This window comes from Lotus japonicus, chromosome 1 (genome assembly GCF_012489685.1).
Source record: "Lotus japonicus ecotype B-129 chromosome 1, LjGifu_v1.2".
Taxonomy (NCBI): Eukaryota; Viridiplantae; Streptophyta; class Magnoliopsida; order Fabales; family Fabaceae; genus Lotus; species Lotus japonicus.
In genome coordinates, this window is record NC_080041.1 from 22,395,852 (window position 1) to 22,537,398 (window position 141,547).

A 141,547-nucleotide genomic window follows, 5' to 3' on the forward strand; every position below is an offset into this window, starting at 1 on the left:
GCGAGCAACCCGCTTCAAGGGGGTCTGGGTGGTGGAGTCCCCCCTCCCCATATGTTGCGTTACCTCCTTTTGAGGGATTTCCTTGGCATCCCCTAATTGTTGTTTTCTTGTAATTTTCTGAAGAAGCAGAAAAAAAAATTATAATATATCAAAAAACTATAAAATTCAATTTTTATACATATAAGACGAGAATATATATGTGGATGGAAAAAATTAAATTTAGTTATCATTGTTTTATAATAAAATAATTGGAATCAGACAAAACCTATATTTAATTAGACAACCCGATTTTAATCAGACCAATTTGGTTTGAATTCACTAAACTAAACTAAATTTTATTTTATTTAATTTAAATCAATGACCAAAATGAGTCAACCCAATATTTTTTAACCAAGTCAAACCCCAATTTTAATCAGACTAGTTTGGTTTGAAATCATATAAACTCTTTTACAACACCGAACTAAATTTGATTTTATTATACTCAAAACCAAAATCAATTCCGACCGTGAACACCCTATGAAAAGATATGAAGACTAGTTGGTTTAGATGATCCAAATTAATGGTTTGCATGTACCTTTTTTTTACTCTTTGGATGCATTAGTATTTAGTACATTAATTTTAGTGGTGAATTCCTGCCATAGAATCTCTCCCTCCCAATAATATAGCCTCTTCTTCCCCTGGTTGGAGGTGCCTTCTTCCAAATGGTTCAAAACATTTTCTTGTTCTTAACAATGTTAATTATCCCAAAAAACATAACAAAATTGACATGCGTGGTGCAGCTTCTTTCAACATCACATCATTCCCCTTCTTCCTAATCCTAACCATCACCACCTTCATTCTAACCCACCCTTCCACCACCGTCATCGCAGGATCCAACGACGGAATCCCCATAATCCCCGACGACAACAGACCACCGCCCACCGCCGCCGCAGGAAAGAAATCGGATGCATTGAAGCCGAGCGCCGCAGTGGTGGTCGGCGTTCTGACCACCACATTCTCCCTCTCCTTCCTCCTCCTCCTCTACATTAAACACTGCAGCGGCAGCAGCACGATCGTCGCCAGGGGAGACCGGAATTCCCAGGCTGCTACGGCGGAGACGGCGTCGTCTGAGCAGAGGAAGGACTCCGGGGTTGGCCGTGAGGTCGTGGAATCGCTGCCGAAGTTCCGGTTTGGGTCGCTGAGGGGAAGGAAAAATGGGCTTGACTGCGCGGTTTGTCTCGCTGGGTTTGAGGAACGTGAGGTTCTAAGGTTGTTGCCAAAGTGCAGGCACGCGTTTCACGTGGATTGCGTTGACATGTGGCTCCATGCACATTCCACGTGCCCGCTCTGCCGCTACAAAGTCCTCCGCGAAGACGCAGGTCTCGCGGAGGACGCGAGGGAAGAAGAAGGAGAAGAAGAAGCGTTTGGCAATAACATCATTGAAGGGGGGAGAAATAATGACGAAGGCGGCGTGTTGCCGGAGAATGAAAACCGGCGAGGCTCCGGGAGGGACTCGTCCGACGGAGAGGGGGAGGAGGAGTTTATAGAGATTGTTTTACAGTCACCGAAGAATGATGCCGAAACGCCGTCGTTTAGGGGGTCTTTGGAGGAGTTGGAGGATGCTGTTGCGTCTCCCGGGAAAAGTGTGGGGCCGTTAAGGGGCATGATGAGCGGGGAGCACAGGTTAGAGCATCAGATTATTGTCTCCCCATCTTCTTCACGCGGTGGGGGCCACGAAAAGGATAGCAGTGTTGAGTCGTTGGATGTGTTGTACTTGAAATCAGAGGAGATGATCATAGGTGATGGAAGAAGAACCGCGAGTGAGCGCAAGCAGAATGTTAGGAGGGGTGAGAGAGAAAACGGTGTTTTGAGGAGTGTATCAGAGGCGGCGGGGATGAACAACTTGGTCAAAGGGAAGAATAGAGGGAAAGGAAGGGGATGAAAGGTTTGAATCCTCTCATGTGACATGTGACATGATCCTGATCGGGAGATGAAGGAGTGGGGTATGGGCAGGGATGTTGTTGTTTGAATTATGTCAAGTTGGCAACTTGGCTTTTTCTTGGACCCCTTGACATTCCCCTTACATTTGTAGCTTAGGGTAGCATTAGTTTCATAGAAGGATTCCAAAAGGATTGTAAGATATTGTTAACAATTTTGTAAGCATATAAAAGTTCAAGTCCACCTCATTTATCAATGAAATTAATTTTTCACTTAGTTGTACATAAACTAAGCTTCAAGCATTAGTTGAACAAATTTCCAGCACTTGTGCAATGCGCATTATTGTGTATTTAAATTTTCATCGAACTCAACATGAATTTACATTGAAGTCAGCATATCAAAATTCCACTTCTTTGATCCACGTTAATCTCAACGTGACAAATTTTAACTTCTTCATTAGATCACGTTTACGTTGGCTCTATTACCAAAACAAACCTCCACATACTTTAAAGTGTTAATGTCATCATCTTGTACCAACATGAGAAAACATCAGTCCGAACATAATATCAAATCCTGTGTGACCAAATCAGATTTTTAACCATTGATGTCCTCTTCAACTACTCTTTCATGAAGGGATGTGTTAGATAGAAAACCAATATGTTGCTTTGCCAATGAACTTAACCTTATAGAATAGTTCACTAGGGATTTTTTAGAAGTAATCAATACTACAGTCACTATTTACAAGTTGGAGAATCAAAACCTAGAAATCATTTAACACTATATAAGGTAAAAGAAGCCATCTATAAATTAGATTTGGTCAGGACTCCATCATTTTCGCCTTGCATCGGCGTAAGCCGCCTCTTCTTTACAGCTGGTTCCTCACAATTATCAGGTTCCGAGTGGTCCATCATCTGAACATCATCTCGTGTGATTTCATCATCTACTACATCTGAAACTTGATGCGATTGTACTGTTGGTGTTCTGCTATCATCTATTGCATCAGAAACTTCATCCAATTGTATTGTTGGTGTCTCTAGGCAGGACGGGTGTTGATCTCCATTCTTGATGCCAGCACACACATTAGAGTGTTGAGAAATCTCCACGAGGGAATCAATTGGCAAGTTGATAGCAGCAGAAACAGTAATATCTGACAAATGCTCAACGTTTTTTATGGATGTACAATTTTTGTCACCTTGATCATCTTCATACAATGAACTTGCTTCATGTCGAATTTCGCAATTTTCAATTACCCCGATGTCATCTGAATCATCTGATGCACAACTTGTATCTAGAGATGATTCGGTGTTGTGCTCTGCTTGTAGAGAAGTTCGTGGTACATGAGAAATCTCATTTCCATGAGCCTTGGGTAAGTATGGCAACGAACATGGTAGTGGCGAAATTCCAGTGATTTGCTGAAAGTTGGGATCTGTAGTTGTATACATAAGGTGCTCACTGAAATCTACGTTTCCCTGTGAAAAGATAGGTAGCAAAGGCTCTTTAAAATGAGGTTAAACCATTACAGTAAGAACTTTTCAATTTTTTAGCATAATCATAATCAACTGAAACTAGGAGACAATGTCATGAGCAGACACAAATATAAAAATGTCTTGAAATCATTGAAGCATTGAGTAAGATGGAAAACTATGGGAACAGAAGATCCTCATGATATTAGTCTATAAGCCATGGCAAAGTGAAGGTATCAGTTTAGTACAAGCATCAACTTTAAGAATCAAAAGAAGTCTACTGAAGCCTGGGGTTTCAATATTATAGTTGATGTGGATGAGGAAACATGTTATATCCAACAAATCTTGTAGGTTGAGGGAGAAACATGAGTCAAAGGAAAAAGTTCAGAAGTGTTTAAAAAGACATCTAGAGACAAAAGAACTAGTAGTGTAGATACCTCCATTGTAAATATTGAACCATTCGGACCAAGGTCAGATGATTGCTGGTCAATAGATTGACATTGTCCAAGTAAAGTTGTTCCTGCTGTAGTTCCTGGTCCAAAAAGCTCCTTAAGAACCATGCCTGAAGTGTTGAAAGATTGAGGATTTACAGGTGAAGATGCTGACAATAGAGTGATTTCTATTCCGTGTCCAGAATGGGACGTTGACGCCTCCCCATTTAGTACATGACAATTAACGTCAGTCCTGTTGTCATTATTTTCTGAGTGGTGGTGGTCATCACTGTAATCAGAGGAAAAGCCTCCATGTGAACCATGGTTTTCCACAAGTTCAAAGATTAACCTCTGAATAAGAGTTCGCTTTAGATAAGCCTCCGCAGGTGGAAACCAGTCCGAATTGAGCTGGAAAATTTCATGTTAGGGTAGGTTAAATCCATATAAGCAAATCATTATGGAGTTACATGTAATTGAAATGTTATGAGAATATATAGACCAGTGTTGTCAAATCGCGATCGCGGAAAATCGCGGCGAGGCAAAAATCCGCTATTTCGTTTAGCGGATCGCGTCGCGGGCAAATAGCGGTTACCGCATAGCGGTTACCGCATAGCGGTTACCGCATAGCGGTTACCGCATAGCGGTTACCGCATAGCGGTTACCGCATAGCGGTTACCGCATAGCGGTTAAAATAAGTACAATATTATACAAAAAACAGTTAAAAACAACATAATTTTAACTCAGTCTCAAAACAACATAATTCAAGGCTGTCCAACAGCTCAAAACAGATAACAAAAGTACTTAAAACAACATAATGTTAATGCAAGTCTCAAAAGAGCACAATTTAAAGAGATAAGAATACGTAAGAGATAAGTTAAGAGAAAAGGAAGAAGAAACAATGGAAAACAGAGCATGAGTTTTGAACAGAGAAGAAAACTGTGAAACAATATATTATAAGTTTAGTAAAGGAAGAAGAAACAATGGAAAACAGATCATGAGTTTTGAACAAAAATAAAAGAAAAAGAGAAGAGAAGATGACTGTTAAAGGAAGAAGAAACATTGAAAAACAGAGAAGAAAACTGTGAAACAGGTAAAGGAAGAAGAAACATTGAAGAACAGAGTATAGGTTTTCAACAAAAAACAGAGGAATGAGAGGATGCGGAAAAGAGTATGATCTACTCAGCAGAAAGCAGAAACTCTAAGAAGGTTTGCTTGCAAGTTGCAACCGTGCTGTAGAGTGTAGTCTCTGAGAAGTGAGAACCAGAGAGAATTTGAAAGAGAGGAGAGGAGAGTTGAAGCGTTAATATAGAGAATAGTTATTAGGGAATTAGGGTTTTTTTTTTTTTGAAAATGGGAATTAGGGTAATTAATGGGAATTAGCGTTAATAGGAGGTGGCCCATTATATGCTGTTTTTAAAACCCTAAAAACTAGCCAGAAAAACGTTTGAATTCCATGAAATCCGTTATTTCCGTTTCTGGCATAACGCCGCTATGGCGTTCGCGGCCGCGATCGCGATTATCGCGGTGGCCGCTATGTAGCGGCATAACGATTGCGGTGAAGCAAATTCCCGCTACGCTATAGCGGGTAGCGGCCGCTACCGCCGCTATTTAACAACACTGATATAGACTGGATGAGGAACTGAAAATTGAGAGATGTAATACTTAAATTGGCATGAAGAAAAGCTTCAGATGAAGTTTAAATATTTGAAACAAGTCAAAACTGCGAAAACCACTTACAAAGTTGGAGAACTTGGTTAGTTTGAATGGATTGAAATTAAAAGGGGCTTCAGCAAGGAAGAGCTCCAGATAATGAAGTAAAAAGAGGCCGCAATCATAAGAGTTTTCTTGCTGCGGTAACTGTCAAGGACATTCAGTCATAAAACATTAGTAAAAACACCATCAAGAAGAGAAAATAGAAAGGCTTTCTTTGTAATTCGCAATTAAACATAAACCACATACAACTGAGAAAACGATGGAATAAGCATAACTATCTGCATTTCCCTTTATTCTCTTTCCCAATTAAAAGGAAAAAAAGAAGGGGGAATGTATCAAACAGTAAGATTTTTCTTTTCAAATGTAACATAAAAGATTTGCATTTCTCTTTTTCTAACTTCCCAGAATATAATATCTGTATTCTATAAGAATGATTAGGTCTCACTTCAACACTGAATGCAAAGACTCTTGTGCACATCAATAGCTAGGTAAAAGATTTTCTGAAAAAGAATCAGCCCACTTTTGCAGTAATTTCCTAAACAATGAAGAATCTAATTTCCAGAAAATAAAACTGAATTTTGTTTCATTCAAAAGAATGAAGTCATTAATGAAACAATGATTATCTCAGTGCTTTTAATAAGGAAGCCATCAGAATGTTAGCAGGTGTTGTAAATAGCATTAATTTAGGATAGAATAATTCCATTCTTTACTCTTTTCTTTTTCTGTACATATCACCATTTCCTTATTTTCCTGAATATCATTTATATAGTCTACAAATATTATTGTTTGTAAATTGTTAATTATCAGTGAATAAAATTCAGATATTTATTCAGTCTTTTCAAGTGCAACTTATACCATGACGGGGACAAAACGCATATTCAAGAATCTTGATGAAAGGTCTTCAGCACATGCATCCTTCTTCCTCTCTTTCCATTCTTCCGACAAATAACTGTCAATCCAGATGATGAGTCAATCAATAACTAAGTTAATCTTTAAAAGTGAGAATACAAACAAATCTAGAGAATAGTACAAAAATAGTTGATAAAATGAACATAGATAATATAATAGACATTAATGTGGCAATTGAGGCAAGAAAACAAACAAGAAAGACAGCTAAAAAGAAACAGGCAATGCTTATGCAAAAACTAAGCATGAAGAATAGGCGCATGAATTTTGAGCTGTTTTATATTTTAATTCATCACTCAATCAAATAATAGTAAAGATGCATGGGTGGACACACTAGAAATGATAGATGCGCAATGATCATATACGGGGAGATATTGGTGTGGCACTTAACAAAGAGAAGATGACAGAAAATCGGTTAAGGTGATTTGAACATGTGAAAAGAAGACCTTTCTAGGCACCGATGAGAAGGGTTTATAACATGGTTCTTAGTCCTAGGAAGAGGAGTAGAGGGAAAAGATGTTGGAAAATATTATTTAATATTAAAAGCAACCTCATGGTCAATAATATCCGACAAAACTTGGTTTTTGACAAAACACAACGGTGTTGTGTGATCCAGATAGCCTTACCCCACTTAGTGGGATAATGCTTTCATTGTTGTATTAAAACAAAATCTCTCAAAGATAAAGAAGATAAACCACTTCAAAGTTCAAGCTCAATTTAAATGAAAAAATTAAAGAGACATAATCATATACTGCTACAAATTGTAGGTTTCAATATAATGCTTAGCAAAAATATGGACATCCTATATTATCTAAGTAGTCCTAAATTACAAAATTCACCACTATAGATGTATGTTCAATTAACTTAGAACCATAGTCACTAGAAGACGGTTTTACAGTTCATTAATTGCTGCAACAATTTGAGTCCTATTTTTTAGATTTAAAATTGTATAATTTGTAAAAAAGTAGTATAACTATTAAAAATGTAGGTCAAACGGAGGGTAATTGGCACTTGTAATTTAGGTTTAGGCATGGATCAGGAGGGAAATTTGCATTTATAAAGATGGAGTGCCAATCTAGGCATGGATGAGAGGAGAATTGGCACTTAGAAATATGGAGAATTAACTCATGATGCAGTAGTTTAAAAATTATTCATTTGCTTGTTTGCATTTACTGGCAGGCAGTAAATCAGGTGAAGTAAGCAAAAAGGAATAGCAACCCCACACCCCAAAAATAAAGCCCTGAATCAGCTGGAACATGGGCTTAAATCCAAAGCAAACTTGCACATGTAAATATGATAACATTTAATCTCTTTTAATGAAAAAAGCACATACAAACCAGCATGCATTTTTGCTTCTTTTGGACCAACAGAAGGCAGGGGGAGGAAGAGAAGCTCAAAGATACCTTTGTACAAGGTTTTTCAAACCACTATGAAGTCCTTTGATAGAATCCATATGCAATATACAGGGTACCCTAAGTGACTTGTCTGGCTCTTTATCTGAAAATCATAATATCTGTGAGAATACAGTCATACAGATGTTTATAGTATATATTAGAAAGTGAACAAGCCAACAACTCACCATTGAAACTAACCACTTCGCCGGGATGACAAATGACTATTAAACTCCAGTGAAGACTGCCATTATAACCAAATCTTAATGCTAATCAGAACCTCAAAACAGATACAAACAATAAAGAAGACAGTTTGAATACTCTTACTTGAAGTTCACAGGTATGAAAATATAGTCCTTTTCAAATAAGTTCACTTTTCTTGTCCATTTACGAACACGTAGAAATGCTGCTTTGCCGTCAGAAGCACTAGATGGATTTTTGTCCATATCAGCAAGCTTTCGAAAGAAAAAACTATTAAAAAAATGGAATCTAGACTTTTCCTCCTCTTGTATCTTATTCTTCAGAAATCTGCAAAAAAAATCGATTTTTAAAATTTTTATACCTTCATTTTGAGCAACACTATCCTGGAACAGTAAATCCCTTTTGACACTCCCTGTAATACAAATAACCTATTTTACTTACTGTTCCCCTAGCCCATAGGTAACCTTGCACATATGATTATATATTTTCATATCTAAAATGCATTTATAAATATCATGTGAATATATATAATTCTATCAAAGAAAAAGAGAAACGATAAAGGAAGCTCTGATTCATAAATAATAATATACGCACTAAATGCAGCCAAAGAGGACAAAACAAGAAATAAGTGGAAAATTATTACAGAATATTCGTAATGAAGTGACGAATAAAAAATTTAACAAAAACGCAGGACCAAAAAGTGTAACCTCCAAAAGGAATACATAAGTATAGAACTTACTGAATGTAAAAATCAATAACTGTGTCATTGACGAATGTGTCTGGTTGTAATAGATCAACATCTCTCTTACTTAGGGAAACAGCATCTGGATCCCCTTTAGGATAGACAACTTCATCAAAAGGCTGCTGGAAACTGTTTCAGAAATAAGAATTTAGAATTGCTCACCAGGAAGTATACTGAACAGAATGGACAAAAAGATTAATAGACAGCATGTATATACCATGCAAATATGCAATGAAAAATAAATAGGAAACCAGAAAGCACAAAAGCAGTTCATATAATCAGAGAAAAAGATATTGCATCAATATATCTATGTAGTTTGAAAAATAAAAAATACACAATTTTACTTACTTTGGGAAGTAGCATCTTGGTGCCGGCGAAAGATTTTCATCACCTTCCACATCCATACTACCAAGAGAACACTTAGTTATGATATGTTAAAATAAATAAATGAAATCATACAAACTAGCATTTAGAACACGAAAGAAACCCCCAAAAAAGTCATAAGAATAATGATAAACCAGGCTTTCTCCTTGACAACTTCATGTCCTTTTCAAACCAATAAGTAAACTTAATCAGGGCAAATGAAATCAGGCATCCCAATTCTATATTTTAGAAAATAAATATCGCAAATATTCCTGTCAAGATTAATAGTGAGATCTATGAACAATCTGCCTATAATTTATGGAAAACATCAGCCTATAATTGCATATTAGCAATCTACAGCAATATTTTATAGAGCCATTGTGACTGGAAAGGAAAACACATACAAAATACAGTTGTATGACTTACTCAAGCAAAGTACTCCACATAGCTAGGTATTTCTCATTAAGAGATGTGATCTGCTTATGCCTGAAGGACCAATTGTGATCAACAATAGCAATCTTCAATTCATCAATCCCTATAAGTGTAGTGTTGGAGATATAAGCAAGAGGACAATCTACTATATGATAAGACTCTACTAGCTAATATCTTATAATGCTAGAGATTACCAAAACAAAAATCTAGCTACAGATTAGGTGAAAAATGTATAGTTATGTAAGTATGCAAGCTGTAATGTAGAAATGCATTCCAAATTATCCAACCACATAAGATACACTTACCTGAAGTGCAGCTAACATTATTTGACTGAACTGTATCACTCGATACTAAACGAAGGGTCATCAAAACCATTCCAGTCTGAATAAAATACACATCAGAACATGAACAACTGTACAAGAAAACAAATATTGCAAGAAAAAGATTTCTAGAAGAACTTTATGACTCACACTTTGAAATGATTGACTCTTAATGTCAATGAGATCCTCAACCGCCCATTCAATATTAATGGTCCCTTCCTTTTCACATGCCGTTGAATCATTGATTTGAATACAATATTGTGAAAAGGTTAACTTCAACCCCATGCAATAATTATCCCGGTATATAACATAATCAGGATGAAGAACAACTTCCATATTTGTATCATCCTGGAGATTGCAGAAAGCAAGTAGTAGTTAATATAAGATCTGAATCAGTGAAATATGCTGAAAAACCAATAGTCACATTTTATGAATGCGTTGGCTATGTAAAAAGCGCTTGTACAATCTATCTGTTTTTAAGCATTTTCCCCAGATTTGACATCGTGATCCATGTCATGATGATTCAACCAAGTTTTACCTTAAACTGTAAGAATAAGGGTGGCATATTTCACAAACCATACTATGAAGTTGTGGGAGAGGATCATTGAGCATAGGCTACGACAAGAAAACTCACGTTACAAGAAATCATTTGTTTTATGTCAGGAAGGTAAAAAAGAGAAGCAATACACATCATATGAAGATTGATCAAGAGATGTGAGATGAATAACAAGACTTAAATATGGTATCAATTTCAAAAATGCATTTGATAGGGTGTAAAAAAGGCTCTAGAAAAGAAGCTTGTATTACCTATAAAGATATGGACAAGGGGTCAGAACTAGTGTGATAACACAAGGTGGGGTCACTAAAAACTTGAATATAACAATAGGACTGCACCCAAGGTCAACTATTAGCCACTATCATTTTTACTTGGTGGATGACCTCCATGAACATATCCAACAGCCAATGCATGATACATGATTTGGCAGATAATATACTCCCAATTTGATGGCAAAGGGAAGAAATAAAAGGGAAAGAGTGTAGCAACAAGCTTTTGAAGAACATTATTTTTGCTTAAGTGGAAGTAAAATGGAGTATCTAAAATGTAAATTTTCTAGGAGGAAGACTAACTTAAAAAAGAATGTAGACCATACCAAACCACAAGTTGCATACTTAAGTATTGTCGGATCATAATGCAAAATGACAAGGTATTAGACAGAGATGTAAATCATAGGATTCAAACAGGGTAGATGAAATGCAGGTGTCCTTCTAGTTTATTTGTGATAGAAAATTGCCAAAAATTTAGGGGAAATTTTTTATCACATAGACATTGAATGTTGGGTAGTTAAGAACCAATAAAAAAGTAAACTCATTGCAAAAATAATAATGTTATGATGCACGAAAGAAAACACAAGACAAGATAAGATTAGAAATAAATACATTTCAAAAATTATTGGGGTAACATCTATTATGGAAAAGATGGTAGGATCTCGCCTTAAGTGGTTTGGGTATGTGTGGAGAAGACCTGAATAACCTTAAAAACAAGAGTAAGGGTACCCCAATAGTCAACAGTTGAGGGAGACCTAGAAAAACAAAAGGCCTATTCAGACATGATCAACCCCACCTATTAGCAAAAAAGCTTCTGTTGTTGTTTTTCCCCAGCTGTTACTAATTTCAGCTTATGAGAAAAGCCTTAAAACATTTTTTTCAATTTTTCCTTTTTTGATAAATTTAATGATCAATAAAAAAGTTAACATGTTTTTTAATTAAAACAGCACGTTTTCTTAAAAAAAAAACAAATGGATCCTTATGCTAAGAAAATGCACAACTTGAAGCTCTAATAGTTCATACTTCTGATTATATTCTTGATTCAAAAGTAGCTATAACCTGATGAAGTAGTTGGGAAGGAGGGAGGGGAGCTAAATCAAAAAAATTAGCAGACATCTATAATCAAGATAAGTAAGCTGAAATTAATTACAAGTTATCTGCCCTAAATTTAAAACAGAAAATGACATGAGCTAATAAAAGTTCCACCTAATGTTTTATTTCTTTAGCACAAAGATTCTTTTAATATAAAATAAAAAGAATTACCATGTCAGAATCAGCTACACAGTGATTCAATCCATAACCATTCAATGAAGCTGAAATTTACAAAAAAAAAAAAATCATTTCAGTTTGTAAACTGCCAAGTAAAATTTCAAAAAAAAGGGGATGTAGTTGAGAAGTATTAGAACTCAGGATTACAATAAAATAAACCATTCTCTGCAATATCAGATGCAGGACTTGAAGGATTGCTCTCATTAATGCACTCATCAGCTTCATTAGTATCAACTGATTCAGTCTGCAAAAAATTAAACATAGATATCAATCTCAAAATTAAATCCTTTCTAGGATGTAATCTTACAAATAGAAGTTACAGTACTCTGGATGGAGACTCTGAAGGGGTATGATCTATCTGACTTGTCTGAGGTGAAGATACACCACCACAGTCATCTTTTGCCTCTGGGTCAAAAGAATTGTGAAAATCTAATTTTAAATGACGCTGATTTTCATGAGTGCTGCAGTTTGATAGTTTCTCAGCTTCCAGCGCAGAATTCTTTTTGCTATCAAGCATGTCTTGTAATGTGTCTAGGCCCATTTCCAGATTAAAGTTACCCCTAACTCCATCAACATCAGTGCTAGAAATACTAGCAACATCCTTTACATAAACCTTGCCTGCCTGGGAAACTGTAAACATACTATGTAAGCCGAGCCGAACAATTATGTCAGGGAAATCATAACAAAATTGAAATGTTGATCATAAGAGAAGAAAATGAGGAGGTGGGGTAAATAACCTTATAATGCTGGTCAAAACTCCAGACCAGCAAAACCCACCAGCCCAAGTGCCAGATAATAAAAACAGAAAAATCAGAAACTAAGACTAAGTAATGGATTAGGGATTATGTTTTGACTCTTGCGTATCAGAGATAGAAGTGTTCAACCCTTCAACAAAGCAGCAAAGGACTTAGGGGAACCAAAGACATGTGTGTTTGTCTACAGTCTTCAGGGCCAACTCACTCTACTGCCTTGTAAATTCACGTTGAGGTCATTGTTAAAGTAGTTAAAGGTGTTTATTGTTTCATGTATTTTCTACTTCTATCTTAATTAAAATTGAACAGTTACAAACCATCAATGTTCATTACTTTTTATGCATTAGATTGGTAGATGGCATAAGCACATGATCCAAGTTATACATCTGAATCAAGAGTGTATTTAATTGGTTTTTCTCCATTAAACATCCAAGAGCGACGACAAAAAGTTTAAGACCCCATCTTTACTAATCAAACCAGATGTAAATTCTTTTTTTATTAAAGAAGTACTAAGGTAGAAATTCGAAATGCTCGATGAGGTTAACAAGCAAGTGGATGCTGAGCTCGACGAAGAGCTCTTACACCTGGCCAATATCAGCAGCATTTCAACAGGAGTAAAGGATGGTTGGTTTGGCCTTAGGGGAAGCCCGTGGCGAAGATAGACGACTACGATCTCAGTACCGCGACAGTTTGGAACTGGAGAACTTTGACGTTTTCACGGTTCCGAAATGGGTCCACTAGCAACACCCCTGTGGCTTCTTCCTTCACCAACTTCTACAATGGCGGCGGCGTTTAAGTGATTAAGTCCATTATATAATGAGGTAGCAAATTTTGATTGAGAAACTCGATATAATGGATTTAAACCACTTGACCTAAGTTTTCCCCATAAAGAAATCCACTCAAATCTGGCCTAATCAGAGTAGAACCAATTTCTACCTAAATCCATATCCATTATTTAACGATTCCAAACGCAATGCAAGGGGTTTCCACCCCTCAATTCCTCCAATCACCATCTCTCCCAAGCTCACCACTCACTTCAAGTTATTGAATGAACTATCAACTCTGAACACAACAGTGAAATTTTTTAATTTTTTTTAAAGATTCATTGAAGCACACAAATTTTATCAACAACCCACATACATTCCCATCTAAAAGGTAAACAAAACAATACCAATAACAATAATTCCAAATTACATCCTCTCAATCTCAAATTCAATTCACACTCGAACTCATACAATTCCATTCCAATACACACAAACACAGCATACAGAACAGCTACAAGCATCATTAGACTCAAGAAAAACATCAATTGACACCAAATCGAAAAGTTTTCATTGCGTGACAGGGAAGTTTAGCGAAATTGGTCTTACCGGGAGCGAGAAACTCGTGTGGTTGACCATGGAGGATAGGGCTATTGAAGTTCCCAGTGGCAATCTGGTCTGCATCCATGGAATCGAGCGATTCCGAATCTCTGCGCGGTGAATCGTTCATCGTTGCGGTCTTGATTCTTGAATCCCAATTCCGAACAAGGGTTTAGGCTTCCGCACTCGGGCGAGCTGACTCAGTGACTCGGGCGCCAAAGAAACAGTTGCGAATAGGTTCAGACTTCATAGGGGTCAGCACACCTTAAATAATGTAAGCTCACGAGAAATAAGTGTGCTAATGTTTTTTTCCCCCAAAAATAAAATTATTTATTAAAATTTAGTACTTATAAATTATAATATTTGATTTTTAAAATTTATAATAAAGTAGCTAATTTAGGGAATGAGACCCTACAATAAAGGAGGGTCTGATTCAGTAACGATATATACACATCTCATTTTTAAAACACTTCATTTTCATTTCTTTTTTTTTCTATCTCTCTCATCTTACCATCTATCACATCTCATACTTTCTCTCTCTTACTTTTTCTTTTCTTCATATCTCTCTCATCATTTCACATCTTCCACCTCAAAAGAGAGGTGTGTAAGTAACATTACTCGGTCTTGATTACAATCAAATATGATTTTAGAAGAACTAGCTATGACTCAGTCTAGCAAGGTGATCTGCACGTCTATTAGATTTACGGAAAATGAGATGAAAAGAGATTCTGAATAGGCTATATTTTTATCTCTTTTATGAGCTATACAGGTATGTAGAAGGGTGTGCCAAATGACATTTGACATTTAATTAAGTCATAGGTTACCTTAGAATCCATTTCCACCATAAGAGAAGGTGGTGTGAGAGTATAAGCTGGTCTCAATCCCTTCAACAATCAAAACTCCCCATATATCAGCTCTAAGAGAGTTGCAAAGGCCCAAGGTATTAGAAAACCCAAAAGAAACCTTTTTATAACAGTCATGGATAAAACCCAACAAGCTGCTCTAAAGTTGTGTCGAAAAATTGAACCATAAGTATTTAACTTAGAACATTTAGGCTCAGGTCATTTCTAATGAATCAATTTCTCAAATTTAATGACATGCATGGGCTTGTCCAGAACAATGAGACTATGAATCACTTGGGAGACTAGACTGATGATTATAACGATAATGTTATCATGCACATTAGTTCGCTTATTGAAGACCAAGTCACACTTATCTTTCCACAATTTCCAAACAGCTATACAAAAATAAGTGGGCAGCTTAAACCTCTATGACAATCCTTGACTAAAAACTTTGTTCTAGACCTCTTCCTCAACAAAGGCATTTCACACTTCATATACACACAAGCAATCGCTACCAGCGTGCATAATTGTCTCTTCCATTTCATTGCATCATAAATAGTTGGAAGCAATCAAGAACTAATGTAAAAACCTCTGCTAGGAGCGCACCGAAACTAATTCTCTATACCTTATTCCCTTAACGGACTCCATAGATTAACTTCCCATGCTAGGAGTTAATTAACTACAAGAGATATGGTCAATTATGCATATAGATTCAAGCACACAAAAGAGAAACACATATAAGAAACTGAATTAAAATCAACATATAAAAATATAATAAAGTTCAAATCATTTCCTTACATTGCAACCTTGAGAGAGAATTTAGCTACTCATAACATATGGGGAGTACATCAATAAATCCTAGTATCTTACATCTTACGAATACAAAGGAAAAATATATCTCTCATGCTTTTGCATCACTCTCCTCTACAAGCATTCTTTACACTCTACTATTTCCTTACTTTATACTACTTTCATTATCTGCTGCACATTGTCCTCTACTAAATGATATCAGCCTCTTGAGGCCTTTGGTTGCACAAGGCGGCACAACCAAGGCAGAATCAACGTCACTTAACCACGGGCAAGCTGGGGAAAGCATGGTCATGGAACTTTATTAACTGGAACGATTATGGCTTCTAGAAAGCACGACCGTGATTTTTGGTAGGCATATTAGACTCCAATAGAAGCATTCTATTTTTTGTGCCTATTTTACACTATTTTCTCATATTTCCTCTATTCACCAACATTTTGTAGTTACACCTGGAAACACATGAGTTCTGTATAAGAAAGGCAACAATCAAGCATTAAATCATAGTAAAAATAATGCAATTATCATGCTATTTTGACGTGCGTCAGCAACCTATTATGTGAGAGTTTCCATAAAAAAGATTGCACCTGATGAGGTCCTTGAACTTCCATATAGAATCAAACTTTTCATATCTATCAGATTCCTTATCATTGAGAAGCAAAGAGGAAACTGATCTTATAGAAATTTACCATTAACATTGTACTTTCAATAAGGTTTATCCCCCGATCCAAATTTGAAGGATTAATTTCAAATATCTTATCACAAATAGAGGTAGTGAGAATTTAGCGCAGTCCTAATTCCATTTCCCATTCTCTATATAATAACCTGACACTGGAAGCTCAACATACCAATCCGGGAGATCTTCGACCAATAATTCCACTAAAGTATCAACGGGAGGAATTCAAGAATCCTTCCAAAAAGAAACTATAAGTCCATTCCCCAATAATCGCTTTGTACCTTCATTCACAATATTTCAGGCTTGACAAATAGCTTTCCAAGATGATGTTTAGTAATAAGGTATTTATCAAATGGAGAAAATTAGTAATATGGTGCAAATTGAATTTTAAAAACGTACAAACTGATGATTTATATCATCTTAGATGACTCAGTTGAAATGAATGAAAGATTTGAAGGTTTTTAAAATTCAATTTGCACCATATTACTAATTTTCACCATTTGGTAAGTGCCTCATTAATAAAATGACAATTATTTTATAATTGGTCATAAACAAAGAACTTAATATGAAACTTAGGTGAATAGGATCACGATACAATCATAAAGGAGGTAAAGAATTAACAATTACAATTTTTACACCACGAAACATATCACCCTGAGAAAAGGAAGTATTTTTTCATTCACCCATAATATATTATATAAATAAAGTATATTTTTACAATATTCTTAGCTTAATCGATTACATATAATTTAAGTCTTACATTCTAACAAATATTAATTTCCTACATATATAATTTAACATGTTCACAATATATGTATGTGAAACATAGTTACACTAATATCAATGATGTGTAGGACTTTATAAATATGTCCCTTCAAAACTACAAAAACTTATATTACAAACTAAAGGAAAAACAATTAACTAGTAAACAAAAAAGACTATCATATATTAAAAAATTAAAAGGAAGAATGAAGAGAAAAATGAAAGAAAGATAGAATAGAAGGAGTTGTGGTGAAATGACGTGCTGCACTCATTTATATATATATATATGGTTAACTATCATATTGATCCCTGTGTTTGAGTCGCCGTCTGAGGTGAGTCCCTCCCCGGAAAATATATGGTTTAAAGTCCTCGTGTTTGAAAAACGTATGAAGCGGGTCCTCGCCGGAGGGCGGAGCTCCGGCGAGCGCTGATTTGGATTGGTGACGAGGATAAAAATGCTTACGTGGATTTTAAAAAATAATAAAAAATAAAAAATAAATAACACATCATAAAATTAAATTAAAATAAAAATTAATTCTCCAAAAAAAAATTAATTTAATTAACAAAAATAAAACTAATAATTAACAAATCTAACTCAAAAATTAATTAACAAAATCAATTTCCCCCAAATCATCTTCATCTTCATCAAAACTAAACCCATGTTCATCTCCATCTGAATCAAATAAACAATCTTCATCTGCTTCATCTCTCTAAAAAAACCATAATCTTCCATCCCCTCTCTGAAATCCTTCCCTCTACCTTGCTTGCTTGGTTCCAGAGAAACCAAAACTGTGTTCTTTCTCAGTAAAATAGGAAACAAAAGCTTCAACCAAAACCGTGTTCTTCTTCATCCTCAGTATGGGCATTAAAAACCCCCAAATCTGTTCTTGATGCTTGATCTGGAAGCACCACTGTCAACCTCACGGCCTCACCCCAAACCTCCTCCACCTGCAACCAGAGATCTGTGAGCCCCAACCCCACCCCCCACGCCCACCTGCAAACCACATCTGCGAGGAAGAGGAATCAGGCATGAAGTGCAAAGTCGATGAAGGATGTGACATGAGAGGTGTCGTTTTCGAGCGAAAGGAGAGGATGAGGAGAGAGAGGAAGAGGATTGTAACAAGGCGAGTTCGATGGAGCCTCACGCATGAAATGGCGACGGTGGTGGTCAAGCTCCGCCACTGGGAGAGGCGGCGCAGAGGTGGCTGAAGAGAAGAGATCCAGCGACAATGGAGATGCGATTTAGGAGGTTACAAGGAGGAGTACTGAGGATGGAAATGGAGATGCGATTTAGGAGATCCAGTGGTGGTTTGGAGATGCGATCCAGCGGTGGGTTGAATGGGTCTGGCTTTGGAGATGCGGCGATGGAGATGCGATTTATGTGATCCAGTGGTGGTTTGAATGGGTCTGACTAAGGAGATTAAGGAGGAAGATGAGGAAGAAGTTGAAGTTTCTTGGTTTCTAGGTTGGAATTGTGTTTGATTTAGGGTTTGCTTTGTCCTTTATTTTGCTAATCTGGTATTTTGATTGGAAGCAACCCAAGTTTGTGCTTCTGGTTGCAGGAAACTGACTTATGAATAAGGATGATGATTTTTTATTTTTTTCCCTGTTAATAGGATTAAATTTTAAACCCTTAATTTTTTAATTTTGGTAATCTAGATTTTAATTTTATTTAATTTTATTTAATTTTTATAATCCACGTAAGCATTTTTATCCTCGTCACCAATCCAAATCAGCGCTCGCCGGAGCTCCGCCCTCCGGCGAGGACCCGCTTCATACGTTTTTCAAACACGAGGACTTTAAACCATATATTTTCCGGGGAGGGACTCACCTCAGACGGCGACACAAACACAGGGACCAATCTGATAGTTAACCTATATATATATATATATATATATATATATATATATATATATTATCGATAATCGAAATTGTCGAACGGTTACACATACGGACGATTTAAACCATTGGTAAAATGGATGGTTCCATGGGTGAAGCGGTTGACAGAATTACTGAACTTGTTTCTTTCAAATTAGAGGCAGGTTGTTCGAGGGTATGGCTGGTGATAACACTGACGATTATGTTCTTTGGTAGATTTCATCTACCGACGATTTTGTCGTTGGTAACCTTTCCCACCAAGTATTCCCGACATCTAAATTTTCCCGCGGAGTCTTCCTTACACTTACTAGCGGTCATAGTCACCGGGAAAAAGGTTTACTTTTTCGCAAAAAAAGGTCTTATCATCGGTAATTAGGGAAATTATCAGTAGATTTTGGCCATCAGTAAAAAAACCATCAGCATTTACTAGTTTTCTTATAATAATATATCTAGCTTATCATCGCTTAATTGGTTGCTTGATCTACCTCGCAAGTACCGTATCTTATCTTTGTTTTTCAATGAGTGTTTTGAGTCAGTTCCTTTTTCAGCTCCAATGGAGTCATACTATCTAGCTTGTTACCGTAGAATATAATTAATTTTTATACCAAATTAATGGGTAATACTAGTATATCCAACAACTCAATTAGTTGTTCAAAAGTGTTCCCTTTAAGTTTAGGCAACAGTTTCAATAGCTTTGCCTACTATTTTTAACTATTGCAAAAGGTAAAAATACGTTGTAGTATACAAGGATGGATGCACGTTATGTGCTATGGGGGCATATGACCCCACCTGATTTATGAAAAATTCATTATAAAAAAATTTAAAGTATAAAGAGTGTATGTTTTTGTTGCCCCATCAGGTAAAAATTGCCCCCACAAATCATAGTCTCGCATTGTTTAAAGGCTAAAGCTGAAATTTTTGTAGTGGGTAATTCTAATATCAATCAGATATTTAGATTCATTCATACCATTCTATCACTCTCTCATTTCTTTTGTCCAATTCATAGTTAGCTGGTTCTCCTATTTTTCCTAGAACCGCGTTATGGATCATGCGTACCAGTGCACGATACGTTTGCGAACTGGTTCTCTCCAATTCGCGCATTGGTTCTTCATGTACAGGTTCCAATTTTTTTTCCTTTTTTAAAGATTTTTGAATGCCAGACTGCATATTTGAAAAAGTCAAGTAGCTTAATGGTTGCACAAATCTCGTGCAATCTCTTAATTGATTCATTTTCAATTTTTTTATTAAACAACAATTATTAAATCAAAGGAATAACCAACTAATACTCCTTATATTGTGTCATGACTTATGATTTTCCTTTATAAAAAAATTTCTTTTATTCATTTATTGTATACTACTTGAAAATTGGATTGGATACATTGGAAAATGTTGTCCTTATCAACAATTGTGCAAATTAAAGTCATTAACCATTGTAACCTAGGTTTTTTTGTGCAATTCTCCCTTTAAATATTATGATGCTTATTCTTTTATCCTTTGTGATTCTTCTTTGTTATTTTTCCATGTACCGTCGTCTTTTCTTTTTCTTGATAGCATGGTATTTGGAAAAAGAAACTTGCAACAACCTATCTTCTAATGGTTCTGCTACTCAGAGTCATGAAGCAAGTGACAATGAAGAAGTTCAAGTATCGCGACAGGCTAGAACTTCTTCTGGGGTGTCTTCCATGAAGAGTGAGCACAAATAAGCAACAAAGCCTCTAGCTAAAGAGGCCATTTACACTGATGTTGCTCCTGAAAAAAATCCTGGAGTGTCAAAAACGTGGTCATGCAAGCACTGCAAAAACTCATACACTAGTATATATACAATGATCCGTTATCATTTCTTTGGCGCTCCAGCAGGGACAATAAGCAACATTCAACGTTGTCAAGCATTATTGAAAAATGTAGATGAATTTCGAAAACTTAAAAGAAGAGTTGAATGCGGAAAAGTCTGGTGGCTTGTCTTTATCTTTGAAGATTTCTACAATTAGCAATAAAGAATATGAATTATCCAAGCCTATTGAAGCTTCTTTCCACCTTATGGAAAATGCATATGTTGATATGAAGGTGATGAGAGATCTTTCTGCTAATGAGATTCTGTTTAATGTCTTAAGAAATCCACAATTTTTTCAAATGTTAGAAGTCATTAATAAGGGGCCTAAATGTTACAAACCGCCTTCTTTTGAAAAGGCAAAAACTGTTTTGTTGGATGAATGCAAGAGAAGTGTTGAGAATGATTTAGCTCCTATCAAAGACACTTGGTATCATCAAGGAGTCTCTATTATTTCAGATGGGTGGAGCAACGTGAAGCAAATGTCATTGATTAATGTTCTTGCTATGAATATTAGAGCAACTATGTTTATGTATGCAGAGGACTTTTGTGGAGTTGAAAAAAATGAGGGTGCTATTTCTCAATATCTAGTCAAAGCCATAGAAGAAATGTGGTCATCTAATGTTCTACAAATGGTGACTGATAACGCCGCAAATTGCAAGGCTGCTAGGAAAAAAATACAAAAGGTACACAAATACATTTTCTGGTCTCCTTGTGTTGTTCACACTTTGAATTTAATATTCAAAGATTTTGCTGAAACTTTTGATTGGCTGAGAAACACTTAAAATCAGGGAAAGAACATATTAAAGTACATAATTAATCATAGTCAAACCTTATCAATTTTTCAGAGCAAATTCAGATCTTGAATTTCTAAAAGTTGCAAAGACTAGATTTGCATCACACTATATTTTACTGAGGAGGCTTTATGAATGTAGAGATGCTCTTTCTACTACTGTTGCTTTGAATTTTTGGAGAGAATATGTAAAAAATGGAGATGAGAATACTAGAAAAATGAGTGTTTTAGTTGCTGAAACAATTCACAATTACAACTTTTGGGAGGAAGTTGAAAATGTGATCAACATAACAAAACCAATTTATCTGTTGATTAAGTTTGCTGATGGTAAAGGTTCAAAATTGAGAGAGTTTTATGAAAATATGGATATCATGCTTGGAGAAATAAAGGAGATAATGATGATAAAAAAATATGCAGATTCCTATTTCAAAATAAAAAGCCTAATTACTGAAAGGTGGACAAAATGAATTACATTATTCACTGCATTGGTTTTGCATTAACCCCTAAATTTTATGAGATTCGATACCTTGAGACAGCAGCCCCAAGAGGTATAGCTAGGAAGGCTCCAAACAACGATAAAGAAGTGATCATTACAGTAATGCAAGCTTTTGAAAAAATATCTGAAAATGCAGAGAAGCAGAAGCTTTTACGAGACTTACAATGTTTCACATGAAAAAAGGCATATATGCAATGGAAGCTGCCCAAGTAGATGTTGTGACCATGGATGCTATTGATTGGTGGTCTACTTATGGTTCTGAAACTTCTGAACTAGCAGAGGTTGCAAAAAAAGTGTTATCTCAACCAATAAGTTGCTCTTTAGCTCAAAGAAATTGGAGTACTTATGTCTACATTCATAATGTCAAGAGGAATAGGTTGAACTATGAAATTGATGAAAAATTGGTTTTTATTCACTAAATATTCACTTGTAGTCCCAATTTTCTGATACTTACAAGCATGGACCTTTCAAAAAATGGGATATGAATCTAAATGACACTTCTTTGGAGGAATCCTCTACAAGGCTAGAAGAAAGGAGATGTGAAGTTGGGTCCGGCACCGTTGATGAATTGCATGCACAGTGGACTAAAAGAGGAAAAAGAAAAAGAAATTAATGTTCCTTTCTAGTAAGAAGACATTAACATTTGTTGTCAGTGGGGCGTTACTCAATTTTGTTACCGGGGAATGAATGTGTGACTGTTACTCATGTTCCTCAATTTTGTTTTATGTTATTATTCAATTGTTTTATGTTGTTACTCAATTTTTTATAAGGGAATAAAAGTTGTTACTCATGTTCCTCAATTGATATTAATCATTTGAATTTTTAAATTTTTTATCATCAATTTTTATATGAGCATACCAATTAATAATTAAAATGTACCACATACCAAAATGTCGAACCGACTATGTATACCCCTCTCGTATCACATATTTCTTTAATCTCGAACCACGTTTCAGTAATCGTACCGCGTACCGAAGCGTCAACGGCGCCATTTTATTGAAAGGTTTTTACTACACATACTCTTGAATTCCTTTCAAGATTCAATTATAATACAACAAAGGGTTATGTCGTATCTACAGGGAATTGGAAATACATGTTTTTCTTTAGCTAAATTATGTAAGCAATGAGGGTTTCAAAATGTTTAATTGTTTCGGTAACCAAAAGAACTTGTAAGTAAAACAAAACGATATAAAACAAGATTGAAATCAAGAGGAGACATTTGTTGGAATTCGAATTCACCGATTGACTTTACGCACTCTAAGACTTCATACATAAACCTTGTCCTATGATTAAATCCATCACATCGTATCTTATCTCACTACACGATCTTCCTATGCAAAGATTATCATCATACTATATTAAACCCTCAATCTCTTGATTGATTAATAAGCAAGAAGCATTAAGCATGGATGTAGTTTGACTAATGATCTAATTCTATCTCTAGATCTTAGATGCATTAGAGGACATTTACCTAGATCAAATTCAAATAGCTAGTTCTCACTATACTATCAAATCCAAAATCATGTCTTAGATGATTAAGCTAAAACATGCATAAAACACAAGGTAAATCATTGAATCCATCATATCGAAACACTGATATATATATGTAAAGGTCAAAGTGAGTGAATCAAGTCCAAAAGGCTACAACCAATCCCAACAAAAAGAACCTAGCTGCCCATTTTCATGGATGCTCAAAAGTTTACAAAGAAAAACCATGAAGAAGACGATGATCGGTGGCGTCCTTGGCGTGTCTCCAGCTCAACGGACGATCAACCAACCTCAAAGTTCCTTCCTTTTATCCTTGGGTCGAGCTCTAGTTGTTCTCTTCTGTTTTTCGCTTTCTAGTTTTGATTTTCTAACTCTGATCCTCTTCCTTTCAGCTAAAATCGACCTATGAAGAGAGTTAATCTACATCTTTTTCAAATAAATCCACAAGATAAGTGCCTAAAACACAATAGCAACATGGTAAAATTGACAATAATGCAAACCAGGTAACTATGGTCCAATGGTTATAACTCATAAGATAACCCCAAATCCCCAAATCTTTTCCTCACTTTCTTTCATTCACCGAAGAAACATTGAGAGAGAGAGAGAGAAGGAAAACTCAACAGTTCTCCTTTTTTCTTCCACAAATCAAACAACAAAGGACTCTGCTTTCTCACTTCTTAGCAGCAATTGTCAGCCCACCTTTTCAATAGAAGATGGAGATTCACAGACCAAACAACTATCTTTGTCCTTTTATTAATTTCGTCTTTGGGGCTGGAACTTGAATTGGTTTTGGGGCCTGGAACTAGAATGGTTTTTGACCGTTCTTTCTGTTTGTTTCTCAGTGTGTGTGTGTGTGTGTTTTATTTTTCAATATAAGTGGTTTTGACTTGTGATTGAGTTTTGAGAGCTAAAATTTACATTCACATAATCACATGTATGATGCATCATGTGCTGCCATCACGCCATGTATTTACAGTTTGCCATGCATCTGAATATATGATTGACACTTAGCAATTAGCGATAAATTACTAGGATTGGTTTGCTATAGTATGAACAAAATGAAATGTGAACATTAGTGATGCTATAATTTATCAGTTCCGTATTTCCAGTTTGCCACACATATGCATCATTTTGTTCACATTAGTGATAAATTGACATTATCTTAGTTTGGGTTTGCTACAATATTTTTTGTTTCCAATATTTTACTTGATAAAGATAGTAAGTGTTTAAACACAATTGAGTTTTAAAGCTAAGGATTTTTCTTTCTTTTAACTTTATGTAGCAATGAAATTTTTGTTCAAAAGGAGAATACCTAAGCAACCATCTTCTCAATCTCAAGCAATCAATGAGACATTAGGTCCAATCATGAAAAAAATATTTATTTATTCGACTCAAGAAAGCTTCCTAATGATCCTGGGTTAAGGCCAAGAATGTCATCATATCACCCTAATGATAAAGATGAAGTTAGGAAATATTATCTACAAAAGGGCCCTTGTCAACCAAAAGAGATTAGTTTTCCACAAAGAAAATTTGAAAATACTTTGCGTAGGTTCAATCCTGATTGGTATCTAAAATATGACAATTGGTTAGAATATAGTCAAAAGGAAGATGCTACACTTTTCTTACGTTGAAGTTAGATGAGATCATATACTGAAGAACATAAAGGAGGAAGTGATTCATTTATAACAAAAGGTTTTACAAATTGGAAAAAGAGTGAGGGGTTTGATGTTCATGTTGAAGATTCAAGTAGTCCTCATAATCAAGTTTGGAGAAATTGTCAAGCTCTAATGAAACAATCACAACATATTGAAGTTGCTTTGTGTAAACAATCTCTCCAAATCAAAGAAGACTACCGAACTCATTTGATTGCTATTGTTGATTGCATTCGGTTTTTACTGCGCCAAGGATTAACTTTTCTTGGTAATGATAAGTCAATGCTTTCAAGCAACAAGGGAAATTTTCTTGAGCTTCTAGATTTTCTTTCCAACCATAATGACAATATTCATCAAGTTTTGAAGAATGCTCGTGGAAATCTCAAGTTAATATCTCTTGCAGTTCAAAAAGATATCGTTAGGGCCGCTGCTAGTAAGACCACTAAAGTTGTACTTGATAATTTGGGAGATAAGTTATTTTCTATTTTAATTGATGAATCTCGTGATGTCTCAATTAAGAAAAAATGGCTGTGGCTTTGCGTTATGTGAACAAGAACGGACAAGTTATAAAGTGTCTTCTTGACTTTGTCCATGTTTCAAATACTAATGCTTCATCACTAAAATCAGCTTTGAAGTTATTATTTGCAAAACATGGGTTGAGTTTGTCAAGATTACGTGGACAAGGTTACGATCAAGCAAGTAATATGCAAAGGTAAATTTAATGGTCTCAAAAGATTGATATTAAAAGAGAATAGTTGTGCATTCTATATTCATTGCTTTTCTCATCAACTTCAATTAGCTCTTGTTATAGTAGCAAAAAAAAAATGTTACAATTGCATTGTTTTTTTAGTACAATTGCTACTTTATGCAATGTTGTTGGGGCTTCATGTAAACATAGAAATATTCTTCGTGATAGTCAACATAAGAAGGTGAAAAAAGCATTGTACAACAGAGAGATCTCTAGTGGTTGTCAAGGTTGTCAAACTCGCGAGTTAACTCGTAGAACCGTACGAGTCTACGTTTCTAGGTCCAAAAAATGAGTTAACTCGCTGGTAAACACTTAATTTCATGGAATCGGGCAGACTCGGAGTAAACTCGGTAAACTTGTACAAAATCGCGAGTCTGAACCGAGATTACGAGTTTTGAAAAAAATTCAATTTTTCCCTAAATTCCCAAATTAAAGGGGTAATTTGGGAATTTCGCATGAAACTTTTGTAAAAAATACACAGATTAGGTTCTCTTCATTCTTGCTCCTTTTCACGATAGAAGTTTAAACCCTAGAGAGAACCTGCGCAGCTGCTGTCTCAACCCACCGTCGTGCTGCTGCTTTTGCCACCTGTCGTCGCGCCGCCGGCCACCGCTGCAGTTGCCTCACCCTCCGTCGCTGCTGCAGGTTTTGCGATTCTCTGTCAGTTCTAGTTGGTGAATCTCTAATTAGAAACTATTACATTTTCTTCTTCAATTTCGATAGGATGTGAATACCACGCACTCTATATCTTCAATTTCGTACGTTAGGATGTGAAACTATTACATTTTCTCTAATTAGAAACTAAACTATTACGTTTTCTCCAGATATTCATCTTCTGATATACTAGTATATTCATATATGATATACTATTATACTTGTCCAATTGTTCAAATTTATATTCTGATATAATATTTTGAATATTTTGATATACGCCAAGAGTCCAAGTTGGTTCTGAATTCAAATTCATCATGTTGTTGCTAAAATATTTTTAAAATTATGCTTTCAGTTTCACTTCAGAATCCAAAATGTCCGGGGCTGGTGGTTAAGATGCTTCAAGCAACACTGTTGTTGGCCTGCTAACACTAGAGAAGAAAGAATGCCCCTGGAAAAAGGACTGATCCTGGGTGGAAACATAGGATTGATATTTTAGGCAATGGAAAAAAGGTTAAATGTACCTATTGCGCAAAAGAATTTTCAGGGACTTACAGGTTCAAGCATCATCTTGTTGGTACAAGCATTGATTCAGAACCATGTACTACTGTGCCTGAAAATGTAAGGGACTCTATAAGGAAAATTGTTGTGGAGGTTCAAATTGCATCAACGAAAAAGAGAAATTTGATTGATATTGAGGAAGACTATTAACAAGTGGAGGTTGTTGAAACTCAAATTCAGAGAAAGGGCAAAAACATTTTCAACATGCCATCAAAGTCAAAAGCAAGAGTGGTGGAAGTGGAGCGGTGCAACAAACATTGAATAATTAGGTGAAAAAGGACTTGAAGTCGGTGGTTGATGATGACATTGCTGAATTTTTCTACACCAGTGCTATTCCTTTTAATTGCATTAAAAATCCTGCTTTTGCAAAGATGTTGGAGTCTGTTGCAAAATATGGAGTTGGCTTCAAGCCACCCTCTTATCATGACCTTAAAGAAAAACTTTTGAAGCGAGCAGTAAGTCGAACTGATGCAATGCTTGAATCATTTAAGGAGGAGTGGAGAAGGACAGGTTGCACAATCATACTTGACTTTATCTTGCAAACATCAGTGCAGAACTTGTTTAGGTCAGATGACTAGAAGTCAAGTAAGTTTTCTACTATGGCAAAGGGGAAAAGGGTGCAAAGTATAGCTTTGGACCATCGGTTTTGGAAGAACATAATCACATGTCTCAAGGCTGCTGGTCCTGTGATAGGAGTTCTTCGTAGGGTGGATTCTGATGAAAGCCCTGCAATGAGTTTCATATATAATGCGATGGACGGCGCTAAGGAAAAGATAAAAAAGAACTTCAAGAATATTAAGAAGAGGTAAATAAATGTTTTTAAATATCTTCTAGATTTCTTCTCTTCAAATATCTTCTAATTAATTTGTATTTGACGTCTTGTAGTTATGAGCCTGTATGGAACATCATAGATCAGAGGTGGTATAAACAACTTCATAGGCCCTTGCACGCAACTGCATATTACCTCAATCCTCAATTACATTGGGAGCCTAATTTCAAAAAAGATGATCTTGATGTCAAACAAGGGCTATACAATTGTATAGGAAGCATGGTGAGCTCTCACAGTGAGAGGAATAAGATTCATGCTCAAGTTAAGGACTTTCATTATATGAAAGACATGTTTGGACTAGGTGCTGCACAAGATGCTAAGAAGACTACACCTCCAGCAGAATGGTGGGACTTTTATGGAGATCAATGCCCCCTGAACTAAAGAAGCTTGCTATTCAGATTCTAAGCTTGACTTGTAGCTCTTCCGGATGTGAGCACAATTGGAGCTCATTTGAAATGGTAAGCTTTACTTTAAGGTCTTATAATTTTAAACTTGACTTTGTTTATAGGTTTTAATTTTATATACTTATGTTTTATTCTAGGTTCATACAAAAAAAAGGAATAGATTGCACCAACAGAAGATGAATGACTTAGTTTATGTCATGCACAACTTGAAGTTGAAGCGTAAAGGAACAAAGAGGAAAGTGTTTATCCCTCTTGAGGATATTGAATCTGATAATGAATGGATAACAAATGTTGGAGATGTAGAAGGAGAAAGAAACAATGTTAATGTCTATGAAGATGATGATGTACAACATGTTGATGATGATTTGGTTGCAAGCTCAAGTAATCCACCTACCCTTGATGATGATTACATTCAAGAAACATTTTCATCTGAGGAAGAGGAGAACATGGATGATGATGAAGGAGAGTCTGAAGATGATGACATGGAAGATGTTTGATCATTTGAAGTTTAAAGATTATGAATTATGCACTATTGATTTTTATTTTTAGCTCTCTTTAAGACTTTGTTATGAATTACGTACTCTTGGAGGTACTTTGGTTGTTTACATGCTTTGTTGAACTTTGATGCACTCTTGGTTGTTTATGTGTTATGTTGAACTTTGCTTTATTATGAAGTTGAATGTTGAATTTATTTAGTTAATTTCTCCTTCATGGTTGTAGTATGTATTTTTATACACTATGACAGGTTTTTTTTGGTAGACTTTTACAAGTCTACGAGTTAACTCGACGAAATGAGTTTACCTCCCCAAAATGAGTCTACGTAAACTCTCGAGTCTGACAACCTTGGTGGTCGTGGTTTGAATCAAGAAATTATGATCAATAAATCATGAGATACTAGATGGGACTCTCATTATGGTACATTAATAAGTATAATTTCTTTGTTCTTTTCAATAATTGATGTGCTTGAAATTGTTGAGGAAGATGTCATAAGTTTAGACCAAAAAGGTGAAGCATGTGCTTTGTTGAATTTGATACAATCTTTTGAATTTGTTTTTATCTTGCGCATGCTAATGAATTATCTCAAGCATTACAAAGAAGTGATCAAGTTATTGTAAATGCTATGAAGTTAGTTATTGTGTCAAATTAAAGATTGCAAGTTATGAGGGACGATGATTGATGAAAGACCCAGGATTTTAGAATTAAATAAATAATTAATTTCCAACTCACGCATAGGATTTTGTGTCAACGTGAGAGGAACTTGACTTTCATTTGATGGTTGGAGTAATATTATGAAGAAGAAAGTTCAGGAAATGACTAAGAATAGTATTATAGTCGATATAGTTTATAGCACAAGTAGTATTCAATTATACCTAGGACGAGAGCGTCAGTAAACGACTAATTCGCACTAAAAGACACGATGGAAACTAATTCCAAAAATCTTCAGAGAAATGTTAGAACTTCTCTAAATCCTTCCATGACAAGCGTTTCGATACGAAACCCTGAGATGTACGAACGTCCGATTCTAATTCTCGGAGGTTTGCCGAAACTAAAACCCTGATAGCTCAAGAAACCTAGAATAGACGGTTGATGAAGACTTTTTCTATTCGGAGCTTCAAACGAAGATTCCACACGCGTACACCCATTTCTTTCAATGTTTCCAATCTTTCTTCAGAAAGAAGTTTTCTCATCCGACATTCACTGCAAAAAGTAGTTTTTCGGGTAAAATAGATTTACACCGACTTTGGATTGTTTACCTTAATTCCAAGAAACCTCTTTTGAGTTTTGGAATTCTGTCGCCAGAACCTATCTTAGGATTCACGGAGGAATGTGCAGGAAAAATCAGAATCGCGAAATTTTCATTTTTCCGCGTTTTCCGTTTTCTATAAATAGCTTGAAAAATGAAAAAAAAAAAACAAAAAACATCACAAACACACACACACACGGCCGTGGGTTTCAAGAGGAGGAGGAGGAGAAAAGCTTTTCGCCGATTCTTGTCTGATCGTCGCACAGTTCGTTGCTACGCGTAGGCCTCAAGGTACTGATGCTAATCCTTACTTCTGATCGTCAATTCTGTCGCTTTTCTCTATGTCTTTCTGTGCTCAAAATTTTGAGCTTTTTGTAAAACTGTCCAAATAACTCGATCTCTCTATCTAAACTTATTCCCTGTGTGCCCAAGAGCATGTTTAGCGGATTACATTTCGCCGATTCTCGCCGAATTGCCGTCGAGTTTCAATTCTGCTCATAATACCCATTTTTGGCTAAAGTTCCGTCCTTTGGGCTTAAAACTCTCGACTGAGCTTAGTGTCATTAGGATTAGTCGCATAAACGTCGTTGGTGTCGACCCCATCTAATTTGTTTTTCGAAATTCTGATTTTGAGTTTCTGAGCTAAAAATATTGACCAAAATTCCCCTGCAATAGTTTTCGATTTGATAATTTTTCTGAGAGTTTCCCTGGCCTAGATATCGCCTAAGAATACCTAGGAATTGATTTAGATCGAAGAAAAAGTTCGAAAACCCTATTTTTGAGAGTGGCCGAAACCTATTTGTTAGGGTACCGTGTCCAAAAATAATTTTTGGGTCTCTATGACCTGAGCTATAGCGTAGCTCTTTCGATTGTCGAAATTTTGGCTCTGGTTTCGTGTCATTCCGAGTTTTGTAGCTCGAGTTATGTTCGTTTTAGCGAACGAAGTCTCCGTTGTCCATTCGTGCCCAAATGTGAACTCTGAAGCTTTAAAAGCTTTCTTTACGATTTCGATTAGTATTATTAGATCGTGTTGCCCCTAGTGAGGCTTGTGTTGATGATTGTATTTCCTTGTTCTAGGTTCACAACTTCCATGCCCAACTTCTACTCCTGAAGGTAAGGGTAACTCAGTTTTAGCGCGTCTTTGATTCTTGCATGTATTTATCGCACTGTCTGCGTTTGAGATGAAGATGTTTATATTGATTGACATTGGATTGTGATGATCATGCTTGCAATGTTGTATGCTTGCTTATATTGATTGTTTCTGAGGCTTGTGCCAAATGTTTTCTGAAGGCTTCGGTCGAGTAAACTTATTGAGACGTGTGTCTCCGTTTTCTGACGGACTTCGGCCGTTTACTGGTTTCTGTCATTGAGTTGAGTTGACGTATGCTTGTTGATATTAAGAGTAACATAGGGTTACTCTGTCTTGATTATTGGATTTGTAATTGTTGATATATATTTGTGCATATGCGTTGTCGGATTGTACTGTGTGGCCTTCGTGGCATTATTAAGTGGCGATGAGGAGGTGTGATCCTATCATTGTCCCGTCTTGTGAGACGCTAAGTGGCGATCAGGAGGTGTGGTCTTATGATTGTCCCGTCTTGTGAGACGCTAAGTGGCGATCAGGAGGTGTGGTCCTATGATTGTCCCGTCTTGTGAGACGCTAAGTGGCGATCAGGAGGTGTGGTCCTATCATTGTCCCGTCTTGTGAGACGTTATAAGTGGCGATGAGGAGGTGTGGTCCTATCATTGTCCCGTCTTGTGAGACGTTATAAGTGGCGATGAGGAGGTGTGGTCCTATCATTGTCCCGTCTTGTGAGACGCTAAGTGGCGATCAGGAGGTGTGGTCCTATGATTGTCCCGTCTTGTGAGACGTTATACGTGGCGATGAGGAGGTGTGGTCCTATCATCGTCCCGTCTTTTGAGACGTTATTGATTGACTCATATTGTTGGTTTTATTGTCATCTGATATGTTAAGTGGTTGATAGCTGAGTTAATCTATATTGTTGAGGTTGTTGATATCTAGTTTGATTTATATTGTTGAGGATTATTGATATCTGATTTGATGTTATATTGTTGAGGATTATTTATATCTGCTTTGTTGTTATATTGTTGAGGATTATTGATATCTGATTTTTCGTTATATTGTTGAGGATTATTGATATCTGATTTGTCGTTACATTGTTGAGGATTGTTGATGCCTGAATAAATGTTATGATGTTAAGTTGTTGATATATGAGTTGAGTTATGATGCTAGTTCATTTACCATGCTAGGTCATTAAATTTGAATAGCATGATTTTCTCTTTTATACCTGGTAATTGCATGGAGTTAACCCTTTCTATTTGCTATTTGTTGTTTGGGCGCTTAACGCTATTAGGCGATGGAGATCCTTCCGCCGAGGCTTAGCTGCTCGAGTTGGAGATCGAGTCGTAAGCGGTGGAGTAGTGGTGTGAGAAGCAGCTTTGCTTCTCTTCTTGTGGATTATGTTGAGTCTCCCTTTCTTTAAGGGAACTCTGTTATTAAAGCCTTGCTTCCGCCACTGTTAAAGTGCGCATGTTTATTCTGAACCTTACTATGGTGTTGTAAGCTATTATTACTATATATCGGGAAACAGGTTATTTAAATAAAGTTATCATGTGTTTCCAACACTATGATATTCATTCTCATTTTAAAAAAATTACCCTTGGATTTTAGGGATTGCAGAATAGTCCTTAGACTTTGTTAGGTTACTAATGTGATTCCTCAGTTGAGAAATTTGGGGCGTTACAATTGACATTCTTTACTTGATGGAGTTTCATTATTTTTTGAAAAACACAATGTTGTAATTCCTATTACGAATGATACATTTCAAACACAAGGAAGATCAAGGCGCAACTTGGAGAAAGTTTCTAATTTGCATCATTTTCAAGTTGAATTATTTTACCAAGTGATTGATGGGCAGGTTCAAGAGTTGAATAATCGTTTTACTGAAGTGAATACTGAGTTGCTTCTTTGTGTAGCATGCTTAAGTCCAAGAGACTCATTTGCTTCATTTGATAAGGAAAATTTGATTTGTTTGGCTTATTTTTATCCTTCAAATTTTTCCCAATGGAACTTTTGGCACTAGATAATCAACTTGAAAATTACTTAATGGATATATGCTATGATTGTGCACTTTTAGGATTGGGCGGAATTAGTGGTCTTACTACAAAGCTTGTGGAGACTATGAAGCATATTGTGTATCCAATGGTATATTTGCTCAAAGAGTTGATACTACCTGTAGCAACCGCAACAGTTGAAAGAGTCTTATTTGCTATGAATACCATCAAGAACCGGATGCGAAATCGTGTGGGAGATGAATGATTAAATGATTGTTTAGTTACTTATATAGAGAAAGATGTATTTGATAGTGTTGAGAATGAAAAAATTGTGCAGAGTTTTCATATTATGAAAACTCGTAGGGAACAATTATGATGTGCTTTCAAACTTCTAATAATATATGTTTTATTTTTTCCGTTACAATTTTATATGTAGATATTTCCCTCACAACATCAAATTTCTAGATCCGTTATTGGTAGTATACATTATGAGCAAGATTAAAAGATGCTAGGCCAGAGCATATTTTTCTTATTTTTCTCTGCTGCTACTTAAAATCTTGAGTTCAAATCTTTTAGTGATTCTGATTGGGCTTAATGCTCAGATTCAAGAAGGTCTATAATTGGTCTCTCTACCTTTTATGGTTCCTCTTTTGATTTCCTAGACATCCAAGAAACAACACACAATTTCCAAATCATTATCATTATACGAAGTAGAATATAGGGCTTTTGCTACAACTTCTCATGTGAAATTTGATGTGGCTTGTCTATTTGCTTCATGATCTTAATCAACATCTTCAGAAGCCAATTTTTATATATTGTGACAACAATTATTTGCTACTCAAATTGCACAAAATTCTACATTTCATGAACACGTTAAATATGTTGAGATCGATATATTGATGTCTCGTTTGTGATAAAATTCAAGGAGGAATTATTCATCTGCCTCAACTTGTTAATCTCCATATATTAAGGCTATTCATTCTACTGCCTTTACCAATATTGTATTAGTATATAAGCTTACCATGATAGACATACATGCTTAACTTGGTAGGACTATTAAATTATTGGCTTAGAGGTCCCTCTAAAATAGGGGTGCTTTGGTTAAGGCCCCTACAAATTTTTTTGGGTGGAATAAGCCTCTAATGTGAAAATAATATATGGTGATAAGCCCTTGCCGTGATGTTCCGTTTAATTTCTGATTATTTTGTAAACGGCGTTTTGTGAAAATTATTCAATTAAAGAGGGTGCCACGTAAGTAAATGAGAGATCAAAAATTAAAAATAAAATGAAAATCCAAAGTAAAAAACACAAGTACATTTGGGGATTTTACTTGAGTTTTTTACTTGGGTTTTTATTTTTTCAATCCTAATTTACTTACGTGGCACCCTCTTTAATTGAATAATTTTCACAAAATATAATCCACGTCAGCGTCGTTTGCAGAATCATGAGAAATTAAACGGAACCTCACGGCAGGGGTTTATCACTATATATTATTTTCACATTAGGGGCTTATTCCACCCAAAAAAAAATTATAGGGGCCTTAACCAAAAGCCCTATTTTAGAGGGACCTCCAACATATTTAAGCCTAAATTATTGGATGAAGTGAGTGAGTGATCAGTGAGTTAGTTACAAGTTACATTGCATGTATAGATGAAGTGAGTTAGTTACATAGTTATTGGATTTGCTAGTCAGTTACTTGTTGAGTTGGTTACAACAGCAAAACACGACCATAGAGAAGACTTCAGTTACTTGTTATGTTCGTTGGTACTTGGTAGATTTGCATCCGCGTGATGTCAGGAAAATTTTCACAGTCACACCCATTCAATACTCGGTATGTTTTTATATAGGTCCATGGAATTACACATACACAAAGTATATGCATTAATGACAATTCTTATACAGTTGATTTTGAAATCCGAATCAATTATGAGAAGAAACTATTTTGAATAGTTTCTGAATTATAAAATTAATTATGATAAAAGAGAAGTTAATCCTCCCATCCTTTCATTTCAATTAGGAAAGGGCAACCTGAAAATTTCGGTCAGTGAGTAAGTAGCTCTCTTATATGAATATATATACTGAATCATGATACTCTCAATTGTAAAATGACTTGATCTTGTCAAATTTCACCATCTCACCATCAAAAGTGAGATGGTAAAACTTGACATGATTAAATTATTTTTAAAACTGAGATGATTGCTTACCCTAACTTAAGAGATGTGACTGAGGAATCATCATCTAGAGAAGGGCCACTGTTGCAGCTGCACACGTTATTCATAGAGTCTGATGAAGCAACTTCCTGCATGGTAATATTCGAGTCCAATAGGAAATGACTTTTTCCCTTGCAAAGCATAGCCATCTGAAACCCCCAGTTAGCTACTTTATTTAAAAGAAGCCAAGATCATAGAAAATAAACATTTTGAAATTCTTATTGATCATACGCACCTTTTGCTTTAAAAGCTTGTTCTCCTCTTCTAACTGGATTCCCTTTATTGGCAGTTTGGCACATGGTTAAGGAATTAATGCAAAGTTAACAAAGTAATTAAAATCCTTAGAGTTATGATTGTCACTAAAAACCAACAATGCTATACACTACTAGAAAAAAGACTTTTCACATCAGGGTTTTCACATCGGTTAATCAATTACCTGATGTAAAAGATGACGCGGTGGCAATATTGAAATTATAGTGAACTTTTATGATAGTTTTCACATCAGTTAGGAATATGTATGATGTGAAAAGTAATTAGGAAACACTTTTTACAACGGTTGTTAGAATAAGCGATGTGAAAGCTAAATGCGGTGGCATTTTTAAAATTTTAATGAAGTACTTTTCACCTCGATTATAATATAACCGTTGGAAAAAGTCTCTCTTTTCTTTATTTTTCACATCAGTTATATTATATAACCGATGTGAAAAGTACTTCATCCATTCACGAAGAAACCTTAAGTCCCTCTTTTCTTCGAGAACTTCCTCCACCGTTTCCTGACCTAAGTCACAACCATCACCTCCTCTCTAACGCCGGAGCTTCCTCCACCTTTTCCCGACCTCCTTCCGCCACGTCAATCACCTCGACCTCTCATTCCTCTCCTCTACTCTCACAATCCTCTTCACTTCGTGATTTTGATCTCTCTGGCAATGGTAAGCGCTTTTCATCGTCTCAGATTCCCAATTCCAATTACACCCATCGTTACTCCTCCTTCTTGAAACTTCTTCAGATCAAAGGGTTGTTTTCGCGGAATATTCCAATTCCTTGTTTGGTTTCGAGTTTTCATGAACTTTGATAAAGTGAAATCAACATTCAGCCCCACCGCCTCGCCCTCCGACTCCGCCGCGCATTCCTTGTTTGGTTTCGACTGCTGTGCGTTTGGCTTCAGGTACAATGGTGTTTTTGCTTCTTTTTTAATCGACGTATATTTGCTTCTTCTCAATTCGATTATGTTACTGTGATTCAGTTTCCGTTCCTGGATTCAATTCTTGAGAGATGTGAATCGAAACCCTAATCTTAAACCTCTTCGACTCTTCCGTTGGTGGTGGCACCGTTGGTTTTGTGTTCCTGCTTCGAATCGATTTGTGTTCCAGACTGCTCTTGTTCAGTTTCCGTTCCTGCTTTGAATCGAATTATGCAGGAATTGAATTTTGTAGTCTTTTGAGCATTCATTCTTTCATCTTTCTACTCTGCATGATACTCTAAGCCATAATACAACTTTAAGGTCTCACCATTTTGCAGATGCTGATTCACTTGATTTTGAATTGATTGATTCATAGGCATGTGGTTATACACTTGAATAGTTGGATTGAGTAAATATTTTCAATGTACCCATGAATGAAAGAGAGGTGTGTGATCAGAGTTCAAGGGTAGTTGGTTTCTGGGAAGTCTTTTCCATGATAATTTATTATGTGAATAGACTCTTAGTGGGTTAGTTTCTATACTCAGGCTCTAACTAATTCTATTTCTGTTAAAGAGCTCAACTTGTACAGGGATTTATATACCCTCATTCTACTGATTATACAGGGATTTATATATCCTCATTCAAACAACTTATAGATAGGTCATAAGATACATACATAAGTACTCATTGATGCTCTGTTGTGGTTCAATTGATAAGACTTTGGGATCATAAGTTACATGTTGATCTATTTTACTTAACTTTAAGCTTAAGGGCATCTGAGGTGGGCTTAATCTTCTGTTTAATTTAACATCTTACTGAGAATTAGTAGTTTTTCGTCACATGGTTATGGTGGTAGAAGAGTAACATTCAGATGTAAAGATAAAATTTAGTTTGTTAAAAATTCATTTCATTGTGGAAATAACTGCTTCTCATTGTCTTTTGTGTTTTGTAGTTCAGATTTCCTCAAGCTAAGAAGATTAAGCAAAGTTCACCAATATATTAAAAGCTGCCTTCTGGAGACTAAATATGATGTGATGCTCCTCCTGGTCTCTTCGGAACTGCTGGAAATGCTGTCATTAACTTTGGAGGTGAATAGACCAATTTAACTTTCTCTTAGAAACACTTCAGCTTCAGTTGTTAACTGTGTTGTTGAAAGAAAAGTAAATTTATCATTTAAGGACTATTTTCGTGTGTTTAGCACTGATTTTACTACATGTGATTTTTGGGATTTAAGTGGCTTTGGATAGTGATTATATCTTACCTTCCGACTTGAGAGAGCAACCTTCATTATAATACCAGTAATAATTTTTGCATTTCACCAGAAAAATTATAAGAACACAACTAAACTATAATAGTAAATTCGCAAAGAAAAGCACTACCAAACCTTATACTCCTCTTAGCCTTTTATGCTCCTGTTTTCCATTCATAGGATCAATAAAGTACTGATTTTGTTTTCTTTATAATCTATATCTTTATATTAGTTTTTTTATTCATCTGCACATATATATATATATATATATATATATATATATATATATATATATATATATATATTGATTTTCCTTAAGATATGATTTCTCTACATCTTTATATTGGTTTTCTGATTTATATTTTGTTTTCTTTATAATCTATATCTTTATATTAGTGTGTGTACTCTTGTTTGCATATTCTTCTAAACAATCTCATCTTTTCTATAGTCTCCATTAGAATGCTATTCTCCTTTTAGATTTGGATATGTTCTGATTGCTGAGGATGTAAATTTGTATGTCTAATATGGTTGTGAAACTTCCATGTTTTTGAATTCTTTGAGGTGCGGATGTAGATATATTTAGCTATTGGGGCTACTGTTTCTCTAATTTCCACCATAGCTTAGAGATCAGAGAAGTTATTTGGCTTAGTAGCTGAGCACCAACCTCTTAGGTTTTTTTTCCTGTGTTGTTCTTAAGATCTTGGCAAAGCCAAGAATATGCCGAAATCATTTTGTTCTTTGACGCACTTAGGGGATAGTTATGACCATTCTTCTCCATATTCATGACATTTGGCAGTAGTAGCTTTTGAGTTTTAGTGAAAATGTATTCCTTTATAAGTGAGATACTAGCATATGATATATGAGTACCTAAAGCCATAATAAATCTCAAGTTTCTAGGAAAGAAAGCTTCATCTATATTACTCCATACAAGTGTAAAAATCTAACTGTTTTTGAGATATTATTTGAATTTAGTCATTGACTTGATTGACTTGATATATCTAATATCTTATATAGTGCTACTTAGTGCAGGTTTCTTTGTTAGTGACAAGAAAATTTTACATGTTAGTATTGATTTGTGGCTTTATTGTTCTATTGTTAGTGTCAGTTTCCTAACTGATTGGTACTTATGCCCCCTGTACAAGAAACTGATTGGTACTTGCTATTTTATATAACATGTAAAGCACACAATGTTGCTATGGTTTTTGCCACAAACATGACACAGGTTTGTTTAAGCCTTGCTGACTAGTGTTGGGTCATTTTCTTATCTGATAGCGGTGGGCAGTAGATTATGCAATTAGAGTGTGTTGTGTAATTGCTAGGTTCTATCTTTGTTTCTTTGTTGGGTTATTGTGTCACTATGTTAGTTTTCCAGATATTAGTTGGCTCTTGTGCTAACCTTTTCTTCTCATTTTCATGAACCTTGCCTCTTCATTCAAGCATCTTCTTAAAGTGATTCTTAGAAGTGATTATGATGCTTTCTACATAAGAATTAATTAGATTTCTGATTCAGGAGTGATTTAATTTCACTTATTGTGGGTGGCATGACAGGATTTCTGGTGAGAACAAGCATTATGGGATACCAACCAATCCTCTGTTGTCGTCTTGCATTCCTGGAGGTTCTTCAAGTGGTTCAGCTCTAGCGGTAGCTGCTGGCCTAGTTGACTTTGCTATTGGTGAGTTTACTTGGTTACCACTTTCATGTTCCATCATTCATTTCAAAAAATGCTAATCTGTCCATTTATTTATTGCCTTTCCATGTTTTTGTTATTTATCAGACGTCTCAGATTTACACCTTCCTCTTCACGAATTCGGCGAACTCTTCCAGCCACTCTAGCTCCGGCAAACTATTCCAGCCATTGCAAAACTCTTCCATCTTGCTAATCTGTCCATTTATTTATTGCCTTTCCATAGTTGTTGTTTAACTACATTTAAAGAACTAGAATTGCTGAATTGTTCTAGTTCTTTTAGGCTATTATGTTTTCTTTTTTGCTGGGACCTTGGATTTTAACTCACTTGAGAGAGTGTGTTCTCAAGATCTCTTTTTATTTTAATAAATTTTCATTAAAAAAATATGTATATTCAGGTCAAATTCGTGTGAAAAAAAAAAAAAGAAAAAAACTGGTTGAGCATTCACATCGGTTTTCAGTCTAAACCGATGTGAAAAGTATACTTTTCACATCGGTTTTTTGTCTAACCGATGTGAAAAGTGTACATTTCATATCGGTTGGATGACAGAACCGATGTGAAAAGTGTACATTTCACATCGGTTGGATGACAGAACCGATGTGAAAAGTGTACATTTCACATCAGTTGGCTGACTTAACCGATGTGAAAAGTGTACATTTCACATCAGTTGGTTGACTTAACCGATGTGAAAGGTATACTTTTCACATCGGTTATAAACCCGATGTGAAAAGGTTAGGAGATACCACATCAACATTGTTTACATCGGATAAAAACCGATGTTAAAACTCAAAAATACCCGATGTGAAAACTAGTTTTTCTAGTAGTGATAGTTATGATTGTCACTAAGAACCAACAATGCAAAGTAGTGTTTTGGGATATATATTCATATAATTTTACCGTGTAGGCATGTACATATACAATATTAGAGTGTGAGCTACATCAAACTCCATCACAAAAGAGACTAGGCTTTGGAGGTAAGGATTGTTATGTTATAAGGATTTTAGTACTAATCATGTTTCTAATTAATGTGAAATTTAACGTCTCTCTCACATCCAGGACTGGACATCGGAGGTATAGAGATCACTTACTTCAAGTCACATCAGTATATGATGTATATCCGCGTAAGGGATATCTACACGATGGTCAGATCAATTCTTTTAATTTCAAATTTCAATGTGTGACCCATCAATGGATCCATAATTGGCTTTCATACCATATAGGCATAGGGTAAAACCCCAACTCTAACCCAAAGTTAAACTTAGATGGAGGATTGTCATCTCATTAATTTATATATATATCAACACTATCAACAAACCTTTTTCTGAACTGCAGTAATCTCATCCATTATCCGCTTTTCCTGAATCAAGCAAATTAAAAGTTGCATTGCTTTATATAATGTAAATCAAGATGTACCAGGGATTTAATTAGCCAAATTAATTAATCAAATGATATCGTGTATACCTTTAACTCAATCACGCGCTTCAGTCCTGATTGTAGTGTTTTCTCTAGTTCCAGCAAATCATCAAATTCTAACCCTTCAAAATCCTCACCTGTCATCCTCCTGGTAAAAAATACATAAATACTGGACTTGACACACAAAACTAAATATTAAAGCATTTTAAATTTATGTTATTCATATATCTGAACTCTTCTTCACTTAAAGAAAATTGGGAAACCTTAGCTGCTCGGTTCTATTAGCAACTTCCTTATGCAACTCAGCTAAATTGCTATTATCCTCTCCCTGAAATGAATACAGAACTGTTTATTAAGAACATGTTTGGAAGCTCTATAGATTTTCACATTTCAGGATAAATGCTTTTTGAAAGAAGCTACTGAAGAATAGTTTTTGTGAAATGAGTATAATTTATGCACTTAATAATATATATAGAATATAGTAGAGATCACAATGAAATATAATTTCAAACAATGTAAATTAACATTAAAATTTTACCATTCAATCAACTTCAGTATCTATGTTAAAACTAGTCCACAAGCCTAACTGAAAGGCAAAATCATAATTAAGTGATGGCCTAAATACGTTTTCAGTCCCTGATTTTTAAAGAGGAATCTGTCTAGGTCCTTGTAAATTGATCCCTATAAAAAAAATTACAATAGATTTAACTATCAATTTAGACCGGTCAACTGTCTAAGTGACAAGCCTAGACAATTGAAGGGTGACAACTGACAAGGTGAACTTTTCACATAAATTTTAGTACATGTAAAATACATTTAATTACATTTAATCGTTCCTCTTCTTCATTCTTCTTCTCCCTCTTCCTCCATATTATCCTTATTAGAGTAGTATATATTGAGTACAAGACCATGATCAACATTATTAGTTTTTTGTTTTATTTGTTTCGTTCTTCATATTGTCACTGTGATATGGGTAAATCCAAAGGGAAAGAGTTTTTGATTTTCTGGGTAAATTGTTATGGGGTTATTAGAATAGAGTTTGATGGAGAGGAAAAGTTTAAGAGGGAGAAGGGAAAGTGAGTGTGGTGGTGGGTGGGAGGGGAAGATGAATAAGACAATGCGGTGTGTTGATTTTCTATATTGTTAGGTTTGAGTTATGGTGTAAGAGGAAGAGGAAAGATTAAATGTGATCGATTAAAAAAAATATAGTGCCTAAAACTAATGCCAAAAATTCATGGTTGATCACTCTTCGACTTAATAGGCTCACTAGTCGCTAGATAGATTGTTGACTAGTTAAAATTGATAAATCAAATTAAAAATTATAAGAATCAATTATTAAGGATTTTTTAAAGGACATAATTACTCTAACATCTAGGGACTAAAAACATGTTTAAGTACTGATTAATGAATTTATGAAAATAAATGTACAATTAGAAACTTGTTTCCAGTACTACTACCAACCTACCTGCGGTTCTAGAAATCTGTCCATGCCGCGGATACCTTGAATGTGCTGATTATGCCTTGTAATTATGCTTTTCATACTTTGCCAAGCCCAAACAATAGTATAAGAATGAGGAGTTAAAAATATAAAATTTCATGCAACTGAACTAGTACATCTATCTGCAAAATAAAAAAATAGGTAAATTCTGTGGTACCCTGAAACTCTTTTGGGTACGGTACCCTGACTAGATGAAATTGTGAAATTGAAGGACAGAGAAAGAGAAAAGATTAGACCTTTTAACTTTTGTTGGAATCTTAGACGTCATGCCGTTGTTGTAGCTCTTTTAAGTCAGAAACTAGTGGTGGAAGTGAAATTGTATACGAAGAAAGAACAAGAGAGTTATCGACCACAATATGGGTGAGATATGGAAATTGGTGTCTGGCGAACGACAAGATAATGAAATAATCTATTAAAATGCTCATGAATGATTATGCTAGAGGCTTTTAGAAGTTAAAAAAATTGGAGATAAAGAGGTTTTACATCATTTAAGGTACCGTACCCTCATTTAAATTAAGGTACCACAGCAAGCACCAAATAAAATAAGACCAACTGTGTTTCTCACAGGTCATCATAATTACAATTTACAACTTGCATCCCCAAAAGCTTCATTACTACTAATTAATTTCCATAAAATTAGGAAGTATAAAGTATCACATGATTAAAGTTATTTCTCACACACACATTTAGCTGATTATAAGTTAGCAGAAAACTGAAAAACTAACCGGTGAAAGTTCAAAACTAAAAATAGTTGATTAAAAAAATGTTTGAGGTCTCTCTCTCGGTCTTTGGAGTAGTACTGAAATGAAACTGGAAGCAGAAATATTCACAGACATAAAAAGAAAGAAATCAAACACAAACTTGACAGGGAACACACAATTAAAGCAAAGCTTCTCAAAAAGAGTGATGATGAGACTCACAATGTTCTAAACATGCTCTTACATGTTGGATAAAGAAATGTTCTAAAAAAAGCTTCTACAATTGGTTTTAAAACATGAAGCTATTGATTAACAGTAACAAGATATATACCTGGAGCTGGCATATTCATAGAGCTTCTCTGTGGCTGAGAATACAATAATACCAACCTCAGCATCACACAGAACTGAAAGCTCTTGAGCTTTCTTGAAGATCCCTCGCCTCCTCTTAGAAAACGTCACTTGCCTTGCCGTTATGTTGTCAATTTTCTTTATCTTTATCTTCTTCCTCGCCATATCTTAACTAGAAAAACTAGATCCAACATATTCAGTTAATTTTATTTTCAATTTTTTTTGCCCCAAGAGCTTGCTAGCTTTTTTATTTTCTCATAATAATATATGCAGAAAACTATGCACTATAACTAAGAAAATGCATGGCAAATATACATCAAATACTGGGTTTCTCTTAGTTTAGTGGCAAAACCCTAGTGATGAAAACCCAGTTTTAGATCTGGCCAATAGGAAAACCATCAAGAGAAAATCTAAACAAGAAAACCAAAAAGCAGCTCATTAGCGGCCAAAAAAGCTTTTGTATGGATTGGTTTTGAAAATTTGATTTTGTTAATTGGATGCAGATTCTGCACTTAAAAAAAAGGGTTGTTACCAAAAATAGAAAGAAAACATTATACAGCATTCAGAGGACGTTTTAGGAGTTTGGACACAAAAGGGAAGGGGAATGAAAGTAGAGAGGAAGCTAGAGAACCTGATCAGGAATAGGATGCAGGCTGGATAGATCAAGAAAGGAAAGAGGGTACCCTCCCAAATATAGCTAAAGGAACAAACCTTCCTTCTTTGTTATTCATAATTATAATAAATAATATATACATATATATATATATATATCCTCTTCACATTTTGCTGGCTAAAAATTAATGGTCACAAGTAAATTACCCAACAGTCAAAAAGATAAACCTCCTTTTTTTTCTTTTTTTTTTCTTTTTTTCTTTCTTCCACAAATTATTCCAAGTTGGCAAGTTGTATTATCGTGACATTATTATAACTCTTTTCTTTGTTGTTTTTTTACAATGGAAAAAGATAAATTACACTCTAATAGTTGATGTCTTAACCTTTCTCTCTTGGCTTAATCCTCATATTAGTCACTGTCTTTGTGTCGTCGTCTGAGGTAGGTTTCTGATCAGAAAAATTTGTGGAAAAGGTCCTCATGAATGAAAAACATGTGGAGCAAGTCCTCGCCGGTGCTCCGCGCCGGAGCCCGGAGCACCGGCGAGTGATGAAATGGCATGATGACTGGATAAATGATGATAACATAGCTTTTAAAAAGTAATTAAAAAATAATAATTTACAGATCATATAATTAACATAATTAAACATATTCAATACGGAACCTCATCCTACCAAACTTCATCTTCTCCACCAAACTTCATCTTCTCCTCCATCTTCAAACCTCATCCTCTGCCTCAAACTTCCTGGCCACCCAGAAGTGTAAACAGCTATCCCAAAAGTAAACAACCCAACGTGAAGTGAAGACCCAAAAATTCCTCATCAAAATCAAACACTCCAATTAATCAAGATAACAAAAGGAAAAATAATCGCTGTGCAACCCAAAGTGTATTATCTCAGTTCTAGTTCTAGGTATGTGTTCTCATTAAAAATGTTCTTTCACTACCAGAGGTCCCACCCCTGAGCCACCATCACCACAGAATCTAAACCTTGGAAAGTCTCACCCTTGAGCTGCCTCCACCACCAGAAATCCCCAAATCAAACCCAAAAAATTAAATCGCAGAAATCAAATCCACACATATTTCGTCCCTTTCTTCATCCATCTGGGCTTTCCCGATCTCGTCCCTTTCTATCTCCAGGATCTCTCTTTCTCTCACTGGCAACGGTTTATGGAGAACAGGTTATCCTCAGATCCTATTTCCTCTAAGCTTGTCGTGGGAGGACCCTCCGTTCAACGGATCCGGCATCTCGCCCCTCCTACGCCACCAACCACGATTGGTACAATGAAGCTCATGAACTTTGGTTCAATGAAGGCTCAGATTTGGTTAATGAAAGCTGGAACTTTTGGAAGATGAAGCTCAACTTTGGTTCAATGAAGCTCAGATTTAGTTATTGAAGCTCAGGGTTGAGATTCTAGCTTGTGAGATGAGGAATTCTGCTGCTTCTTTGTAACGCGGGTTTGGTTGGTCCGTTTGGATTTGAAGAAAAAGATTGGGAAGGAAAAGAAGAGGAAGAACAAATGAACCCTAATTTCTGAGTTGATGCAATTTGGAATTGGGGTAATTTGGGGGGAATTAGGAATATGTTTAATTATGTTAATTATACAATCTATAATTTTTGTTTTTAAATTTTTTTAATGCCATGTCATCATCATTTATCCAGTCATCATGTCTTTTCATTACTCGCCGAAGCTCCGGACTCCGGCGAGGACTTGCTCCACACGTTTTCCACTCATGAGGACCTTTTCCACAAATTTTTCCGGTCAGGGACCTACCTCAGACAACGACACAAAGACCAGGACTAATTTGAGGATTAAACCTTCTCTCTTTTAACTCAAATGTCTTCCAGCTCTTACCACTTAAGCTCTTTCGGAGAATTCTGAAAAATGTGTTAAGCAAAACAAAACTTCATCAAATAGAATTCATTAAAAGGTGTCTCTCGCGTGTATTTATAAATTAGGGTGTACCGAAGAAATCATGTCAAAATATGAATTAAATTAACTTGTGAAAATTATATCCTACTAACATATTTATTTTTTCTTTTTATTGGGAAATATCCCAAAAATAAGAGGTGAAAATGAAATAAGTCAAAATTAAAAAAATGAATGTCAATTTTTTTAAAATAGTATATTTAATTTATGGCTATTAAGTGCCTTATATTTTTTTTTAGATATTAACATTTTAAAATTAGCTAGAGATATCACATAAATAATATTTATAAATGGTAGAACAACTTTCAACTCTTGAATTAGTTTTTTGGTTGAATTGCGTTGGGCTACCTTGCATATGCTTAGTCCTACAAATCTCAAGCTTCATATGTTCAGTCCTGAGCATGACAAAGTGTGCTAGAAGTATCATATTGACTTGAAATATAACATAGATAGTCTTTATAAAGAATAATGCTATCCTTCAATTCTTGAACTGACTTTTTTGAGTTAAACCTCCTAAAGAACAAAACTTTTGCCAAACCACATTGTACTTATATTTAATAATTAAATTTCTTTGTAGCTTCTTAAAAAAAACTAATTAGAAATTTGGAATTGTAGCAATTCAAAAGTTTAAGTTTTCACATAATTAATCTAAAACAAATTACTAAACTTCAATTCTTGAAACACTCACATAAAAAAATTGAAAGTATCATATTAAAAGGAAAAAAAAAAGTAAAGACTCAAAAAATGTTAAAAGGCTGTCCAATTTTTTGTTACATTGAAAATCTAAGCCTCATGGAATATGGGCCTTGCTTTTATGCCCAACATGCTCACTACATCCACAACAAGACCACATAATAGGTTTAGTTTCACCTGTTTGTAACCGATAACGAGGTATCTTTGTTCATCGTTCGTTTCTCACTCTGGTCGCGTTGTGGTAAGAGGAGAAGACACTAGAGACAGTGCTCGATCGATAGCCATGGCGCACCATCAGGTTCAAGGGAAGATGCGGTGGGGTGAATTGGAGGAAGAAGACGGCGAGGATCTCGATTTCCTCTTGCCGCCGAAGCAGGTGATTGGTCCTGACGAGAACGGCATCAAGAAGGTCATCGAGTACAAGTTCGACGACGATGGCAACAAGGTCAAGATCACCACCACCACTCGCACCCGCAAGCTTGCTAACGCGCGTCTCAGCAAACGCGCCGTCGAGCGCCGCTCCTGGCCCAAATTTGGGGATGCTGTTCATGAAGATGTTGGTGCTCGTCTCACCATGGTGTCCACTGAAGAGATCCTCCTTGAACGCCCCAAGCCTCTTGGTATTGAAACCCCTTCCCTTCCCCTTTTTTCTCTAATTGGGATTTCTAGGGTTTGTTCTAGAATTGATTTTTTCAAAACCCTAATTAATTGGGTTTTTTGCTTGTTTGTTTTTGTTCCACGTGTCTGTGAAATTTCAAAAATTGGGTCTTTTTTATTAGGGAATTCTGTTAGTTTTGTTTTCATGTTTTGGGTAGAAGTGATGATGAAGGAAGAAGCTATCAAGTGTGTGTGTTTAGAAGCTAGTAGGATTTCATGTTAGGAAGAGAAGTGCATCTGAAAGAAGCTACTAGCAATGGTTTTTGAGAATGGAGAAGTGATTCTGAAAATTTTCAATCAGAAACCGAACATGTTGTAAATGTGTGTTTGTAAGTGATTCTGTTTCAAAGCTCCCATCAAGCTTCTGGCCTAAGGTGCTTTGAATTGTCTGGCCACTATTGTTCCAAACACGAAATTAGTTTTGTGAGGAGGAAGTGATTTTGAGAGTATTGAAAGTAAATTCAAACATGCTGTTGAGAGGTTTTGAGTGAGCATGAAGGTGAAGGTGTCAAGGTGTCAAACTTGACCTCTGTGTCTGTTGTTTGGGTTATTGTAGGGATTAGTCTATCATGGGTATGTAATGTCATAACTTTGCTGCAACTGTTAATGAGAAACGGTTGTTAATGTGTTTGGATTTACTTCTTTTAACCCTAGAAGTGATTCAGTTTTAAGGCTTTCCTCGAGCTTCTGGTCTAATGTGGTTTGAATTGTGTGTCCGCTATTGTGCCAAACACCAAAATGGCTTAGGTGAGGAAGAATTTATTTTGAGTGTGTTAAAAGTGGATTCGAACATGCTTTTAAGAGGTTTTGAGTGAGCAATTGAGCATGAATGTGAAGCTGTTGAACTTGACCTCTGTCTCTGTAGTTTAGGTTATTGTATGGATTAGTCTATCATGGGTGTGCAATGTAATAACTTTGTTGCAACTGTTAACAGGTGCTAAAACAGAGGAGCCAAAGGCTTCTGGAGATCCATTCCAGAAAGGTGCTGTTCTTATGGTGTGCAGGACTTGTGGGAAGAAGGGTGACCATTGGACTTCCAGGTGTCCCTACAAGGACCTTGCACAGCCCTCTGAGGGATTTGTCGATAAGCCTCCTTCGGCGGGTGATGCTGGAGCTGGTGCTGCCAAGGGACCGGGAGCATCAACTTATGTGCCTCCTGGCATGAGAGCTGGTGCGGAGAGGACGGCTGGATCTGACATGCGGCGTAGGAACGATGAGAACTCTGTCCGGGTCACCAACCTCTCAGAGGACACTAGGGAGCCCGATTTGCTCGAGCTCTTCCGTCCATTTGGTGCTGTAAGCAGGGTCTATGTTGCGATTGATCAGAAAACTGGTGTCAGTCGAGGTTTTGGCTTTGTAAACTTTGTCAGCAGGGAAGATGCACAGAGAGCCATCAACAAACTCAATGGATATGGCTATGACAATCTCATCCTCAGAGTTGAATGGGCCACACCTAGGGCAACCTAAAATACTGTGTGTTGTTTTAGTCCCCCTTTTTTGTTAGAATGCTGTTTACAAAGGTCTATTTATTTTTATAATCGGAGTCCCAGACTATATGTTTCCTTTGAGATATTTAGCATCTGAAAGCAAACGTTCACTCATCTGTTGTTGGTTAATTAATATTATGAACATTGTTTTTTGTGGTCCACAAAGTGTCATTTTATTTTTACCCATGCTGTTACTCTATAAGAAGTATCATATTGGAACGGAAAATGATTCTGATGTTTCTTGGTCTAGGGTTTATGATTTATCAATTTTAATCTTCTCTAGCATGATTTCTCTAACTAGGGTAAATGATCACTTTCGTCCCTAAAGTTACCGGCGTCGGGCAAGTTAGTCCCTATTTTATATAAATGTTGTTCGTAGTCCCTGAAGTTGTAAAACACCGATCACGTTAGTCCTTGCCTCTGCTTCCGTTAGTGATCGTTAACGGAGACGATGATTTGGCACGTTAAGTGTCCTAATGGACTTGCCACGTGGATTTAAATATTGGGGAAAATTTTAAAACTTCAATTTAGTCCTAGGCCAAAATCCCCAAATCAGAAAAGTATCAATCTCTCCATCATCTTCATCCTCCTCATCATCTTACCCAGAAAAAATAATTGAACAAGATAAAAACTCTCCTTCTTCAGATCATCACCCATGCTCTCTTCACGAACCTTGTAGATCCGACGGTGGCAAATAGACATGGGTCTAAAGATGGAAGCTAGAGTGGCGTGGGAGTGATGGGTTTGCAAATTGAAGAGCTCTTGAACAGGTTTGTGAAGAAGGTCATGGGTTCCTTTCCTTCCTTCCCTCTTTTTGCTTCATGGGTTCCTCAAGTGGATGAAGATGAAGATCTGAGTAAGGTCATGGCTTGAATAATGATTTTGTCTTTATATCTCTGTTATTTGTATCTCTGTTAAATCTTGAGTCTTGATGTTGGATTTTGTGGTGAGAAGGAGATGGAAACACCACTGTTTAAATTGAGGACATGGAATTTGTGTAGTGTGAGATGTGGGGCAAAGCTTCATGCTTCATCATATACAGGTGATGGGCAGTGGAAATCATGAGAAATTGTGAAATTTATTCATTGGATTTTCAATTTGTTCCTTTGATGGAGGGGAGAGATGAATGAGTTGATGATGAAGATTTTTTTTTTTTTTAATGACCTAGTCCATGAATGAGATGATGAAGAAGAAGGAGATTTTTTATCTTGTTCAATTATTTTTTCTAGGTAAGATGATGAGGAGGATGAAGATGATGGAGAGATTGATACTGATTATGATCAAAGGCACCCCATGAAAAATTACTTTGGTCCTTGCCAACCAAATAGACCACACAATTGCCATCCAATTCCCCTGCCTTCTGATTTTTTATTAATGTCAACGTAAATTGCAGCAACTGGTCCCGTGGTGAGGCCGCCACATCCGAGAGAACTCCAAGCCAAGCAAAACAAGCATACCAGATTGGGTTTGAGACAGCACACCTAAAGAACAAATGCATACCTTGTACACCATTTATGCATTTTCATTACAAAAAAAATAACAAGGTTTCATTATTGTAGTCTCACCTTCTTTTAAATCATATTTTGACCCTAAACATATATTTTTGTTAGTGTTGTAAAAATCTTGAGTAAACATTTCTTGTGAGACTACAAATAGAATGAACTATGAGGCACTGGATTTAAGTATAGAATATATAGTAATTTAATGAATTGTGGAGATATTTTGTCTACAACCTCTTGATTTTCAAATTTTGTAATTACAGGTTATTCCCTATTTTTTATTAGACTATCTGATTTTCGTAAAAATGCCAATTTGTACTGAGCATTATTTTGTTTGCAAGTCAGTAAGGTTATGCATTGTTGGTTGCTGAGAGCTATTTGTTGATATGAGTCTTTGATGATCAGAGAAGTAAGTACAATAGGGTTCACCAAGGAACCACGTTCAACGGAACATCTTTCACCCAAACTGAATCAGGATAGGTGGTAGCTTTCCGGGCTAGGAAATCTACTACCGAACCGCCAGAACGTCTGAAAAAAGTAAGACAAGCAAAGTCAAAAGCAGAAACAAGAGAACAACAATCTCTAATAACATAAGCCAAATACATGCAACCCTCCACCCGTTCTTTCAACCTCTGGTAGAGTTGCAGAAAGTTTGTCATGAAACACACACTCCGAAAGCCCGAATCTACCGCCAAAGCCATAGCCCACCTCAAACAAGCTGCCTTCGCTGGAAGGGGGAGAATAGGTACCGGGGAGGAAGAAGTCGATGCCATAACCTCCCCTTCACTATTCCGAGCAACCATCCCCAAACCTGCAACATTTCCTGAACTGAACGTTGCATCAAAATTCATCTTTATCACACCAATATTTGATCTTGTCCACGAAGATGGTTGCACTCGTGGAACATGAGAAGCTGACCCCATCATCGCCGGATAAGCTCTCAAGGCCACCGCCCGTTGCACCACCCTATCAACCATGTGCCTCTGCTGCTGAAAACTAGCCGTGTTGGATGCTTCCCATATGACATAGACCTTTGTTTGAGCCATGGCTATGATCTCTAAGTCTCCTTCCTTAAGTATCGCCACCCAAAACTTCAAGAAAGACGAGAAAACAACAACACGAAGGGAAAGATAAGAGGCGTACTAGGTTGCTAACGCAGTTAGACAGCGAAGGAAAATGTGCTTCACCATCTCTCCCTCAAGCTCGCACAAATAGAAACTTGGATCAACGTCAACGTGTCTCTGAATGAGGTGGTCCTTCACTAGCAAGAACTGCATTGATGTAGATGAAGAAGCCTCCTCTTGGGTATCAATGTTGCGTATGCAGGAATATCCAACTCTGAAGGTATAATTTCCATTCATTGTACCTAGCCAACAAAGAGCATCTTGGCCCCATGAACACCCAAATGAATGACAAGGATTTCCGCTGCTGTCCCTGGGCAGAAAACCGCCTCAATCAGTTCTCGATCCCAACACTTGTGTTGGTGGTTCATCAAGTGCTCCACCTTCGTGATAGCCAACTCTTCGACTAGATCATGCCTATAAATGAGTGGAGATCCATTCGGAAGCCACTTATCAGTTCATATCTGAACCTTCGATCCATCTCTAACCCTCCGAACCACCCTCCCCCCTCTCAAAAATCCAACTCGTATTTAAGATACTAGACCAAGCATAGCTCGGTCGATAGCCCTTCTTTGCACCCCAAATGCTACCCTTTGGAAAGTACACTACTTTTAAAAACTCATGCGAGCAACGTCTTTGGTTGGGTATAAATCCTCCATCAATTCTTACCTACCAAAGGCAAGTTAAGCGACTTGAAGTCCTGGAAACCAGGTTCACTGTAAGGCCCAAGTTTTAACGCTTTGGATAAGTGAATAAAATAAAAGAGTTATTTGATTAAGATAAATTTGGGAAGGAAAAAGGTTCAGGAAAAGTCCAAGAATTTATCGAAAAACCGATAAGAGTTATAGCACGACTAACATACGCTTAATCCTAGGTCAAAGGTATTAGTGAATAGTTAATTTACGCTTTAGGACACGATGGAAACTAATTCCAAAAATCCTCAGAGAAATGTTAGAACTTCTCTTTTCCGTCCTTAAACAATCATTTCGATGCGAAATCCTGGAAAGTACGAACATCAAATTCCAATTCTCGGAAGTTTGCCGAAACGGAATCCCTGATAGTTCGAGAAAACCTAAGATCGACAGACGATGAAGACTTTTTCTATTCGGAGCTGCAAAAGAAGATTCCACCCGCGTTCTCCTATTTCTCTCATCATTCCTAATCTTTCTTCAGAAGGAAGTTTTCTCATCCGACGATCACTGCAAAAAGTAGTTTTTCGGGATAAACCGACTTACACCGACTTATGCCGATTTTGGATCTTTTGGTTTAATTCCAAGAATCCTGTTTTGAGTTCTGGAATTCTGTCGCCAGAACCTATCTTAGAATTCGCAGAGGAACGCGCAGGAAAAATCGGAATCGCAAAAAAATCATTTTTCCGTTTTTCCCAAAACCTATAAATAGCTCAAAAATTAGATTTTTTGCCAAAAACTACCCATTTCCCTCCCCAAACCCGCGAGCACCTAGAGAGAGAGAGAGATCCGGATCTTCGTCGTTTCTTGCCCGTTTGCTTCACCGATCGTCACTAATCGAAGACCTCGAGGTAGGTAAACTATACTCTCCTTCGAATCGTCGTTTCTGTCCACTTCTCCTACGTCTTTCTGAGTTCAAAATTTTGAGGTTTTTGAAAAACTGTTCAAATACGCTGATTTCAGTGTCTAAACTTCTTCCCTGCATGCTCCTGAGCGTGTTCTGCGGATTAGATTTTGTCAAATGTCGACGAAATGCCGCCGGGATCAATTTCTACCTTAAATACCCATTTTTCGGCAAAGTCGCAACCTTTACGCTCTAATCTATCGACTTGGCTTAGTGCTAGTAGGATTTGTCGTCATAAACGTCGTTGTGGACGTCCCCATCCAATTTGTTTTTCAAAAATCCAATTTTGAAATTCTGAGCCAAAAATAATGACCAAACTACCCCTATATCAGTTTTCGATCCGAAAATTTTTCCGAGCCTAGAAACGTCTTAGTTACGGCTTATGTTAACCTAGGAACCAAGTTTGATCGAAGAAAAATCGACCCTCCCAATTAAAGGAAGTGGCCGAGAGCTATATCAAGGGGGGGGGGAGAATCCGATTTTTCGAAAACTTGTCTTAACGCGTTAGATTGTCGTATCACGGAGGTAGTAGTGTACCGTGTAACCCTAGGACTCTTTGATTGCTGAGTTTCTGACTCTTGGTGTTGATTTCTGTGATTTTTGCTTAAGGTTCGTTTGAGGAGATTTCCAGAGATCAAGGAGAAGAGCTTGAAGAACATTTTGAGGAAGAAGCTGGAAGACCCACCGGTGAGGGCTACTCTCTGAATTACTAGATAATGCTTTAGGTGTCGACAAGTTCGACTTGATTTATGTGTTATGCACTTAATTGCTAAATGTCTGAATTGTTCTCTGAGGCTTCGGCCGACCTTGTTGAGTAATTGATGCCATGATATTGTGTGCTAAATGATTCACATGCTATGTGCTACATGGTTAACTTAGGATGTGTTGGAATATGCTGTTTATGCTTTTGACTGAGCTGTTTTATTTATGCTATTCCACTTGTACCTGAGATTCTGAGGAGTGAGGATTACGGGCAGGTCATGCCAAATTTTTATGAGATTTTGAGAGAGTTTTAAAGGACGAACGGAGTTCGGACCTTGTTATGTTTTAATGGATCGAGACCTTCTCAGGGAATTATTTGAGATTATGGGATCTCTGAAAACTCTTAGGAAGTATTATAAGATTAAAATGAAAACTATTTTATCATGGAAAACCCATAAGACATTAATCAATTTCTAAATCCTTTGAACAATAATAATACCCTTAGATAAGAGCTTAGAGCCTGAATATTAGTTTGGGAAATATGAGAAGTGTCGTCGAGTCCACGTTATGAGGAAATATACAAGTCTTTGAGTATGTTGAAACTCTTTCGCTCGATGAGCAGTTTAATTTTTGGCTATCTAAAGTTTAGCCGGAGACTATAAGTTTCCAAGTACTTCGGTACCTTTTCGCTCGATGAGCAGTTTATTGATTGGCTATCTAAAGTTTAGCCGGGAACCATGAGTTCCAAAGTATCTTCTTCTTCTTTTGATTAATTCATTTTGTCGCAGAATCGACGTTTGCCTTAGGGTAGGTTTTTTAGAGACTTTAAGTTATTTAGAACATGTGGCGACGTGTCGGGTGAGGTCGGAGACGTTGTTTGGCTAATCACTTGCATTCATGCACTCATTTTGAGGTTAATACACGGCGTGATACCGGACCTCGGTGGATTCCAAAATGGTCATAAGACCCGGATTTCCATATTTAGGACACTACGGTGGTCCTCAGTAGCAGACGGAATGGCAGACCTACGGGTTCACTGCTGATCTGACTACTTTTGTGTGGTGTAAGAGACACGCGAGCAGGAAGGTACCCACCGTGGCTGGTGTTAGGGCCGCCTCGTTGATGTCCATCCTTCTTCCGGAATGCATTTTGTTACCCAGCATTGCATTTCATGCAACATACATGCTGACTTAGTTGCTGAGTGTGATTGGTAACTGTTTATCCTATTTTTGAGGCATGCTACTTGTTTTTATGGTTCTTTATATTCATTGTGATACATGCAACCCTAGGAAGCTATCCCAAAACTTATAAGCCTGAGAGGCAAGTATTTATTATCCTATAATTATATCTGGTTTTATTAATTATATAATTCTTTGGAGTTGACCCTCGCGTCTGCTGTGTGTGTTTGGGCGGACTACGCCATTTGTCAGATGAGTATGGGGGATTGGTTTACCATGGTCAGCCCCTCGGGGGGGACCAGGTACGAGATGCTTGATCAAGACGACCCAGGTGCATGGGTGGTCGATCCCGAGGGCCACCGTGCGACCTACACCGGTCGGGTCATGGAGGACCGTGTCGACCGATTCGGACGCTTGACGGAGGGGGTGATGAGGAGGCACATAGTGAGCTTCAACCTGCCTCCAGGTGTACACTATGGACCCGGCTTGGGAGGACCTCCACCGCCACCATCCCCTTCGGATGATGAGGACCCCTCTGAGGAGGTACCAGTAGGTGGGGCTTCGACGAAGTCTAGTCCGTCTACTGCTGCTGCTGTCGTCGCGGATCTCGTTCCGGGCCCCGAGCCCGAGAGGCCAGTGCAGGAGCGCATTAGGGTGGACAGAGAGGGCAGTGTTGAGTATGTCGACTTAGTCGTCCTGGATGCAGATTCGGATGACGACCGCGCTAGCATGTAGGATCGAGTGCTAGTGTGGGCTCCTCGGGTAGGGATTAGTGTAGGAGTAGTGTCGATGCTCTGACCGTCATGCTTCAGTTTTGGGGACAGGGTAGTTTCCTACCGGTAGCTTTTTGTGTGGTTTCCTATGGAGATCACAGAGAGTTGGTTGGAGTTAGGGGGTCTTTTCTTAGGCCGCTGGGCCAACTTGTTCTCAGATTTTGAGGTTTAGTGTTGCGGACACAGTATTTTTACCTTGGACTGTACATATTGCCTTCGGGCGTTACTCTCTTTCTGTCACCCGTCACTGGAGGTTACTCGTGACGTGGTTGTATTTAGCGAGGCATGTATATATAGTTGTATAGTAGCTTCTTTATCTTTTGTTGGGGAGTTTATTGCTTTCTGTCTTTAGTTATATTGTCGAAAAAAAATAATTCACGTTTTTTCCGCTTAAGTATTTCTTTTGGTTACTAAAGTGACGCCACCGAAATCGGGGTGTTACATTGTGGTATCAGAGCTTAGTCGAGTCTTTTGGGAGTCTTGGGGAATAGGTCTTCTGTGCTAGGTTGTGTGACTCTGCAAAGAGTAAAAAAATTGATTGTCTGCCAAGCGATTTTTTCGCTTAGAATTGCTTGAAGTTATTGCTTAATCATATTGTATAGTTATATTAGATGCTATCTTATGATGAGCACTAACTGTTTGTTAATTTAGCAGAACATGGTGAACGCTAACCAACTAGCTGAGATGATGGCCACTATGGCCCAAGCTGTGACTGCACAGGCAAACGATAATGCTATGAGACGTGCTGCTGAGGAGGCACGTGATCAGCACCAACGCCAGAGGGAAGTGACAATGGACCAGAACAGAGGCCTGAATGATTTCAGGAGACAGGATCCACCTAAGTTTTCGGGGGGTACTGACCCGGACAAAGCGGATCTCTGGATCCAGGAGATTGAAAAGATCTTCGGTGTATTACAGACTGCTGAGGGGGCCAAGGTGGGAATGGCAACCTTTCTACTGTTGGGTGATGCTGAGTACTGGTGGAGAGGCGCCAGAGGAATGATGGAAGCAAACAACTTGGAAGTGAATTGGGTTTCGTTTCGTGCTGCTTTTCTGGAGAAGTATTTTCCAGATAGTGCTCGGGACGAGCGTGAGTCGCAATTCCTGACACTTCGTCAGGGTAGCATGTCCATCCCGGAATATGCTGCCAAGCTGGAATCGTTGGCCAAGCACTTTCGATTCTTCCGCAATGGGGTCGATGAACCCTACATGTGCAAGCGCTTTGTGAATGGGCTGAGGCCTGATATTGAAGACTCGGTGAAACCGTTGGGAATCACTCGTTTTCAGACTTTGGTTGAGAAAGCCACTGAGGTGGAGATAATGAAGAACAGGAGACTGAACCGTGTTGGAACAGGGGGGCCGATGAGGTCGGGCTCTCAAAATTTTCAAGGCAGAGGGAGATTTCAGAGCAGGAGGCCGTATCAACGTCCTGCAGGTAGAGGAATTGCTTCAGGATCTTATAGGCCCATGGTGGGTACTGCTGGAGGTTCTGGAGGTCAGACTGTGAACAGGGAGATGACCTGTTACAGATGTGGGCAGCCTGGGCACTATGCCAATGCTTGTACTGACATGAGGCCCAAATGCTTTAACTGTAACAAGTTGGGGCATACTGCTGCTCAATGCAGAGCACCCAAGACAGAACCAGCTGTTAACACTGCTCGTGGGAAGCGTCCTGCTGCCAAGGCAAGAGTCTACACCATGGATGGTGAAGAAGCTGAAGGGGTTGATGGTCTGATCAGGGGAGACTGCTGTAACACCCCAATTTCTCAACTGAGGAGTCACATTAGTAACCTAACAAAGTCTAAGGACCAATCTGCAATCCCTAAAAACCAAGGGAATTTTTTTTCTGTAAAACAACTAAACACTTCGGCTAAAAGGTTGGAACATACCATAACTTTATTTAGATAACTTGTTTCCCGATATACAGTAATAATAGTTTACAATACCATAAGTAAGGTTCAGAATAAACATGCGCACTTTAACAGTGGCGGAAGCAAGACTTTAATAACAGAGTTCTCATAAAGTAAAAGAGACTCCAACATAATCCACAAGAAGAGAAGCAAAGCTGCTTCTCATACCTCTACTCCACCACTTACAACTCGAGTAGCTATGCCTCGGCGGAAGGATCTCCATCGCCTAATAGCGTTAAGCGCCCAAACAACAAGTAGCAAATAGAAAGGGTTAACTCCATGCAATTACCATGTATAAAAGAGAAAAATCATGCTGTTCGAATTTAATTACCTGGCATGGTAAATAACTAGCAACATAACTCAACTCATATATCAACAACTTAAACATAAATCGGACTCAGATAATAATAACCTCAACAATGTAACATCAAATCAGATATCAATAAACCAATACGAAAATCCAACAACATAGGGTCAGGTGTTAGTTCCCTATAATGCAACTATATGCTGCTAACAAAATGGATCGATCAATATCGTCTCTCAAGACGGGACAATGATAGGACACACCTCCTCATCGCCACTTATAACGTCATACATGACGGGACAATCATAGGACACACCTCCTAATCGCCACTTAACGTCACACAAGACGGGACAATCATAGGACACACCTCCTGATCGCCACTTAGCATCTCGCAAGATGGGACAATGATAGGACACACCTCCTCATCGCCACTTAACGTCACACAAGACGGGACAATCATAGGACACACCTCCTGATCGCCACTTAGCATCTCGCAAGATGGGACAATGATAGGACACACCTCCTCATCGCCACTTGACTCAAGCCCTATATGCCAAGTCAGACAATAACAAAGCCCACCCAAGGACCAATCCAAAGTAACCACATGTTTCATCCACTAGGAAGCAGTAACGACAGAAACCAGTAAACGGCCGAAGCCTCTCAGAAAACATTTTCCAAATTCAGCATAATAATCATAATCATCTGCCAATCAATATAAACATCTTCATCTCAAACACAGGCAGTGCGATAAAAGCATGCAAGACTCAAAGACGCTCTAAAACCGAGTTACCCTTACCTTCGTGAGTAGAAGTTGGGCATGGAAATTGCGAACCTAGAACAAAGAAAACACAATCATCAACACAAGCTTCACTAGGAGCAACACGATCTACTAATACTAATCGAAATCGTAAAGAAAGCCTCTAAAGCTTCAGAGTTCCTATTTAGGCACAAATTGACAACGGAGACTTCGTTCGCTAAAACGAGCATAACTCGAGCTACAGAACTCAGAATGACACGAAACCGGCGCCAAAATTTCGACAATTGAAAGAGCTACGCAATGGCTCAAGTCATAGAGACCCAAAAATTATTTTTGGACACGGTACCCAAGCAATTAGGTTTCGGCCACTATGGAAAATAGGGTTTTCGAACTTTTTCTTCGATCTAAATCAATTCACAAGGTAGTTTTAGGGTAAAACTAAGGCAAAGAAATTGTCGGAACAATTTTCGGACAATCGGGTCGAAATACGACTATCCAGGGGCATTTTGGTCCAAAATAAAGGCTCAAAACTTCAAAGTTATCAGTTCGGAAAACAAATTTGACAGCAACGATCCTCATGATATCCGTGACAACAAATCCTAAAGGCACGAAGTCAGATTAAGTCTTTTCGACAATAAAGTTTCGAAATGTGAGACAAAAAGAGTTTTGAGTCAATTTTTCAGATCCTGGACAACTGAATCGCAATCAGAGTTTACTGACAGAGGTTTTAGACTCAGGGGAACATAAGGAACATAACCCAAGCGAGAAATCAGAGAAATCGGACAATTTTAGAAAAAGCTCAAAACTTAGAGCACAGAAACGACTTCAGAAACTCAGCAGAAACAGAAATCAGAGGCAGGATTCATGATAGTTACCTCGATACCTAGAAGTAGGGACGAACTGCACGAAGATTGGTCAAGTTTTCGCGGAAATCTCCTCCCCCCTTGCTCCCCACGAAATCAGCCACAAATGGAAAGAAAAATGAGAGGATTTTGCTTTTTCGCGCTATTTATAGGCGGGTGAAATCGCGGGAAAATGAAAATTTCGCGATTCCGATTTTTGCAGCACGATCACCGAGAAATTCTAAGAGAGATTCTGGCGTCAGAATTCCAGAACTCAAAACAAATATCTAGGATTTGGGAAAAACGATATCGAAAAACTCAAAAGCGGTGTCGGTTAATCTGCCCCGAAAAACTACTTTTTGCTGTGATGCTCAAACGACAAAACTTCCAACTGAGGAAAGATTGGAAACGTCGAAACAAGTCTGGCAACATGGACGGAATCTTCGTTAGAAGTCCCGAATAGAAAAAGTCTTCATCCATTGCTCGAAAATAGGGTTTCGAAGCAAAGAAATTAGCGTCGGCGGACATCCGAAAAGTGAAACCTATCGTGCGTACAGTCCAGAGTTCCGAAATGAAACGCCGGTCGAAGGAAAAATAAAGAAAATCTTTAAATTTTCCAAGGATTCGAAATCTCACTTAAAACGTTGCTCTAAAGCGAAATTAGCCTATTCTGGACACGCTTGCCATAAGGCGGGTGTGCAGACGACTCGCTCTAATTCCTAAAATGACTGCGCAACATTCCTCAAGCAATTCCTGAACTTTCTTCTTCATTAATCTTTCTCAAATATCAAACTCCTGTCACGCTTACACTGATTCTACGCGTGAGTCGGAAATTAGCTTGTTCTGAAAATCCAGGTCTTACAATACTACCCCCCAAAAAGAAAGTTTCGTCCTCGAAACTTAAGGCTCAGTGAAGAGTTCCGGATACTGTTCCTTCATCCTCTCTTCTAGTTCCCAAGTAGCATCGCCCGTGACTTGGTTCCAAATCACTTTTACCAGAGGAACCTGCTTGTTTCTCAACTGCTTGATCCTACGTTCCTCAATCCTCATTGGTGCCACTTCAAAAGACAAGTTGTCTCTAAGCTGAATATCATCTTCCTTGATGATGTGAGAGGGATCAGGAATATACTTCCTCAATTGTGATACGTGTAGCACATCATGAATCTTGGAAAGAAAAGGTGGCAACGCAATCCGATAAGCTACTTTACCGACTCGCTCGATAATCTGATACGGTCCAATGAACTTCGGTGTCAGCTTCCTCGACTTTATCGCTCTTCCCACTCCGGTAGTTGGTGTCACGCGAAGAAACACATGGTCTCCCGCCTCAAACTCTAACTCTCTCCGTCGTGTGTCAGCATAACTCTTCTGTCGACTCTGTGACGTCCTCATCTTCTCTTGTATTTGCTTCACTTTCTCAGTAGTTTGTTGTACTAATTCAGGTCCAACGAGAAGATGTTCGCCATCTTGAAACCAACATAAAGGAGTTCTACATCTCCTCCCATACAAAGCCTCATAAGGTGCCATTCCAATACTAGCATGAAAACTGTTGTTATAAGTAAACTCGATCAACGGCAACAGCTCATCCCAGCTTTCTTGACTATCCAGAACACAGGCTCGCAGCAAGTCTTCCAATGACTGTATTGTCCTCTCTGTCTGTCCATCCGTCTGAGGGTGATAGGCAGAGCTCAACCTCAACTTCGTCCCAAGCGCCTCGTGCAACGCCTTCCAGAACTGCGAAGTAAACTTCGGATCTCTGTCAGAAACAATACTCGATGGTACTCCATGAAGTCGTACAATCTCAGCGACATACACTTTTGCAAGTGCCTCCACATTGAACGTGGTCTTCACCGGTATGAAATGTGCTGACTTCGTCAAACGGTCCACAATGACCCAAATGGAATCAAATCTCTTCCTCGTAGCTGGCAAAGCTACCACAAAATCCATAGAGATACTGTCCCACTTCCACTCCGGCACATCAAGTGACTGCAACATACCCGCAGGCTTTTGATGTTCTATCTTCGCCTTCTGACATGTCAGACATGCCGCCACAAACTCTGCTACATTCTTCTTCATTCCTGGCCACCAAAAATTCAACTTTAGATCTTGATACATCTTTGTCGATCCCGGATGAATACTCAATCTGCTCTTGTGACCTTCGTCAAGAATCATCCTTCTCAACTCCATGTCCAATGGTACGCAGACACGTCCTTTGCAACGCAGAATGTTGTCGGTTCCTACCTCAAAATCCGGCGCTTTTCCCAAAATGATCAAATTCCGTTTCTCGATCAGCTCCTCATCTAACAGTTGTTTCACCTTGATCTCGTTCAGAAAATCACTAGTGATCGTCACCATCCCAAAGCTCAATTTTCCAGGTGTCACTTGCATACCCAAACTGAGGTCGCGAAAAGTCTCGATAAGTTCCAATTCCTTAATCATCAACGATGAAACATGAATTGTCTGGCGACTCAGTGCGTCTGCTACAACATTTGCTTTTCCTGGGTGGTACAACAAAGTGAAATCATAGTCCTTGATGAATTCCACCCAACGCCTTTGTCTCATATTCAGATCCTTCTGATCGAACAGGTACTTCAAGCTCTTATGATCACTAAAAACAGTGAAGGTGCTCCCATAAAGATAGTGCCTCCAAATCTTGAGCGCAAATACCACAGCCGCTAACTCCAAATCGTGCGTAGGATAGTTCCGTTCATGTATCTTCAATTGCCTTGAAGAATAAGCCACAGCCTTTCGGTGTTGCATCAACACACAACCCAAACCTTGGTACGAAGCATCGCAGTAAACCTCGTAGGGTTCCTTCTCTTGTGGTAATGTCAGAACTGGCGCGGTCGTCAAACGCTTCTTCATATCTTGGAAACTCTGTTCACAATCCTCTGTCCAAGCAAAAGGTTGGTTCTTCCGGGTGAGTTTCGTCAATGGTCCTGCAATCTTAGCAAAACCTTCGATGAATCGTCGGTAATATCCAGCTAAACCGATGAAACTCCTTATATCTGTCACAGTCTTAGGACGCTCCCATGCAAGTATCGCTTCCACTTTACTGGGATCCACAGCAATACCCTCCTTTGAGATGACATGTCCTAAAAACTTTACTTCTTCGAGCCAAAATTCACACTTTGTCGCGTTAGCATACAATACCTTATCCCGAAGAACTTGTAATACTTGACGTAGATGTTCCTCGTGTTCTTCACGATTCCTCGAGTAGATCAAGATGTCGTCGATGAACACCACAACGAAGCGATCCAAGAATGGATGAAAGATCCTATTCATGTAGTCCATGAATACAGCTGGTGCATTCGTAACTCCAAACGGCATCACCAAGTACTCATAGTGCCCATAGCGTGTCCTAAACGCCGTCTTTTGAATATCCTCATCCTTGACTCTAATCTGGTGATATCCCGATCTCAGGTCAATCTTCGAGAAAATAGCAGCACCCTTCAACTGATCCATCAAATCGTCAATCCTTGGCAACGGATAACGGTTCTTTATCGTGACTTTGTTCAACTGTCGATAATCCACACAAAGTCGCGATCTTCCGTCTTTCTTCTTCACAAGCAGCACTGGCGCTCCCCACGGAGAAACGCTAGGTCGGATAAACCCCTTCTTGGTTAAATCTTCGAGTTGACTCTTCAGCTCAGTCAGTTCTGCCGGTGCCATACGATACGGTGCGATTGATATAGGTCCAGTGCCTGGGACTACATCAATTGTGAACTCCATATCTCTGACCGGAGGTATTCCAGGTACGTCTTCGGGGAACACATCCTCGAAATCTTGCACAACAGCAATTCCTTGTACTCCATTCTCCTTAGCTTCCACCACGGTTGTAGACATGAGAGAACTCAAAGCTCCTTTCCTCAAAGAAAGCTTTGAAAAGTACGAGTTCAGGAACTCAGCGAGTCCAGCATCGGGAAAGATAACTACCTTATTGGCGCAATCAAGAAGAACATGATGGTGGGACAACCAATACATGCCTATGATCACATCCAATCCCTAAAGGGGTAAGCAGGTCAAGTTAGCTACAACGTTCTCTACCTAATACATGTTGTTCGATAATAACTAACTATGTATATACTTATATCAGATGTATAATTAACAATAACTAGCATAAGGTTATTCACTTACGAATAACCTTCAAAAATAATCTATATAAACAGTAATCAAGCACACTCTTCCTCCGATTGACACCCCATCAATCGGTCTCAGAGTTCAAACATCTTAAGCAGGCACTCTACCCAAAAGCTCTGGTTTTCTAGACCAAAGCTCTGATACCACAATTGTAACACCCCAATTTCTCAACTGAGGAGTCACATTAGTAACCTAACAAAGTCTAAGGACCAATCTGCAATCCCTAAAAACCAAGGGAATTTTTTTTCTGTAAAACAACTAAACACTTCGGCTAAAAGGTTGGAACATACCATAACTTTATTTAGATAACTTGTTTCCCGATATACAGTAATAATAGTTTACAATACCATAAGTAAGGTTCAGAATAAACATGCGCACTTTAACAGTGGCGGAAGCAAGACTTTAATAACAGAGTTCTCATAAAGTAAAAGAGACTCCAACATAATCCACAAGAAGAGAAGCAAAGCTGCTTCTCATACCTCTACTCCACCACTTACAACTCGAGTAGCTATGCCTCGGCGGAAGGATCTCCATCGCCTAATAGCGTTAAGCGCCCAAACAACAAGTAGCAAATAGAAAGGGTTAACTCCATGCAATTACCATGTATAAAAGAGAAAAATCATGCTGTTCGAATTTAATTACCTGGCATGGTAAATAACTAGCAACATAACTCAACTCATATATCAACAACTTAAACATAAATCGGACTCAGATAATAATAACCTCAACAATGTAACATCAAATCAGATATCAATAAACCAATACGAAAATCCAACAACATAGGGTCAGGTGTTAGTTCCCTATAATGCAACTATATGCTGCTAACAAAATGGATCGATCAATATCGTCTCTCAAGACGGGACAATGATAGGACACACCTCCTCATCGCCACTTATAACGTCATACATGACGGGACAATCATAGGACACACCTCCTAATCGCCACTTAACGTCACACAAGACGGGACAATCATAGGACACACCTCCTGATCGCCACTTAGCATCTCGCAAGATGGGACAATGATAGGACACACCTCCTCATCGCCACTTAACGTCACACAAGACGGGACAATCATAGGACACACCTCCTGATCGCCACTTAGCATCTCGCAAGATGGGACAATGATAGGACACACCTCCTCATCGCCACTTGACTCAAGCCCTATATGCCAAGTCAGACAATAACAAAGCCCACCCAAGGACCAATCCAAAGTAACCACATGTTTCATCCACTAGGAAGCAGTAACGACAGAAACCAGTAAACGGCCGAAGCCTCTCAGAAAACATTTTCCAAATTCAGCATAATAATCATAATCATCTGCCAATCAATATAAACATCTTCATCTCAAACACAGGCAGTGCGATAAAAGCATGCAAGACTCAAAGACGCTCTAAAACCGAGTTACCCTTACCTTCGTGAGTAGAAGTTGGGCATGGAAATTGCGAACCTAGAACAAAGAAAACACAATCATCAACACAAGCTTCACTAGGAGCAACACGATCTACTAATACTAATCGAAATCGTAAAGAAAGCCTCTAAAGCTTCAGAGTTCCTATTTAGGCACAAATTGACAACGGAGACTTCGTTCGCTAAAACGAGCATAACTCGAGCTACAGAACTCAGAATGACACGAAACCGGCGCCAAAATTTCGACAATTGAAAGAGCTACGCAATGGCTCAAGTCATAGAGACCCAAAAATTATTTTTGGACACGGTACCCAAGCAATTAGGTTTCGGCCACTATGGAAAATAGGGTTTTCGAACTTTTTCTTCGATCTAAATCAATTCACAAGGTAGTTTTAGGGTAAAACTAAGGCAAAGAAATTGTCGGAACAATTTTCGGACAATCGGGTCGAAATACGACTATCCAGGGGCATTTTGGTCCAAAATAAAGGCTCAAAACTTCAAAGTTATCAGTTCGGAAAACAAATTTGACAGCAACGATCCTCATGATATCCGTGACAACAAATCCTAAAGGCACGAAGTCAGATTAAGTCTTTTCGACAATAAAGTTTCGAAATGTGAGACAAAAAGAGTTTTGAGTCAATTTTTCAGATCCTGGACAACTGAATCGCAATCAGAGTTTACTGACAGAGGTTTTAGACTCAGGGGAACATAAGGAACATAACCCAAGCGAGAAATCAGAGAAATCGGACAATTTTAGAAAAAGCTCAAAACTTAGAGCACAGAAACGACTTCAGAAACTCAGCAGAAACAGAAATCAGAGGCAGGATTCATGATAGTTACCTCGATACCTAGAAGTAGGGACGAACTGCACGAAGATTGGTCAAGTTTTCGCGGAAATCTCCTCCCCCCTTGCTCCCCACGAAATCAGCCACAAATGGAAAGAAAAATGAGAGGATTTTGCTTTTTCGCGCTATTTATAGGCGGGTGAAATCGCGGGAAAATGAAAATTTCGCGATTCCGATTTTTGCAGCACGATCACCGAGAAATTCTAAGAGAGATTCTGGCGTCAGAATTCCAGAACTCAAAACAAATATCTAGGATTTGGGAAAAACGATATCGAAAAACTCAAAAGCGGTGTCGGTTAATCTGCCCCGAAAAACTACTTTTTGCTGTGATGCTCAAACGACAAAACTTCCAACTGAGGAAAGATTGGAAACGTCGAAACAAGTCTGGCAACATGGACGGAATCTTCGTTAGAAGTCCCGAATAGAAAAAGTCTTCATCCATTGCTCGAAAATAGGGTTTCGAAGCAAAGAAATTAGCGTCGGCGGACATCCGAAAAGTGAAACCTATCGTGCGTACAGTCCAGAGTTCCGAAATGAAACGCCGGTCGAAGGAAAAATAAAGAAAATCTTTAAATTTTCCAAGGATTCGAAATCTCACTTAAAACGTTGCTCTAAAGCGAAATTAGCCTATTCTGGACACGCTTGCCATAAGGCGGGTGTGCAGACGACTCGCTCTAATTCCTAAAATGACTGCGCAACATTCCTCAAGCAATTCCTGAACTTTCTTCTTCATTAATCTTTCTCAAATATCAAACTCCTGTCACGCTTACACTGATTCTACGCGTGAGTCGGAAATTAGCTTGTTCTGAAAATCCAGGTCTTACAACTGCGAGATTGACGGTAATCTCCTAACTGTACTTTTCGATTCCGGAGCAACGCACTCTTTTATCTCTAGGGAATGTGCTGCTAGATTAAAACTTCCCGTTACTACTTTGAGTTTCGATCTTATAGTTACCACACCTGCCAAAACTCTGCTTGCCAATACTGCATGCATGTATTGCCCAGTAACCTATAGGGATAAAGTTTACCATGCTAACCTAGTGTGCCTAACTCTCAAGAACCTAGATGTTATCCTAGGGATGGACTGGCTGTCCCACTATCATTGTCTTCTGGACTGCAGCCGAAAGAGACTGGTATTTCCTGACTCGGATCTTTCCGAGTATCTATCCGCCAATCATATTAGCGTCTCTCTGAATGAAGGATCTCAAGAGTATTCAGTTTTGTTAAGCTTGGAGAGTAAAGGGAATTCGGAAGTGAGTAATATTCCAGTTGTGAGGGACTTCGCGGATGTTTTTCCTGGCGATGTACCTGGTTTGCCGCCCGTACGCGACATTGAATTTGCTATTGACATCGTACTGGGAACAGGACCGATTTCGATTGCACCATATCGGATGGCACCTGCGGAATTGGTGGAGTTGAAGTCTCAACTTGAGGATCTTCTGTCGAAGGGATTCATCCGACCAAGCGTTTCACCTTGGGGAGCACCCGTCTTATTGGTGAAAAAGAAGGATGGGAAATCTAGACTTTGTGTCGACTATCGACAACTGAACAAAGTGACCGTCAAGAATAGGTATCCGCTACCTAGAATTGATGATTTGATGGATCAACTACGAGGAGCTGCGATATTCTCAAAGATAGACCTGAAGTCGGGTTACCATCAGATCAGAGTAAAGACTGAGGATATCCAGAAGACGGCATTCCGGACTCGTTATGGACACTATGAGTATCTAGTGATGCCATTTGGGGTGACAAACGCACCTGCTATCTTCATGGATTACATGAACAGGACATTCCATCCGTTCTTGGATCGATTCGTCGTGGTGTTTATCGACGACATTCTGATCTACTCAAAGAACGCTGAAGATCATGAAGGGCACTTGCGTCAGGTTTTACAAGTGTTGAGAGAGACAAAGCTGTACGCCAACCCATCTAAGTGTGAATTTTGGCTCGAAGAGGTAAAATTCTTGGGCCATGTGATCTCTAAAGAAGGTATAGCTGTGGATCCAGCAAAGGTAGAGACGGTGTTGTCATGGGAACGGCCAAAGACCGTGACTGAGATCAGGAGTTTTGTCGGTTTGGCGGGATACTATCGTCGCTTCATTGAGAATTTCGCCAAGATCGTTGGACCCTTGACCCAACTTACGAGAAAGGATCAACCTTTTGCATGGACCGAAGCGTGCGAAACTAGCTTTCAGACAATGAAGGAACGTTTGACGACGTCACCTGTACTCGTCTTACCGCAACCAGAGGAACCGTATGAAGTGTACTGTGATGCTTCGCATCAAGGTTTGGGATGTGTGCTGATGCAGCATCGGAAGGTGGTGGCTTATGCTTCACGACAACTGAAGACTCATGAGAAGAACTATCTGACTCATGACTTAGAACTTGCTGCCGTTGTGTTTTCGTTGAAGATCTGGAGACATCACTTATATGGATGCAATTTCACCATATTTAGTGATCACAAGAGCTTGAAGTACTTGTTCGACCAGAAGGAGTTGAACATGAGACAACGACGTTGGATGGAGTTTCTCAAGGATTACGATTTTACCTTACATTACCATCCTGGAAAAGCTAATGTTGTTGCTGATGCATTAAGCAGGAAGATGCATATCTCGTCAATGATGGTGAAGGAGCTGCAACTGCTGGAACAATTCCGAGATTTGAGTTTGGACGTAAGAGTATCCGAGGGAGAACTGAGGTTCGGGATGATCAGGATTACCAATGGATTGATGGAAGAAATCCGAGACCAACAGTTACAAGATGAATTTTTACTCGGAAAAAGGAATTTGGTAATTCAGGGTAAGGACCCGGAATTCAAGGTAGGAAGTGACAATATCCTACGGTGTAAGGGTAGAGTTTGCGTACCTAACAACCCTGACTTAAGGAGGTTGATAATGGACGAAGGTCACAAAAGTAAGTTGAGCATTCACCCTGGAATGAAAAAGATGCATCAGGACTTGAAGGTGAATTTTTGGTGGCCAGGAATGAAAAGACAAGTGGCAGAATATGTAGCTGCATGTTTAACCTGTCAAAAGGCGAAGGTGGAACATCAGAAATCTTCGGGTATGCTACAAAGTTTGGATGTACCTCAATGGAAATGGGATAGCATATCGATGGATTTTGTCGTGGCATTGCCAAGGACTCAAAAAGGATATGATTCGATTTGGGTAATCGTGGATCGACTGACTAAGTCGGCTCATTTCATACCTGTGAGGACCACGTACAACGTGGATAAGCTATCAGAGATTTATATAGCTGAGATTGTGCGACTTCATGGAGTGCCAACAAGTATCGTTTCCGATAGAGACCCGAAGTTTACTTCACATTTGTGGGGAGCTCTTCATGAGGCTTTGGGAACGAGGCTGAGATTAAGTTCTGCTTATCATCCACAGACCGATGGGCAAACTGAGAGAACTATCCAATCATTGGAGGATTTGCTACGAGCTTGCGTGTTAGACAACAAGGGCAGTTGGGATACCCTATTGCCACTGATTGAATTCACATATAACAACAGTTTTCATACGACCATAGGTATGGCACCGTATGAGGCATTGTATGGCCGCAATTGTAGAACACCTTTATGTTGGTATCAAGATGGAGAGAATTTGTTAGTAGGACCGGAACTTCTGCAACAGACGACTGAGAAGATTAAACAGATCAGAGAAAAGATGAAGGCTTCTCAGAGTAGACAGAAGAGCTATGCAGATCAAAGGCGCAGAACCCTGGAATTTGAAGAGGGAGATCATGTGTTTCTGCGAGTTACCCAGACTACAGGAGTTGGTCGAGCAATCAAGTCAAGAAAGCTTACGCCAAAGTTCATTGGACCTTATCAGATTACTCGTCGTGTAGGACCGGTAGCTTATCAGATCGCACTACCGCCTTTTCTATCAAACATTCACGATGTATTCCATGTGTCACAACTGAGGAAGTATATTGCTGATCCGACGCACGTCATCGAGCTGGATGACATTGAGTTGAAGGATAACTTGTCTTTCGAGACACCGCCAATCAGCATTGGTGACACAAGGATAAAGCAATTGAGGGGAAAAGAGATCGAGTTAGTGAAGGTTATTTGGAACAAGGACACCGGCGATGCGACGTGGGAGCTGAAGGAAAAGATCAAGGAACAGTACCCAGAACTTTTTACTGACCCTTAAGTTTCGAGGTCGAAACTTTCTTTTTGGAGGGTAGTAATGTAAGGCCCAAGTTTTAACGCTTTGGATAAGTGAATAACATAAAAGAGTTATTTGATTAAGATAAATTTGGGAAGGAAAAAGGTTCAGGAAAAGTCCAAGAATTTATCGAAAAACCGATAAGAGTTATAGCACGACTAACATACGCTTAATCCTAGGTCAAAGGTATTAGTGAATAGTTAATTTACGCTTTAGGACACGATGGAAACTAATTCCAAAAATCCTCAGAGAAATGTTAGAACTTCTCTTTTCCGTCCTTAAACAATCATTTCGATGCGAAATCCTGGAAAGTACGAACATCAAATTCCAATTCTCGGAAGTTTGCCGAAACGGAGTCCCTGATAGTTCGAGAAAACCTAAGATCGACAGACGATGAAGACTTTTTCTATTCGGAGCTGCAAAAGAAGATTCCACCCGCGTTCTCCTATTTCTCTCATCATTCCTAATCTTTCTTCAGAAGGAAGTTTTCTCATCCGACGATCACTGCAAAAAGTAGTTTTTCGGGATAAACCGACTTACATCGACTTATGCCGATTTTGGATCTTTTGGTTTAATTCCAAGAATCCTGTTTTGAGTTCTGGAATTCTGTCACCAGAACCTATCTTAGAATTCGCAGAGGAACGCGCAGGAAAAATCGGAATCGCAAAAAAATCATTTTTCCGTTTTTCCCAAAACCTATAAATAGCTCAAAAATTAGATTTTTTTGCAAAAAACTACCCATTTCCCTCCCCAAACCCGCGAGCACCTAGAGAGAGAGAGAGAGATCCGGATCTTCGTCGTTTCTTGCCCGTTTGCTTCACCGATCGTCACTAATCGAAGACCTCGAGGTAGGTAAACTATACTCTCCTTCGAATCGTCGTTTCTGTCCACTTCTCCTACGTCTTTCTGAGTTCAAAATTTTGAGGTTTTTGAAAAACTGTTCAAATACGCTGATTTCAGTGTCTAAACTTCTTCCCTGCATGCTCCTGAGCGTGTTCTGCGGATTAGATTTTGTCAAATGTCGACGAAATGCCGCCGGGATCAATTTCTACCTTAAATACCCATTTTTCGGCAAAGTCGCAACCTTTATGCTCTAATCTATCGACTTGGCTTAGTGCTAGTAGGATTTGTCGTCATAAACGTCGTTGTGGACGTCCCCATCCAATTTGTTTTTCAAAAATCCAATTTTGAAATTCTGAGCTAAAAATAATGACCAAACTACCCCTATATCAGTTTTCGATCCGAAAATTTTTCCGAGCCTAGAACCGTCTTAGTTACGCCTTATGTTAACCTAGGAACCAAGTTTGATCGAAGAAAAATCGACCCTCCCAATTAAAGGAAGTGGCCGAGAGCTATATCAAGGGGGGGGGGGGGAGAATCCGATTTTTCGAAAACTTGTCTTAACGCGTTAGATTGTCGTATCACGGAGGTAGTAGTGTACCGTGTAACCCTAGGACTCTTTGATTGCTGAGTTTCTGACTCTTGGTGTTGATTTCTGTGATTTTTGCTTAAGGTTCGTTTGAGGAGATTTCCAGAGATCAAGGAGAAGAGCTTGAAGAACATTTTGAGGAAGAAGCTGGAAGACCCACCGGTGAGGGCTACTCTCTGAATTACTAGATAATGCTTTAGGTGTCGACAAGTTCGACTTGATTTATGTGTTATGCACTTAATTGCTAAATGTCTGAATTGTTCTCTGAGGCTTCGGCCGACCTTGTTGAGTAATTGATGCCATGATATTGTGTGCTAAATGATTCACATGCTATGTGCTACATGGTTAACTTAGGATGTGTTGGAATATGCTGTTTATGCTTTTGACTGAGCTGTTTTATTTATGCTATTCCACTTGTACCTGAGATTCTGAGGAGTGAGGATTACGGGCAGGTCATGCCAAATTTTTATGAGATTTTGAGAGAGTTTTAAAGGACGAACGGAGTTCGGACCTTGTTATGTTTTAATGGATCGAGACCTTCTCAGGGAATTATTTGAGATTATGGGATCTCTGAAAACTCTTAGGAAGTATTATAAGATTAAAATGAAAACTATTTTATCATGGAAAACTCATAAGACATTAATCAATTTCTAAATCCTTTGAACAATAATAATACCCTTAGATAAGAGCTTAGAGCCTGAATATTAGTTTGGGAAATATGAGAAGTGTCGTCGAGTCCACGTTATGAGGAAATATACAAGTCTTCGAGTATGTTGAAACTCTTTCGCTCGATGAGCAGTTTAATGTTTGGCTATCTAAAGTTTAGCCGGAGACTATAAGTTTCCAAGTACTTCGGTACCTTTTCGCTCGATGAGCAGTTTATTGATTGGCTATCTAAAGTTTAGCCGGGAACCATGAGTTCCAAAGTATCTTCTTCTTCTTTTGATTAATTCATTTTGTCGCAGAATCGACGTTTGCCTTAGGGTAGGTTTTTTAGAGACTTTAAGTTATTTAGAACACGTGGCGACGTGTCGGGTGAGGTCGGAGACGTTGTTTGGCTAATCACTTGCATTCATGCACTCATTTTGAGGTTAATACACGGCGTGATACCGGACCTCGGTGGATTCCAAAATGGTCATAAGACCCGGATTTCCATATTTAGGACACTACGGTGGTCCTCAGTAGCAGACGGAATGGCAGACCTACGGGTTCACTGCTGATCTGACTACTTTTGTGTGGTGTAAGAGACACGCGAGCAGGAAGGTACCCACCGTGGCTGGTGTTAGGGCCGCCTCGTTGATGTCCATCCTTCTTCCGGAATGCATTTTGTTACCCTGCATTGCATTTCATGCAACATACATGCTGACTTAGTTGCTGAGTGTGATTGGTAACTGTTTATCCTATTTTTGAGGCATGCTACTTGTTTTTATGGTTCTTTATATTCATTGTGATACATGCAACCCTAGGAAGCTATCCCAAAACTTATAAGCCTGAGAGGCAAGTATTTATTATCCTATAATTATATCTGGTTTTATTAATTATATAATTCTTTGGAGTTGACCCTCGCGTCTGCTGTGTGTGTTTGGGCGGACTACGCCATTTGTCAGATGAGTATGGGGGATTGGTTTACCATGGTCAGCCCCTCGGGGGGGACCAGGTACGAGATGCTTGATCAAGACGACCCAGGTGCATGGGTGGTCGATCCCGAGGGCCACCGTGCGACCTACACCGGTCGGGTCATGGAGGACCGTGTCGACCGATTCGGACGCTTGACGGAGGGGGTGATGAGGAGGCACATAGTGAGCTTCAACCTGCCTCCAGGTGTACACTGTGGACCCGGCTTGGGAGGACCTCCACCGCCACCATCCCCTTCGGATGATGAGGACCCCTCTGAGGAGGTACCAGTAGGTGGGGCTTCGACGGAGTCTAGTCCGTCTACTGCTGCTGCTGTCGTCGCGGATCTCGTTCCGGGCCCCGAGCCCGAGAGGCCAGTGCAGGAGCGCATTAGGGTGGACAGAGAGGGCAGTGTTGAGTATGTCGACTTAGTCGTCCTGGATGCAGATTCGGATGACGACCGCGCTAGCATGTAGGATCGAGTGCTAGTGTGGGCTCCTCGGGTAGGGATTAGTGTAGGAGTAGTGTCGATGCTCTGACCGTCATGCTTCAGTTTTGGGGACAGGGTAGTTTCCTACCGGTAGCTTTTTGTGTGGTTTCCTATGGAGATCACAGAGAGCTGGTTGGAGTTAGGGGGTCTTTTCTTAGGCCGCTGGGCCAACTTGTTCTCAGATTTTGAGGTTTAGTGTTGCGGACACAGTATTTTTACCTTGGACTGTACATATTGCCTTCGGGCGTTACTCTCTTTCTGTCACCCGTCACTGGAGGTTACTCGTGACGTGGTTGTATTTAGCGAGGCATGTATATATAGTTGTATAGTAGCTTCTTTATCTTTTGTTGGGGAGTTTATTGCTTTCTGTCTTTAGTTATATTGTCGAAAAAAAATAATTCACGTTTTTTCCGCTTAAGTATTTCTTTTGATTACTAAAGTGACGCCACCGAAATCGGGGTGTTACATTCACCCTCTACCTTATAAACTATAATGTCCACAATTCTAAAAAAGGGGAGGAAAACATGAAATAATTTGGGTATCCGTCACAAGTTCAAATGAACACTTGCAAACACTTAAATAACTTGACATGAAAGTTCACTTACATTTAATTGAGATGAAACTGTGATGAAAGACATGAGAAAAAAATAAGAGTACGATCATTCTTATAATCTAACCACATAGTTATGTTGACTTTAGAACGTTTTCAGAAACACATTCCATTTAATAGAAGTTAAGGAAAATCAATTTTCATCATAATCCAACAACTTTGATGCATTAATATTTTTACCTAGAAAAGCCGTAAAATTCAGGTAAATAGCATCCTAACTTCAATCTAGCATGCACTCATATGACTTTTTTGGGTTCAAAAATGTGTTCTCCCTCTTATGATAGTCTAGCTTATTTCCCACTAAACCAACACTTACTAATTTTTTTTCTAATTTTTTTTATTACTATCCTAACATTCATTATATCTTGTATATTTTCTATTTTAATTCTTTTTAATTGAAGATGAAAATAAAATGTTTATTATTACAACTAGTCAACTACGATACATTCACATCATACCTTTTCTTTCATTCAATTTCCACATACTCTTCTTTCAAAAAATAATTTCCATCGACTTTCCCCTTTTTTTTTTTTTACATCATATATCACATCTATCATCGATTCACTCGATAAGGATGAAATCCATTTAAACAAAAAAAAACATTTTCCTTTATTGTAGTAATTGCATTTATTTATATCTACACAGAAAAATAAAGTTTTACCCCTCACCATTCCGTAGCTTGGAAGAGAGCTTCAAGCTGCAACCCATTTCACTGCCTCTGACTCTCTCACTCAATCCCTCACTCACTCACTCACCACCACCGTCGCCGCCGCCACAACCACCAATTTCCCGAAAATGCAGCACGCAACGAGAGCTGAAGCAGAGAGGCTACTGGGAATCGCAGACAAGCTTCTGCAGAACCGCGATCTGATGGGCTCACGCGAATTCGCCATCCTCGCTCAGGAAACCGAGCCTCTCCTCGAAGGCTCCGATCAGATCCTCGCCATCGTCGACGTCCTCCTCGCCTCCGAGAAGCGCATCAACAACACCAACCACCCTGACTGGTACGCCATCCTCGGCATCGATCGCCGCTCCGACGACCTCGATCTTATCAAGAAGCAGTACCGCCGTCTCGCCCTCCTCCTCCACCCTGATAAGAGCCGCTTCGCCTTCGCCGACCATGCCTTCAAGCTCGTCGCCGATGCTTGGGCTCTCCTCTCCGATCCCCTCAAGAAGGGTCACTACGATAAGGACCTCTCTATGTTCTCCCGCGTTGACCTCTCCGTCCCCGGCTGGGTCAACCAGCAGGAGAAGTTGCCGGTCCGAAGGACCGGCCCTGGGTCCGGCTCCGGCACCCACCGGAACAGCGCCGCCGCCAGGGATGAGATCTCTGCGGAGGAGAACACTCGCCGGAGGAACAACAGCAACAGTAACAGCAACAACGCGAAGACGTTTTGGACGGCGTGCCCGTACTGTTACCGGTTGTATGAGTACCCTAAGGTTTACGAGGGTTGCTGCTTGAGGTGCATGAATTGTGAGAGATCCTTTCACGGTGTCGCTGTGCCGTCGCTGCCGCCGCTGGTGCCGGGGGAGGAAGCTTATTATTGCTGTTGGGGGTTTTTTCCGATGGGGTTTGTCATTGGAAGCTTCAATGCAACGGAGAAAGAGGCTGCAGCTGGACCTGAGCCTGCATCGGCACCAGCTCCGGCGCCAGCTCCTGTGCCGGTGTCGGCTCAGCCTCCTTCTTCGCTTCCGAATTGGATGCCTGCGCCAACGCCAAATCCGGCTCCTCCGGTGGTGAATGGTGGGAGTAGTGTGACACCGACGAGGGTTACTAGGGCTGCTGCTGCTGCAGCTTCTACACCTGCAGGTGTTCCAAATGGGGTTGCTGGAACTGGGCCGAAGAAGCGGGGGAGGCCGCGGAAGTATGTGTGAGGGGTACATTTCGGGTTTTTTCTGAAGTAATTGCTGAAGCTGAAAGTGATTTTGATGGTTGAATATGGAAGTGTTGTTGGCCTAACTTCCTCTCAGTTTGAAGCTGCTTCTGGGGGATAGTTTGTAGGTAGTAATCTTATGTTGTTTAGCTTACTTGTTTTGTAGATATGGTTAACTTAAAATTGTGTCATATTTTTGTGATTGATATTGTTAATTATCTGGTATCTGCCATAGGGTTGATGAATTCATCTAGTTATTGCCTAGGAGAACAATGTGGCCAGTTTGCTGTAGTTGAAATTAGATTCACAAATCCTTTGACAGATAATTTTCTTGTTTTATGTGGTTTTGTTAATGCCGGAGACCTCAGTATTTTGCAAGCCACATTAGACTGATTAATTCAAGTTGAGTAAGGTGGATTCACTTTAAGAGGCAAAGCTCTCTTACATTTGCACCTTTTGGTGCTGTTGATATCTTCTTGCCCCCCACAATCTCTGGAAGGTTGTAGTCCTAGTTCGATGCTTGAGTCATCATTGAGAGTAAGGAAAATACGCAGAAGATAGGTTAGGGAGAGAATTAGCACACTTAAATAATGAGAGGGAGTTTGGTATTTGTAGGCTTGAGTGGTTGGCCAAGAATAATGGCGGTCCTGAGTTTAGTGGCTACTAGCCAGTTACAAGGTCTTCTCCATGTTGGAACATAGAGCTTTAATGCATACAGTTAGAGGTTACTGATGTATTACCTTGTCTGTGGAGACTTTCCATGGCTTCTTATGCATTGGTTTGGTGGGCCTGATATTAGGCTAAGTTGCATAACTTATTCATTGTGATTTCTATTCCTCGAGAAACTTCTATTAGAGGATGCTTCAACCTGAGGTTTAGGTACTCAGAAGCTTGTTTTGAGGATTTAGAGGCTGTCATCGAGTTTGTGTGTCTCACTGATGATGAGCTGGTTAGGGACCAAGGGTAGTTAAAGTTTATCTAAATCCCAAGGCAGTGAAGGTACTCTTTTAGTCTTATAAAAAGCCATTGGTTTACTCTATTTGCTATATAACTTTTTACAAACTGATATACCTCAAGTATTCTGCGGATTAATCAAAATCCAACCCAACGTAGGTCTCGATTCAGGGAGTGTTCAATAGCTGATGGTGGCATCATCTAGCATACCATGTATTCTTCTTTGTTGCCCTAGGCCGAGCGCATTTGTTGATGTATGGAGGGTCAAATTTTACACTAGGTTTTAAATTTGTCATATGTCATAGAATCACCTCTGTCAATACTCAGGTTTAGTGGTGATGCAATGATCCTATTTCAAGCATTTCTAAGACGGCATCACAAATTCAATTTTCAAGCAATATTTCCTATTTCAAGCATTTTTTACAAATGCAAAGTGGTTGCAGAAAATCATTCATTGGCATAAGGCTTGAGAACTGTCAAGGGTAATTCTGTAAGTTTACAAATTGCTGAAAAGAAGGGTTTAGTTGGGCAGCTATGATTTATACATGTTCTCATTCATTTCCACCTCTATTTTCTATCTCTCACTACTTATTCAATTATATCACCTATCATATCTCATACTTTCTCTTTTTTCTTCCTATATCTCTCTTTTCTCAACTCCTTTTCCATTTTAATTGAAGTGTGAACAAAATTATGTTCTTTAGTTTTTTTTATGGCAAAATTTTGTTCTTTAGTTGATACTTGTTGTGCATGATATGGATTATTTGTTTTTTTTTTTGTCAGATTATTTGTTTTAGGTTTTTATGCTTCCTAGTTTTTCTTTTTGTAGTACTCTAGCATTATGGGTTGCTTTTATCACCCATTCCCATACCTATTCTCATAGTTATCTCCAAGAATTATGTGTTCAGTACGCTTTTTGGGCTTCCCTCGAGGTTGTGAAAGGAGCTCGTGCTCCTCACCTGAGGATTAGTCACTTGGTTTAGTAGTTCATTTCATGATAAAGAAAATCAATAGCTAACTAGAGAAATTCCCTTCGAGAGTAATCCATGCGGGGCTATTACAGTTGGTCCATGAAACAGAACAACGACACTATCGCTCCCACCTAATGATGTTGCCCATGGAGCCATGCTTACCCTTTTTTTTTATCAATGGATCTTAGATTGATAATTCAAAGATGCCCAGTGACACTTACAAGAGAGACACTTACATTAGTGAGACTAATCTCAATGATTGAAATTACAATGCATTACATATAAAACCATTAAAATCAAAGCATTTACAGTCAATCTGACACAAGTAATCAACAAACTAACACTTGTAGAGATCAGAAATTTCAAAGATCACTAATGAGTCAAACTGATTTTCTGAGCAGTGTTCATATTCCATTTTAATCAACAACTCCACTTCTCGCAACTCAACTGACTCTGCCGGGGCTGCATCGCTCTGAACGACCTTCACGGGAGCCTAGATCTTGGCTCCAATAACATTGTGGGGAGTCAATCTAAAGACATTGGGATCTTGAAAAAAGAACAACTACAGATCTACATATCTGAAGCAGATCCGCGCCAAACACAACCAGAACAAAGAGGGAGACGAGGATGGTGAGGGTGGATGCAAGGATGATCACGAAGGAGATGTCGGTAGTGACAAGGCAGCCATGATGGAGGAAGGGGCGGAGGAACATGGTGGTTAGAGGAAGGGGATGAAACCCAAACACAAAAACCCACTTATTTGGGTATTAAATCCACCTATTGTGAAAGAAAATCCACCTATTCTAGAAGAAAACTCACCTGCTGTGGGAGAAACCTATCCAACAGGAAATGAAAACTCCCTAGAGGAGGATAAGAGGCTCTCCAAAGGGAGAAGACGACACTGTATTGGAGAAACCCTAACAAAGGTTGTGGTGGGTGGGTTTACTACCTCAGACAAGTGCTTACCCTTTAAACCAGTTGTAGAAGAAGTTCGCAGGAGCCCTTGGCCTCGTTTAGTGAACAAGATCTGAGAACTCTTATAGGAGCTAGAGTTCCAAGAAAGACAGATTGATATTGGAAGATGAGTTTCTCGTACTAGACTTCACGTTAGAGTCATCGACTCGCAAGAGCTTTTGCACTTCATTTATACCTTCACTTTCTATCTTTCTCAAGCTGATCACTCAACCATTATGAGGAAGCATTCTCCATCAACGTACTTGCGGCTAAAGCCCTCAATTTTGATGTGCAGTGCTTGAATGGTAAAGGTCAAGGCTCGAGTAAGATTGGGGAGGATGAAGCCGTGGTGGGTGAGGTGTTGGCTGGAACGGAAGCCTCTTTGGAGGCCCTGGTCTCTACTTTGGCTAAGGTTAACGTGGTGCAGGACAGTCAGAAGACTGCTGATGAGAGGCCTCACTTGGCGATTACTACAGCGATTGAAACTGAGATAACTGTGGAGTGCTCAAGTGCTGATGCTTCAGTTAAAGACCCGCTTATGTTGAAGGATTCTGAATCTGATCCGGTGGAGAAGGTTGCTTGCACTTCTGAGATCCTCTCTTTGGCGACCCTAGCACCTGAAGTTCCTTCTGCTGCTGATCCTCTTAACAGGGAAAATGTCAGTTCTGGTGCTCCTGACAAGCCAGTGGTGCTGAGGGATGCAATAAAGGAGCAAGAGACTGCTAAGGTTCGAGGTGGTAAATGGAAGAAATTGGCTAGGGAGGCACATTCTGGTACCACATCTGATTCATCCTATGAGTTTTCCAAAAGAAAGCTCTGGGTCTTAGATGATCCAATGGTTCTAGATAGCAGTGAAGAATTTTCCCCTCTGAAAAGAGTTTGTGAAAACCCAACGGTGGAGGCTGGTGCTCAGCCCCACCGACAGCCATGAAAATACTTTCGTGGAACTGCCGTGGATTGGCTCTCAAATAAATTTAAACCTCAAATTGTCTTCTTAATGGAGACTAGAAGCTTTGATACAGAATTTGAAAAAATTAAAAAAGAATCTGGTTTGGATTGTTGCCTGGCTATGAACTGTTCTGGTAGTAGGAGGGCAGGAGGAGTTGCTATGCTTTGGAGGAGTAACCTGGAGGTAAATTTGCTGTCATGCTCTGCGAATCATATCAGTGTGATTGTTACAGATGAGTGGGATAAAAAATGGTGTTTGTCAGGTGTGTATGGGTTCCCAGAAGAAGAGAGGAAGGTGCAGACTCTTGATTTGCTTGGCTCCCTGAAGTCCCAGTTCCAGGGCATGTGGATCTGTTTGGGAGATTTTAACTTAATTTGCGATTCTTCTGAGAAGTGTGGGGGCAGAGTTGCTAATTTGGCTCAGATGAATCAGTTTAAGGTTACTTTGGAGGATTGCGGGCTGGTGGATTTGGGGTTCTCTGGTTTCCCCTTTACTTGGAACAATGGGCGAGAAGGAAATCAGAACGTCAGGGAGAGATTGGATAGATGCTTGGCTAATTCAGATTTTATTTCTGTCTTTCCTTGTGTTAATGTTGAGCACCTAGGACACGATCATGCGGTCCTGGCAGTGTCCCTAAGAAATGTTATAGAACTGCAGGATCAGGGAGGTAGGAAAGAAAGGCCGTTCAGATTTGAGGAAAATTGGGTAAAGTCAGAGGAATGTGAGCGGTTGATCCATGGGGCATGGTTTAGGCCAGGAGCCAGCTGCATTGAAAGAGTTCAAGTCATTAAGGAGGTGTTGGTGCCCTTCCGTAAAGAGCAGGGCAATCTTCAGAGGCAGATTGAGCGGAAGGAAAAAGAACAGATCAGACTTGAAAAGGGTCCAGCTTCTAAGGATAACATTAGCAAGAAAAGACTAGTACAGAAGGAACTTGATGATTTACTGCTAAGTCAAGAGGTTTATTGGAAACAACGCTCAAGAGCTGTATGGTTGAAGGAAGGTGACAAAAACACCAAATTTTTTCATAAGAAAGCCTCCCAGCGACAAAAGCATAACAACATCAAGAAGATTAAAAATGAGGAGGGTGATTGGGTCTTTGGTGATGCTGCAGTGGAACAAATTGTACAAGGTCACTTCCAACAAGTGTTTTCTACTGGTGATCCACAGAATATACAGGACACGTGCAGGAGGGTGAGGAAAAAACTGACTCAGAAAATGTACACACATATGGAGCATCCCTTCTCAAGCGAAGAAGTCAAGGCTGCCATTGATCAAATGCATCCCATTAAGTCACCAGGCCCATATGGGTTACCTGCCCTATTTTATCAGCATTATTGGAGTCTGGTTGGGGGAGCAGTTACTGCTCATGTGTTGGAAGTTCTAAATAATGGTAGAGATGTGGCAGACATGAATGAAACTTTTATTTGCCTTATTCCAAAGGTTTCTAAACCGCAATCACCAAAGGATTTGAGGCCAATAAGCCTATGTAACGTCTTAATGAAGATAGTTACCAAATGCATTGCGAATAGGCTAAAAGGCATTCTTCCCGAGCTGGTTGGAGAAACACAAAGCGCTTTCATACCTGGGAGACTAATTACGGATAATGCCCTCATAGGAATGGAGGTCTTTCATTACATGAAGAAGAAAAAGTATGGAAAGAAAGGATGGATGGCGCTCAAACTTGACATGTCCAAAGCTTACGATCGAATTGAATGGGAATTCTTAAGGGCAGTGTTAAAAGCTATGAACTTTCCCCCCCACTTTGTTTCCCTGGTTCTTAGATGTGTTTCTTCAGTGAGGTATGCCATTTTGTTGAATGGGGAACCTCGGGATTGGTTCTGTCCGCAAAGAGGGCTTCGCCAAGGGGACCCGGTTTCCCCTTACCTTTTCATACTGTGTGCAGAAGTGTTTGCGGTCTGATTGATGAGCAAGTGTCCATGCATAATCTTCACGGTGTTAAGATAGCTAGAGGGGCTCCGCAGATTTCACACCTTTTTTTTCGCGGATGATAGCTTACTCTTCATGCGGGCAAATATGGTGGAAGCTGATCATGCTCTTGCAACCATTAAGAGATATGAGGAAGCGTCGGGGCAAAGGGTCAATTTTGACAAAACTGAGTTGTCTTTTAGCCAAAATGTGCCAGAACAGTTGTGTACTCAAATCCGGAATAGGATGGAGGTAAAGGTTGTAGACTCTCATGACAAGTATCTTGGATTGCCAACAGTTATTGGTAGGTCTAAGAAGGCTGTTTTCCTCAAGGTGCAAGAGAGAATGGTGAAGAAGCTAAAAGGATGGAAAGAAAAGTTCCTCTCAAGAGCTGGAAAAGAGGTTTTGCTCAAATCGGTTGCGCAAGCAATTCCTATTTATCTTATGAGTTGCTTCAGACTTCCAGAGAATGTTTGTTCTTCAATGGCTTCCCTCATGGCTAATTTCTGGTGGGGACAAAAGAATTCAGAAAAAAAGATCCATTGGATGAGTTGGGCAAATTTGTGCAAACCAAAGGCAAGTGGAGGGCTGGGCTTCCGAGATTTTAAGAGCTTCAATGAGGCTTTGCTAGCTAAGCAAGTTTGGAGACTGATTCAGAATGAGGAATCCATACTGTTTAAGTGCCTCAAGGCAAGGTATTTTCCAAGAACTTTCTTGCTATCTGCTCCTGTGGGTTTTAGACCCAGTTATGCTTGGCGGAGCATATGCTCAGCTAGGAACTTAATCAAGGAGGAGTCAGTTTGGAAGGTTGGTAATGGGAATTTGATCTCTATATGGGACAATGCTTGGCTCCCAGGTTCCAGTTCATGAAGAGTACTTAGTCCAATTACAGAACTCCCTTCAATAGCCAAAGTAAATTCCCTTATTGATATTGAGCAGAGGAGGTGGAAGAGCGTATTGGTGGACCAGATTTTCAATAGAGCTGAAGCTGCCCGAATTAAGACCATTCCGCTTGCCTGGGCTGATAGAAAAGATCTTTTGTGCTGGAAACATACTATCAATGGCGTTTTTTCAGTTAAGTCAGCTTACTCCATAATCCTCCAACATAACATTTCTAATCATGCTTCATCTTCTTCTTTGAGAGCTGACTGCAGGTTTGTCTGGAAATTAAAAGTCCCTAAAAAAGTCCAGCATTTTATTTACCGCTTGGTGAACAAATCCCTGCCTTGCCAACAAAGCTTAAAAAGAAGAGGTGTTCTTTTAGCCCCTCTCTGTCCCCTGTGTAATGAATGTTTGGATGAGTCCCTTTCTCATATTTTTCTTCAGTGCCATTGGGTTAGACAGGTTTGGTTTGCCTCTTCTCTGTCTATCCGTTCTGGCGATATTCAGCTTGAGATTGATAAGTGGATTCAGCAGTTAGCTTGTTCAGTTGGTGGTGAGATTATGGACCAGATTGCAATGGTTCTTTGGAGTATTTGGAAAGCAAGAAATGAGAGTTTCTTTAAGAAAATTAAGCCTGATGTGTGTAAGTCTCTGGATTTGGCAATTAATTTGAGGACAGAATGGCTATGTCATCAACCACAATTTGAGAAAATGGGATCATCTAGTGCTGTGTGGACTCCCCCACCTTCGGGTTCTATGAAGCTAAACTTTGATGCTGGTTGGGCGGGTCCTCGTGGCCAAGGATTTGGGTTGGTTGTCCGAGATGATAAAGGAGCTTTTCAAGTTGCAGCCTCCCACTATGAAGATCACAGATCGGACCCTCTGGTTGCTGAAGCTTTGAGCTTCAGATGGGCCCTAAAGTTAGCTGCAGAATGGAATTTGGACAACTTAGTCATTGTGTCCGATTGTCAACAGCTTGTTACAGCTTTTCACCAATGTTATAGCTTCCCCTCTTTGTAGCAGATTTTGCTGGACTGTCAGCAGCTATTTTCTAGCTTTAATTGTTGTTCTTTTCTTTTTGAATGTAGAAAAACAAATGTAGTAGCTCATGCTCTTGCAGCTGAGAGTCACTTGTATCCTGATTGTGCTTGGTGGGGAGATCCTCCTGTTACACCTAGCTGCAGATTTGCCTGATCTTTGAATGAAATGGTTTGTTGCTTTCAAAAAAACACTGTGTTCATGCCATGGATGTTTGGGATTTTCGGTATTTGTTTTGATATATGTAAGTTCATGGTTTTCTAGTGATTGTTTCGGCAAGGTAGCGCATCACTGACGAGATGTACTCGTTGAACCAACTACTCGCCGGTAAAAAAGAGATATGATTATGTTGTAGGGATAATGAAATAATAGAAGATTATAAAGTGCATTTAGACATTTCCATATTAATTGATGCTAGAAAAGGATACAATTAAATGGTGTTTTCCCCCTAACCGCCCACTAAAGTTGAGCGCGAATGCCACCACCAACGAGCGGGGATCTCTAATGTTGTCACGGTGGCCATTGAGATTGAATGAGTGGGGATGTTGAGTTCAGGCGAAGATGAATGAGCGTGTGAGGAACTCTAATGTTGTCATGTTGACCATCAGAGCAGAAGGCGTGCAGGTGTTGGGTTCAGCAGAGATGAAAGGTGCATTAGGGAAAAAATGGAGGGGTTGCAGATGACATTTAATTTCATCCTTAAGAATGGTAAAAAATGAGATGGTTAGAGAAGGTAAAATGAAGCATGGTAACATATCTTAAAACATTAGATTAAAATCTGATCTTGTAAATTTTACTAATAGAAATTACAATGAAATTACAACGTTACATTCCGCGCGTCAAAATTAATATATTATAAATGGATAAATTCATATAATTCTATTTTATAGAACCAATTAAGTTCAAGAACGCCCCTGATTTCCATTGCACAAAGGTCAAAGGGTAGGTTTTGGCCGGCAAAAGGAAAAAACATTTTGAATTCATATAACTCTCGACTTGCCAAATGCACCTGCTAATTTGGCTTGTTTTTGCTGAAGTCTCTATCAAATTTAAAACTAAGGGAATATTGTTTTTGCCTAAGCCAAATGTTAGTTAATGTGCCGCCTAATCCTCTTTCTCTCAATTTCTTATTCTTCTTTTTCCCTTTCTTTGTGAAGGATAAATTGACCATATACGGCAAAGATGTGTGTGACCTGGTCAACCTTATAGGAAATACTTGAAATTGTCACATCATTAACCAAATCCACATTGCTTAAATGAAGAGCTTATATATACATGATGCTGCCATTGCCACTTGAAAACTCACTCATATGCCAATTTAATTCATTTTGATCAACCAGTCCAAGTAAGGAAAGAATGGCTTCATTTTCAGTAGAAGAATTCATAGGAAATGGAGTTTTGAAGGCGTTGCTCCCAAAGTTGTTGGAGGAAGGTTGGGATGATGTGCCAACCCTGAAGGTTATGGACTCAGAGGATATGAATTCAATAAACATGACACAACAGCAGAAGGTTGGTTAATGGTTATGCTTATCAACAGTTTTCATCAAACTCTAAAGATACCTATATCAAAGTAGCTGTTACTAATCTTTCAATTATATATAACTACCCATGTGTGTTTGGTTCCAAGTTTGAGAGACTTAGAATTAATTCGCATTGACCAGAACCACTTTTAGGTAGTTATATAGATGTTTGGCAATCAACTTAGTTTATGTTTGGAAATTCATTGAGAAACCATGGTGAAACCAAAATCATGGTGAAAAGAAATTGCTTCCCTTACCTTTTGTAAAAGTAGAATTGGTTATAACTCTTGTAGACACAATACCAAACATGTTAGAGAATTAATTTTAGTCCCAAAACCAATTTTGTGGAGAAGATAGACTGATAGAGAGTTCAATGGATATTATCAATTGTAAGGTTTCATAACTGAATTTCAGAATATTATCCTATAAAAAAGCACTTTTCCCATAAATGTATAGCCACATAAATCACTTCATTTTCAACTCACTTTTACCGTAATCAATTTTTACCAAAATCAGTTCTATCAAAAAATTGCAAGTTTCATAGTTCTATAGACAATATTAGAAATTGGGAGGCCTATACTCAACCACAAAAGCTAGCTCAAGAGTTGAGGTTTGCACTATCCTTATAAAGGCTATCTATGCTCTATCTCTAGCCAATGTGGGACTTCTAACACACCCCCTCACGTCCAGGACTGAACAACCTGGAACGTGGGATCAACAACAACGGGTGGCCCAATAATGGGAGGTCTCCACAACAAACAACAACTGGATCTAGGATAGGCTCTGATACCATATTAGAAATTGGGAGGCCTATACTCAACCACAAAAGCTAGCTCAAGAGTTGAGGTTTGCACTACCCTTATAAAGGCTATCTATGCTCTATCTATAACCAATGTGGGACTTCTACCAGACAACAATACTAGCCCATTTGTAGCATCTATAAGTCATATCCTGATTTGAAGTCCTTGTTTTTGGTTTCTATAGGATGCACTTGGAATTAGGTCATACCTACATGATCATGGATTGATGCAATATGCAGATAAGCTAGAGGCCTCTGGTAGAACTCTGCCAGAGCTTCTACGTTTAAACAGCATGGATCTTTCTTCTCAATTCGCCATGAAAAGAGGCCATGTAGTCCGTTTCATAGACAGAACAAAATGTGATGACAATGATTCCTTTAAACTACGCGCAATCATGGCTAGGAAAAGGTCCAGCATAGTGATCAGACACAATAATAGCATCCCAAAGAGTGTTGCAACTTCTGATAAATCGCTTGAACAATCACTTGCTGATCTAAAGATTAAAGATGGACATGTTTTTAAAGGGATTGTGGCAGCTGAGCCGGCAGAAGCTAGAGCATGTGGGTGTGTGCAACCTCCTCCAGTGAGTGACCAAATTGCTCCCTATGCTGCTATTGAAAATATATCAGTTCAGAAACTGACACCAGAGTATAAGATTGGGATTGATCCATTGGTGAAAATGAAGACACCTCCAATGAAAGCTTCAGAACTTTGGCGAGATAAACCAGCTGTTTTCCTCTGTCTCCGGAGACCAGGGTAAATTCTTATCTTATACAGTTATACTCCATCATTACATTACATGAATGCCATTGTGACACATTTCCTTTTGTGAGTTCAGAAACGTTTATCAATTGTTATGTGCTTAAGATGACAGTAAAGAAACAATACATTTAGGTGTGTTTGTATTTTGTCAAACTCACATTTCAAGTCGGTTTGAATGTGCTTCTGAATAGTTTAGTCTCTTATTTCATTAGAGTGAATTTTCTTTTGAACAATTTCAACAGAAATACAAATACATAAGTATGTTTGGATACCGGTTAACTTAATATTACAAGTTTTACACATACACATATATTTTCTTTCTAGTCCTTTTCAATTTTAATTTAATCTAATGTGTATGGAATATGATTGGATGCTAATGCTATTGTAAAATTTATTTACACTCCTGGTCTATAGTTATAAAACTCTATTAGCACCTGTAACTAAGTGGATCTACTATCATTACATGATAGCAAAACCAGTCTTCATTAGTCCTCCTTGAACATGAAAACAGGTGCATCATGTGCAGAGCAGAGGCATACAAGCTTTATTCCAGGAAACCCATATTTGATGCACTTGGGGTTCAACTCTTTGCAGTTCTCCATGAGCACATAGAGTCAGAGGTATCAACATACTTCAACTTCAACTATTTGTCATTCAAATTCAATAAACTAATCTTCACTTGTATTGGAGCAGGTTAAAGATTTCTGGCCTAGATACTGGGGTGGTGCTATACTTTTCGACCGGGGCAGGAACTTCTTCCAAGCTCTTGGAGGGGGGAAATTGCTCAAGGAAAAGTTTTTCTCAGGGTTTCTGCTAAACCCTCGAGCAATCGCCAATTACAAGCGTGCAAAAGCTTCAGGGTTTCAGCAAAACTTCAAAGGGGAAGGTGAAGTGAAGGGTGGACTCTTCATCCTTGGGAGTGGAAGGAGTGGCATTGCTTACCAGTTTATAGAGAGGAATTTTGGTGATTGGGCACCTCTTGCTGAAGTCATTGAGATCTGTACCCAATTGCAGGTAATTAATGATTCTTGTTTTCTCCTGATGCATATGATCATTAGTAATGATGCTTCAACATACAAACAGTGCAGACATTCAAAAGACAATCAACATGCACCTCATTTTTCTCTTTCTTCTTACATGTATCATATTCATTACTTCTCCAGCTTCTTTTCGCTTCTCACCTTAGTGTCTTTTCTGCATTATGCGGACGTCCATGAATCATTTTCCTATGATCATTGCTCTCCTTTGTTAGATACAATAGATTCTCAAACCAAATTCATTTTTGGGGAGAAGTTTCTGTATGCAGCTTCTGGCTCCCAGAATTAATTCTCATGAAAGTGAAACAGGTCTAAACATGCCTATAAGTGTATATTTGAAAATCTTTCTAAATTGATTCTAAATCTAAACCAATTATGAAGAGAAGCTGCTGAATAACTTTTGGGTGTTAGAATCCTTCTATAATTGATACTTAAGTTTTTAACAAATGATCTGAACTTCATGCAGAAACAACAGCAAGGTCAAAGACAATTGGAGCAGCCTTGAAAGGAAACACTGATTGCATGTACTGCACATGTATTCACTGAAATTCAGTTCCTTGAAATGATTCTATCTAAACAATGAAGAATTTTGCTTGTGCTATAGAAGTCAGAAGTTGCTTATGCAGCTTAAATGGATCAACACTACTTTTAATTCCAATATAAATCGCTCCAGACTCCAGTGATGTAATATTTCCTAGTATTTTACCTTCAGCAATCTTATATTTTGTAAGGAATGAAGTATATATCTACTGATAATGGTGCACTGCCCTAGTTTGTATTCAAGATTAGCTTACACAGAAATGTTCAAACTTAAATTAAAACTTCTAAATATGTAAATTTGGAATTTGCTTTCTCAAAGGAGCAAGAAGAGATTAGGGTATGTTTGGTTTCAATTCTAGCACAAGCACATGTGCATCCACCTTTTCATAAAGTAATTATTTGTTGCTTCAATTTGATTGGATGCCTAGTATACATGGATACTATATATAATTAGTTCAGGTTGATATTATGAGGGGGACAACCCCTGTCCAAAAATTAAAAAAAACATATATGAAAGCTCAATTAAGTCTTTAAAGGGTATTGACAAAAAAAAGTCTTTAAAGAAAGTCTAAAATTAAAAACTGGTTAGACTTCTACTTCTACATCTATTGAAAGTGTTTGGACAAAGAAGAGAAAGAAAGACTCAATTAAGGAACTGAAGGCCCAATTAAAGTATTTCTCAGGTGCTGATGGGCTACTCAAACAGGCTGGGGCAGTGAAAGGGAGAGATATTTATGGGAACATCTTCATGGCTTTTCTATCAGTGTTAGTTTTTTTATAGGTGAATATTATTTGTTAGTAATGTTCGTAAATTATTCTTTTCTCAAAGTTTGAACCCTGGATCCTTCACCCTTCATCACACCTAACGATGGATCCAAGTTAAAGACCATGAGGGTAAGTGCCCTCACTTGGTTTTTTAAAAAATCATTACCAAATATATTGAGTAGTAAAAGTATGTGGTTTTTAATGGTTTCTTTAGAAAAAAAATGCTCTCACTTGAGTAGTAAAAGTATGTAGTTTTTTATGACCCCTTTAGTAAAAAATGTCTTCACTTGTATCTCATTTGGTAAAAAATACACTTACTTCAAATAGTATATATTAAAATTCTTTTTACAAATTTATATGTATATATTGCCCTCCCAACCTTAAATTTATGGATCTGTCACTGATCACACTCAACCTTTATGTCTCCTAAATCTTACCACTTGAGCTAATCCTCGATGACCTATCAGTCTTAGTGTTATGTGGTTGTTAACAGGGTCTTTCAATGATAATTGTACATGCTCGGAGCAAAGGAAAACACTTCTTTTAATGCAAATTTAGTAGGACAGAGAGAAAACACCTCTAAACTAGTGGATAGAGCGATGGTGACATGTTGGAGAGATAAGGAAATTACTTCATGTTGGAGAGGTAAGGAAATTACTTTTTTTATAAATTACTTTTTTTTTATTGTAAGATAGGTGTCCTCCTTTGGAGGCAATTCTGTTCGAGCCGGGAACATTCATATCATGGTGGAGCTAACTCTCCTAGCGGGGGGTTTTTCCATCCACAAGACTCGAACCCAAGACCTTGCTTAAGAGGAGTCAAACATGTATCACTTGAACCAACCACCCGTTGGTTATATAAATCAGTTTTAAGCCATAAGAAATATATTATAAATAATACATACTAATTATTATATTTAATAACAAATAAAATCATAGTTCATATTGGTCAATTTTTAACATGTTCCACCTTAAAATTAAGCACGACATTAAACCCAAACATCATGTTATAAGTGAACAATTTTGCATATTTGTTTTGACGTCAGAGCTAGCGCAAACATAATTTCACGTATCTCAATGTGCTAACGGATGAATTAAAACTTATCACGTTGTATTTGACATAAATTGAAGAAACATAATTTTGACATGTTAACTTCAACGTGAATCTACGTTGAATTCGTCAAAAATACAAACACGCACTCACACATGGTAGAGTTAGGAGAGACTAAAGTGAGTATAAAGTGAGAGTTTGAGATAAATCCTGACTTTTCCTCTAAATTAAAGGTGAAATTAGATACCAGGCTTATTTAAAATGTGTTTGGTTTAAAACAGACTCTACAAAAATATTTCATAATTTTGTGTCTGGAAAATTTATTTAATTGAAAATAGTCATCATAAAATGTTTTAATTGTTTTTATTTAGTTACCAACCCACGTGACAATCTTAGTTAACATTATGTGTTCATATGTGATTTTTTTCATCAGTTTTACTCATTTGAAATTCTCTTACATCAAATGTAGTGATGCTTCATTTTCCCTCTTCTTCCTCTTACCTATCACCCATTCTACCACCATTTTCCGGCGAACCCTCTCCCCAACCTCTGCCGCCTCTCCTCATTCATCTTTCCCCAACGTGAAGGAAGAAGATAAGTAACTCTATATTTTAATAGGTGAAGTGTGATAGAAAGAATAATGTTTAGTTTTTTTTATAAGCTTTAGTTGACAAACTAATTTCATCTCCGCCTTATGAGATAAGGTAGAAATGAGAGAGAAATGAGTTATATGATTTATGTAGGAAATACAAAGAGATATAGAATGAAAAATGTATAAAAATGAGATGGAATAGAAAGTGAGGTGTGTATGTAATTATGCATTATTACATAATAGAAATGTGTATTAATTATTCTCTAAAAAATGGTACTTAAAATGTATATATCAGCTGGCATAAGGGGGTACATAAGGGAGAGATACTCAGTGCATCATGGAGATGTCAAAATCATGGTTTTTACCCAAAAAATATTATGTTTATATATGAATCCAAACAACCTCCATTAGTCCATTAGCTGGAAAATTACAAAAGAAATCAATAGATAAACAAATCAGGTAATTAATTATACAGTATTGATTAATGCTTCATATTCTTAGCATGCAGTTGTGGTGAGCTAAGCATTTCCTTCCTCTGCCTCCTGCCTGCGGGTTGAATGATACCATCTGAAGTCTCACATCTGCTCTTGCTGCCACACCACTGACAATGGGATGTTGATATTTCCTTCTCCCCTTGACGGGTCCACCCGACATAATCACATGCACATTTTCCAGATTTGTTTATTGGTTTGTTTATACATAAGTAACCAATAAGCTTGTATATACACTCGAAGGAATGTGGATGGTAAACCCAACAGGATGGGGGAAGAGAGAATTATGTGTAACCCAAATAATGGAGTGAAGCACTGGTTATTTATTGACGCTTTCATTTTTTATTTATCTCTCTTCTCTTTCAATTATATCACTCGATCATCACATTTTTTACTCATTACGCTTTGACATGTACTGAAAGTTAGCGGAAAAAATATATGGATTGTAAGTAAATGAATTTTCAATATCATAGTCTACTTTTTTGTATTAATACTCACGAAAATAGATTTTAGGTGCCTTTTTAAGGTTTATCCAAATACCTATAGATCCCCTCCATAAGAAGTGTACCTCCCGAGTTTGGAGTCCCCAAACCCGAACAAAGGGCTAGACTCCAAGTTCATTAAGCTAACACTTCGGACTTGGAGGTTTTTGTACCTCCCGATCGAGTTTAGAACCCCTAAGTCGGACTAAAGAAGGGCTAGAATTCAAGTTCATTCAATTAAATGCTTAAGACTTGGAGGCAAGAGTCGTGTATCTTCTGAGTTTGAAGCCCCCAAACCCGAACTAAAGGAGGGCTTCACTTGTGCTCACCACCCTCACCAAAGAACCACGGCCGAGTGAGGCATGCAAAAGATTACAGATCATGGATTGTCACCCCAATTAGTAAAGTTAGTTGTGACCCCAAATTGAACCAATTTTGTGTGATCCCAAATTAGTTAATTAATTAAAACACCTTTAATATCTCACGGATCCTATGATAAACGCCAAAACCTCTAGTAATCCAAGAGAAAAAGCAAGCTTTTAAAGGTAACTTGCCTCAGCAGGAGATGAGTCATCTTCACTCATATACAAATTTTGGGACCCAAAATTGAGCGCTTCCCCACACTTAGCCAAATTCTCATAATTTGGAGAGAACAATAAGCTAAAAGTCTCAATTTTTTTCACTGAGTATGAACCTTAATTAAGAATGTGTAAGTAGCTTTGTTCAAAATCATTTCTCTTTTCATAAAAATTACTCAAACGGATTCTTTTAAAATCAATTCTCTTTTTTAACGTGAAAAATTTGAGGTTCAAAACTAAGACTATGTTTGGAAACTCTGATAAATAATCACATTTAGAGAGAATTAAGCATATGAATAAATCTAATATGGAAATTTTGTGAAGAAAGAAGTGATCCTAGAAAGTTTAAGTGTGTGTTTGGATCAGCATTGGTTTATTTAATTTTGGATAAAAGTTATTTTTATAAAATTGATTATGGTATATGTGAGTTGAAGTGGGTTGAAAATTTTAACGATTTTTTTTTTTGGGTATATATATGGAAAATGTTACTTTTGTAGTGAAATATTGTGAATCAAGTTGTAAAATCTCACGGTTAATTATGCTGGATACATATGCTACTACCTCTAATTTCTTACAAAATTGATTTAATTTTGAATCTAAAACTAACTCTCCAAAATGAGTTTTAAATATTTATATTATCATTCAAAATTGATTCTACTCTAATTAATTATGAGGTTCTCAACCAGCAATTAAATACTCACTAAAAGTGGAACCAAACAAACTATATAAAACATACCGACATAGCTAGGTCTCATAAGATAATTAACATGTACTTGAAGTGAAATGACAAATCCGAGGGATAAAAACAAAACAAAACAAAACATTAGCAGCCCCAAATGTTTACCATGAGTCAGACTGTCAGAGTGCGCGGGAGGACCTCTCGCGTCCAAAATTTTGGGCAGGTTTTTCTATTTTCTCGCTGGTTGATATTCGGCGCTGATTAGCATCCCCTAATGCTAAGTTGGGCTCTGTTTTTTTTGGGTTAGTGGTTGTTTCGTCGCTTTTCGGTCCCCGGCAGATGCCCCTTCTTGTTGGTCTTTTATTGCTTGATCCGGGATGGAGTCCTTGTTGGTGTAGCCTAGGGTTTGTCCTGCAATTTGTGCAGTGAAGGTAGTTCTTAGGTGCTGTAATTTTATAGTTTTATTTTTGGATGCACCTAAAATATTGGTTTCCAAGGCTTTTGCCCTATGAACCATCGGGTAGCAGTTTAGCTTGTCCTAAATTGCTATTTTTAAGGCTTTCCTAGGGTGTATTGGGTGGTTTTTCTCACTTTATTGAGTACTATTTGTACTATCAACCGCATTTTAATAAAGATTTCTACTTTCTAAAAAAAAACATGCCTGCAAATGCTAAAGGCACAACACATATCAATGATGTTTGGCTTTTATTGGTATTTTGTTCTTACCCGGCCCCTCAAGCAATTAAGAATAAGCCAAAAGTATCAAGCAAATACTAATAAAATCAAAATTACAAGCGATATTTTCTTGGCCATAGCCAGATCTCAGGGCATGCTGATGTGTGTAAGGTATGAACAGTGATATATATTGTGAAACGATGTTGGTTTTGGTCTTTGTGAGAACCTATATGGGTTTGGGAGATGGAAGTTAATAAATCGTTGATACAAAAGGGTTGTTGTGTGAAAGCGATACCAGTAAAGATGAAGTGTGTGTTCGGATTTAAGTTTGTAAAACAAAGTATGGGTGAATATGGATTTATAAAACATAGTTTGGGTTAAATTAAAGTGAATTGATTGTAATGTGATTTATGTTTGAATACTTTTATTTCGAAACATGTTTTGATATCCCCAACTACTCAAAGCCGAAGTAAAAGTAAGGGTTTTGTTAAGTTAAGTGAAATGAGTTTTGTGCCAAAATTGAGTTAGGCTAAAAGTGAGTTTAAGTTACCCAAACATTACGACACAGTGTTAGTGCAAGCCAAAAGCACATTGAGTTGGTCAAATAAAAAATAAACACAGCCGAATTTGTTGCATTCTCATTTATTTATTTTTCATTTCATTTTCGCCTACATTTTTCACATCATTTATTGTATTAATAATCATTCCTAAAAATAAAGAGTACATACATTCAATACATACCTCATTTTCTTTCCTAAGATATGTTACAAAACTTTTCTCTAGTTAGCAACAATGTGTAGCACATCTGATTATTAAATAGCTAAATTAAGTTCTTTAATCATCTAATCTAAAGTTTGATTATTGGACAATGCCTATAAAAAAAATTGTGAGAAATCTACTTACTTTTAGTGTAATCTCTATGTTTCATGACTATAAGTCTCATACTTGTCAACCATGAGACTGTGAGAATATCTGGAAAATAAAAAGTTAATAATAACTCTTTACACTTCTATTCTTTTCTCATTCTAGATATCTAGATATTTGTCATTTTTACCCTATGTGAATGTTTGAGTGGATTTTTATTACAAGCTCATAAAAAAAACGCACTATTTTGTGTGTGTGGTGTAATACAGTACTCTATACACTACAGTTACAGTGTACACAGAGCAAGCGAGCAACTGATCCAAGAAGCAAAAGAGGTTGTCGGCTCAGAACATCACTACCTGTTTGTTTTGATTCCCTCAACAAAGCTGTCGGCGCCGGCCACAGGAGTAGTAACAGTTCTTTCCCCACTTTGAAAATGATTGCATCCCCATCTTTCCTTTTTGCACCAAGCACCACTCTTTTTCATGAACAAGAAATTACAACTTTTTTATAGGTTTGGTCTAACTCTGTAGAATAGTATAATAAGATTAAGAAAAATAATTAGAAGGATGCCACCACATATGATTAATGGTATTATTACACACATAAAATCACCTATCACTAAAACAACAGTAAAATTCAACATGTAGAAAAAGCTAAGACTTTTGGTTTTACTAAAGAGCATCATTATCCCATCAATTCATCGAAGCTTCTAATTTAAATTTGGGAGAGAAACTTGAGAGAGAGATGGAGAGTGGAGACCGGAGAGGGAACCATCATTGTTTGGTGAGCGTGAAGATGAAGAGAGGCGAGTTGTGAAAGTGAGGCTCATCGCTTTTTTACGGTCTCTCCAAATTGATAAGAAATGAAGTTGGACGTAAGTTACTTTTTTTTCCACTTTTAACTATTTACTGGAGGTTTAATGCCCGTTTGTACGTCTACGTCTGTTTAAACCGCTAGAAAATTATTATAATTGAATAAAATTATTTTTAATATAAAAAATAACATGCCCTCTTCTTTTTTTCTTTTTCTTCTATCTCTATTATATCAAACCACCTAGAAATCTAGGTCATTTCTCATTTCTTTCCTTCTACTTATCTTCTCTCATTCCCCTTTTCTCACCGAGTTGTGATATACTCACACCTCTCTTTCTCTTACATATCATTTTCACTCTTTTTTTTTCCTTTCTCTCTTTGTATTTTCTGCCACATCACCTATCATATCACTTATTTATCTCTTTTTTCTTCATAATTTGGTGAGGTGGAGGTGGAATTGGTGTGTTAAAAGATTATTATTCTTTCTCACCTAAACCAAACATACCATAGTTCTTGTTCGTTATTCTCTGCAAATCAAATCAAATAAAAACAAATGTTTGGATCCTCTCATGTGTAAAAAAAACTTGAGAGTGTCAAATTTCATCATCTCACCATTAATTTTATTTTTCATTTATTATCTATACAAAAGTTAATGGTGAGATGGTAAAACTTGACACTCTTAAGTTTTTTTACACTTGAGAGGATCCCGGCTCAATGTATATACATTTTCTTCTTTTTTAAAAAAAAATGGTGGTGTATGTGTAAATAATTCTCTGTCCATGTCTCTCTTTGTAGACACAAAGAGTACAGAAACTGATTTATTCCCTGGTTTTCTCAGAGGTCCCCCTCGTTTACCCTTCCTACAGTTCTACTTCCACCCCGGGCCACCCTCACTCTTCACACCCTCTCCCTATCCTATTTCTTTTCTTCTCAGTAGTGAAAAACAAAATAAGAAACAGTTCCATTCTTCCCTGCCTCCCTACAAGCCTGTTCAATTTTCTTCCTACTAGTAAATCGTATACATATATATATATATATATATATATATATATACACCTAGTTAATTACATTACATTTGCATTCTTCTTACCTTAGGAAGAAGAAGAACAAACATGCTTCCCTTAAGGGGATTCTACGGGTTCGAGAGCTGGCTAGATCACAAGCCTGCAAGACAAGGAAACATTCAACAGAGCTCATTGATCAACTCAGCAGCTGAATTGGACGGTGGGAGATCAAGAAAATCAACGGAAGCATGCCAGAGTCACAGGGATGCTGAGAGGAGACGCAGGCACCGAATCAACACCCACCTCTCCACTCTCCGTTCTCTCCTCCCTAACACCACCAAGGTCAAACAATTAAACCATAAAATATGTTAATTTCTCGAGGACAAAGTGGTAAATTCATAGCTTTTTTTTTTTGTTTTTTTCTGGTGCAGTCAGATAAGGCATCGTTACTGGCGGAAGTGGTTGAGCACGTGAAACGGTTGAGGAAGCAAGCAGATGACGCGGCGGCGGTAACGGCGGCGGCGGTGACGTCCTCCTCTTCCTCCTCTGAATCAGTTATTTCTGCGGCGGAGGGTGAGCCGTGGCCGTTTCCGGGGGAGTCCGATGAGGCGACTGTGAAGTGCTGCGACGGGGAGGACGGAGAAGTGCTGAGGCGGGTGACGGCAACGGTGTGCTGCGAGGACCGGCCCGGGCTGAACCGGGACCTGACGCAGGCAATCCGGTCGGTTCGGGCTAAGGCGGTTCGGGCGGAGATGATGACGGTTGGGGGGAGGAGCAAGAGTGTTGTGGTGATACAGTGGCCGCCGGAGGGGGAGGGAGAGGAGGTTGGAGCGTTGGAGCGGGCTTTGAAGGCTGTGATTGAGAATCGGGCTTTCGTGGGCTCTGAGATGGGCCGGGTTGTGTTGGGCCAGAAACGGGCTCGGGATAGTTATGAGGAGTTCTGCTAGGGCAGGCAATTAGGTTTTTTTTTTTTTTCTTTTCATTTCTTTCTTTTTCTTTGGGTGGTATAAAATGTAGAAGTTTAGTTAGGATTTAGGATCAGAAAAACATGGCAAAATGGAGGTTACCATCTTTTATATGTAGGTCAGGACATGAATTTTTTTTTAGTCTATACTAGCATGCTAATTATGTTCACTGTGTATGGCTATTGATATTTCTTCTACTAACTCAGAATTATCTAGGAAATTGGTGTATGATTTATTGTATGAATCAATTTAAGGTGAAATTAGATATTTAGGCTATGTTTGGCATGTCATTTCAGCTAGCTTATAGCTTATTTGACTAGCTTAAAGCTTATTTGACTAGCTTAAAAGCTCTATAAAAATGTTTGGTGAAGGAGCTTATTTCAGTAGCTTAAAGCTTAAAGCTTAAAGCTTATAGCTTATTAAATATATTCTCATTTTTATCCTTACTATTTTATCAAAATTTCACCTTTAGCCTTATATGTTTTCTACTAAACCTATTTACCTACTCATTTTCCGATGTACCAAAAAATAAACTTATTTATTTATCAGTTATCACACTTGTCTCATATGTACATCATTCCCGCACAGAAATAATTACTACTTCAGAATAAAATAAATAATTTTATATTACAAATTACAAATTATTTATTTTATTCTATTTAATTTAATAAAAATATAGAAAAGTAAATAAGTAAAAATTAATATTATATTTTTAAGATGATAAATAATTTGAGTGAAATTAAAAAATTTATAATAATTTTAATATTAATATCATATATGTATTAATGTGAAAATAAAGTAATGTTAAATATAAAAAAAATTATACAAGTATGTCCTTTTATGTCATTTTACAATTTCAGCTTGTTCAGCAACTAGTTTTACCAAACACTTTTGTTCAAATTACGTAGCTTTTCAGCTATTAGCTATCAGCTTTCAGCTAGCTTATCAGCTTTCAGCTTTCAGCTAGCTTTTCAGCTATCAGCTAGCTTTTCAGCTTTCAGCTAGCTTATCAGCTAAACGTGCCAAACATAGCCTTAGGCATATTTAAAAATGCTAGTAATAAATTCTATAGAATATAATTTTTATGATTACATTTGAAAGTTGATAAGATATCTAATAGTGTAGGTCGAAGTAATAAAAAATAGTTGTTTTTTAGTAGGGAGAGCTTTGTCGTTCATAGTAGTCCTACCTGGTTCAAAATTGCATTTGATATAAAAAAGTGGTTGTTTAAACTCCTAGGTCAATAGTTCGATTCTTAGGAGCAACAATTTTTGGGAGATCATTGACCTTCACCCCACATAGGTTAGAATTGCGAGAGCAATTTAATACACAAAAAAATAGTTGTTTGAACTCCTAGGTCAATAGTTCGATTCTTAGGAGCAACAATTTTTGGGAGATCATTGACCTTCACCACACATAGGTTAGAATTGTGAGAGCAATTTAATACACACAAAAAAATAGTTGTTTGAACTCTTAGGTTGAGAGTCGGAATTGTGAAAATAATTTAATAAAAAAACTGATAAGATAAATTTTTAAAGGGTTGAAGTTTACTAAAACATTTATAATTAGTTGCTCGTGACATTTATAGATATAAATAAAAGAAATTTTTTACTAAAGTCTTGCTCATAGACATTCAAACACTACAAAAATAAGCTCTATTAGCGTCGAGAACAAACACGCGAATGACGTAAAAGTTGATGCAACAGTTAGGGCCCGTTTGGATTGGCGTTTAAGGGGCGAAACGCGCGTTGCGTTGAGTGAAACGCGATTCACCAGCTTTGCCACACTGTTTGGATGGGCGTTTTTCTAATTGCATGAACGTGAATTTGGGCCAAAACAACGTTTTTTTGGAATCGATAAATAGGAGTTGTGGCGTTGGGCGTTTGGCGTTCAACATTGACTTTTTTTTGCTTTCACCACCCAGATCCCACGCATCCCGTCACCTGCCCGTCGTGCCCCTCCCCCACCGTCGTTGTCAGTTGTCCATGCCCTGTTCAACGTTTATTTGGTGTTGATTTTGTGTTGTAGTCGTGGCTAAGGTCAAATGGTGTGAAGTTATTGCATTTATGTCAGTCACTCATGGAAGACACTAAGTAGCGTGATAAAATGTAGGTGAGCGCGAATCCGATGTTGACACTGATGGTTAAAAGTTAGCTTCGACTATGGAGGCCCATGGTTAGCATCGATTTGGCAAATGTAAATACTAAATTTTAATTTTGATCATGAGTTTATGTTTGTTTCATGGGGCATATAACTTGGTGGATATCGTACAATTGTTCGGTAGTGCCTCTCGTATTGTATTGCTATGCAATTTCGGATAAATCAAGACATTCATGGTCTAGCATGAACAAGGAGTGTCCTGATCCATCCCAAAATGCATAACAACACGATGCCACCAATATTTCATGATACACATCAACTCAATGGCTCACAAAACTAAGAAAATATCTAACTCATCACCTAACAATTAGTGGTTGCTAAGTATTGGGGGCCGGTAGTCATAGACTTAAGGGTGATTAAACCTTTTGTGTCTTTTTTCTTATTCATTAATTTTTTTTAATAAGTGTAACCAGTGGGAAAAAAAATACAATTCAACTTTCTTCTTGTATTCTTATATTTTATTTCAATTGTTAGGCTTGGGATTAGATAGATGAGCGAGGCTAATGAAGGCAAAGGAGTGCGTTATTAGCGCTCCTTTTTTTTAAGCTCTTCCCTATATGAATGTGGGATCCCTATCTTATACATTGACCCAATATCACTATCGAAGATATATACTAATAAGTGGTGATTCAAATTTCAACTAGTGTTTGGTGGATCTTAGTTGCTGACATAACCTTTTCTAATGAGGATTGGCACAAGCAAACGTAGTCGATAGCTTTGCCAACTGTGAAAGTGACCAAAAACAACAATAATATATAGTAGATAGATAAACCTTGTCTATTTTATCAAGAGAAGTCCCACAAAATGGGATAACTATATACTATATAGTACGTGTAACAGTTGGATAAAGTTTGTACAGTTACGTGTCTTCCATGTCCTCTTCCTTATCCTTGTCCTCTTGCAATGAATGGACACGAGAATCTGGTCATCCCACGACATGAACAATCAATGAAGTGGAATGAACTATAATTAAATACAAAGACACACATTAATTTTATAATGATAATAATGATATAAAATTTATAAGATAAATGGTTTGCATTGTGATGCAATGGTAGTTTGCAGTTTGTAATAAGCAGTTGTAAGAAAAAAGGGAAGAGATGGTGTGGCTAATTCGTAAGCAGCAACTTTCAATTCTTCACTTTAATTAATTCCTTCCTTTTTATTTTGGTTAATAATTTAATTGAATCATTTGTGATCATTGCAGGGTCTAGAATGAGTTCAATTCTACGATCAAATGCACCTTTAGTGGGTTCATCCTCTACAATTTTTACTTCCACGAGAACTCCCTGGTCAAAATTTGTGAGCTTTTGCACTCTTGTTAAGCTTCTAATCATGTGGTTTTCTGCTTTCCCTTTTCGTATGCTGTTAAAAGATGTTGATAATCAAACATTGGTTTCTTCATTTTTTTTTTTAGCTTTGATTGTTGATGTTTGTTTCAGTGTTTGGTTCTGATGTTGTTTTCTTTGCTTTCCTCTCGCGTTCTTGGTTTTTTAGATAAAAACGGACAGTTGCCATGAAGCAGCAGCAGTATCATTGCCTTCATTGGAGTAAGTTAGAGTTTGTGATACTAGCTAACAAGTTTATACAATTATACTTGAATTATGTTGAAACTCTTGGGTTTCACTTTGTGGGCTTCTAACTTCTTGCAAAAAGGCTAGTTCAGTTGTTATTTTCCTGCTGTTTTTACTCAGCTGCAATGAATTTTATGGTTAGAAAAGTTATCTTCTGCTTGTTTGGTTTGAAATTGTGCTTCTTTTTGGGCTCTTCACTTGGAATACTGAATTCTTTGCTTGAAAGAAAATGTGACAAATATAATATCAACCATTTATGTGTTCCTTTTAGCATAGTTGGCTCATGACATGGTATCGTGGATTCTATGACCAAGTACTGTGTAGCAGTAGCTTGATCCTTGTTGCCCAATTATTTTCAGAAAAAGTTTAATTTAAGCACAGTATAGGTAAATCTGTGCATTGTCCATGCAAGAGTCAATTGGATATCTGACTAAGCATACACTAAGGCCGATGGACTTTTACATGAAGGGACGTGTTAGAAATATATTAAAACTGGTCACCGACATCTTAAGCTTTTTTAGGTAGTTGGTTACATTAACAACCCTATAAATTCTGAGCAAATGAAATAATTAAAATAACCCTATAGATTGAATACTTTATTTGAAGTAAAGAACTCTTTTTGATCTTCACTAGAAAAGCTTCGCACATTTGTGTGCTAGATCATGCATAGCAATTATTTTCATGGTAATTCAGATTGCTGGCATACTATAAGCAACTTCCACAGAATAGCTTATTCTTTTAAATCCATAAAATGGTGAACTTATTTACATGGAATACTATAACAATGAGTCTATATTTTCTTACAATACTGACAGTCGAAGTATTGTTGTCTGCACTTCTCTTTAAGCAGTATATGTCAAATTATAAATTTAGCTGAATGATATGAGTGAAAAGTGAAAGTTGATTACAATTATATCATTTTTCATAGGGAGAACCAACCAGAGGTTCCAACTAATTGTCTCAGGCTTGATCGAGAAAACAAAGGTCTTGACATAGGGAATATGACTGAAATTGATGGCCACCAGAATTTATTTAGCTTGATGAAACAGAGGTTTCTAAGTTTCAAGAACCAAAAATATATGTAAGAGCTGTGTTGCACATTTTTCGCAGTTTCAGCTTGCAAAAATCAGTTACTTGTTTTTAGTCTAGTATCTTAATAAGCTATTTTTCTTTTAGACAGAAAAGAGTTGGAGCGTTTTCAAGCTCTTGCTAAAGTTCAATATCCAAAGGTGATAACAAATTGATTTATGTTGTCCAGTCAATTATTTGTTACAGAACTGTTCCCTCTTTTTCATTATATTTTAGCTTAATTTCTTTCGTTCCTGTATTCTTTACTGCTCCATGTTGGTCTTGACTCTTAACTGATAAGTCCAAGTACAGTTTTTCGTAATTGCTTGTGCAGACTCTAGGGTATGCCCCTCTAACATATTAGGATTCCAACCTGGAGAAGTATTCATGATTCGTAACATCGCCAATCTTGTACCTGTCATGAAGGTATTTGCATGATTCCTTCAAATTATTTTTCCCTCTATAAACAGGACATTCAAACTATTTTTAATTGTTATTTCTCTCTCATAATTGTTCTCTTCTGTTGGAGAATAGAATGGACCAACAGAGTGTAATGCTGCTCTTGAGTTTGCAGTAACTACTCTTGAGGTAGGTACTTATTTATAAAGCTGTTATCATACTTAGATTGATAGTGTGTTAGGATCAGCTTCTCTTTCCTCGGAATCAATTCTGTCACACAGAAGATACTCACATAAGTTTCTCTCTAGAATTGGTTATGATTATAGAATCAATTGTGGCAGAACTTCCAAACATGGGCTGTGCAGAACTAAATTCAAAAAGACATTGGTTTCTTAGTAAGTTCCCAAGTAAAAGCATTAGCCAAAAATTTCAGAAAATGCAAATGAATGTCTAGCAAGAGAATTTTATTGAGGATATGATATTGCATATCCCTTTGTTGTAAGAGAAATGGATGGGAAAAACCAGGAAAATAGAGAAGTGTCAAGTAACCACTTATCCCAAAAGCTTTATCTGACATGGTATCAGAGCCTCTATGACCGAAAGGTCTAGAGTTCGATCCTTGCTTCCCTCACTTTCTAATTAAAAAGTGGAATTTAATTAAGCACATGGTAGGTGGGTCTGTGCATTTATCCACGCTTCAAGCCTAAAGGGCTCTTGCGTGAGGGGGCGTGTTAGAATATAATATAAAACCATTAAAGTGACCCTTACCCAACAGCTTAAGCTTTTGGGATTAAGTGGTTACTTAACAAGAAGTTGCTACTTGCTAGTTGCTAGAGACTATTGCAATTATTATCTGTTTTCTCTGCACTTGTTTGTAAGCCAACTACATCAATCATATTTAAAATGGTTTTTGAATTTTTCAGGTTGAGAACATATTAGTCATTGGTCATAGTAGCTGTGCTGGAATTGAAAATCTGATGAGGATGCAAGAAGATGTAGAATCAAGGTATTTAACTACTACAGCTAAAATATTTTATGTCACAATTAAAATGCCTCTAGTTCTCATTTTTCATCCTTCAGAAACTTCATATTCAAGTGGCTTGCCAATGGAAAGGTTGCCAAATTGAAGACAAATGCTGCCACAGCTCATCTTACCTTTGATCAGCAGTGCAGATTCTGTGAGAAGGTATTCGTCATATTTCATTATTCCTTACCAAATTATGTGAAGTTGCCACTTGGAACTCTTACATGTTACAAACACCAGTGTGCATGTTTGGTTTTCTGTTGGAGATTCTCAAAAGTATAGTTTTGGCTTATGTTTTTGGACGATATCAATGCAAATCCAAACATCCTACCTAGCGTTTTTGGATACATTTCTCTCATCAGAATCAATTTTGGAACCCAGATGTTACTCATAGAAGCTTGGCTTCAGAATCAATTATTTAAGGGTTTCCAAATGTGCACTAAGAACTTAACCAATCAAATGTTACTAAACTAGTTCTGTGCCACTTACAAGTTAATGGTAGTAAATCTTATCAATTTGGAATGCTGTTAAGTGTTGTTCATTTGATTTGTTGCAGGAATCTATTAACCAATCATTATTGAACTTGCTAAGTTATCCTTGGATACAAGATAGAGTGAGTAAAAAGCTGCTTTCTCTTCATGGAGGGTATTATGATTTCTCCAATTGCTCGTTTGAAAAATGGACCCTTGATTTTGAAGAATGCAATGTTAGAGAAGAAGGGCCAGAATATGCTGTCAAAGAACAAGAATTCTGGTGCTGACCCATAGGCCTGAAACCTTCCATTAATTGGGCTAAGGTTAATTGAGGGTGTATAAGTGTATAACACAATAAACTCGCCCTGTAAATGAATTAAAGGAATGATTTATGATTCTCATGATTGTGATATATAATTTGGAAACATGGCTTATTTAAAATGTTTTTTTTAAATGACTTATTTAAAATGTTGTTGTGCATTAAATTGGATAAAATGTATTGAAATAACTTGAGCTTTTGGAATATCCTCTCAAAGTATAAGCAACTTCTCGGATATGAGTTTTGTGGATGAAAAAAACATGCAAGGAGAGCTAGTCTCATCACGATACGAATATTCGTAGTTTGAGTATGACTGTCTTTTATAGATAAAGTAGTATGAGAAGAATAATGATAGGCCCTTACGTCAGGAGTGTGCTGCTATTGATGACCCAAGGCCCAAAGTGTGGCATGTTTATGAAAGAAGGAACAAACAAGGAAGCTTCCAGATTAAGAAGTGAGCTAGTAGAGAGAGACTAAGGGGCTAGGAGGTTTGTTACAGAGAATCAACGTGTGTGTGTGTGCATAGGAGTGCTTAAAAGGGAATTTCCGTTAGGCATAGAGGGCATGAGAGAATATTGCTTTGTCAGAGAGAATAGAGAATTATGCTTTCTCTATAGGAGCCTAGCTCTGGAGTAGTAGTGACTGTTGTATTTCCCCATTTCCATTAATCAATTGACTCATTCCATTTCACCTTTCTGTCATTTTCCTTTACTGTTTCATTGGTTTGTATGAAATTGGTCCGACCTATCGGATCCAAATTCGAGAGGTACTAGTGTTTTAGGGAAGAAGGTCACGAAACAGAGACGCATGCCACCAAAGAAAATGGAGGCGAAAGTTGCATCCCTGGAAAACGAGGTTGCAAATCTGTGCTCCACCTTGACCACGGTGCAAGAGCGAGCGGAGAGTCACCAAGCACATCTGCTGGAGCTGCTGGCTTCAAACCTTTCCAAGCAAACACCAGAGAAAGGCGACGCCGGAAGCATCCTTCAGGATGTGTCAGCCACAAAATCTGGGAAAGAAGATGGAGGAACCTCATCAGTTTATGGTTGGACCAAGCTGGATGGTGGTTTGCTCGATGAGTTTCGAAAATCCGCCAAGAAGGTGGAGCTCCCTCTTTTCAACGGCGAGGACCCTGCTGGGTGGATTGCCCGAGCAGAGGTTTACTTTCACATTATGGGTACCAGTCCTGAGGTTAAGGTGAATTTGACCCATTTGTGCATGGAAGGATCAACGATCCACTACTTCAACTCACTGCTGCAGTTAGATCCAAGGCTAACCTGGGAGAAGCTCACAAACGAGCTGCTGGAAAGATACGGCTCTACGAGTAAAGGGGATGTGTTCGAGCAACTATCAGATCTCCAGTAGAGAGGCACGGTTGATGAGTACGTTCTGGAATTTGAACGCCTTTTGTCTCAAACTCCCAATCTCCCTGATGAGCAACTCTTCAGCTACTTCATCCATGGCCTCCAGGAGGACATACGGGCACGGGTACGGAGCATGCGCACCTTGGTGTCTCTTCCACGCTCTCGGTTGATACCGTTGGCAAGAGAAGTGGAGACGGAGCTCCATGGTCCAGGCCACTCGTTATCGGGCTCGAAAGGAAGTGGGCCTCGCTCGGGTTACGGGTCCGGTTCTTTTACCTGACCAACCCATTTGTCTTCGTCTGGATCGGGCCCATCGAGTAAGAAACCCAACCAGGGCTGGGTCATGGTGAAAAAGAAAGATGAAAAGGGAGAAAGACGGGACGAAAACATCAACCACCCTCGCACCCCACCACGCGATCGGGGAATCCGTCACTTACCTTATCAAGAGCTTTTGGACCATAGACTAAAGGGACTTTGTTTCAAGTGTGGGGGAAAATGTCACCCCTCCATCAATGTCCTGACAAGCAGCTCAAAATCATGTTGATTGATGGTTTAGAAGAAACGGAAGAGGAATCCGAGCATGAGACGCAAAGACGATAACGCCTGAAGTAGATGGACAATGCAGTATCATGCGGCTTGGAGCTGAACCAATCTAAACCCAAACAATGAAGTTGTGAGGGTCAATTTTTGGTGTTCCTATGGTAATTTTGATTGATAGTGGTGCTACTCACAACTTTGTCTCAAGGCATGTGGTAGAGACAATGAGTTGGCCCGTTCAGTCGACACCAGTGTTGCGCATTTGACTGGGGGATGGATACAAGGCCATAGCCCACGGAGAATGCGGAAAATTGGAGACTGGGATCGAAAATTACCACACTTCTGTGGATGCTTTGCTATTATATCTTGATGGCATCGACTTGGTGCTCGGAATCGCATGGTTGGCCACCTTAGGGGGAGATGAAGGTGCATTGGGGCAAGCAGACCATGAAATTCCAGCAGGAAGGCAAGTGGATTTGTCTTAAGGGACAAGATTGCACTCAGGAGAAGGGAGAAGCGCTACAGAGTTTCTTGGACAATTGCCATTGGGAAAATGGGGAGTGTTATCACGCTTCCACTGAAACCACACCAAACCCAGAAATTCTGCATAAAGAAAAGTCTCATTTAACTAGTGTGCAAACACAACAACTGGATAGCTTACTTTCTGAGTTTGAAGATGTCTTTGCTGCTCCAGTGGGATTACCACCAAAGAGGCAGAAAGAGCATCAGATCACCTTGGCAGCAGGATATGAGCCAGTTAATGTGAGGCCTTATCGATATTCTCATCACCACAAAGATGAGATGGAGAAGCAAGTTTCTGAAATGCTTCAATCAGGCATTATTCGACACAACCAAAGTGCTTTTTCAAGCCCTGTGATCTTAGTGAAGAAAAAAGATGGCTCATGGAGGATGTGCGTTGATTACCGTGAGCTCAACAAAGCTACCGTTCCTGACAAGTACCCAATTCCCGTGATAGAAAAATTATTGGATGAGCTACATGGTGCACGGTTCTTCTCCAAACTCAACTTGAAGTCCGGTTATGACCAAGTTTTAGTGAAGGAAGAGGATGTACACAAAACGTCCTTCCGGACTCACGAAGGCCATTATGAGTACCTCGTCATACCTTTCGGGCTCATGAATGCCCCCTCCACCTTTCAAGCGCTGATGAACGAGGTATTTCGTAGTATGCTCCGTCGAAGCGTCTTAGTCTTCTTCGATGATATTCTGGTACACAGTACTGATTGGCAATCACACCTCACTCACCTAACTAAAGTATTGGAAACCTTGAGGGCTCAACAATTGGTAGCCAATCGCAAGAAGTGCTCTTTTGCCCAAAAATCTATGGAGTATTTAGGCCATGTGGTGTCTTTTGAAGGAGTGGCCATGGATCTCGGGAAGGTTCAGAGCATCACTAACTGGCCTACGCCAAAGAATGTAAAAGGAGTTAGAGGGTTCCTGGGAATCACGGGGTATTACTGAAAATTTGTCAGGGATTATGGCAAAATCGCTCGACCTCTCACAGAACTGACCAAAAAGGATGTGTTCAAATGGAATTCTGAGGCCCATGCAGCTTTTGAGACCTTAAAGACAAGAATGACCACGGCCCCTGTTTTGGTGTTGCCAGATTTTGCCCAGCCTTTTACCATTGAATTTGATGCATCAGGCCGAGGGATTGGAGCTATTCTTCTTCAGAATCGCAAACCTGTTACTTATTACAGTAAGGCTCTAAGTGAGCAAAATCTGATGAAATCCGCCTATGAGAAGGAGTTGATGGCCATCGTTTTGGCGGTTTAGCATCGGCGTCCCTATCTTCTTGGGAGGCATTTCACAGTTTGCACTGACAAAAGGAGCCTCCGACAGTTGCTACACCAACGAATCACGACGGTGGATCAACATAACTGGGCTACGAAGTTGCTTGGATATCGTTTCGATATCGTATACAAACCTGGCATCACAAAGAGAGGAGCATATGCCCTTTCCATAATTTATGACGAAGGGGAATACCAAGCTTTAACCTCTTTTCCTACTTGGGCAGAGGGCACTACTTTGATTCAGGAGGTCCATCAAGATGATAAACTAGTCAAGATCATCACTGACTTGAGAGCGGAACTAACCACCAGATCGGGTTTTGCATATACTCAGGGATTGCTCTACTACCAGGGTCGATTGGTAATTTCCTCTGCATCTCAGTTGATCCCCAAATTGCTTCTGGAATTTCATGCAACACCCCAAGCGGGACACTCTGGTTTCTATCGCACTTACCGGAGGATCGCTGCAAACTTGTATTGGATTGAGATGAAGAACTCCATCCAAGAATTCGTGCGTGGTTGTGATGTTTGCCAGCGCCAAAAGTATTTGGCTACGTCCCCTGGAGGTTTGCTCCAACCTCTTCCCATTCCTATGAGACGATCTGTCCATGGATTTCATCAATGGGTTGTCCAAGGTCAAGGGAGTGGATACCGTGTTTGTGATTGTGGATAGGCTATCTAAGTATGCGCACTTTGTCCCTCTTAAACATCCTTACACCGCGCGAATGGTAGCTGAGGTATTTGCAAAAGAAATAGTGAGACTTCATGGCATCCTGCGTTCGATTAACAGCGATCGCGATCCGGTTTTTGTCAATAATTTCTGGAAGGAATTGTTTAAACTCCAGGGCACACAGCTAGCCATGAGCACTGCATATCACCCAGAATCGGATGGGCAAACAAAGGTTATTAATCATTGCTTAGAGACATATCTGAGATGTTTCATCGCGGATCAACCTCGTACATGGACTCAATGGTTATCGTGGGCTGAATATTGGTATAACACGATCTATCATGCGTCTACTAGGATTACTCCGTTTGCAGCAGTGTACGACAGAGAGCCCCCAACCATGATCAGATTCACAATTGGTGAAACTAATGTGGAAGCCGTGGCCCAGGATTTGAAGGATCGAGATGAAGCTCTCCGTCAGTTAAAAGATCATTTAACTCGTGCTCAGGGAAGGATGAAATCCCAGGCAGACAAGAAAAGGCAGAACAAGAGCATTGTCATAGGTGAATGGGTCTTTGTAAAGCTGCGCCCCCACCGTCAACAGTCAGTGGCTCAAAGAACCAATCCCAAGCTTGCTGCCCGGTATTTTGGCCCTTTTGAGGTCCTTGAACGAATTGGAGCAGTAACTTACAAGCTACGTCTGCCTCTAACATCCCGTATCCACCCGGTTTTTCATGTTTCCTTACTGAAGAATGCAGTGGGAGATTACCATGTGGAGCAGGACCTACCTACTGGAATTGATGGGGAGTTTGTGGCTGTGGTGGAACCAGAGAAGGTTTTGGCTGTACGCACTGTTTTACAGCAAGCTGAAGCAGTGAACCAGTATTTGATCCAGTGGAAGGGAAAGTTTGCAGAAGAAGCCACTTGGGAAGATGAACACAGTCTTATTAACCGATTTCCCGCTTTCAACCTTGAGGACAAGGTTGTGTCTCAAGGTGATGGGAATGATAGGCCCTTACGTCAGGAGTGGGCTGCTATTGATGACCCAAGGCCCAAAGTGTGGCGTGTTTATGAAAGAAGGAACAAACAAGGAAGCTTCCAGATTGAGAAGTGAGCTGGCAGAGAGAGACTAAGGGGCTAGGAAGTTTGTTACAGAGAATCAACGTGTGTGTGTGTGTGTGAATATGAGTGCTTAAAAGGGAATTTCCGTTAGGCATGGAGGGTATGAGAGAATATTGCTTTGTCAGAGAGAATAGAGAATTATACTTTCTCTATAGGAGCCTAGCTCTGGAGTAGTAGTGATTGTTGTATTTCCCTATTTCCATTAATTAATTGACTCATTCCATTTCCTCTTTCTGTCATTTTCCTTTACTGTTTCATTGGTTTGTATCAAATAAGTGCATTACATTGAGGTGTTACTGTACAGTACTTATAGCCTATAGGGATGAGATACAAGGAAATTCTAATATAACAACCTATGAGAGAACTTCTCCTATAATAATGACATGCAGATTTTCAAATATGAAATTCAAATAACAAACAACCTACAAAATAGATTTTTAAATGCAAAGTTCTTGACGATTGGATGAAATGTGCAGAACCTGAAGCTCCTTATTTGAAACAATATCACAAACAAAGTGATAATCAATGACAAGGTGTTTCATTTGGGAATGGAATACTGGATTGGCACAGAGAGTGGATAACAGGTGGAGGAAGCATGGGGAAGTGAAGATCTTTGAGAATGTGTAGAAAGCATTGAGCCTTAGTTGCAGTTGAAGATATTGTGATGTTCTTCGCTTATGTGGATGACTTGGCAACATTGCGTTGATACCATTTGTGAAGAGGGGAGTGTTTTGATCAAGCATTTGTGAAGCCATAACTCGGAAGAAAGGCTTTTAGAGTACGTATGATACCAAATACCAAACTTATGGGGCTTGTTTGAGGCCATATAATAAGGCTTTGTTCGGCTTGCAAACATAGTTTGGATATTGAGGATGAACAAACCCATACAGTTGGACCGTGTAGAAGTCTTTGAAGATAGTACCATGTAAATAAGCATTGTTTACATCTGTATGAGCTAGTAACCAGGCCTTGGAGAGTGCAATATAGAGAATATGTTTTAGTGTTTGTGCTTGATAAGTGGATTGAAAGTGTCAGAATAATCCACATTTGGATGTTGGTGAAGCCAGAGGTGCTTTATGACGAGCAATGGACCCTAATGCGTGTTTCCTTTGAGTCTAAAATCTCATTTACAACCAATGACATTGCATTGATCCTTTGGAGGAACAGGAGACTAAGTTTCATTTGCAAGTGATCCTTTGGAGGAACAGGAGACTAAGTTTCATTTGCAAGTGATAGAATAGAATATTCTTGTATTTATTCTTATGTAACTATGCTTATAATTAGGGTTTAGCTTTTATTATTAGTCAACAGTGTATTTGTATAAATAGGGTGTTTACCCATCAATATTATTCAGAGCTTTTGGGTTGAGTTAGGTCTACCTAATTCTAATATGATATCAGAGCCAATGATTGTTTGACCATGGGCCTGAGCCCCTATCCTAGATCCATTTGTTGTGGAGACCTCCCATATTTGGGCCACCCGTTTCATTCCACGCTCCAGATGTTCTACACTGGGCGTGAGGGGGTGTGTTAGAGTCTCACATTGGCTAGAGATGTGGCCAAACAATTGCTTATATATGATTGTGCAAACCTTAACTCTTGAGCTAGCTTTTGGGTTGAGTTAGGCCTCCTTCATGGTATCAGAGCCTCTATGACCGAGAGGTCTAGAGTTCGATCCTTACTCCCCTCACTTTCTAATTAAAAAGTGGAATTTAATTAAGCACATGGTAGGCGGGCCTGTGCATTTATCCACGCTTCAAGCCCAAAGGGCTCTTGCGTGAGGGGTGTGTAAGAATATAATATAAAACCATTAAAGCTAAACCCTAATTATAGGCATAATTACATAAGAATAAATACAAGAATATTATATTCTATCAATTTGAGAGATTCCACCTAAAACGACTTTATTGACTTTTTTTTAAAAGTTAATGTGCTCATATATTGAGCAAAAGAAACCGGCGTGGATGCCAATACACAAGTCTCAAGAAAAAGAAGAGCTACATTAGGAGCTACCTCAAGCCAAATAATATCTCAATAGAAAATGAAAATCTAGTAAAAAAAATTAGGAATGTAGTTGCTAGTTCTATGAGCAAAAGAAAAATTAAAACATCAAAAAGGGAAATCAAAACAAACGCCGTGGCAAAATGGTAGCTACCACCATGACGGAGTTTCCACGCTGGAAAGAGGGTAAAACAATCTATCTCAAAGCAAACTTTGTGGTAATCAAGATTAGAAGCCAAAGCCATAAGGACTATTGGAAACACACAACCAAAGCATGTCAAACTCGTTCGAGAAACAAATGCATCAAAATTGAGCTTGAAAACACCTATAACTACCTATAGTACGCTTGAGCGTCCGCCTAGGGAATATGAACAGGTGTATGTGACGCCACAGAGAGGGGTGCATGGAAACAATACGCTACAACACGGATTCCAGCATGGTCTGGCCTAGACAGAATAACAATTTGTTCCTTGCCTGCCAAATAGGATACAACAAAGTAATAAAATAACCTATGCTATGAGGGCTAGACCGTGCAATAACAACGTGTAAAACACGAGGAGAGGTAAACCATAAATGTTTAATCATAGAACAAAACATTAAAACATGCCGAGCAGTTTCTGGCTTTGAAGCACACTAGGGGCAAGAGGGGTCTTGCTCATTATCACGACAATGAAGAGAAACACGCATCGAAAGAAACACAAGACAATCCCTCCATGCTATCTCTTTAAGGAGTGATGGAGAAGAGGAATTCGACATCGTAACCACAACGTTATGATGATAAATAAAATTATACCCCGACCGCGACGTATAGACCACATTATGTGTGGCCGATAAAACAAGTCATGATTGTTCTACCACGTAAGAGGAGTGCACAAAATTTCTCGGCTTATGGGAGGTCAAAACAAATAATCAATAAGATCACAATTCCATGATATATCTTATCGACTCTAAATTATTATAAAATTTTATATATTTGATATATAAAGTAATGACTTTCCACTAGTAAGCGATCACTGAGTTATATGAATAATAAAATGCTATACTTTAGATAAAGTTTGGAAGAGTTTATTTGAACATATTCTATAAGAATAAACACTTATAAACCTTATGAAAACAACTTATCAAGACCCCTAAAATTTACTTTAAACTTATTTTCATAAGCAATTAAGTCTTTAGGTCCCGTTTGGGAAAACAACTTAATTAAGCGCTTATGGTCATAAGCTATTTTAAAAAAATTGTTAAAATAAATTGAAAAGGAATAAGCTATAAATAAGTAGAAGCTCTTTCACAAGCTATCCTGAGTAACTTATCAAAATAAGCTCAAAACAGTTTATGATAGATCATAAGCTATTTGTATAAGCTCTCTCAAAGACTTGCACAAACGCTTATGTTATCAGATAAGCTTAAATAAGTTCTACCAAACATTTGCACAAGCGCTTATATTTATCTACTACGTTAAAGCTTATTTCAATCAACTTATAATTAGCTTAGCTTATGAATAATTGTTTCCCATAAGCTCTTAATTACACCAAACACATCCTTGTCCCATCCCCGTTAAAAATATACACCACCACACACACGTTAACTTCAACGAAGACCGTCGTTCACTGCGTAGAAAACAGCAGCTTCTGCAACCAAGGTGCGTGAACGGAGCCATGATCTCGCAGTTCTTCGTCCTCTCTCAGCGTGGCGATAACATCGTCTTCCGAGACTGTAAACTCTCTCTCAACCACACTCTTGCATTTCGATTTGTTTCTCTTTTCATTTTTCTGGATCTGATTCTGTTTTCTTGATCCAATGTTTCGATGAATCCATTTCCAACTCGAGTTTTCTCGTTCAGTTTGCTGATCCGTACCGAGATTATCGCTAATTCAATACTCTATAATCCCAATTCACGCTTCCAGATCATACTTCAACTCGATCGCTTGCTGATTACTGTGAAACATGCTTGTTGTTTTGTTAATTTCTCTCCGATTTTGTGCATTTCCTTGTAATTTCACATTTCTTAGGTCAAGCAAATTGTAGCTTAGAATGTCAAGTTTTGCTGCTGAATTGAATGCTAACATTTCACTGCTTCTGTAATGTGATAGTGTATTGGAGTGGAGTGAACAAGATTATCAGTAGAAATCAATGATAATATGCGATAGGCGATTTAACTGTCTAACTTGTCTTGATTGCAGACCGTGGTGAGGTTCCGAAGGGAAGTGCAGAGATATTTTTCCGCAAAGTGAAGTTTTGGGAAGATGGGGGACTGGAGGAGGCACCACCTGTCTTTGTAGGTATTATCTTTCTGAATCAGGCAGAGTGCATTTTCATGTGCTTTAGGCTTGAAATCAGTATGTAAGCATTCTGTAATAATTCAATTGAAAAAGTTGAAATTAAAGAATGCCCATTCATGCTAATAATTGCTACCCCGTCGCCTTCAATTTATTTAAAATATGCAGAAATTGAAGATTCATTTGGTGTTATTGATATATATTTGTTGCAATTGCTTATGGTTTTGATAGTAATGTTTCAAATATTAAGTTCTCTCAAAATTAAGTGGTTATATTTTGTGATATCTATTGTCTGTTCTGGTTATATTACTTGCGACTCTTCTGGTAGCATTCGCTGATTTATTTTGTGTTATGTTTTTTTCGTTTGCTGACAGAATGTAGATGGTGTAAATTACTTTCATGTGAAAGTTGTTGGCTTATTGTTTGTTGCAACTACAAGGGTTAACATATCACCGTCCTTTGTTTTTGAGCTTTTACAAAGAATTGCTCGTGTTGTTAAAGATTACCTTGGGATTCTCAATGAAGACTCAATACGAAAAAACTTTGTGCTTGTGTATGAGTTACTTGATGAAGTTATGGTGAGCTTCCTCCTATTTGGTTCTTGTCTAATTTAAAGCCTAATTTCAGTCCTATATTTTCTTAACCGAAATGATTCTTCATTGAATTAAATTATAACTATCTCTGCCCTCGCCTTTTTTTTCACAATCTAATCTTTATACAAGGCTCATTTTCTTCACTGTTGAGTCTTACTACTCCATTTGAAGTAATTATGTTGACAGTTAGCATCCAATAGATCTGACAGATATTTTCACAATATTTTTCTGGAAGTGCACAATAGAAAGTACAAAGAACTCTAAATTTCTGTTGGATATTATATTTGGTTTTCTTTCTTCAAAAAAAAAAGGGAAAAAAATAATGCCTATTTGCAATTTTTTTAATGTTTTGTTCCTGCTTTGACCTGAGATTTTTAGTCAGATAGTTATGTTACCTAAAATTGCTCTCATGGCTTTATTCAGGATTTTGGTTATGTGCAAACAACATCTACTGAATTGTTGAAGTCCTATGTTTTCAATGAGCCAATTGTGATTGACGCCGCACGCCTGTCACCTCTTGGACCTGCTGCAATGTTTTCAGTATGATGTTTAATATCTTCTATATCTAGTAGTTACTTGATTTTGTAATCATCACTTGCATTATGATATTATTTATTTTTAATTTTGGCTGCGTGCAGCAAGGGACAAAAAGAATGCCAGGAATAGCTGTTACAAAATCTGTTGTTGCAACAGAGCCCGGGGGTAGAAGGAGGGAGGAAATCTTCGTAGATATAATTGAGAAAATCAGCCTCACTTTTAGCTCTAGTGTGAGTGCATACATATATATGACTCTGATTTTCATAATGTTGGTTTGTCACTGCTTTACCTGTCCTGCATTATGAGTGCTTGCTTATGGTTTCCAGGATATGAACTGACAAAACTAAATAATGATGTGTTAAGGGACTCAATATCAGAGAACAGATCTCACTCTTGACTCTTGAGTACTTGAAACTTGTTTGATCTTAGTAAAGAACCATCAAGTTTAAACTTTAAATAAAATTCTATTTACAGACTGTTTGCTTCTTAATGGTGTGTTTGGTTGTGGAAAAGAATGTGAAGTGAGAAGATGAGAAGAGAGAATATGGTGAGAAAAAGAGTAGATTTTAAGGTTATTTGGTATAAGAGAAATAAGAGAGTAGTGGCTAATCTCTCCTCTCGTTTGGTTGAATTGAGAGTGAAAATTGAGAATGCTACTTTTTAGTAAAATGACATTTTACCTGAAATATTAAATGATTATAAATGAATAGTATATTGATGGAGGGATAAAATAGGAAAGTGGGAAAAAACCACAATCCTTTCGTCTCTCTTCATTTTGGAGTGACCACGAAAAGTAGTGGTCCTCAGTCCCTACCTCTATCTCTCTCCCTCCTACATACCCAAATAAGGGTGAAACCCTCTCTCTTCTAACTCTCTCTGGAACTCTTCGCAAACAGACGATGCATAAATGCAAAATAAAGGCTTGAGTCTAATGAAACATTGTGAGTCAGTGTTGGATTAATTTTCTTTTATGCAATGTAGAAGACTAGTAGTGCTTTATGGTACCAAATGTTACATTGATAAGTGTTGCAGTAAATGAGTGTACATAAAAGAAAATATAAGATCACGAGTGGTTGTATGGAAGCAGCACCTTTTGAGGAAAAGTTGATAGAACAATTGCCTAAGATGGTTTGCCATGTGAAGGGAAAATCAATAGAAGGCCTTGTATGAAAAGTTGATTAGATCGAGGATACTGCAATGAATAGAAGTGGCAGAAGGCCAAAGAAACTAAGAGAAGCCACTAAAAGGACCTAGATCTAATTACTTCTCCAAGAACTTGTTCTTTACCAATTGGCATTGTTTTACACTTGTAGCTGACCCTACATAGTATAGGAACGTTTGTTGTTGATTTGTGCTGCTAGTGTCATATGGCTTGGTCATTGTTAGTTGAACTGTCAAGTTGTTCATTTGTGATATGTTTTGTTTATCATTATTCATTCTTAGTATTCTTAATGGACCAGGGATATATACTGACTTCCGAGATTGATGGCACCATACAAATGAAGAGCTATCTTACTGGAAATCCTGAAATTCGATTAGCTCTTAATGAAGACCTTTCCATTGGAACAAGCCAGGGAACCAGTTATGGTATATTTTTTCCCCATTTTTAGTGGTTTTTCATTTCTAGTTCTCTGTTCTTGTTCAAAATTGGTAGATTGTTGCTTAGGATTGCATTCTTCTTTTCCTAGAAAGATAAATTATGTGGACAAATATGACTTATTTGTGTGCTGATTTTTAGTTTTGGGCAATGAAAACCATATGTTGATCTTATGGATTTTGATTGACAACTAATATTTCATTGGATCTGATGATCATCGATTTTGCATTTTCATCGGTGCTTTCACAATGAACCCACCATCACTAGCTTTGGGGCATTGTGTTAATTTCTTCTACTTTTCTTTGTTATTGTTTGTGTGTGTGGGATAGACTTATTGTTTCCTGTTGTCTATCAAAAAAATCATTTTAACATGTTTCTTGAGCAGGTTATAGGAGTTCATCTGGCTCAGGACCGGTGCTATTAGATGACTGTAATTTTCATGAATCTGTTCGCCTTGACAGCTTCGATACGGACAGAACCCTATCCCTGGTGAGTACAGAAATAGTCTTAAAAATCATTAATTTTTTCAGAATATAATAATTACTTTATTCCCTTGCTTCCTTTTGATTATTAGTTTTTATTGTTGTATTGTACTGTCAACATTAGGTACCACCAGATGGTGAATTTCCAGTCATGAACTACCGTATTACCCAGGAATTTAGGCCTCCTTTTCGTATTAATGCTTTAATCGAAGAAGCAGGGTCCCTTAAGGTGATACCTACTTATCAATTTTTTTTTTCATAGAAATATCTTTTGGCTTATAATCCTTTAACATGGTGCCGTTATGCTTTCTTGTGTTTTCTTGAACAACAGTAATAGTAACTGAGGAATATTATTGTCATAATTCTATATTTCCTGTTTATTCTTTTGCACCATGGTAACATTGGCCTAATCTTTTAGATGGATTAGAATGTATCAAATTGGAATATTATGTGTCAGCATACAGATATGCTGTATCAAAATCTTTCCTCTCCCTTATGGAGTGATCCCTATTCCCATAGCCCTCTTCTTACGTTAGAGATCTTTATTGTTTATTCTAACTAAAAAAGACAAAGTTTTCCAATGTTAAATCTTTTCTGTACCACTATTAAGCCATTTTTCAAATCTCAAATGTCAAAGTCATTGGCTTTTCTCCGTGCACTCGGTAACACTTTTGAATTTGCTATTACAGGCAGAAGTAATTCTTAAAGTAAATGCACAGTTTGCCTCAAGTATAACAGCAAACACTGTCAAAGTGCAGATGCCACTCCCAAAATGTACCACCAGGTATCATCTTATAATTCTCCAAACCATTGAATAAGTGAAAACAAAGGATGTTTGACAGTGATTTTCGATTAATTAGAAACTTTTACAGAACTTGTTATGCATTGCATGCAAGTATGCAACTGTTGAAATCTATGAAATGTTGGGTCATGGTTTTATGTCCTACTAAAGTATACATAATCTGTTTTACATAGGATTAGAGCTGGTTTATAACTGGAATGGATTTTAGTCTGTACCACAATGCACTTAAGCTTGGGCTAAAATTCAATTCTATTTGAAAGTCATGAAGGCTTTGAGACTGTTGAGATCCCACATTGACTGGACATATCACATAAGTAGAACATATAAAGGCTTGGGTAATTCTCACCTCATGAGATAACTTTTAGGGTAGAGTTAGGCCCAGCCCAAATTCAAGATGGTACAAAAGCCTATCCATCCGATAGTAGGCCACCCACTGCTGTCCTAAAATCTTCTTAGCCTCGCAGCTTTCCCATTGTAATAAAAAAAATCAATTCTTTAATCTCTATGATCTACTTGTCAAGTCGTGGGTGTGAGGGGTGTTTTGAGGTTGAACCAAGTGGTTTGAAGTTTGATCCTTGTTTCCTCATTGTTTGAATAAAAAGTTGAGTTTCAACACAAGGTGAGTGGGGTCTTGCATGAAGGGACATGTTAAAAATATAATTTTAGACCATTTATGTGTTTTTACCCAACAACTTAAGTTTTTGGGATAGTTGGTTCATGACAATCATAATTTATTAAGATTCATGTGCAATTTGGAGCTTGTAATTTGAAAATTATATAAAAAAAAATCTAATTTATTCAGCCCTTTTTAAGTGTTAGCATATCATGGGTCTTGCACATTTTGTCCTGTGGATAAATTGCAATCCAGGAACCTAGGAAATTCACATTTCCTTGCATATAAAAACATGTGCACAAGGTAGTAATTAAAGTTGCGGACTAAGTTGTTATATTGAATTGTCTCAGAGTTAGTTTTGAACTAGAACCTGGAGCTGTTGGACAAACAACTGACTTTAAGGAGGCAAATAAGAGGCTAGAATGGAGTTTAAAGAAGGTAATGTTTCTTGTATTTCTAAAACGTTTTTATTCTGGTCATCAATTTTTTTTTCTGGAGTAAATGATAGCTGATAAGTGGAACCGAACAGATTACTGGAGGCTCGGAGCATACTTTACGTGCAAAGCTAACCTTTTCTCAGGAAATACACGGTATTTATCCTTTTAGTTAGTGCATGCTCAAAATGGATAGTCTGTTTTTTATTTGATTGAATGTTTAACAGCATATCATATTTACGCAAATTTATTTCTTAACAGGTAATATAACGAAAGAATCTGGACCTGTTAGCATGACATTTACTATACCAATGTATAATACGTCACAACTTCAGGTAAACCCAGCATGTCAAATTGCTGTTTTCCTTTTCTAGTTTTTATTTTAACAAAAACCGTTCGTTGTTCGTTCCCAGATCTCTTAACTGTTTGTTTTCTACAAGCCTCATAATATGTCTGTATTGTATCTCTTGTTCTCTATTTGGTCATGTGGTTTATATTTGCTGTGTGTGAACAGTCTTGTCACAAACCTGGTCATGCAAGTGGTCCTTTAAGTTATCCTAGATCATGGAATAGAGTTCCTCTTTATGATAATTAAATACTCAACATGAATGCATGCCATTTCATTTGTATTGACTGCTATTTGCACCACAGATTAGGATCCTCTCGTGTGGATACTTAACATGAAACTATTGTGTTAAAATTTGGTGTCTATCTCTCTCTCTCTCTTTATACATATTAAATAGGCGAGTCTCTCTAAAATTTATGAAGAGAGATAGGCACAAAGTTTCACCATTTGACTGTGACATGAGAGGATCCTAGTCTCTGTACCACCCCTACTACTTTTAACTTTTGAGAAACCTCCTCCTCTCCCGTTTTATCTCTCAATCAGGCTGGAGAAACAGACCCATTAGATGTTTAGGGTCAATTATTTTAGGAACTCTGCTCATATCAAACGTTTTGTATTTCCTATATTAACTGAAATATCAATTTTATAGATGCCTAAAGCCGTTTGCTAGACTCAGCTACATGAAAAAACGTTGCCATCTAGATTTTGAGCATTGCATATTGGAAGTTCATTTGAATATTGTTGGTCCCTTAAAAAATGATTAATTTGAACGCATGAGCCATATCGGTGCCAAGTTCTTACTTCTTTCCTACATACAGGTAAAATATTTGCAGATATCAAAGAAATCTGGAACGCACGAGCCATACCGGTGGGTTAGATATGTAACACAGGCAAATTCCTATGTTGCTCGTATATGATGCAGTTAAGCAAACCCTACTGTTTACCCCCCCCCCGGCGCTCTTTGTTATTGCTTTTGTTGTATTTACTTTATTCTTTATTTGTATATTACATTCAAGTTCAGTATAGACGACGTTAGTTGTTTGCTTTCCTCTCCATTACACACATACACCAAGCTGGATTTATAGCCTGGATGAATTCACTATTTTTTCTTTCCCATTTCCCATAAATGGATTCGGATTACTCCGTCCTGTTATAGAGCTTTTATGAGAACATTTTCAAATGTCTATGCAGAAATCATGAGCAAAACTGGTTGTCAATTGTAGCAGAAGATCTATCATGTACACAGAAGAGTGGGTGAGGATTACAAGATCGGTATATAAGCTGGTGAATTTAGCGAAGTAGCAACCGACTAATATATAAATCTATAATTCTATATATCTTATCGAACTGTGCCTTTTGTCGAATCTTCAAATATCAATTGCAGCAGATGACGATTGATTTCTAGAAAGCTAGTAGTGTTAATCGCATCAGCAAATAATTGCTTCCGATGCCTCACTATACTTTCAGCCTTATCAAACGTTGGATTGTAAACCTCTTATCCATTATCAGTTCTACAACTACATCTTCCTAGAAAAGTCAATAAACGTCACAATGTACTTGCATCCACCATGAGATTCAACAACGAAGGTCTCCACAAATGTGAACGTAGAAATCTGCTTTCAAGAATTGAACTTCATGAATGACAATTGATCCATGGTTGTTATAAGATGCTTTCGCTTAAATAACCCATGTATTGGTTGTGCTTGATATGCTAACAATCAATGCATCACTGCCTTCTCTTTCACCAGAGATGTGTTGAACACTGTTGCATTAACATTACCATTTGTTTCCTTATTCTCTCTACCTCCATTCCATTGTGGACAATCCCTGTTAACGTGACCTTTTTCTTTACAATGGAAGCTTTTAGGTCCTCTTTACTTTGATTTGGAAGGATCTTTGTCCTTCCCGGTTCCCACCACCTCTATCCTGCTCTGGCTCCCACTCATGCTAACCATTAAACCTTATTCTGATTACCCACCACAAGAGAATGTTAGATTAGCAACGAATATTTACAGACAGCCAAAAGGTCGTGGGTATTTCTCGGCAATACCGATGAGTTTTCCACAGGTATTTTACATGTTTGGGAAGTCAGGCACTAGTCTCATATTCACTATCTTAGAGTAGTATCGGCGCCCCAAACCATTGGTAACTCATGATTTTTTGCACGAAAATTACTAACGTCGTTAACACATCCGACTAATCTCATTTCTTCACTTATATTCTTTTGTTAAGAGTTTCTTTTTTCATTTTTGGTTAGTTTTATTCTTAATTTTTGTTTGTTTTCTTTTTAGTTAAATGTGTGGTTCATGCAATGTATGTATAATTTTCTGCACGCCATTGAGAAATTTTCAATAATATAATTATGAATACCAAGTATTTGTTAGTATGTATGAAATGTATAATTATAAAGTAGGTTTATAAATGTATGATATTTTTGCTTGAATGAGAGACTTGGTCGCCCAGAGGCGGCATAATATGAGGACAAGTCCGCCGGGAATAAAGGTCTGGATTTAGAACAACGGATTTTACCCCTTTTAGGGAGTTGGGCCTAGCGTTGAGCAGGCCCAACAAGCCCATTAGTTGAAACTTAAGGCTCATGTAACCTCTATAAAAGGGGGTCTAGTGTACATTGTTAGGGGACTTTTAGCATTTATTGCGAGAGACTAGACAATCAACACTCGCCAACTTCGTGGGCGTTTGGGGACTATTCTCTCTTTGAGTGTTCTTGACCGGAACAAGACTCATTTGCTCGAGACGAAATGTTGCCTTTCGTGGAAAAATTTCTACCTTTTAATATATTAGAGCATCTTCACCCATGATTTTTCACTAGTTTCAACACTTCATTTTATATCATTATTTATAATTTCCCATGTCATATTAGCTACACCATTACCTTTACTAATTTCTTATCTCACCGCAAGAAGTCTAAAAAGTTTTCCTAATGAAGTCCACGACCAACATCACACTTTTGTATTTTATTATTTAACTTTAGTTAAAATAATTATATTTCCAACTTGATTTTTAAATAATAAATTAAAAAGGACATACTGGAATGTAGGAAATTCAAATTCATAATAGTTAAGAAATATTAGAAAAAAACCAATATTATAAAATTAAAATACAATCTAATTGTTATTATTCTTGCATTAGAAACATTCCCAAATATGCTCAACTAAGTGTGTTTGAAGCATGGGCGGACCCATGTTCAGGCAAGGTGTGGCTAAAGCCACACCAGTTTTTCTTTCTTTCTTTTTTTTTAAAAAAATATTTATATACTTCGATTTTATATGCTCTCACAACTGTGTGCTGCTTTCATTATATTCTCTTCTTGAATGTATTTGATATTGTGTGTCTGTTGTTCATATCTATCATGAAATTAATGTTCACTCAAATTATTGTGTTCATCATGTCATCCAATACAATACATATATAAAGAAGAATATACTCAAACAATATAAATTATAATAAACGACAAAACCTTCACTCAGCACTTTGCAAGATACTCAAAAAATTCATTAGAAGAAATTTTGTTGTAACCTGTATGTGCTGCTGTGGATTTCTCATGCACCTCCTATTTTTCGGCCTCTACTATTAGTGTAGTATAGATTGTTGTCTTCCTATTGTATTTTCCCTGTTTATTGTCCTTGTTTCTTTATTGTACTGTTGTTTTCACTTTTTTTCTTTTGTTCTATTTCGTTGTAAGCTTAGTCTTTCTTGAACCGTAAACTATTATATTTCCATGAGAAACTTTATCTCATGGTTTTATCTATAATATTTCTCTTTTTCAAAAAAAAAAATCAATATATTTTAGTCTATAATTTCTTTTATATTTAGCCTCACTGATATATAAGGTCTAGATCCGCCCCTGGTTTGAAGATGATGATGTATTTTCCTTTAATGAATGTATGTTCTCCTTGGTGGGTATGTCGCAAAACTGAGATTTAAAATGTGTAAGAAGGTGAAAAAATTGAAACTCTTAAAAAAATGGGTTAAATATGTTTTGGTTCTTGTCTAAATGTCTAATGCATTTTTATTTTTTTTTTGAAAATTAAAAGATTATATTATTATCCACATAAAAGATCTTGAGGAAAGAACCACCAAGGCCGGAAGATGAGCATGGAAAACCAACAGAAACAAGGTAAAGCACACACCGCTTAAGAGAAAAACCCCAAAAAATAATGAACAACCCCCGCAGGGAACCCAAAACAATCCCTACAGGCTATCAGCAGAGCTATACATAACAAAATCCAAAGCCAAAAACAAGAAACACCAAAGAGGCACAAAACCAGCCTAAGAGAACATATCGTGACATGAAATGTTCCTCAAGAACCTTTTCAAGACCTTGTATAGCATCCATGTCGCTCCCTTCATACACCAAACCCACAACCTTGCCGAGAAACCACACCTTTTTTGCTCACGTGAAGAAATGCCCCTTGCTAACAGTGCCCAGATCCGACAATGACGTAGATGCCAAAGAAGTGACTAAGGCAGAGCCCTCAACCATTAACAAAGGATCCTCTAACTCAGTCGGTCCTGTCTAACACATCATAATCTAAAATAGCTCCTTTTTATTGGAATTATTCCTCATGATGTCATAAAACATTTTAAAAATATTTTCGTTCATAAAATTTACCGTTTTAAAGCTTTTTAAATGTTACCGTTGATAATAGCGATTGATCAATTCAACTTTTAATTTGAAACTCAATAATATTATGATTTGATAAAGCATGTGAGAAAATAGTTGATAAGTATTTTCCTATTTTCTCACACGCTTTATGAGAAAAGATGAATCGGTCAAGCTGACGACCTCCTCAACTTTTCTTCAATATAATAGTAATATAATAATAAAAATATAATGGTAATATTTATTTTGTCTTTTTTTTCAACTTTTTTATAGAAACGATGTAGATATTCTTCCTTGTCGTCGTCACCGTATAGATTTCATTTACTCCAATTGATTGAGGCACTCATGTTAAATTGTCTTCGGCAAGAGATACGTCCCTGAGAGATGCTCTTATGTCATTTGTAATACTATTGTGATTCATTCATCAAACTCCATATTACTAATATGTGTTTTCAATAATTTCAAATAAAAAATGTGTTTTTAAAAGAACCACAAATCAAAATTTTCTTTTTAATGAATAAGGTATTTATTAAATTGTAAAAATCACTTAATAGTTTTTAAATTGAAAATTTAAAGACCTTTGAATTTAATATTTGTATCAACTTCTAGGAGTGTTTGGGTTATATGATATTGTACGGTAACAACTACCTCTCACATCTTATCGTCATGCCGTTTTAAATGAGAGTTAAGATTGTTTTTTTTAAATTAATTATAGAATTATTTTTCAAATATGCACCATAACTTGTACCAAAAAACCAATGATTACATTGCAATTTCTAATTGCTATCTATTAAAGTCTAAATGTTCATACACTGTTATTTTCTCATACTAGAAATCTGAACAAGTTGAATTAAGTGATAAAATTCGCCTTATCACAATCCACTTTTCCTATCATCAACTTGCTTAAACTTAGATATCAAGTAGTATTATCCTTAAACCAAATGATTAAGATTTGAATTCACTAAATAACAAATCAAAAGCCAAGTGGGAGAAAGCAAGCATAGCAAGGAGGTGAAAGCTTTCACTCATGTCAAACCAAGTGACCCCCAAAGATTTTGAATTTATTGAAAGATCAAAGATGGTGTGTGTTTTCAATTTCAATTCAATCCCCCATATCCCAAAACTAGTCCTTATCAATTCATCCACTCTTTCCGGGGCCAACCAAGACAACAAAACAAACCTATCTCTCCATTCTGTCAATGTGGGTCCCATTACTCCCCAACCAGCGGCGCCATTAGTTTTTACTTGGTTTCTAAGCTCACCCACCACCACACCACACCACACCACACCACACCACCTCACTCTTTCTCTCTCCATAAAAACTCCAAACAAACAAACAACCTTTATTTATTCAACAAAATCCACACCCCTCTCAACTCTTCTCTCATTCTCTTATTCTATTCTTTCTTTCTTACTCTTCTCCAACCAAGAACTCTCTAAAATCTAGTGCCAATCATACATAAACCTTGTATTGAGGGTTACTTACTTAACCTTCAACCCTTCATCTTGATTCCAAAGAAAACAATATTCAACATTCAACAACATGTTCTCCAACTCCAAGCTTCAACAGCAACACCTTTTCCAACCTAATAACTCAAGGGAATGCCAACAAACATCAGAAGATGATGAGAGCAAGAGTAGTGGTGGCCCCACCCCATCGGGCGCGGCGCAAAACCCCGCATCCGGTGATGGGGCCACCATTGAGATTGTCAGGCGGCCCAGGGGCCGCCCACCCGGGTCAAAAAACAGGCCCAAACCGCCTCTGATTATAACGCGGGAGCCCGAGCCCGCCCTGAGTCCCCACATTCTTGAAATCCCTGCTGGAAGCGACGTCGTTGAAGCCATATCCCGGTTCACCCGACGCAAGAACACCGGTTTAATCGTTCTGACCGGTTCTGGCACCGTCGCGAACGTCACGCTCCGCCAGCCCGGGGCAATTCCCTCCGCCGCTGTCACGTTCCACGGCCGGTTCGACATCTTGTCTGTTTCCGCCACGTTCCTCCCTCACCCGCCGGGAACCTCGCCGCCGCTTCCCAACGGCTTCTCCATCTCGCTCGCCGGACCCCAGGGGCAGATCATCGGAGGTCACGTCGCGGGTCGGTTGGTGGCTGCCGGAACGGTGTTCGTCATCGCTACATCTTTCAACAACGCGTCGTATGAGAGGCTGCAGACGGAGGAAGACGACGCAGCGCGTAACAACTCCGGCGCCGGTGAAGAGATGTCGCCGCCGATGTCCGGTGTGGATTCGGGTATGTACAGCTGTCACCTTCCTTCTGAAGTGATTTGGGCTCCGACGGCAAGGCCACCACCTCCACCACCAGCTTTCTGATAGTGAAATCAATCATGCACCCTTGGGGTCTATTGTGCAATTTAATCAAAGTATGGGTGCCTCTATTTAATTTTCACTTTCTTGATTAGTTTAGTTTTAAACTTTTAATTGATTAATGGTGCTGTAGAACTAGAAACACTGGTTTAGATTCTCAACTTGTGTTTAATTACTATGTTCTTAGTTTTTTTTTTTGGTGAATTTACTCTGTTAGTTGCTAATTGCCATACAGTTTTTAATTTCTTCTCTAATTTTTCTGTTAAAATATTTTTTTCCAAATTAGTAACATTTTTTTTCTATATTAAAAGTCAAACCGCGCAATCTTGCTCTATCTATTGTTTATTATTTGAAACTAATATAATAATGAAAAGTGTGAAAATGGAATGTGTTGTTTTCATTATTAAAATGCAGGATGGATGATGTTAATTTAGTATTAGAATATTAGTGGCAAGATATGAGTAGTGATTTTAAAAATAGGTTAACACATTAAAATATGGTACCTGAAAACGTCCAGAATGTACCTTTATTTATAATTTTATAATATATAGTTCAGATGTTGTACTCTATCTTGTTTTTTTCTCTAGAACTAGATTGTTATGGTTTGGAATAGAGTTACCAATTTTGAGAAAGGGTTAACTTGTGTGAGAAGGGTAATGAGATCATTGAAGATTCTTGTACCACACTTGACTTGACCCCTGAAGAGGGGGAAAGAGATAATAGAGAGAAAAAAAATGATGTATATGTGTTGTTTTTATTGTTATGGTGCATGAGGTTTTGCATTGAAAATTGGGACTAGTACTCGGAATATCTGAGCACCTTGCATGCAGTGTAGCAGGGTGGTAGCAGCTAGGTGCAGGGTGTATTATTGGGTGAAGATAACGCTGACTATCAAGTTGCTTGGTGTGGAAAAAGTGTGGGGTAGTGGAACACATGGCTAGGGTTGTGTTTGCCAGTTTTCATCACAAGCAACATCACCAGTCACCCGTCACCAGTCTTCTCCTCCTGTACTGTATACCCCACTAATTCACCCTCCACTTTAATTTTTCCATTTCCTCACCTTATGTTTGATCTCTTCTGTACTTTGTTTTGTCTCTTTCTACTTCCCATTTCAATGCTTGTCAACAAGTAATTAAAGGCAATTAAGTTGTAAGATATCCGTATCTGCAAAATTCGATTTAAATTTATCCATTGTGTTTTGCATGTTGGAAATTCGATTTGGGGAATGTTTGGTTTCAATTCTGGATGAAGTAGATGTGGATTCATATTTTTAAAAATAACTATGTATTACTTTCATTTGATGTGAATCTCTACTAAAGGTGAATCCACCTAGTTTGGATACGGGATGGTCTTTTTTTTGGGTCACGTGGATGGTTTTAATTTGCTCATAAAGGTACACACACCAGCCTATTGGCCCAACACACGACCCATATACCATACGACATTGACCCATTCGTCTAAGGGAATTTTTGAAAACACCACCCTCAGTCCCTCACCCTAAATCAAACCACTTTTTGCAAAAACTCAAAAATACCCTATGATGAGGTATGATATATATATATATATATATACACCTCTTCACTATTTTTCCACCTTCATTTTTATCGATATCTCTTTTCTCTGTCAATCAAATCACATATCACATCTTTACTTTCTCTCTCCTTTCTTCCTATCTTTCTCTTTCTTCACCTCTCCACACTTCATTTTTGAAGTGTGAAAGTATAATTATTCATCTATGATCGCTTTTCACTCACCATCTCCCCTTATCACTAAATATAGTCAAGCTAGTATTACATTAATTATTAATTAGAGATATAATTAAGCTGGGCTGAATTTTTATTTTTCGTCCAGACCACCTCAATTGCATGAGCCTACGTAAGTTGTGGGGAGATGAAAACTTCCCAATAACAATGTGGGCCCATTGGATGTGTCAATTTTGTTGGTTCTTTTAATTTAGGTCTAGGGATTACCATGTGAGTCACTTAAGAAACCAATGCAATGATTTTATATGCAAGCGATAACTTGAGGAAGAGACTATATTCCTCAATGTTGATTTCTAAGTTATTCCAAAAAGCTTTGTTATTGCTATTGAGATATAGTGGACGATGTAGTGAAATACTAAGGTAATGGAGTAAACCGACTAGTAAATAACTGAAACGGTTAAATAAATAAGCTTAAAACACAAAGTAAAGGTTGAATGGCTAAAATAAGTAGAGGAATGAAAAATAAAGAGAGAATGCAAGAAATTTGTATTTTGATTGATTATTTGATCGTGTGTTTTTATACAAATAACATATTCCTTATTTATAGGAATTAGGAAGAGTTCGGTAGAGTACAACAATTATTTATGCCTTCAACTACTAATCCAGACATCATTTTCTCATGCAATACATCACAAATTGTGAGGTATTCGTGCCTCTCACTCTTAATTAGCTTGGAAGACTAGGGTTCCTAGCTTGTAATAATAGTTATTCCTAAAGGAAAGAAGCATATCCAACTTCTATGTGTTCAAACCAAGATTCTAAGTTCATATTTGAAAATGTATTTGCTCTTAGGTCTAGATTTGTGTATTTTTTCATAAATCTTATCTAAGTGCAAGATTTTTTCTTCATTCTACCTTAACTCGGCAAACAGCTAACTACTTGCAAATCAGCTAGCTTGTCTTTTCGACTTGCATTTATATCCATCATGAAATAATCAATTTTTAAGTGCTAAAAGGAGTATATTTTTTTTTGAAAATTTATATAGCTTCCCCTGACCATATCTAATGAGAAACGAGAGATCCTCTTTGATCGCTGCTCAATTCCACAAAAATTGTTTATTATGACATAGAAATAAGGTTGATACTAATATTTGAGTAAAATGTCATTATTTATTTTTTAATTTGTTAATTTTTTTGGTGTAAGACAGGTATCCTCCTTCGGCGGAGGCAAACCTGTTTAAGTCAGGAACATCCATATTATGGTGGGGCTAACTCTCCAAGCGCCTCTTTTTTCCATCCACATCATTCGTTAATTATATTTAGTTGTGCTTCGCTAATTTAAGCGGTGATTGGTGTGATAAAATTCAATTAATAACGGTATAGATGAAAAACCGGGGTGAAGGGTGGGAAACGCATTGACTTTCTGAAATAACAAACATAAATGAAGAAAGATTAAAACAACAATCTTTATGAAACAAATGTATTACTTTTTTTATGGACAATTGTTAATTGTTAGTAAATCAGTACAAATTATCCCTCCTCAGGTTTCGAACTCTAACTCTTCAATTACAATCACTCTTAGTTCAATCATGTGAGCTACCCATCCCACGAATGTATCACTTGTTCCTCGTGTCCTCCCTGTCTCATTTGTTGTTGACTTTGTTGCCCTCTATTAGCGAGAAATTTAATTTGCAACGTCGCTCAAGTGGTAAGAGCTAGGGACATAAGGGTGAAACGTCACGGGTTCGAATCCGGATAAGGGATTAATTTACTAACATAACATTTGCCTATAAAAAAAAATAAAAAATAAAAACTTTTCAAAAATGCATAATACATATCCTTTGAATTTGGATTACAAAATTGGAACAAATCAAGATTTTCTGCATGCCTAACCCACTTTGCGCTATGTTTGTTTGACTTGCGGTTGTGGAAATATATTTTATTTTTCTGTTTTCATAAAAAATAAAAAGAATGTCGAACTGTTATATATTTTTTATATGTACCTTTACTTTATGTACAAATTAAAAAAATACAATGTAATAGTATTTTTATCACTGTTCACAAAATTAAAACAAAAAAATTCATAAATCAAATGCACCCTTGGCCATTTTCTTTCAGCTTATTAGTAACTCAAAAGTTTGAATACTTCTAGATACGTGCTACTTGTATATAGGAAAGTCAAGGATTTTAAGTATTGAAAAATAGCATTGATATCATATTTGAATTATGAGTTTAATGGATATGCACCGATAGTGTAAAATAGTTTTACACAGATATCCAATTGAATTCCGCCAAATCAGAAAATATCTTATTCTTTTAATTAAAATTAAAGTCAAATGTAATTATCTCTTATATGTGACATGCTTTGATTAGATGACTGTGTAAAACTATTTTACACTATCAGTGCATATCCATTAAATTCTTGAATTATTGCTACAAAGATATAGATGGTTATTGATGACGAAAATAATAATGGACCAGACTGAAATTTGAGTGGTATGCATATTCATTACATGAATCTAACTATGGGCTTGACATGCACTAATACTCAGCTACAGAAAGGGGGACAAAACAACAAGAAGATATCAAAAAAATCTTTCTTTATGAATGATGCGTATGATGTATACCCAATACTACGCAATATCCAAGTCATTTCAAACTTGAATACAATTCAATTCAATTTTTTCCACTCAGTTTTCTAGGAAGCACTTCTGTAAAGCATTAATGACTTGAGTAAATGACTTAAAAATGATGTTTCGTTAAAACTTCAAACACACTTACATATGGTGAAGTATATAAAGAGAAGAGAGACAAAAGACAGATAATGACATAATGTAATAAGAACATAAGAGATAAGAAGAGAATGTTAGTGACAATGGGATAGAAGAAAAATGAAGTATGGACGAATCAAAACTATAATACATTTCATGATCAACATGGAAAACTTTCTATCATTACTTTTTCACCTTGGTTGATAAGTTAACGGGTTTTTGAAAATTTTATTTTAAGCTATAATTATCTTGAAAAAAAAATCATTTTTAACCTATAGATAAGCATTTGCGGATCGACCTCTTCTTTTGGATTTAAAAAATAACCCTTTGAATTATGTAATTTCAAGATGCCACAGAAATCTACTTCTATATCTAATTAAAACAGATAAAAGAATGAAATTGATTTTCTTGTGATATCCACCTCTCCCAATCTTCAAATGGTATAAGATAAACTTTTCAATCCGTTCTTAATTTTGATTTTCTATACAATACTCCAGAATTTATATCACTAAAATGGTTGGATCCTGATCTCTGTAAAGAGCCAGTTTCCCTAAAACTGCTGCTACTCCTACTTGTATCTAACTTCCTATGCTCTACAATTGTGTCAGTATGCAAATGAGAAACGCCTCTGCTTCTGTACAAAAGACCATCTACCTCAGAATCAGAATTTCTCAAGATGCCACCCAAGCCGCGTCCCGAATTACCAAAAATATAATCAGCATAATCATCAGTGCTTGTTGAATCACAGGTGCTATCAGTACTGCAAGACCATTCATCAGAGTTGCTACTCATCAGGGATGAATTATCACTCGACGAGTCTTCTTCAAAAATCCTTTTCATGTCGAGAAACTTCTCTAAGGTGTGTGGACCATCTGGGGAAACCAAACCAGTCATGCTCTCAGCAGCACCAGAATCTGAAGACACATTTCTTGCCTTCATTGCAACAGTTTTTGCATGGGCTTTGCTTTTCGGGTCAGAGGATACTATCATGTTCCGGATCAATCTTGGGGCCCTGGGTGAGCACCTACAAGGTGGATCAGCTAGTCAGAGAAGTGGAAAAGAGACAATATAAAGTGTTGTTAACCATGAAAAATAGCAGAAAGCAAAAAATCCGCTTTGTCAAGCCCTCAAAACGGAAAATAGTGGATAGCGATGCCGGTGAGCCCTCAGAGCGTTACACTATAGCACTATAGTGCCGCTATATTGTCTATTTGACAACACTGAATATAATTAAATGAAAAACCCTGAAGAGAAAAATAAGATATTCCTCCCCCCCCCCCCTCCCAAAAAAAAAACATGATAGAAAAACTAGATCATAGATGGGTTACCTTGCATACAAAAGCATGTATGCTCCTTTTGTCAAGACAGTTTCCAATTCAACAGCTGTCACCTGTAAGACATAGGAGAGATTGTCAAATGAGTTCCTAGGCAACACCTGGAGTGAAATATCAACAGATAAAACAGCTTAATAAACAATTAAACATCCACAAACACTTCACGCTTCAGTTCAGTCATAAAACTCAATAAATCTTGTGAATGACCAACTCGGATAAGAAAGGATATTACAGAGCAAATTTGTCAGGGACTCTAGGACTTCCATTCGTGGACACCTTTGTTCCATGCCAGAGACCTAGCATTTATCATTTGTCTACCTTGTGTCATACTATTATTCACAGTTTTATTGTGCTACAATTAAGAGTTTTGTTTAGACTGCAACGTGTAATAGAATTAAAGATAATGAAGTCATCTATAAAATAAACAAACCATACAAATCTCAAAGCTTATGTAATTTAATCAAATATTTCTTATAACTATAGAGTACCATTTTATCTTATGTGACCTTATAGGACGGAGCACTGATTAAGGAAAGCATAAATGCAAGTATATGTCAGAACCAAGGATATTTGTGTACAAGATATGCAAATAAATGGGAACTGAGACATACCACACTATCATCAACCTTGAACCACCTGTTTTGGAAATTCTTTACATAGCACACATAGTGACCTGAAAAGGCAGCATTCATGGTATCCAAGTGAACAACCACCCCATACAGCCTGTATATAGCCAAATCACTAGTCCCGCTCATGAAAGGTGCCAAGTCAAGTATTTCAGGAAACCGAATAGACTTATTGAGCTTCCCAAATTTTCCAGACTGCAGCACATGGGTAACAAATATATAAATATTTAATGACACAAAAGATAGGGTAAATCTTGTCATTGAATTTTAACAGATATACCTTAAATCTTTTTAATGTAATTGTAAGAACATTAGGTGCCTCTGAAACTGTCATTTTCTTCTTGGCCTTCTGATAAGATTTACATCTGCTCAACATGAAACAGATGATCAATAACAGGAAAACTCCGTATATCACAACTTTGAAAGAGAAAATTTACACATATTCATCAGTTCTACAAATACCAAGTCAAAGACAACAACACTTAACATATCAAAAAGTTTTAATAGAGATGAAAGACAGCCAACCTTTTCTTTACGCGAAAGACAACCATTCTTAAACGAATATAACTATATAAGTGAAATAAAAAAAATAAAATAAAAGTTTTAGCATCCAATTAAACTGATGAACACTAACTAGATTTCCAAAATATGGTTTCACAATTTACTGAGCTCCTTTACGGCGAGTTTTCTAAGAAGGTCTTAACAGATGTATGGTTTGCAGTTGTTTGGAGCATTTGGTGGGTACGCAATTATATTATCTTTAAAAATGGTAATCTATGTATTCCATCTCTTTTGGAAAGAGTTAAGGCATTAGCTTGGTCTTGGCAAGGGGTAGACTCAAAGGTTTTAACTTTTCTTTTGTTGACTGGTATAGAGACATCCTTTACTATGCTTAACAGATTAGTTTTGTAAATGGGTTAGGGTACACCCCCCCCCTCCCTTTGTACCCTCTTTTGTTGCATTTTTTTTTGGCTTATAGAAAAAGGTAGGCCACACACAAGCCACTACATACCTTGGTAAAAAAGTTTGGCACATGTCATGTAATGAAAATCCTTGCAGACCTTAATAGACCAAATAACTTGCCATCCATTTTACTGTTGAAAGCTGTTATGAAGTTTATACTTTATACACCATAACAGTTTCGCTTATGTTGAAGTATCATGGCAGTCATTTTAGTACTTCATATTTCATAAGCACTCTGTTATGGCCCTTAGCCGAGGATCTTGTCATGGGTCTACTAGACACAAGAGAATTCTTCTTGCGACCTATGCTGTAGAAAAGAAGCGTGCTCGTCCTTCACAGAGCCTCTTCCAATTTATGGTTCCTTAAGAAAATACTAGTTTATTTATTTTATTCAATTCTGAAATCCCCTTTTATTATAAGGGTTGAGTCACTTGAGTACAAGGAAATAGGGAAACTAGAATCCTACCTAATTTAAAAGATCCTATATCTAATAAGATAAGAAACAATCAAAATCTTATCTAATGAAGAAAAACAATTAAATCCTAACTAATAAAGATATAACAATTCATAACTAATAAATATATAAAGATATAAATAGAAATATCCTGAATTAACCTAACTAATCAAATCTTCCTGAAATCAGCATCCATGTCATATTCATGTAATTTTTATTACATAGTAGGATTCATTTAGCAAACTCATTCATAATGGGGTAAAAGAATTCTTCATGACTCTAGTACTATTTCAGGGGATCGCTGTCTTCTTAGACAGTTAGTCCTGTGTGATGTGATCAAGCTTCCAATAATCCAATGTAATTGCTAACTGCCCGGATTCAGGGATCCTAATCCTAAGCAAGAAATATTTTCTTATTCAATTCAATTTCTAATCTGGAGTATCCAATTCAAAGCCACGCAGACACATTTTCTTGAACAGATGTAACAGATGTTATTAGAAGTTTTTTTTCTAAAACCCAGGTTCACTTTTACTTAAATTAACCATAAAACGCCTCAATCCCTCAACTTATTTATGAAGATATTTTTCATCACCATAGAAGTGGATACACAACACCCTAACACCACCATATCCTCTCTCCTGACTTATTTAAAATTCCAAATTTTGTTCCCTCTAATTTTTCTGAATAGGTAAGGACTAGGCCATAATCTTAATTTGTATCATGCACCTATCTGGGACAGAAAAACAAAAACTAAAATAGAAAGACAAATATCAGACCCAATTTCAGAACTGTAAGCAGCAATATATTCTTTTGACCTTATTAGTTATATAATTTTGAAAACATGACAACGATATGATGATATATAAAGTTTTCAAGAGGATCCTACCTGACACAGTGGTACTTGTTTTCTCCATCTAGAGTCTCGATGCTTGTAAACTGTCGAAGGGCCTCCTCCAAGGTCGCTATCTCCCCTTCTATCTCAACAGTCAGATCCAACATCCTTTCTTGACGCTCAGATTTCCCTCCGCATTTCATGCATTTTATCTGTCAACATATTATCAGCTTAATGTTCATTGTTCATCTTACTTGCATCAATGGATGCTAGGTAATAGGATAAAAAAAAAGTCATCCATTTTGAAAACAGGCCGATGTTGTTGGACCTATAATTTGGGAAGGTACAAAATCATAACAGATAGATGCATATTATTATTTTCCAATAACATTACCTTTGAACGAAGGTAGCCTCCAAATGTTAGACCCGTTAAATTTGTTTCCTCTTTTAATGAGTCTGGCATGTTAGGTCCAGATTCCATAAGGCAAACAGATTGCATCGTCTCGATCACATGTCTGTTACGTAACTCATTACCGTGAGTTGAAAATAAAACAAGAATTATGAAATATCAATTTAATTGGATTCAAAGACGTAAACTGCACCTTAGAAATTCATGTGCATCTTCTTCTCTTCCATTACCAAGTTGACTTCCATTTTTCTGTAGTTGAGAGAGTATGTCCTTAGGTGAAAGGGGAGATTTTGTGTCTTTTGCCTTCAAAATCAAACTTTCAAGATCACAGACGAAACACCATTTTCTATTTGTACCTGGAATTGACATGAGAAAACCCCACGGAACAGTTAAACAGATAGTACTCGAGAAATTGAGCATGTGATGATCCAAATACTAAACTCGGATCGCATACATACATGATTTAGAATGAAGTCTTTGAAGCAGATAAGCAGTCAGGGGTGGTGTAAATGCCAAACACTGGAGTACAGCATTAGCATAACAGCTGCAAAAATTATGAAAAAAAAAAAAAGCAAAGTTATACACAACGGTGTACTGACCCCTAAGAAAACAAACTAATCATTTACATGGATCAATCAACAACCTGCAATAAATATTGATCCTTCTGGAAAATAAAGAAAATAATGCATGGTTTTTGTTGTTTTTTCTTTTCTTCCGCCTTTGTTATAAAAAAACTATATCATAAATCATAAATATATTAAAACCCTTACACATAGTGCATCAATTACCTATTTCTCGTACACAAATCATTTCAAATTACCTGTTTCCACAATTTATAAGACCAAATGGTTGAAACTCCACTCTATTCCAGTTATAAAGCTTGACAAACAAATTATACGGAAAAAGACCCTGCAGTGACAATTAATAGACCATGTAAGATAACGAGTCTGCAACGCATAGAAGAACATAAAAAGATTTGTTCAAGAATAACCTTGTCACTGTATTTTCCAGCAATATCACTGCCAACAGCTTGTGGGATGTTTTTAGACAAACTTGATCCCCTAAACTGATCACCAACTTTCTGCACAGATATCTTCAAGCCATTCTTAGAATTTGGAGAACAGCTAGCAATCTGAGATGGAGTAGCAGTGCCAGATTGGATCCCATTATTCCCAAATTTTGTACTGTACTGTGAATGCTCTTCAGTCCTAGAAACTAACTCCGTATCAGCAAATGTATGTGGCCGACTTCTGATTTCATCTGACTTCAAGCTGCTGCCAGAGCTGATAGTGACATGATTTGATATCTTAGAGCCAGCAGTTTGCAAGTTATGGATGCTGGAAGCATCAGAATGACCTGAAGAATCAACACCTTTTTCTGAGTATGCTGCTGATCTTGTACTTGCCATATTGTCCCCAGCAGACTTTGGAAGAGATTCATTAGACTGTGATGCAAGAAGATCACCATAAGAGTCATCTGTTATCCCCCTTGAATCAAGAGCTTTATTCCAGAATCCAGAAGACCCTATAGAAGGCTCAATCATGGCTCCCTTCCGCATCATGAAACCAGAAGTATCATTTGATGTGAGTTTAAACTCTTCTTCACTAAAACCTGGTCTAACTTGCTTCGGTTTAGGCATTGTAGAAAAACCATCCACGGAATCAACCAAACTAGCAAACTTAGGTGACAGTGGGATGGTTGCACCAATGCTATTACCATTTGAAGGGGTATCAGAAATGTCATGAGCAGGGTCGGCAAAAATATGTCCCTCGGATCTCTCATGCTCATTTAAGGTTTCACTCTCGCAAACAGAGGAATCATCAGATGAGTCACTAGCAGTAGCACTAGCTGAAGCGGAAAATCCAGAAAATGTGTTACTTGATAATTCAGAATTGGATTTTTTAACATTCCCCTCTACAATAGGCTCAACTCTTATGTTATCATCCTTTGCACAAGATATTTCTGGAGAACTGCTTATATCAGACAATGGGGGTTTCTTGGAGGATGTTGTATACTCTGTACTTTCAATCTGACACTTATCATCATTGATTCCACGGTAGCCTGGCTCTGCTACCTTCTTGCCAAGATCACTTACCCGATCATGGGTCTGGTGAGTTGTGCTGGGAGGACGGCATTCATCTTTGTGACCTTGACGCCAATGAGCAATTTGGCACTTACCAGAACTAAATACATGAAAACAAAGGTAAGCAATATGAAATAAATTGACAACTAAGTAACATAGACCGGAGCATATTCAACATATTATGCAAGATTACAAAATCCTATCACTAAAAGAAGGGGTCAAGAATCCAAAAATCTAGCTATCATATTACATACTACAAACTTCAGAAGGTTGCTTATAGAGAAGTCTCTATCTTCCTAAAAAGATTTCTAATACAAAACACAATAACAAGTCTCCAACAGCAGTTCTATGAAATATAAAAAGTTGCAACATGATTTATAGAAAGGAACAACCAACTGATCTCCTGAATTTTGATCATATTCTAGGATGTATGCAATAATGCAAACAAAGACAAAGATTTTGCATGTTTTATTTTCATTGTAATTTACAAGCAAGCTTAACATATCAATATATCATCATGGGGTTTATAGATCACTCAAAACCCCATTCCACAAAAAAGGGCACTTAGACTAAAGAAATGAAAATCAATGTCAATTGGCAAACACAATGCAATTTACAAATTACACAATGAAAACTAAACCCCAAATAAAATTCTGAGAGAAATTTGGAAACCGAAAGCGTACCAGTAGTGAACAGCTTTACACCTTGCACACCGCGTAGTGGTGGGGGAGAAGCACAAGGCACATAGATTACTATTAGCAACCGAAACGGCGCCGTACTGATACGAAGCCTCAATCTCCGCCCTAGCAGCCTCCTCCGCCGCAAGAACAAGCAGCCTCCTGATATCCTCCGCCCTGGCCTCCGCGCGCCGCCACCTCCGCCGCGCCGCAAAGCCGATAACCGGCACGACGAGGCAAACCAACGCGAAAAGGAGCAGGCTCGGAAACCCTAGATCGAGTGTGACACGCATTTACGCAGCGATAGCAGAGGGCGGAGAGTGTGGCCGTGGAGGCGATCGCGGTAGTTTGAGTGATTGGACGGTGACGGAGATGCGGGTGAGATTAGCAAGGAGGTTCGAGGTGAGAGTGAGATATGCATGTAGCTCGTACACGCAAACTGAGGATTTTGAAGGAGTTTTCAAGAATCACAACGAAGAAGAAGAAGAATTGGAATTTGGAACAGTGTTGTGTTGTATATTGTTGTTTGAGGTTTGATTCAGACAAGGGAATCAGGGAAATTTGTTTCGGACGATGAAACGAATATTACCGTTTTACGATATTGCGTGATTTTGAGGAAGAGAGAATCGGGGTAATAAATGTTAAGATATTGTTATTAAATAGAGTAAATCGGTAAAAAAATAAAATCATATCAATTTCAGATTCATTCTTAAATTCAAATTACTCTTAAAATATACTAAAGGATTGATGAATTTTTTTTTAAAAAAATATAGGCGATTATGTGATGGTAGAGCAACGCGTGATTTTATTTTAGGATAAATTTTGAAGTTGTTAGGGAATTTTTTTTTTTGAAGGGTTTGTTGGGAATTATGTGTGTGAATTTGGTGATAAGTATATATTCGTTCTATTTTTATGCATATAAAAATGGAATAGTAAAATAGTAGCATTATTCCGATGCGGAATTTAAGAAATTGATGGCGGAGGGAAAGGAATTTCAGTTCCGCAGCAGGCATCGGAAACAGAAGCTTTGAATTCTGTTTACACTTACCAAATATTCCGACCGTTTTAGAAATTTAGTAATAATAATTGATTTTTTAGTATATGTGCTTTTTCTAATTTTTTACAATTATTTTGAAGTGAATAAAGTGTATTAATTTCCATATTTTGTGTTTCTTTATTTTTGAACAGTTATTTTTTCAGTATATATATAAAAAAATGATAAATATAATTTATGATGTCATAAAAAAAATGGTGGCGAGATCGTTGATTTCCATCAGAACAAAGGTTATTTCAAAACTATTAGATGCTGGTATATGGAAGGAATAATGAAGGTGAAGAATAACATAAGGAGATATTTATATATGAGTCAAAATTAGGGTTAATGATGACTGCAGGAAAATATTTGATGTAAATTAATTTTGTAATTAATTTTGTAAGACATAGTAATTCAATCATTTTTTACACTTTTGTAACAGCCAATCGTAGAGCTAATTACCGTTTATATCTTTTTTAAGGCCCAATATATTTATTATTTATTTTCCAAATTAAGATTGTTTCTCAAGGATGGAAGGAATTTGAAATTGTGATTATTTTTATTTATAGTCAAAATTATTGTAACAGTCTTGGTTGAGCTAATTACAGTATCTAACTTTGGTAGCGTTTGGTAGACATGTGGGAAGAGAACGGAACGGGACATACTGGTTCTGTTCCGTGTTTGTCATGTTTTTTAGATGGAACGGAACACGACAAAGTGCATCAGGAACGGGACATTTTAGTTCCCTGAAAAATGGTGGAACGGAAGAGAACAAAACAGGACACTCAATTAAAATATTTACACTGACCAAATTGCCCTTAAATTTGTTATCTTGTTTCCTTGTTTATTCACTCAATCCACCTCTATCTTCTGTCGAGAGCCGCCGTCACCCATTTCCCTTTTCAAGATCTCACACCACCCACATCTCCCCCATTTCTTCCATTTATGTTTCTGTCAAACATCTACTACATGCATAAAATCTATCAATCACGAAAGAAAAGGGGAACAATCAAAATTTCAATTGGGTGAAAACGATCTCATACTGCAATATTATTTAATTGTATATATCTATATCTATGAAGACGGAAAGGTAACAAAATAATTAGCATACATGTGTATAAAAGCATGGAGATTGCAAGTTGCAGCCATTTGTATAAAAGCATGGAGATGGCAAGAAATCACCTTCACGGGTGGACTGGATTAACTTGAGCTTTTATCTCAAGTGAGCCAGGATAAAATACTTGTGCGCTCTACTTCATATTCTTCAGCACCTAGTTCTTATCTTTAAGTTTGTCAAAACTTCAAAAGGGAAAACTTTTGGTTAAAAACTCTATTCAAACCCCCCATTTCTAGTGTTTTTCGCACCTTCAATTGGCATCAGAGCTCCGGTTCTGATTTATACACTTAATAGTGATCCATGATCCAGAACCTAGTGTGAAAAACAACGATGGCCCAAGCCAATACTTCCGCTGACAACAACAACAACCAACTCAGAGCACCAGTCTTTGATGGTGAAAAGTTTGAGTACTGGAAAGATAGAATCGAAAGTTATTTCCTTGGCACTGACCCAGATCTCTGGGATATGGTCATGGAAGGCTATACTGATCCAGTAGATGCTTCAGGAGTGAAGATCCCCCGTACTAAAATGACTGACGCTCAGAAGAAGCGTTTCAAGGATCATCACAAGGCGAAGTCCATGCTGTTCAGTTCAATATCATATATTGAATATGAGAAGATCTCTGACAAAGAAACGGCAAAATCCATCTATGACTCCTTGGTCATGACGCACGAAGGAAATGAAGAAGTCAAGGAGACTAAGGCTCTTGCTCTCATAAAACAATATGAGCAGTTTAAGATGGAATCTGGTGAAACCATTGACGAGATGTACTTAAGGTTTCAAACTCTGATTGCTGGAATTAGAGTGCTAAACAAGAGCTACTCTACTAGTGATCATGTCAAAAAGATCATCAGAAGCTTGCCTGAGGAGTGGATGGC

At 37.8% G+C, this 141,547-nt stretch overlaps 12 protein-coding genes and 2 pseudogenes across 16 annotated transcripts; 11 read left to right on the plus strand and 3 right to left on the minus strand.

Moving 5' to 3' along the window:
• The first annotated feature begins 500 nt into the window (after nt 1–500).
• LOC130730133 (RING-H2 finger protein ATL43-like) lies at nt 501–1,921 on the plus strand. Its single transcript, XM_057582046.1, has one exon. The coding sequence runs from the start codon at nt 767–769 to the stop codon at nt 1,919–1,921; it is 1,155 nt and encodes a 384-aa protein (XP_057438029.1). The 5' UTR covers nt 501–766.
• Nucleotides 1,922–2,495: 574 nt separating this feature from the next.
• Nucleotides 2,496–14,339, minus strand: LOC130734143 (probable ubiquitin-like-specific protease 2B; annotated as a pseudogene). The gene is made up of 15 exons (XR_009017773.1): nt 14,096–14,339; nt 12,299–12,603; nt 12,133–12,217; nt 11,968–12,017; nt 10,030–10,227; nt 9,865–9,940; nt 9,554–9,662; nt 9,113–9,169; nt 8,762–8,893; nt 8,149–8,349; nt 7,834–8,065; nt 6,380–6,473; nt 5,549–5,668; nt 3,818–4,219; nt 2,496–3,386 (listed from the first exon to the last, which is right to left on the minus strand). The product of XR_009017773.1 is annotated as a probable ubiquitin-like-specific protease 2B (transcript).
• Nucleotides 14,340–21,888: 7,549 nt separating this feature from the next.
• LOC130730141 (uncharacterized) lies at nt 21,889–26,239 on the plus strand (annotated as a pseudogene).
• Nucleotides 26,240–26,543: 304 nt separating this feature from the next.
• Nucleotides 26,544–29,205, plus strand: LOC130734144 (uncharacterized). 2 transcript variants are annotated; one of them, XR_009017774.1, is made up of 4 exons: nt 26,544–26,699; nt 27,061–28,071; nt 28,152–28,553; nt 28,637–29,205. XR_009017774.1 is itself a non-coding variant. In XM_057586469.1 (4 exons), the coding sequence occupies exons 3-4, from the start codon at nt 28,437–28,439 to the stop codon at nt 28,994–28,996; spliced, it is 477 nt and encodes a 158-aa protein (XP_057442452.1). In that variant the 5' UTR covers nt 26,545–26,728; nt 27,061–28,071; nt 28,152–28,436; the 3' UTR covers nt 28,997–29,205. The 2 variants fall into 2 exon arrangements, 1 of the variants encoding a protein (XP_057442452.1); XM_057586469.1 differs by having other exon boundaries at nt 26,545–26,728.
• A 5,977-nt stretch (nt 29,206–35,182) lies between these two features.
• LOC130734145 (MADS-box protein AGL24-like) lies at nt 35,183–44,331 on the minus strand. Of its 2 annotated transcripts, XM_057586470.1 has the most exons (9): nt 44,232–44,331; nt 43,584–43,781; nt 42,522–42,597; nt 41,320–41,384; nt 41,105–41,204; nt 40,959–41,000; nt 35,764–35,805; nt 35,523–35,677; nt 35,183–35,346 (listed from the first exon to the last, which is right to left on the minus strand). In XM_057586470.1, the coding sequence occupies exons 2-9, from the start codon at nt 43,763–43,765 to the stop codon at nt 35,328–35,330; spliced, it is 681 nt and encodes a 226-aa protein (XP_057442453.1). In that variant the 5' UTR covers nt 43,766–43,781; nt 44,232–44,331; the 3' UTR covers nt 35,183–35,327. The 2 variants fall into 2 exon arrangements, with proteins under 2 accessions (XP_057442453.1, XP_057442454.1); XM_057586471.1 differs by lacking the exon at nt 44,232–44,331 and having other exon boundaries at nt 35,764–35,796; nt 43,584–44,210.
• Nucleotides 44,332–47,000: 2,669 nt separating this feature from the next.
• Nucleotides 47,001–49,141, plus strand: LOC130734146 (uncharacterized). Its single transcript, XM_057586472.1, has 2 exons — nt 47,001–47,452; nt 48,424–49,141. Exons 1-2 carry the CDS (start codon nt 47,116–47,118, stop codon nt 48,954–48,956), a joined length of 870 nt encoding a protein of 289 aa, XP_057442455.1. The 5' UTR covers nt 47,001–47,115; the 3' UTR covers nt 48,957–49,141.
• Nucleotides 49,142–75,001: 25,860 nt separating this feature from the next.
• Nucleotides 75,002–76,478, plus strand: LOC130734148 (uncharacterized). Its single transcript, XM_057586475.1, has one exon. It carries the CDS (start codon nt 75,155–75,157, stop codon nt 76,232–76,234), a length of 1,080 nt encoding a protein of 359 aa, XP_057442458.1. The 5' UTR covers nt 75,002–75,154; the 3' UTR covers nt 76,235–76,478.
• A 597-nt stretch (nt 76,479–77,075) lies between these two features.
• Nucleotides 77,076–88,878, plus strand: LOC130734147 (uncharacterized). Of its 2 annotated transcripts, XM_057586473.1 has the most exons (7): nt 77,076–77,232; nt 77,347–77,677; nt 85,065–85,416; nt 86,412–86,983; nt 87,501–87,609; nt 87,683–88,003; nt 88,493–88,878. In XM_057586473.1, the coding sequence occupies exons 3-7, from the start codon at nt 85,264–85,266 to the stop codon at nt 88,529–88,531; spliced, it is 1,194 nt and encodes a 397-aa protein (XP_057442456.1). In that variant the 5' UTR covers nt 77,076–77,232; nt 77,347–77,677; nt 85,065–85,263; the 3' UTR covers nt 88,532–88,878. The 2 variants fall into 2 exon arrangements, with proteins under 2 accessions (XP_057442456.1, XP_057442457.1); XM_057586474.1 differs by lacking the exons at nt 77,347–77,677; nt 85,065–85,416 and having other exon boundaries at nt 77,082–77,232.
• On the plus strand, nt 82,096–84,063 carry LOC130730153 (uncharacterized). Its single transcript, XM_057582084.1, has 3 exons — nt 82,096–82,794; nt 83,314–83,885; nt 83,958–84,063. The coding sequence occupies exons 1-3, from the start codon at nt 82,096–82,098 to the stop codon at nt 84,061–84,063; spliced, it is 1,377 nt and encodes a 458-aa protein (XP_057438067.1).
• A 7,390-nt stretch (nt 88,879–96,268) lies between the features above and the next one.
• LOC130731709 (transcription factor bHLH30-like) lies at nt 96,269–97,825 on the plus strand. Its single transcript, XM_057583960.1, has 2 exons — nt 96,269–96,903; nt 96,993–97,825. The coding sequence occupies exons 1-2, from the start codon at nt 96,670–96,672 to the stop codon at nt 97,506–97,508; spliced, it is 750 nt and encodes a 249-aa protein (XP_057439943.1). The 5' UTR covers nt 96,269–96,669; the 3' UTR covers nt 97,509–97,825.
• Nucleotides 97,826–100,644: 2,819 nt separating this feature from the next.
• Nucleotides 100,645–104,665, plus strand: LOC130734150 (beta carbonic anhydrase 5, chloroplastic-like). The gene is made up of 10 exons (XM_057586476.1): nt 100,645–100,802; nt 100,894–100,988; nt 101,184–101,236; nt 102,189–102,341; nt 102,441–102,489; nt 102,641–102,754; nt 102,863–102,916; nt 103,651–103,733; nt 103,808–103,913; nt 104,308–104,665. The coding sequence occupies exons 1-10, from the start codon at nt 100,787–100,789 to the stop codon at nt 104,509–104,511; spliced, it is 927 nt and encodes a 308-aa protein (XP_057442459.1). The 5' UTR covers nt 100,645–100,786; the 3' UTR covers nt 104,512–104,665.
• An 8,928-nt stretch (nt 104,666–113,593) lies between these two features.
• On the plus strand, nt 113,594–120,885 carry LOC130734151 (AP-4 complex subunit mu-like). Its single transcript, XM_057586477.1, has 13 exons — nt 113,594–113,754; nt 114,222–114,316; nt 114,692–114,895; nt 115,334–115,450; nt 115,549–115,677; nt 116,908–117,034; nt 117,430–117,533; nt 117,651–117,755; nt 118,216–118,310; nt 119,292–119,379; nt 119,471–119,531; nt 119,637–119,710; nt 120,540–120,885. Exons 1-13 carry the CDS (start codon nt 113,697–113,699, stop codon nt 120,636–120,638), a joined length of 1,356 nt encoding a protein of 451 aa, XP_057442460.1. The 5' UTR covers nt 113,594–113,696; the 3' UTR covers nt 120,639–120,885.
• Nucleotides 120,886–125,637: 4,752 nt separating this feature from the next.
• On the plus strand, nt 125,638–127,969 carry LOC130734152 (AT-hook motif nuclear-localized protein 17-like). The gene has a single exon (XM_057586478.1). The coding sequence runs from the start codon at nt 125,889–125,891 to the stop codon at nt 126,672–126,674; it is 786 nt and encodes a 261-aa protein (XP_057442461.1). The 5' UTR covers nt 125,638–125,888; the 3' UTR covers nt 126,675–127,969.
• Nucleotides 127,970–131,532: 3,563 nt separating this feature from the next.
• Nucleotides 131,533–139,146, minus strand: LOC130734153 (ubiquitin carboxyl-terminal hydrolase 17-like). The gene is made up of 11 exons (XM_057586480.1): nt 138,526–139,146; nt 136,751–137,942; nt 136,580–136,668; nt 136,218–136,303; nt 135,953–136,115; nt 135,745–135,865; nt 135,405–135,562; nt 133,382–133,466; nt 133,087–133,296; nt 132,470–132,531; nt 131,533–132,165 (listed from the first exon to the last, which is right to left on the minus strand). The coding sequence occupies exons 1-11, from the start codon at nt 138,810–138,812 to the stop codon at nt 131,598–131,600; spliced, it is 3,021 nt and encodes a 1,006-aa protein (XP_057442463.1). The 5' UTR covers nt 138,813–139,146; the 3' UTR covers nt 131,533–131,597.
• Nucleotides 139,147–141,547: the final 2,401 nt, after the last annotated feature.

What these genes read in the sequence shown, in the direction of transcription:
- LOC130730133 (XM_057582046.1), top strand. Translation starts at nt 767, where the DNA reads ATGCGTGGTGCAGCTTCTTTCAACATCACATCATTCCCCTTCTTCCTA.
- LOC130734153 (XM_057586480.1), bottom strand. Translation starts at nt 138,812, where the DNA reads ATGCGTGTCACACTCGATCTAGGGTTTCCGAGCCTGCTCCTTTTCGCG. An exon ending in AAGACTTCATTCTAAATCAT is followed by an intron (nt 136,116 to 136,217) that starts GTATGTATGCGA and finishes TGTCAATTCCAG; the next exon opens with GTACAAATAGAAAATGGTGT. An exon ending in AACAAGTACCACTGTGTCAG is followed by an intron (nt 133,467 to 135,404) that starts GTAGGATCCTCT and finishes CATGTTGAGCAG; the next exon opens with ATGTAAATCTTATCAGAAGG.
- LOC130734150 (XM_057586476.1), top strand. An exon ending in GTATCATTGCCTTCATTGGA is followed by an intron (nt 101,237 to 102,188) that starts GTAAGTTAGAGT and finishes CATTTTTCATAG; the next exon opens with GGAGAACCAACCAGAGGTTC. An exon ending in TTGCAGTAACTACTCTTGAG is followed by an intron (nt 102,917 to 103,650) that starts GTAGGTACTTAT and finishes TGAATTTTTCAG; the next exon opens with GTTGAGAACATATTAGTCAT.
- LOC130734151 (XM_057586477.1), top strand. Translation starts at nt 113,697, where the DNA reads ATGATCTCGCAGTTCTTCGTCCTCTCTCAGCGTGGCGATAACATCGTC. An exon ending in AAGAAGCAGGGTCCCTTAAG is followed by an intron (nt 117,756 to 118,215) that starts GTGATACCTACT and finishes TTGCTATTACAG; the next exon opens with GCAGAAGTAATTCTTAAAGT. An exon ending in ATAATACGTCACAACTTCAG is followed by an intron (nt 119,711 to 120,539) that starts GTAAACCCAGCA and finishes TCCTACATACAG; the next exon opens with GTAAAATATTTGCAGATATC.
- LOC130731709 (XM_057583960.1), top strand. Translation starts at nt 96,670, where the DNA reads ATGCTTCCCTTAAGGGGATTCTACGGGTTCGAGAGCTGGCTAGATCAC. An exon ending in TCCTCCCTAACACCACCAAG is followed by an intron (nt 96,904 to 96,992) that starts GTCAAACAATTA and finishes TTTCTGGTGCAG; the next exon opens with TCAGATAAGGCATCGTTACT.
- LOC130734148 (XM_057586475.1), top strand. Translation starts at nt 75,155, where the DNA reads ATGCAGCACGCAACGAGAGCTGAAGCAGAGAGGCTACTGGGAATCGCA.
- LOC130734146 (XM_057586472.1), top strand. Translation starts at nt 47,116, where the DNA reads ATGGCGCACCATCAGGTTCAAGGGAAGATGCGGTGGGGTGAATTGGAG. An exon ending in TGAACGCCCCAAGCCTCTTG is followed by an intron (nt 47,453 to 48,423) that starts GTATTGAAACCC and finishes AACTGTTAACAG; the next exon opens with GTGCTAAAACAGAGGAGCCA.
- LOC130734145 (XM_057586470.1), bottom strand. Translation starts at nt 43,765, where the DNA reads ATGGCGAGGAAGAAGATAAAGATAAAGAAAATTGACAACATAACGGCA. An exon ending in TATGAATATGCCAGCTCCAG is followed by an intron (nt 42,598 to 43,583) that starts GTATATATCTTG and finishes GGCTTGGCAAAG; the next exon opens with TATGAAAAGCATAATTACAA. An exon ending in AATAGAACCGAGCAGCTAAG is followed by an intron (nt 41,205 to 41,319) that starts GTTTCCCAATTT and finishes ATTTTTTACCAG; the next exon opens with GAGGATGACAGGTGAGGATT.
- LOC130734144 (XM_057586469.1), top strand. Translation starts at nt 28,437, where the DNA reads ATGGTGGGACTTTTATGGAGATCAATGCCCCCTGAACTAAAGAAGCTT. An exon ending in ATTGGAGCTCATTTGAAATG is followed by an intron (nt 28,554 to 28,636) that starts GTAAGCTTTACT and finishes GTTTTATTCTAG; the next exon opens with GTTCATACAAAAAAAAGGAA.
- LOC130734147 (XM_057586473.1), top strand. Translation starts at nt 85,264, where the DNA reads ATGGCTTCATTTTCAGTAGAAGAATTCATAGGAAATGGAGTTTTGAAG. An exon ending in ATGAGCACATAGAGTCAGAG is followed by an intron (nt 87,610 to 87,682) that starts GTATCAACATAC and finishes GTATTGGAGCAG; the next exon opens with GTTAAAGATTTCTGGCCTAG. An exon ending in AGATCTGTACCCAATTGCAG is followed by an intron (nt 88,004 to 88,492) that starts GTAATTAATGAT and finishes AACTTCATGCAG; the next exon opens with AAACAACAGCAAGGTCAAAG.
- LOC130730153 (XM_057582084.1), top strand. Translation starts at nt 82,096, where the DNA reads ATGGTGGAAGCTGATCATGCTCTTGCAACCATTAAGAGATATGAGGAA. An exon ending in AGGAGGAGTCAGTTTGGAAG is followed by an intron (nt 82,795 to 83,313) that starts GTTGGTAATGGG and finishes ATTTTTCTTCAG; the next exon opens with TGCCATTGGGTTAGACAGGT. An exon ending in TGTTATAGCTTCCCCTCTTT is followed by an intron (nt 83,886 to 83,957) that starts GTAGCAGATTTT and finishes TTTTGAATGTAG; the next exon opens with AAAAACAAATGTAGTAGCTC.
- LOC130734152 (XM_057586478.1), top strand. Translation starts at nt 125,889, where the DNA reads ATGTTCTCCAACTCCAAGCTTCAACAGCAACACCTTTTCCAACCTAAT.